The 144,179-nt window shown below is 39.1% G+C and overlaps 16 protein-coding genes across 22 annotated transcripts in view; 15 read left to right on the top strand and 1 right to left on the bottom strand.

Annotated features, from left to right (window-relative positions):
• LOC752492 overlaps nt 1-15,814 on the top strand; it is a 16,290-nt gene extending 476 nt beyond the window's left edge. For 3 of the 6 annotated variants that reach the window (XM_030981525.1, XM_030981527.1, XM_030981528.1), the window contains exons 2-8: nt 7,010-7,441; nt 9,264-9,465; nt 9,764-9,871; nt 10,890-11,130; nt 11,820-11,943; nt 14,236-14,484; nt 15,451-15,814. In XM_030981525.1, coding sequence (XP_030837385.1) covers nt 7,010-7,441; nt 9,264-9,465; nt 9,764-9,871; nt 10,890-11,130; nt 11,820-11,943; nt 14,236-14,484; nt 15,451-15,786 — 1,692 coding nt within the window. In that variant the 3' untranslated portion in view covers nt 15,787-15,814. Of the gene's footprint in view, nt 1-3,214; nt 3,217-7,009; nt 7,442-8,250; nt 8,673-9,263; nt 9,466-9,763; nt 9,872-10,889; nt 11,131-11,819; nt 11,944-14,235; nt 14,485-15,450 lie in introns of those variants that run through there. The other 3 variants (XM_030981524.1, XM_030981529.1, XM_030981526.1) reach the window with 3 other exon arrangements.
• Nucleotides 15,815-52,204: 36,390 nt separating this feature from the next.
• Nucleotides 52,205-58,421, top strand: LOC115922537. 2 transcript variants are annotated; one of them, XM_030981523.1, is made up of 3 exons: nt 52,205-52,464; nt 56,945-57,076; nt 58,198-58,421. In XM_030981523.1, the coding sequence occupies exons 1-3, from the start codon at nt 52,281-52,283 to the stop codon at nt 58,245-58,247; spliced, it is 366 nt and encodes a 121-aa protein (XP_030837383.1). In that variant the 5' UTR covers nt 52,205-52,280; the 3' UTR covers nt 58,248-58,421. The 2 variants fall into 2 exon arrangements, with proteins under 2 accessions (XP_030837383.1, XP_030837381.1); XM_030981521.1 differs by having other exon boundaries at nt 52,223-52,464; nt 56,927-57,076; nt 58,198-58,415.
• A 5,574-nt stretch (nt 58,422-63,995) lies between these two features.
• Nucleotides 63,996-81,945, top strand: LOC585892 (transmembrane protein 164). The gene is made up of 6 exons (XM_030981520.1): nt 63,996-64,127; nt 74,721-75,161; nt 76,253-76,369; nt 78,241-78,322; nt 79,901-80,001; nt 80,616-81,945. The coding sequence occupies exons 2-6, from the start codon at nt 74,793-74,795 to the stop codon at nt 80,823-80,825; spliced, it is 879 nt and encodes a 292-aa protein (XP_030837380.1). The 5' UTR covers nt 63,996-64,127; nt 74,721-74,792; the 3' UTR covers nt 80,826-81,945.
• A 9,060-nt stretch (nt 81,946-91,005) lies between these two features.
• On the bottom strand, nt 91,006-111,020 carry LOC100890951 (vacuolar segregation protein PEP7). Its single transcript, XM_003730660.3, has 14 exons — nt 110,766-111,020; nt 109,751-109,963; nt 109,033-109,135; nt 108,216-108,306; nt 105,800-105,918; nt 103,922-104,132; nt 103,251-103,442; nt 102,298-102,498; nt 100,761-100,856; nt 99,147-99,254; nt 96,759-96,875; nt 95,199-95,312; nt 93,936-94,034; nt 91,006-91,351 (listed from the first exon to the last, which is right to left on the bottom strand). The coding sequence occupies exons 2-14, from the start codon at nt 109,950-109,952 to the stop codon at nt 91,097-91,099; spliced, it is 1,908 nt and encodes a 635-aa protein (XP_003730708.2). The 5' UTR covers nt 109,953-109,963; nt 110,766-111,020; the 3' UTR covers nt 91,006-91,096.
• A 16,355-nt stretch (nt 111,021-127,375) lies between these two features.
• Nucleotides 127,376-128,071, top strand: LOC115922534 (histone H2B.2, embryonic). The gene has a single exon (XM_030981518.1). The coding sequence runs from the start codon at nt 127,416-127,418 to the stop codon at nt 127,785-127,787; it is 372 nt and encodes a 123-aa protein (XP_030837378.1). The 5' UTR covers nt 127,376-127,415; the 3' UTR covers nt 127,788-128,071.
• A 435-nt stretch (nt 128,072-128,506) lies between these two features.
• LOC115922531 (histone H3, embryonic) lies at nt 128,507-129,143 on the top strand. Its single transcript, XM_030981513.1, has one exon. The coding sequence runs from the start codon at nt 128,592-128,594 to the stop codon at nt 129,000-129,002; it is 411 nt and encodes a 136-aa protein (XP_030837373.1). The 5' UTR covers nt 128,507-128,591; the 3' UTR covers nt 129,003-129,143.
• Nucleotides 129,144-129,391: 248 nt separating this feature from the next.
• LOC115922533 (histone H2A, embryonic) lies at nt 129,392-130,252 on the top strand. The gene has a single exon (XM_030981516.1). The coding sequence runs from the start codon at nt 129,826-129,828 to the stop codon at nt 130,198-130,200; it is 375 nt and encodes a 124-aa protein (XP_030837376.1). The 5' UTR covers nt 129,392-129,825; the 3' UTR covers nt 130,201-130,252.
• A 2,029-nt stretch (nt 130,253-132,281) lies between these two features.
• On the top strand, nt 132,282-132,673 carry H4 (H4 histone protein). The gene is given in 1 exon segment (NM_214542.1): nt 132,282-132,673. A coding segment is annotated over 1 exon segment (312 nt). The 5' UTR covers nt 132,282-132,348; the 3' UTR covers nt 132,661-132,673.
• A 1,152-nt stretch (nt 132,674-133,825) lies between these two features.
• Nucleotides 133,826-134,521, top strand: LOC105440219 (histone H2B.2, embryonic). Its single transcript, XM_030981517.1, has one exon. It carries the CDS (start codon nt 133,866-133,868, stop codon nt 134,235-134,237), a length of 372 nt encoding a protein of 123 aa, XP_030837377.1. The 5' UTR covers nt 133,826-133,865; the 3' UTR covers nt 134,238-134,521.
• A 435-nt stretch (nt 134,522-134,956) lies between these two features.
• Nucleotides 134,957-135,593, top strand: LOC115922532 (histone H3, embryonic). Its single transcript, XM_030981515.1, has one exon. The coding sequence runs from the start codon at nt 135,042-135,044 to the stop codon at nt 135,450-135,452; it is 411 nt and encodes a 136-aa protein (XP_030837375.1). The 5' UTR covers nt 134,957-135,041; the 3' UTR covers nt 135,453-135,593.
• Nucleotides 135,594-136,275: 682 nt separating this feature from the next.
• Nucleotides 136,276-136,650, top strand: H2A (histone H2A). The gene is given in 1 exon segment (NM_001014426.1): nt 136,276-136,650. A coding segment is annotated over 1 exon segment (375 nt).
• Nucleotides 136,651-137,384: 734 nt separating this feature from the next.
• Nucleotides 137,385-138,099, top strand: LOC373342 (early histone H1). Its single transcript, NM_214549.1, is given in 3 exon segments — nt 137,385-137,782; nt 137,785-137,824; nt 137,826-138,099. Coding segments are annotated over 3 exon segments (615 nt in total). The 5' UTR covers nt 137,385-137,422; the 3' UTR covers nt 138,041-138,099.
• A 440-nt stretch (nt 138,100-138,539) lies between these two features.
• On the top strand, nt 138,540-139,883 carry LOC753158 (histone H4). The gene has a single exon (XM_011665506.2). It carries the CDS (start codon nt 138,798-138,800, stop codon nt 139,107-139,109), a length of 312 nt encoding a protein of 103 aa, XP_011663808.1. The 5' UTR covers nt 138,540-138,797; the 3' UTR covers nt 139,110-139,883.
• Nucleotides 139,884-140,274: 391 nt separating this feature from the next.
• LOC115922535 (histone H2B.2, embryonic) lies at nt 140,275-140,746 on the top strand. Its single transcript, XM_030981519.1, has one exon. It carries the CDS (start codon nt 140,315-140,317, stop codon nt 140,684-140,686), a length of 372 nt encoding a protein of 123 aa, XP_030837379.1. The 5' UTR covers nt 140,275-140,314; the 3' UTR covers nt 140,687-140,746.
• A 641-nt stretch (nt 140,747-141,387) lies between these two features.
• Nucleotides 141,388-142,042, top strand: LOC105440217 (histone H3, embryonic). Its single transcript, XM_011670119.2, is given in 3 exon segments — nt 141,388-141,602; nt 141,604-141,753; nt 141,755-142,042. Coding segments are annotated over 3 exon segments (411 nt in total). The 5' UTR covers nt 141,388-141,488; the 3' UTR covers nt 141,902-142,042.
• A 529-nt stretch (nt 142,043-142,571) lies between these two features.
• LOC754440 (histone H2A, embryonic) lies at nt 142,572-143,151 on the top strand. The gene is given in 4 exon segments (XM_030981512.1): nt 142,572-142,903; nt 142,905-142,998; nt 143,001-143,047; nt 143,049-143,151. Coding segments are annotated over 4 exon segments (372 nt in total). The 5' UTR covers nt 142,572-142,726; the 3' UTR covers nt 143,103-143,151.
• The last annotated feature ends 1,028 nt before the right edge of the window (nt 143,152-144,179 follow it).

The following is a 144,179-nucleotide window of genomic DNA, read 5'->3' as shown; positions in this document are numbered from 1 at the left end:
AATGCCAAGGCCCTGGCCTAGATCTAGATTCTAGATCTAATGTTATAGACCGAAAGCTTCAGTCTCTATAATCGTCGATTATAGAGACTGAAGCTTTCGGTCTAATGTTAGAGTCTATTATTACTTATTAGTAGGTCTAGGCCTAGTATTCTACTCTTTTAATCTAGAATAGATCTAACTCATGGAAGCTTCAGCGTCGGCGTCGCATCAGAGCTTCCTGGATCTGGCTTGGGATAGATCTAGCTCTAGATCTAGATCTAGGCCTAGACCTAGATCTACGACGATTTTTAATAATGCAATGGGTTATATTAAAGTACAAGTTGACTAGATCTAAGGCCGTGTGAGTCAAACAAAAGTTTACATCTAGAAAATTGGACAAAAAGAATTTCCATTTTCGGTTTAACTTAATAAAATTTGGAGTGGACTTTAAAAGATTATTAGACTATCATTAATTATTTTAAAAATCATCTAGATCTATGAACAGTAGATTATTATACATCTTAATGAAAGAGTGTTTTATCCCAAATCATTAGGTACCATTTTTGTGTGGTATGTGTTAATTAATGCTTGGATGAACAGTGCAAAAATCGACTTGTGCCAAGTGATGCCTACAGCATGTATTAGAGTAAAGTACCCGGTAATCGGTCAGCTCCGGTTTTCGGCCAATTGGTTGGATACATGGTACAATCACTTTAAAATACATCGCATAATAGCATAACACATATCCCACACATACCATACCATGCCAGTGTCACTGAAGAACCACATTTGCAATGAAAAATATATCCTAAAATATCACATTTTAGCGATGTAATCGGCGGTCCCGCTACCCAAATCTGAAAAATCGAGTTTCTTACGCGTGTATGTAAGAAATATGGGTACCATAAAATGAGCTTTATTTCAAGTATTTTTCAGATATAGAGCCCGATTTTGTGCTGGTCGCAAGCTCAAAAGTATCTCATCGCATGTATTAAATCAATGCAGCCGCACACCGCGACGCACACACGATATGTCTGTCTAATTCAGATTCCAACTTCCGATCACCGCTGTGCCTGTATTCGGCCAGGCGAGCACCCGGGAGCTCCGGGGTGGGATACTTGCTCCGCCCGCTTGTGCTATACATCAGCGCAGAAACGCACGGCGCGCGCGAGCGCTTCCTATTGACTTTGTACATGCGGCCGTAAACTGAAACGCTCGGCCGATAACCGGCTCCAAAACAGTGAAAATTGAAATGAATATTGTCATGGCAATTCGTGATTTTTTTTTGGGATTCTTTTTTTGTTTAAATAATAATAATATTTGCTTCATGATTTGAACAAGAAATGATAATAAATAGGAAGTAAAGAGTCCAATAAATAGGATTTTGTCTTAAGTGGCCGAAAACCGGGTACTTTACTCTATGTTGGATTAGCGGAGTGAGAGAATGAATTGAATGTATCAAATGAAATGCATTGCATATATGCTTTTTGTAGATCGCAAAGTCACACACGCACACACAAACGCGCATACATGTACATGTTCGTTGATATGTGTGGCATGATTAATGTTGTAAGCAGGGGCGTAGACAATGGGGGGGATGAGGGGGATGCATCCCCCCCACCTCACAAGGTGGGGGGGATGGCATGTACAATCATCCCCCCCAGGTTTTGGGGAATGATATTTGCTTACTTAATAAGTCATAATGATGATAATAATAGTAATAATAATAATGATAACAATTATAATATTAATAATAATAATAATTATGATGATGATAATAATAATCCTCATCATTATTGTAATTGTGTTTATTGTTATTAGCCGCATTCACACGGTGAAAGCCAATTCAGACGCTAAAAAAAAAGAAAATCTTACAAGTATTTTGTGGTTATCTTGTGGTTTGGAAACCACAAGATAACCACAAGATTAAACAGGCGCGGATCTACGGGGGGGGGGGGGGTTAGGGGGTTTAACCCGCCCCCCTTGGGCGGCCCAAAAAACAAACAAACAAAAAAGGAAAAAAATGAAGAAAAAAAAAGAAAAAAAGAAAGAAAAAAGAACGCACGCTGGAGAGAAACCCTTTCAAGTGCAAATATTGTGAGAAGATATTCAACTCATCTGGTAACTTAACCAAACACATGATAACTCTGGATATAACTGTGTATTTAACTGTTACTTGATTTAAAAAGACGTTATCATGCACTGCTTTTTATGGTCTCCATTGTGTTAATAGATGCCAGGAAAACATCACTTACGGGGTTCAAATAAACACCCAAAAAAAAATCGGCTCGCCGCTTTGCGGCTCGTGGACGATGCTCCGCATCGTCATTATTGGTCAACCCCCCCCCCCATTAGCAAAAAGCTAGATCCGCCCCTGAGTCATCCCCCCCAGGTGTACGAACCTGTCTACGCCACTGGTTGTAAGGGATGTTATTTGGATCTGCAAAAAACGATTTAATACCCAAATCCCAATTGTTTTATTACATCACATAGCTAGTCTAGAGATCTAGTCTAAGCAACTTTGCCGCAAGTCGATTTTTGTACTCTCGCAAACAATGCTTCCTGTTCATCCAAGTGTGAACACATACCACACAAAATGATATAATAGAGAGGTGTAAACTTTTTTTTGACTCACACTGTTGGGGCCATGAATTTGGTGCAAATGAACATATTGCAAGCATATATGCGATCCTACAATATTTAGTGATCCTTGTCGCGGTTGAGATTGAGTCTAAAGTTATGACGTTGTAAATATTAAACTCTTTGTGTTGTATAGCTCCCTCTCAAGGTCAAGATATTAATTAAGCCATGACACAATGTTTCTTAATTGACTAAAATCGACCGATTGGCTATTTCCGTTTGGAAATTATACATCGCAACTAGTCTACATGTTCTGAGATTTTCATGGTCGCAGCTACAATTGAATAGGCGTATTATATAAGCACTATTTGAAATTTTGATATTCAATTTTACTCCAAAGCAGCTAGTGTTTTGGGGGCTAAATTTTCTAGTGCTTATATTAATAGTTAAAGGGACTTGGTAAAATGTTAAAGTAGATATTCATTGATTTTAAAAACTAACTTTATTTTCATTATTGCAAAGTTGAAACTTTGATTCGACAAGGTAATCAAAATTCAATGCTTGGAAACATTCGAAGTAATGATTATTATAAATTACAAAACGCTTAAATATACCCCCGGCATAGCACCTGAATAGCTCTCCGAACGCTGCTGAGATGTGTGAGATCACAGTATGGACATGATTTGCACAAGCAGACGATGTCCCATGACATCTCACACATTTTCAGTGCCTGTGTTTTCATCTTCTCTTGAGTTCTTTCTCTTACTTCACTACCGCCAGGCTAATTGTATAATCTATTGCCTCACTCTAAACCCGCGCATAGTTTTATTTTGATGACAAATGCAGCGATGCAAAAAAAAAGGAATCTGTCGCTTGTAAACAAAATAAGACGCCATTGTATATTCAGCTGCACACACCGCTGTATGTTCGTCGTTTCAAGAGGGAACAAATGCCGTCCTTAATATCATTCCTGGGGGTTTTCAATTTGAAAGTCTGGTTTCTTTGATTGTTAATTAACCCCTATCCTGTGTATTTAAGCAAAAGATTTTAGTTATCAGAATCGGGTCATATCCCATTTTGAATGGTTTGACATGCCATTTTATTTATATACACTAAACTCATTACAATTTGACAAATAAAAGCTTTGCAATTATGTTCATTCTTTATGGGATGTCGTCTGCTTGGGCGGTATTGGTCCATATAGTGACGTCATTAAAACATCATTATTTTTCTGGTGAATCTCTCGTATATCCCAGCTGTTATGGAGGTGGTTGTATTTGTATTTTAATAAATCACCCGATATGTAGTTGACCTAAACCTTGTACGATGGGCATCTGTTAGCTTACCAGTTTCTAGTGATACATTAGTTGACATATTGTGATTTTCTTTGAATTTCACCTTTAACATTGTTATGAGAGAAAGTACCGGTAGTGCTAAGGTAGTGACTTCAATGCTAGATATACAATTAAAGATAATCTGAAAATTTGAATGAAAACGGTAAAACGGACCATTATTAATGATACAAATTGGGAAAAACTGATCTAATCGATTCCTTAATCCTCCCAACTATATTATTACAATTTATGTATTTTAGGAGAATGTAAATTGTCTTAAAGCAATAAATTGGCTCTACATACCATTCCAGACATAAAAGTGTTGAAAGATTTTGAATACTGTAACCTGTTTTATGTCTTTTTTTTCATGGAAAGACGGTTGGGAAAATTCAAAAATGGTTGGTAGAATTTACTGTTAATCACTGTTAGAGGGTGTTGCACCATGACACCTTCAAAGAAAACCATAGATATCTCTGTGGTTTGAGAATTTTTCCAGGATTTTTTGTATGTCAGAGGGTTAGTACAGTAGAAGGAAGAAAGGTGAATTCTAATCAGGGTACACACTTTGTCTCACTTGGGGTGAAGAAAAAAAGTTCTTTTGATTATTCTGAATTTTTGTTTGTGTGTTGTATACTTGATACTGGTAAAGTCTGTACAATTTCAGGGCTACAAGTGTCAAACTTTTTTTTTCCAACCATGAAACATGTCCTTAATGACAAAAATAGCGTCAAGTGTCACCTGATGACATTTTGCAGAATTTTTTTGTTATTGTTTCTTTGGGTGAATGTGAATGGCATAGTTTGATAACTTGATATGAAATCAGAATACAACTCAATATTTAGAGTGCAAAGCAGTTTTATTCATGAAAAAAAATAAATCAGTTTTGCATCTTTTCATACCACAAAATGATGGCCTGACAGCATGAAGTTACTGATTAAAAAGATCACAGAGCAGTTTGACCCTTTATACTGCACAGCTACACATGGCAAGGGTGCTTTTGCATACCAACTTCCAGAATAAAAGGATAAATGGTTTTTGAGATACCAGTATGTGGCGTCAAAAATTATTCGGAGAGGACAATTTCGGAGAGGACATTATTTTTGACATGCAGTTGGAACTGCCTGATACAAATATAATTAGTTATTTCATGGCATTAATGAAACTGGATCTATTTAAGGTTTATTAGAACATATTTTATCCTGTAAGCACCCATTTATGATCTGCATATAGATCTTCAATCACCCATCGTAGAGAAATTATGTTCTCCCTCACTTTAAGACTTGTACTGAAAACTGGAATCACATTGAACTTTACTATCAGAAGGTACATGTACCTGGACAATACTGTGATTCTATAGTTACAAGTTTTTAGGAATAGTTAACCATATATCAGTGTTTTGGAGATTAGACTAAAATTCGGAGAGGACTTTATTTTTTGACATACATGTATGATTGGTTTATGCTTGTAATCCATGATCTTTCCTTATAAACACAACAATACTATGTGTGCAATCTTATGTAGAATCTTAGTCCAAAGTTTTATGTCTCATGAACATTTATCTTTGCTTAAAGTTGATACTCTAAGACAATCCCAAATACTGAGATAATTACATAAATAGAAAGCTTTTAACCCCCATAATAACACCAAATTGTGTCCACCCGACAAAACAAGTTTAGAATAATGAATTTATTCGAGTAAACTCTACCAAAATATCTAAGTCTGAAACCCGGAAGTGCACGTAGAGTCGCGCCTCTATCCGTGACGTCACGAACGGGAGTCATGGGCTCAGCGAGAGTGAATGGCAGTGATATCCCTACGTAAATGCTATCCTGTCAGAGCTTAGATTTGTTGTTGTTAAGGAGTATATTTGATGGATTTTCTGTTTTCATTTGAATGAAGAATAACGAAGCAACATTTTCCAGTCGCTGATTTCATTTTATATCCTCATATTCACCTATTTGGTAGAGATTTAAGACGAGTTTACTGCTTAGGAATTAAAGTTAAATCGTGCACTTATGAATAGGCGGATGCATTATATTGTCATCAGATGTACATGAGCAGTTTTGTAAAACGAATAGGTCTAGAACTATGATAGTGCTTATCATAGATGTGTGTGACTGCCTCAAAAAAGGATACAGTACCAGTTAAACATTTTATGTTGTAAAATATCAAACTTGAACGAGATCATGCATGCAAGCGCGCTTCCTCTATGATATCTTTTGGCGAGTGATGCGGCTCTTGCAGGAACGTTCGTGGAGCGAGCAGAATCGGGAGGTAACACCAAGCCGCTGCTCTAGGCGCTGCTTGCTTGTGATGGAACGTACGTGCGCTAGTTATATGTTTATCGGCAATTGCAAGAGAATGAAAGCGACGTTGCCAGCTAAGAAAAACAACTAACAAAGACTTGCTCCTGACTACCGGTGTCAGAATTGGTAGATGAAGGATCTTCAGGGCCAAGGAAGGCGAAAGACATGGGAAAAAAGGAAGAAGAAACCATCGGGAGATCGCTGTTAGTGTATGGTAATGAACTGTGCATGGGTAGACAGCTACTGTTGGTAATGAACTGTGCATGGGTAGACAGCTACTGTTCACTCCGTGCCTGGGCCGATTTCAACACCAAAACAAAAATTACATGGTGAAAATATCGACTAATAGCACATCGTTGGCATGTATATGTCATAATTTTTAAAAAGGGAATTGATATTAATACTATGAAGTACTAGGGGAAGGTAAAGAATTGTACATAGAATTATGATTTATTAGACTTTTCAGCCTTTGAAACAAAAATATGCAGAAAATCGTATCACTCTGCACATGTTTGCTATGGAACATCCGGGTACGTGAATATACTCTCTCCCGGACGTGAGGTCATAAATAGTAGACCAGCGTCGTGACTGATTTTCTATGCAAAGAGAGGCGGATATTTTAGACATTTCAATTGAGGATTTCGAGTAGACAGAATTTTTTGTGATATACTAAGTAATTGAAAAACTTAAAAATAACATATACTTGCCGTAGGTAACAAATTAAGGGACATTTATTTGCTTAGAGTATCAACTTTAATTAAAGACCGGGCCTATAATAATCAATATAATTTCTTTCTTTCTTTCTGCCAGATTTACCAATATTTTGATGCAATTATGGATGGTCATTGTTGCAACTGTGGAGCTGAGTTAAGAACGGATTTAAAAAGACCAACATTAAATGCCATAATCAGGGGGAGAGGTGTATCTTCGGTCGATGGACTCAAATCAATGGGAATTGTTGTAAGCCCTGGTAAAGAGAGAAAGTATCGCATATGCAAAATCTGTTCCCAGTTGATCGGCAAAATATCACAATCAAAGACAGAAATAGAGGAATCACACTCTAGCCTTCAGAATATAAGTGATGGCAGCACCTACCTTGGGCAGAAGATTAAACGATGTCTTTCTCCGCCAGCCTCTCCACCTCAAAAGAGAAGAAATCTTACTCAAACGCCCCAACAAAATACCCAAGAGACCCAGACTGAGCCCATGGCAGAGACCCCCGGAGACCCACCCAAGAAACGGGTAAGTTAGAGTTTCTATTTGTTTATTTCACAGTAAAAGCATAACATTTATAGCTGCACCAGGATAAATTGGGTGGGGGGCAACTGGGCAGGGCCACAAAATAATGTAAGAGTGGGCATCTTTCCCCACATTTTTCCCCACAAGATCTACATGTACAGTGTTTCCAGAAAAAACAAAACCGAGAATTATCGTTGTTTTAATATTAACTTAATCACATTTATAATTATTAAGTGACACATATTTGGAAAGCTTAGAACCTCCTCTTTCATTTGATGCAACTCATATGATGCATATTTCACGCATGAGTGATTAAAATGAATTTGAAGAGAGGAAACAAAAAATTCATTTGGCGGACTGTATTTGAATTTTAAGGAGAAAATCACATTTCTAGAAAGTTGAGTTTCTGCTCTCTCATATGACACCTCAATCAGGAAAAATGAGCAAGGTATGACAAAGTTCTGTTTGTTTAAAGTAGTGCTTGCATTTTCATAATTTCACCAAACGAATTTGTTTTCACTGGGTGCCTGCCGTAGCAACAAACAGAGTTGACAAAAGAATAGTAAATAATTCTTCTGATGATTCTTAGTCAATATTCACTTCAAAATGTGATTATATTCAGAGGATTTCATTTTTGGGGGCCTGCTAATGGGCCACCCTGCCTATAAATAATGTTCCAACCTCAATTTTTTTATCATATCGAATTGCGTTTCCCTTGTTTGTCATTCCAATCCCATATTCATATGTTCCATATAATTAGCAACAGATATATAAAAACATATATGTATGTTATCTCTCTATTCTTCTCACAGAAATATACCAATACCTTCCTCCCCCAAGCTGCGGCCCACCTGGCAGCTGGGCGGTATAAGCAAATGATGAAAAAAATGAAGTCTTCAAGCTCCTTTAATAACATGATGATAAATTCAGTATGTCAACAAATCAATACTGAAATCAAATCTAATCAGTCAATCTTCGAAATCAATGACACCAATAAAGCAAAGAGTTATGAGAGCTTTTCATGGAGAAAAACAAATCAACGTCTGAAGAAAATTGCCCAACAATGATGAAAGTTCTATCAGCAATAACGGACAGCAGGGGGCCCAGTAAAGAAACCAATGTGAGAATCACCATGGCAGCATCCCAACTCCTCTACACCCGTGATCCAAGAAAACACAAATTCATTCAGGAGTTGATTGGATTGTTGATGTGGTTTGCAGGAACAAAGAGACAGGTGAATTAATCATTTTTGGGGGGCGAAAATCACAGAATTTAGTCGTTACGATAATTTTTGTGCACTTATTAGAAAGGAAAAGGGGACATACTGTGTCAAAGTAAAGGGGAACTCATCAGAGATGGAAAAGGACACTTAATTATTACAGGTGGAAGGGGTACGTACTTACTATAAATGAAAAGGGGCGCTCTGGGGGAATTTGAAATAGTATTCCAAAAGTACCCCCCCCCCCCCTGACCACCATTTGGGGTCATAAAGATGGCATGAAATATCATATGTATTAGTAATGCGATTGATCCTGAAATATCCTTATTCTGCAGACTCAAGAAAGTGCAGAAGAGAAAGAGTCGTGTCTTTCATTGTCTGGAGCTGCGGAAGTGGGGGGGGGGGGGGGGGGGATGCTTGCGATTGAGTACCGAATCCCTAGTATTTTCTGATATTGTAAGCATTATGGAATGTATAGCGTCTACTAAAAGAGGGGGCAGCCTAGCTAGGTTGATAGTGGCTCCCCTCTCATTGACCCTGCATGACCCTGCTTGACAGTGCTGCATTCATATATTTCAGGGATATTTTCTTAATTTCTTGATACAGATTTTCGAGAGGCTGTCTAGGCTGGGTTTATGCACCAACATTGGGACCACCACAAATTGCATAGACACTTTGAGGGGTGAATTTGACACTACCATTCATCACCAGAAACTGCAAATCGCAGATATTAAGAGGAGATCCACAAGGGCAAAGAAACGACTGGTTCCTGCTGAAGAATGGGAGGATGAAGGTGGATGGGAGGAAGGTACGTAGGAAAGGAAATTAATTAGTCAAAATAAGTTTTGTTCCGAAAGCCACTAAAATAGTATGAGACCCATCCGTGACTGTGAAAGTTAAAGAAATTGATTACATGATTCTGAATTACAAGAACAGACATATCATACAGAGCCTGGGATGGTTAAAAATATGAAACTTCAGAGAGAGAGAGAGAGAAAATACTAAATGTGTGTATTTTAGGGTAAATGCTATAAAGTGAAACTTTGCAGCATGTTATGATTATTAAATGACAATGAATCACTGCTGTTATTTTATGTTCTATATAGTTCAAGAAACCCCTGAAGAAGTGACCCCCCTTGTATCATCTCCAGTGGACGAAGGTCCTCATAACATCGATGCACTCCAACCTGACCCTGATAGCTCAACCTTCAATTGTAAGAACATTTCTATCATGGGAGTGTCGTGGTCGAGTGGTTTAAGGCGCTTGACTGTAGATGGGAAGGTTGAGGGTTCGAATCCCGACACGGCACTAATATCCTTTGGCAAGATATTTACCTGCACTTGCTACTCTCCACCCAGGTGTTAAATGGGTACCCGGTAGGATGTGAACGTTCATGTGGTTGAACGAGCAAGTGTGCGCCTGTAAAATGGCGACTGGCTGGAATGCTCCCCAGGGAGTGGAAAATGTGCACACATTGTGTGCGGGTAAGCTTGAATCCGATGACCGGGGTAATAATATATCTGTAAAGCGCTTGGGCACACCGTTGGATCGGTGTATTGCGCCTTATAAAAAAACGGATTACTATTATCATGACAGGATACCTATTTTTATTTGATGTAATTTCTTGAGTTGTATGATTAGCTGAAATTTGACTCGATTGCTAAACTGATGTGCGTGCATTTATCAAAGTCTAGCTTTTGACAACTATGATTTGACAAAGAATGTCTTTTTTAGTATTTCACATCTGGAATCGAGAACGAAAAATGTAAAATATCTTGGAAATCATTTTATTAGAAAATCTCCAGAAATAAACAATGGATGAAAACATCTTCATAGTTTTTGTGTTTGGCACATTTTCCCTTGGTGTATACTAACTAGTGTATACAGTATAGGACACATGTTTACAAATAGAAATACACTGCTTGTTTACAGGTTCAAGAAAATACTTCTTTAAAGGCCCATAGTACTACTTGCTCCCTCTATATATAGAAAATAATGCCTAATCGGTGACCATCAGTCCCCCATGATCCTCTTTTTCTTATGTTAATTGAGAGCTGAGTTGATGAGATAGCCACCTGTCAGTGACCTTCCTGGGTGGTCTAACTCCTCTCGGCCAAACTAATACAGCCGGCCTTTAATTTACATACAAGTTAAATCAGAAAAATGTTACATGTCAGAAGCACAGGTCTATATCATTTTAGATTAGTTTTGAACCTGTTCCTCCCTGACAGGTGCCAACATTGATGACACGACCACAACAACATTTGGATTTACATTGACATTTGACAATGTGAGTCTGTGGCCTTCAAGGACACCGTTTTATTCAGGTCAGCTAAACTTGGTGCGGTCTCATGCAGCTATAGACCGTGTGTCATGCTTCAACCTTAGTGATGAGGCTCCATCCTTGAAAGAGCTATCAAACATATCTCAAGATATCTTCATCCCCACTACTGAAGACAACGACATGCTAAGGTAAATATACTTAGTGGTCTCCCCCCCCCCTCCCTCCCCCCCCCCCCCCCCCCCTCTCTCTCTCTCTCTCTCTCTGTTTCTCTTTCTCTATCCCTCTCTGTATCTCTCTCTCTCTCCTCCCTGTGTTTTCTCTCTATCTTTCTCTCTCTTTCTCCCCCGATCATCTCCCTCTTTCTTTCCCGATCATCTCCCTCTCATGTGTATAAATACCGGTATGAGGAAAACTTCAGTTCATGCCTCTCATACAAAGCACGTTGAATTACCTATATAGCTTACAAGTGTTCAATAAATGGAAGTGCTTTTGAAGGGGAATTTCTATGCCATTGGATCCCAAATAATATTTTTTGTCAAAATTTGTTTTAGAAATGTTGACCTCTTGCCTTTACCCAGAAATATATATCTCCTTGGTTTGATTGTGGAAGGGTACCGTATCTCTGATGAAGACATATGATATATATACATACATGTATATAAAACACAATACTTATTTGAATTTCATGGGAAATATCTCTGAAGTTCTTTTTTATCATAACTGTTTTAATGGAATATCATTACTGCTATTGTATACTTAAACAATCTTTGTTATAAAAGAGATTTTAAAATAATTTGTAACAATTTACAATTTGCTTTGCTATCATACATGATTAAATACAACTTGTCATGTTAATGACCCTTCATTATACACACAGGTATGAGTATGAAGTGATGATTGAACGGATACTGTCCAAGCATATCCCATGCTTCAAGGATATAGACGTCACAGAACACATCCCGCATCCTTATCAGGCAGAGACAAAGAAAAAAAGTGTGATGGTAAATATATATTCCAATTGTTAAAGGATTAAGAATATATATATATATATATATATATATATATATATAAATATATAAACTACGGTTGGTGGCATCTTGATTTGGCATCCTACAAAGTTACTATCAAAAAATTTCAGAGTGTTATGAAAATCACCCACCCCTCCCCCCCCCCCCACCCCCTCTCCCCCCATCCCCGAAACACACACTAATGTCCTTTGAATGCTTGTTTATTAATAATGCATGTGCAATTAAGTATTTATCCCAAAAGTGTTATGGAAATCACCCACCCCCTCCCCGATAATAATAATAATAATAATGGTGGCTTCTTATATAGCGCACATGTCCGTCACGTTGTGACGCTCCTGGCGCTGCCCAAATTATTACCCTGGCTTTAGCAAGGCAGCCACTGCGATACACACACTAATATCTTTTGAATGCTTGTTTATTAATAATGCATGTCCAATTAAGTATTTATCCCCCAAAAGATGATTACTTCACATCTAAATTGTGTTGCATGCATACAGTACTGATTATTATTTTTTCTTAAATTTGGTGATATTAAGCAAATAACTACCGTTGGTGAAGGTGATGGGACAAACTATCACTTCCGAGGCGATCTGAATGTAGCTATCTTTCAGAAGCAAAGCTGAGGAAAGATTCACTGCGTATACATTCAGATCGCCGAGGAAGTGATAGTTTGCCATCGCCTGAAACCAAAAGGTGATTATTTGCTTTTTATAAGATGATGACGTGGATCCTAATCAAATGATTAGTTGAAAGCGTACACGTGACCAGGCATTTATTTTGCCTAACGCGTAATCACGCGTAATTTGGGTAATGACCTGTCATTATCAAAATCATGTTAGAAAACATCATTTTATAAAACAAATAAAACATAATCTTATAAAACAAATAATACACATTGTTTTGTTCGGGCATTAGTAAAATTACCCACACTTGCTATCGCCTCAGGCGTGTTAGACTGTTCCAAAGGTACCTCGTGTGGTTAATTCTTACTAATGCCCTCACTGATGTGTATTATTTGTATAATATTCCACATCGGAAACATTTCACTTCTTCCATCATTTTAGAGCAACAAGTCATCAATTAACAGCTAGCAAACGGTGTACGATACATACAGTGCATGCAGTATGGTGGTGTGACCATATAGTTCGCGCCTGACCAAAGTTCGCGTACTAACACTAAAAGCGCTTAAAGAGGAGAGTAAAATGCAGCGTATACAATTAAAGTGCGTTGCACTGTGTAGATAGGACTTCTATCTTCAGTGAAAGTAAGTTGCACTGTGTAGATAGTAGCTTATCTACACAGTGTAATGAACTTTTTGCTTCTCCCAGCAATGATGGGCGAACTATCTGTCATCACATGATTTAATTATGACCAATCGTAGAGCAAGGTTCTTAGTATGTGGAATATAATAGGTTTTATCTACAGTGATTTCCAAGCATATGATCTAAATCATATAGATAGTAATTATTGCACATTATATATCAATTATTTACACATATTTGTACTTCATCCATTGAATGAAATGGTCACACCTTGTATTCATGATCCTTTTCCACGTTCTTCCTCTCACCACCAAGTATGTTCTCTGTCCTATTCCACCTAAGCTGATGAGCTGCCCTTTCTTCCTCTCACCACCAAGTATGTTCTCTGTCCTATTCCACCTAAGCTGATGAGCTGCCCTTTCTTCCTCTCACCACCAAGTATGTTCTCTGTCCTATTCCACCTGAGCTGATGAGCTACCCTTTCTTCCTCTCACCACCAAGTATGTTCTCTGTCCTATTCCACCTAAGCTGATGAGCTGCCCTTTCTTCCTCTCACCACCAAGTATGTTCTCTGTCCTATTCCACCTGAGCTGATGAGCTACCCTTTCTTCCTCTCACCACCAAGTATGTTCTCTGTCCTATTCCACCTAAGCTGATGAGCTACCCTTTCTTCCTCTCACCACCAAGTATGTTCTCTGTCCTATTCCACCTGAGCTGATGAGCTACCCTTTCTGATACTCCACCACCATGTATGTTCTCTGTCCTATTCCACCTGAGCTGATGAGCTATCCTTTCTTCCTCTCACCACCATGTATGTTCTCTGTCCTATTCCACCTAAGCTGATGAGCTACCCTTTCTTCCTCTCACCACCATGTATGTTCTCTGTCCTATTCCACCTAAGCTGATGAGCTACCCTTTCTTCCCCTCACCACCATGTATGTTCTCTGTCCTATTCCACCTAAGCTGATGAGCTACCCTTTCTGATACTCCACCAAACGTACAGGTACCTTTAGGAGTCCTGCAAAAAGATGTAACAAATGTGTCAGATATGATAGACGTTCTGACACATCTGCACAAGCATGTTCCAGGACACGAGTCTCCGATACCAGTGATATTGTACGGGGATCAGCCGTCTTGTGAGAGGGTCCGAGATGCCATCGGTGTTCGTAGTAATGAAGATACACCGTGGAATCGCCTCGGCGGGTTACTACCATCCATACAGGAGTCGCATAAGTGCTTACTTTTCCTAGAGGTACCTATTTCCTATTTGTTCTTGTTCTTGAAGTGTGGAGGAAGCAAATTCTCTGAACTTTTCTAGGTCCTTAAGATCCTTGCTTAGTACCAAGCAGCATGCTCTCTAAGCATCTATGTCACCTAAATAGTCAAACTGGATCCTGGTTCATAATCCACAGTCATCCTGTACAATCAACTAGCCCTGATTGCAGACAGTACTTCTGTAAGGAGATAAAAAGTTCCATTGAATTTCGTAACTATCAAACTGAAGGGTACGAGAATTACACAATACGATCAATTATCCTTGGACATGGACATACATGTATGCTTCCCTGGGACAATTATTTCCCAGATAACTATCCCCAGCACCACTTAAGATCAATAAGCCCTGAATTGTCTGAAGGTAATGAATTCATAGCAGTATACAGCTGTCCAGAAGAAAAGTTGATTGGAGGAAGGGAGTTGAGAAGTGTCCTTACAGGATTAGTTGTCCTCAGGGGCGGATCCAGCCAGCGGCAAGGGAGGGTGTGTGGGGGGGGGGGGGGGGGGGGGGGGGGGGGGGGGGGGTAAGGAGCACTAGTTTTTTTTCCTCTACAAATTTGTGAATAAATATTTAGCGCTGAATCAACACCACCCACCTTGGACCAGGGGGAGGGGGTCCGTCTTCTTTTTTTATTTTTTTATTTTTAATTTGCCTGTTTTTGGGGCTCCTAGATCCGCCTCTTGTTGTCCTGACATATTGTCATTCAGATATTAAACCTTTATAATATTGAATAACTTTCAAATCTTATATGTATTGTGTACAAATATAGTCACAGGAAGCTCATGTAATGCATGTAGACAATAGATATCCTACTTTAGGGCTCTTCAAAACAAGTCCAGCCCTGTGTAAATTCATGTCTTGGATATAGCAACAACAACAATAACAGTATATTTTTTCACATCATATTCATGATTTTTTTTTTTTTTTTTTTTTCTTCTCCAGGACACATACAAACTTCTGTTTGATGCAAAAAGTGTAAAGTCATGTGGGAGTCTATCTTTCATCAAGAGCCGATATAAACACACTCATGTCACACCGAAAGTCTCCTACTGTTTCAACTACGCCACAAGTATGTTGAGATTTGCAACAGAAGCACACGTGGTTGCTGCAGCGTGTGAGTACATGGGCATATCAAAGCCCAGTGATCCCCCAAAGATCTACCCCAGGATCCCAAGGCCAAGTCAGTATATTTCAGTGAAATATGTAAATCTGTACTGGACAAATCTTTCCATCCCTACCAGCCTGGTCATCCTGCCGAGGAAGACGAGGAAGAGTTAGAGGCCGAGGAGGATGAGGATGAGGAGCTTGGACCTTTCTGCATCTGTAAACAAACAAGAGAAGACGTAGAAATGGTGTTCTGTCACAACAAAAGATGTGACAGGGGGAAATGGTTTCATCTTGAGTGTCTGCAGTTCAATTTTGAAGAGCTTCCGAAGGAAAGTGGTTTTGCAGTGATAAGTGTCGTCAGCAGCATCAAGAGGAAAGAGAGAACAAGAAGAAGGGAAAGGAGACTAATCCAGATACAAGATTTGAGTATTCTAAAGCTATACTGCACTTAGGGCTTGGGGAGATGGTGCGCCATGATGCAGTACGAGAGGGAGATGGAAATCGCATGATCCTACACTGGCGTCTAGATATGATCCACTTCTATGAAAAACATCACTGGAAATATCTAATCGAAGGTCACAATCTGATCATGGATGTTAATGGTGGAGTATCAGAAAGGGTAGCTCATCAGCTTAGGTGGAATAGGACAGAGAACATACATGGTGGTGAGGGGAAGAACGTAGGAAAGGATAAAGACAACAAGGTGTCCATTGACAGAGCTGGAGGGATTCTAAATGAGAGTAATGTATCACGTTACAGTCAAGTAGTGGGAATGAGGAAGACTATAAATAGAAAGTTCGACCCCAAGATGACGACGGGGAGGATGACGATGGGGAGGAGGAAAGTTGTACAGAAACCTGAAGTCCAGGCCGGGGAATCTGACACTGCAAATCTTGCTAAACTGCTGGTAAAACACAAGTGTTTGGTGGAAATCCCTGGAAGATCACATCAAGGATTTGAAGACTTTGAGTTTGAACAAAAATTGAATCTGAACAAGTACAAAGCCAAGATGTCAGCCATGAGTAAGAGGAGAGTGAACAAGCTAAAGCAGCAGAGAAATGAAACGGTATGATGATCCATGCATCAAAGTCTGACTGTAATTTGAGAGATTGAAGTTGAGATTAAGCTCATTACTGGATTTTGTCATCTTGATGGATAGGGAGTCAAATCGCTTAATCAGCATATATTTTTGGTAGATATGTTATGCATTGCTGAGTATTTACGGTATATCTACCCTTCAGGGCTCAAATTAATTTTTTGTCCACGGGGGCTCTTCCCCCAAAAAAAGAGCCCCCGTGAACCTTCTCACGGGGCTCTTTTAGTACTGACGGGGGCTATTTTTTATACAAATATCCATTGAATTGGTACCTATGATACTCCTCAATTATTTGCTATTTCATCATTATCATTCCAATCAGCATTTTCCCTCTTACAAATTTACAAGCTACATAGCTGTTACTGGCCTGTGTATATAATATATACGCATACAACACTGATCTTTATGATGTCTTTAACGTGACATATCTTCTTCTCCCTTGCAAACGAGAAAGAAAACAAGGTCTTTAAAAGGGATTAAGCGACAAATAATGGTTGTGATTCAAATTGATGCGAATATTTGTTTGAATAAGCACTGCTAGTCACCCGAATCTTCTTTGTAAAAACAACTTTTACAAATCTCAGCCATGCTTACTGAGTTGAGACGTTCCATTCAATGTAAAATACTCTTTAAAGAATACACTTCTCCTAATCTGAAAGTGATCTTACAACACAGTGGCAGATTTGCATGGCTGAGATTGTAAAAGTCGTTTTTACAAAGAAGATTCTGGTGAAAAGCATTGCTTATTCAAAAAAATCCTTGCATCAATTTGAATCACAATGATTATTTGTCGCATGATCCTTTTATTAAATAACCTTGTTTTCTTTTTTGTTTGCAGGGGGAAAAGAAGCTATGTCACGTTAAGAAATCATAAAGATCAGTTGTATTATGCGTATATACATTATGATACCAGAACAAATGTTGATTATCAGAATGTCATTTTGGAATACCTCTATACAAATACCACATTGTCTTTAGCCCGTATCAGTATTAGTATCATGCAATATAAAGCTATATTCTTATTTAATTCAGTATAATGCTTTTCCTCAAAAATAGTTTTGCCATTTTGTTAGGGTTGAGACGCTAAGAAATGGTTTCAAATGTACATTACACGAACCCTGAACCATTGCAAAATGATGGTGGCTCTCTCTCTCTCTCTCTCTCTCTTTACTTTAATCATGCATTATCAAATACATATAAAGCAGCAACCAAAAACTTAGGGTTATCTGAGATAGGTGAAAGAAAGAGTTAAAAAGAAAGTCATGCTAAAACGGCGCTTTCACTCCCCCCCCCCATGAAAAAAATAAAATAGATCAGTAGTCTCTCTCCAGCATCCCCCACCCCCCCCCCCCCCCCCCCCCCCCCCCCCCCCGCTTTAATATCACATTTTCACTTGGCAGCCCAAGGGGGCCGGGGGTGGGAGGAGGGGGTTAAACCCCTAACCCCCACCCGTAGATCTGCCCATGTTACCATATCATTCCACGACATCTTGGTCTTCCTCTTCTTCCCAATAGGGACTTTTAGATTGCGTGGACGTGGACGTGTTACGTCCTTTTAAGGCACTGGCAGTCACATGTGACGTCCTTTTAAGCACTGGCACTGCCTTAAAGGAGGTCACACGTTTCAGTCCACGTTCCCATCGTGCAAATCTAAAGGTCCCTAATATTGATTTACTGGTCGAGGTTCATTATTTGCTAGTCATTGAAATCACCAGATTTTAGCGGGTTAACGCTTTCACAACGAAAAACTTCTCCATGACCATGTTTCTGCCCTTGCGCGATCGCCTCCAGCTCCAGCAGACATAGCGCGGCAGCGTGCACACGTACCGCTACTAAGGGCGCAGTAGGCCTATAACCACTGCTGACGGCGGCACTGCACTGTGAGCTGAATCGGTAATAATACTCATAAAACAAGAAATCTTGCACGCTAATCTAAGTTCCATTTCATTTGAAAATTGAAAACTCAATATTGTGTTAAAGTTATAACAGAAAAGAAAATCTTTATTTTATAATTCCACGGGGGCGATTTTTAATTTTGCAATCGCCCCCGTGAGCAACCTGACGGGGGCGATTATGTAGCTCACGGGGGCGAATCGCCCACCGCCCCCGTGTATTTTGAGCGCTGCTACCCTTATGTGTGTAATGATGTGACAGCATAAAACTGTAGTTGCCATGTGATACTTTATTCCTGTGAACTAGGAGAAGAAAAAATTGATATAAAAAATTGGGCACTGGAAATCAAGCTAAATCCATGATTTTTCATATTTTAGAAGTGTAATGTTCATACGTGTATATGTTATATACAAGCATTTATGATACTAATTAGAAGGTACCTTTGTAATAGCCTACTTTGTAATAACATGGTATGTTACTTTTTATCAATATCAAAATGTATACCTACAGAAATCTGGCTTATTATCCTACTAGGATGAAACATAACATTTCCACATTTTTATGAAGCTTTTTATAAGTGTTTTTGATTGTTATATAATCAAGAGAGATATGCCCCTATTTCTTAAAAGTAAAAGCTGAAACAATGGATAATTAATATTATTGTATTTCATGTTAAAAATCTACATTAGCCTATATGCCTAATGACTTGTTTAGTATTCATGCTATTTACTTTCATTCCTTAATTACTTAGTGCTACATGGGGTTCCATATTACTTCACTGTACATTATAAGAGTTATGTACTGCCACTAGATATGTCCCTTCTATAGTTTAATCAATTAGGTGCATATATATATATATATATATACAGGCGCGTACGCAGGATTTTTTCAAGGGGGGGTTTTAACATTTATAAATCGGTCCGAAAATTTCGCAACGACTCAGCCAGCCGCTGAATAAGCGGGGGGGGGGGGGGGGGGGGGGGGGGGGGGGGGTGGGGGGGTAAGAGGACACATTTTTTTTTTTTTGGTCCAAAAAAATCGCAACGACTCAGCCGACCGCTGAATAAGCGGGGGGGGGGGGGGGGGGGGGGTAAGAGGACACTTTTTTTTTTTTTTTTTTGGTCTCGAAATTTGGAAATTTGACATTTGCTCCGTTGGGGGGGGGGGGGTAAGGTCACCTTTTTTAGGTCGGCCATGGGAATAATTTTTTTTTTTTTTTTTTTTTTTTTAATAATTAAAAAAAAAAAAAAAAAAAAAAAATCCAAAAGGGGGGGGTTTTAGGTTTTTTTTAGGGGGGTTTACACACAAAAAATTTCCAAAGGGGGGGGGTTTAACCCCCCAAACCCCCACCCCCCTGCGTACGCGCCTGTATATATATGGGCAACATATAAGATATATCCATGAACTTCCATTAATACATACGTCACAAAAGTCATGAACAGTTTCTGTGGCAGTAAGGACAAATGTAGGCACCTCATGAAAAATAGAAACTACACTACAGGCCTTTTTTCAAGCCCTGAAATGGTGATAACATGGTTGAAATTGGTTTACCTTCATCATGCACTTCTTTAACAAATATAATTAAGCCAGACAATGTTAAAATGAGTGAAACTCTGTGCTTTCAACAGCAGAATTAATGCACTACTAATAAACGTGAAAGATATATGTAATTTTGATTTTCTTCTGCCATGTAAACTTATGTAACGAGTTTCAATATCTCTATCGTGAGGATCATTCCAAATTTTGTTATCCAGAGCCCTGAAAAATATACAAGATGCTTGAGTTGAAAGGTCAAAAAATGAATGAACATGCATCCTTTTTGTTGCATGCAATTGATGCCTTGAATTGAAAGGAAAAAAAAGAGTAAAAGTGCTTTCACATCCTTGAATTAGCAACATATTGTGAGGTTCACAATCATTGTATTTCAATAAAAATGAGACCTTTGTTTCAAGTTTTCATTTTAACCCATGTAGCTGTTTTCTGTGAACCATTACAAGAAGCAATTCTTGGCTGGGATTTGAACCCCTAACACTTGGAATGAGGGTTGATCAAATTAATAAACTGCCATACCATATGATACTTCCATTAATGTAAGTAAGAGTCCAGAAGCTACAGACTGGAAGTGCAAAAAGAAGAGAGAGAGAGAGAAACAGAAAGAGAGAGAGAGAGAGAGAAAGAAAAAGAGTGAGAGGGAGAGAGAGAAAGAGAGAGAGAGAGAGAGAGTGAAAGAATGTTCATGATAATGAAAGGATGACTGAATACTATGGGTCAATCTGCCCCAAATGTAATTTTATGAGAGAAAATAAACTTTGAATAACTTTTAATATGTACATGCATGCAACATCTTCATACTTATGATTTACTGGCTCTGATAAACAATTTGAATAGGAATACAAAGGAATTGTAACTACATACATGCATTATGCCTCTATTGGTGTACAATGTTTATCTTCATTTTTTTTTTTTTTTTTTTTTTTACTGTTTGGGCTGATATTTTTCAGTTTAATGCTTTAATACATTTTTTTCTCTAAAAAACGGTAAAAAAAAACAACAACCTAGATTTCAAGATTTTGGGGGTCGGTCTCAAAGGGCCATACAACATTTTGTTTAGGCCTAAAGGAGGTGACACTTAGTCCCAGCTCCATCAAGGCTTTCAGTGCATTTGAATAATTCACCGCACACTGTGGTCAAATCAAGTATGTGAAAAGAATGTGACCAATAAAACATTATTTTGTTAGATAACAAAAATAATAGTACAACGTCTGATTAATCACTTGGGATGCTCATGACAAAACAAAAGAAGCTTCGAAACAATATTACATATGACAATGGAGTTGTGTGGAAAGATTTGGAAGGAGTAATTCATATGTAATGGTGAATCAGATTGTGCTGGTGACTTGAAGTTTGAGAGGGTAAATTTTTATAGGTGATTGTCACAAACATTTCATTTTCTCTCTCTCGATCTCTCTCTCTCTCTCTCTCTCACTCTCTTCTACTCTTGCATTATATTCTCTATTTTTTAATATTTAATAGTTGCAGGGGGGTATCGCGGCGCGCTGGAAAATGACCAAGAATTATTGGCGATATTAATTATAACAATTTTAACTATGAAAACTATATAGCACTCTTTCTCCCTTCCTCTCTCTCTCTCTCTCTCTTCATCTCTCTCCCTCTCTTTACGTACATGATCTCTCTCTCTCTCCCTCTCTCTCTCTCCCCCTCCCTCCCCCCCCTCTCTCTCTCCCCCTCTCCCCCCTCTCTCTCTCCCAATCCTGATGGTTTATCATTTATCATAATTCACAGAAGATAACACAAAAAATGCACTTATTATGTTTTCTACTTCAATTTATTGTAATTTACTCCTCGGACGAACGATCAGCAAACTACAATAATTATACCAGTTTATCATGGAATGTACGTAAACAATAAATACTCCTTTTTATTTTAAATATGACGTTTCAAATAATTTGTAAGGGGACTTCTTGGTCTTCACAATAATTATGTTCAAACTGCATTCCTAAACAGCTAGGGCGGAGCGGCGTTTTTAATATTTAAATACCTACCATGATCATTATAAAACGTCAAACATTCATATTTATCCCTTTTCGTTACGCAAATACGGTGAGCTATAACAGAATATTAGAATTACATAATGAATTTTCTTTTGAAGTGAACAAAAAAAGAATTAAGAACTGCAGATATTTTGCATATCGGTAATTAAATCAACTGCAATCAGGTATCATGAAAATATGGTAACCCGACACATGCTCCGCCGACGATTGCTCCGCCGACATTTACTCCGCAAAACGCGACAATTGCTCCGCGACATTTGCTCCGCGACATTTGCTCCGACGTCAAATGCTCCGCCGACAGTTGCTCCGCCGACAGTTGCTCCGCCGACAGTTGCTCCGCCGACAATTGCTCCGCCGACAGATGCTCCGCCGACAATTGCTCCGCCGACAATTGCTCCGCCGACAATTGCTCCGCCGTCAATTGCTCCCCAAAACGCGACAATTGCTCCGCCGACATTTGCTCCGCCGACATTTGCTCCGCCTGAAGCGACACTTGCTCCGCCGACATTTGCTCCGCCGACAATTGCTCCGCCGACAATTGCTCCGCCTGAAGCGACAATTGCTCCGCCGACATTTGCTCCGCCGACAATTGCTCCGCCGACAATTGCTCCGCCTGAAGCGACAATTGCTCCGCGACATTTGCTCCGCGACATTTGCTCCGACGTCAAATGCTCCGCCGACAGTTGCTCCGCCGACAGTTGCTCCGCCGACAGTTGCTCCGCCGACAATTGCTCCGCCGACAGATGCTCCGCCGACAATTGCTCCGCCGACAATTGCTCCGCCGACAATTGCTCCGCCGTCAATTGCTCCCCAAAACGCGACAATTGCTCCGCCGACATTTGCTCCGCCGACATTTGCTCCGCCTGAAGCGACACTTGCTCCGCCGACATTTGCTCCGCCGACAATTGCTCCGCCGACAATTGCTCCGCCTGAAGCGACAATTGCTCCGCCGACATTTGCTCCGCCGACAATTGCTCCGCCGACAATTGCTCCGCCTGAAGTGACAATTGCTCCGCCGACATTTGCTCCGCCGACAATTGCTCCGCCGACAATTGCTCCGCCTGAAGCGACAATTGCTCCGCCTGAAGTGACAATTGCTCCGCCGACATTTGCTCCGCCGACAATTGCTCCGCCGACATTTGCTCCGCCCAAAAAGTGTCCCAAACTACAAATGCTACTAGTACTACGACAAATGCTTCGCCGACAATATTTTTTTTACACGGGTTATTTTCGTTTCTTTTTTTTTCTTCTTCATTTTCTGAATGCATTTCATGAAATAATGTAGATGAAATGAAATGAATGAATGTTGATGAAGTGGGAAGAAAAAGGAGTTACCTAAAAGTCATTTCGAATATACTGAAATAACTTTCCATCTATCACTGTACGTCCCATATAATGTACACTAAACACTCATTACATGTCGTGGGAAGTTTTTAAAAAAAAGTAGAGCAGCAAGCCACATTCCCCAATACGCGCATACCTCCTAGTTAATTTCAAACAGCTCATCAATATGTAAGACCTAAAATAAAACTCAATGCAAGCAAGCACATGCATCTTACTCGTCTGCAAGTAAAGTCATGGAAGTTCTAGAAAATAACAGGGGAGGGGTAAAAATCAGCTTCGAAGGACACGCATACGTTAAGAAGAGGACCCATTTAGACGGGAAAGTTAGATGGCAGTGCGAGAGACAACGATCTGAAGCATGCAGTGGGGCAATAACAACGAATGGCCCCCCTCAATATGGGGGAGTTATGGCGGCGACGCCCCATAACCACGAACCTGATCAGGATAGAACAAGGGTCATAGCAGCGCGGGCAGGCCTAAAGAGAACCGCGAGGGATGTCAACAGTGGCCCGACAACCGAAATAGTTGCTAACGCCCTCATGGTAGCGCACCCGGAGATTCGAGGGCAGTTGGGACAGCTGTCAGCCTTAGGAGGGACGTCCAAAGACAGAGGTATGAATAAAATAATTGTATCTGCTGCATCTAAACTCCCCACCCCTACCATTTGGGGCGATGGATAACCACACACCGTCCTTTAAAAACTCTTTAAAATCTCCTTCAATGAAAAGTTGTTTTTAATATTATTAAAGCAATCACAAATGTTGACACTTTATGGAGAATTATCATTATTTACAATACAAAATCACATTATAAGCCGAATTAATATGTTAGTTTTATATATCAATTTAATTTGACGGAGTCATCTTGGGAGGGATACCCCACTCACCCCATTCAGGTCCCACCAGCAGGCCTATTTATCAGGGATCCTACGTATAATGTAGTTTCGTGCCTGTTCTGTTTTGGCAAACATCATGAGTGTCAGGGGCGGGGCTACAGAGGTGTTTAGATACTTAATATACTGTACTAGGTTATGATATTTGAATTGAACTTTTTTATTTTTTATTTAAGGTAATCAGCTTTTTAAAGCCGCGCTATGATGGATGTCTTTTCTCTCAAAACAATGTTAATCTCCCCTTCTCTCATTTTGATATACAGCTAGACTTAAAAACACCAAGCGAAATGACAGAAATTTTGATTGTTTATCTGTTGATCTTTTACTTTTTTTTCCAGACGAGCTGCATACCCGGCAGAACCCGAATCAAAAGAAACCTTGGAGATTCCTGACGAATGGACACTGACCGGTGATGTAGAAGGACAGCGTTTTCTCCTCTACGATTCCGGGCCGGGGCAAGACAGGCTGATATTGTTTGCCACTGATTCCCAACTACGACGTCTCGCCGTTGCTAGCACGTGGTACATGGATGGCACCTTTTCCAGAGCACCCGCTATTTTCACACAGGTATGCATGCATGTAGTAAAGAAGCAAAGACATGACTCTTTCTATACCCCCCCCCCCCCCCCTCAAAAAAAATTTCGGTGCCCTATCCTCTCTAACCAGGGGCGTCGCTAAAAGGGGAGGGGTATGAGGGGGTGTGACACCCCCCCCCCTGTCAGGACATTGTCGGTGAAATTGCGCTGCTGTCGGGGAAAATGAGAGAAGGGGAGGGGGAAATGAGAGGGAAAGGGAAAGAAAAGAAAGGAAAGAGAAGAGAAGAAAGAAAGGAAAGAGAAGAGAAGAAAGAAAGAGAAAAAAAAGAGGAACGAAAGGAAAGAAAGGAAAAGAAAGAAAAGAAAGAGAAAAAAAAAGAGAAAAGGGAAACAAAGGAAACAAAAGAAACGGGGGTGAAAGAGAGCAGAGAGAGGGGTAAGATCCTGAGAGAAGAGGGGTGGGAGTAAGAAAGAGAGGGGATGTTGGGTGAAGTCGCCGCGTCGGCCTAGGGAGCAAGAAAGATACGCATAGAAAATTATGTTGCTGTGTCTGTATTGTTGCTCGATCCTCGTGTACTATACAAATGCAGAAGATTGAAGTCGGTGATATGTAATATACCGGTCGGCCGGCTTTTCTTTCCCTATGAACTGTGACTTTTTGTCGGACAACGAAACATTTTTGAAAATTCAGACAATGATTAAGAGTCGGTACAACGAATCGTCTTCTTTCTTTTAACAATTTAATGAAACGTCAAAGCTTCCGCTCCGCGCGGGAGGGGGAAACTGAATTCAGACAAGGAATAAGATTCGAAACAGTACAACGAATTGTCTTCTTTCTCTAATGATTTAATGAAACGTCAAAACTTCCGCGCTACGCGTAGGAGGGGGGGGGGGGGGGGGGGGGACTGAATTCAGACAAGGATTAAAAGTCGAGAGCGGTACAATGAATCGTCTTCTTTCTCTAATAATTTTAATGAAATGTCAAAGTTTCGGCGCGAAAAATAGAGAAACTATTGTGACTAGACCGAAAGGGTCTACCTCGGCTGGGTGCAACTATTATTCTACAGTTTCTTCTTACTGATTCTAGTCGTATTTTGACTAGATCCCAGTCATTTCTGATTAGAATTACGACTATTCACATTACTTGTATCCAGCTGACTCTTGGATCATCTTATTTCATGTTGATGCCTCTCATTTGATACATACTTCACACGAGAGTGAATAAAGACCAAGTGAAGCAGGCTACCTAAAAGTCATTCGGCCAACGATATCTCAATTTCATAGAGATCATCACGTTTCTCATGTTTCTTAGAGAATTCATTTTCTGCCCTGTCATCAGTATTCGCATGACACCCTATTCGGAAAAAAATGAGCTAGGGATAATAAAAGTTCTGTTGGTGTAATGTGATGCTTGCATTTCCATGATTTATTAAACGAATCTGTCTATACTGGCATCCTGTCCGAGCAACAAACAAGACCAGGGGCGGCAGAGCGTCTGTGTAGGGGCACCAAAATAGGGGCACTTTTTAACATGGGCACTTCCAAAGGGTGAAAACAAGGCGGACAATACCACTTTGAGACATCATATCGCCGCATCTGATTAATCGGGGATCATTTTCGTCATCTCCACATGGTTCCAGATAAATATCTGCATGGTAATGATCTGATATTAATTTGCGAGCCAACCGAGCAAGCTTATTTTGTAAAGGTTTTCTAACACTGAAGGCTATGGTGTTGTACAAAGATTTGCCTTATATGATAAGATAATATAGTATCTAGTAAATGCGAGCGAGCTTTGTAAAAACCTACCTATTTTTTTCTCCACACTCCTTTGGTGATTTAGGGGCACTGTTAAATATGGTATAGCACGGGCGGCGATCCCGGGGGACGGGGGGAGGGGAGTTACGACCCCTTCAATTTTTTTAAAATTTGAAAAAGTGCACACAAACAAATGTATAGCAAATACTGACTAGACTGCAACACACTTTTAGGCTCTGGAGGGCCCAAGAGTGCAGCGTTTAGACAAATAAAAATGCACAAATCTTCTTACTCGGTAGCTACGCTCCCTTGCATACTATCCTTCAAAATGTACAAGTAAATACAGAGAAAATTGAACTGTGAAAAAAGTATATTGCTTGTTTTTATACTATAGTTTTGCTAAGGAATGTAATTTTTTAATACAACAAAACTTCAAAAACCTGTGAGGGGGTAGTCACTTCCGTCACCTTCACACCTCTCATTCACTATGCTCCCTCGCACTTGCTTACACGTGCGGGAGCATTGGGGGCAGTTGTCCCCGAAATTAAATTATAACGTAGTTTATTTTTAATTCGATACCAGTGATTTACAAATGTTGTTGAAATGGCATGATTTTTCCCTGAGCTTTCGGGAGCTCTGCCCCCTGGACCCCACTAAGGGCCCTAAGGCGGCCCCTGATCACAATTTAATGCCTAAAACCCCTAAGATTCCGGGGGCTCCGCCCCATGGACCACACTCCAATAAGTGACCTCCATGCCAGTATCACAAATAAGCTATTAAAATATGCTCATCTGACCTTAAAAAATGCCTAAATCCGCTGAGCTTCTTGAGGTTCTGCCCCTTGACACCCAATTTACGCTCCACTTTGCTTTGTTTTGCTCTACCTGATCGTAAATACTTTAGCACCCCCCCCCCCACCCCTCCCACTTGGAAAAACGTTCCCAGGGCCTGCGTAAAATGTAAGAGTGGTGGTGATGCGGTTTTTGTTCTTCTCCCCCAAACGTTTTTGCTCATTACGCCACTGTTCCTTCGTCCCTCGCATTTCGTTCTCCTGGTCATGAAAAGAAATTGCCGCCCCTGTGGTATAGTCTAGGGTATTGTGTCCTTTCTACTCAGGACTGCGCCCTGCTCCACTGCTGCACTTTGTGCTGATTCTAGTAGGGGAATCTGTTATCAAGCCTCTCTAGTCATCTGGAGGTGGTCGCCTCCTTTGTTTACTCTAGAGCATAATTTGACATCGGGATATATAGGGAAAAGGGGAAATTATCAAAAGGGAAAATAATATCAGAAAGGAAAAGGGTTCACAGATCATATTAGGGGGCACTTCAAAAGATGAACTATTCGGTGATGAAAAGTGGCACTGTAAGAACGGAAAGTAATCAGACGAAATAGGGCTTTTATCTCAGCTTAAAAGGGGCACTTATCAGAAGGTGAAGAGAGCATTTGTGAGAAAGAGGAAGATGCACTATACGAAGAATATATTAACACAAGATTAATACAGATTAATTACCACATGCCATTCAAAAGTTGATATTCCATGACGGACACACAAGTGGGGAGACGGACGGGGGGGGGGGGCTCAAAGACAGAAGGGGAGAATGGGGGAAATGAAAAAAGGAAGAAAAAACTCTTCAAATTTTTTTCTTTATTCCTTGCTATATTCATACCCCTCCTCCGTTTTAGTATTGTAATCTGTTATGTGGAGTGTTAATAGGTCTACTTTGCCTAGTGAAGCTACTTTCCTTTTTTGTATTTATTTAAAGAAAATTCTAGACCTTGCACTTATAACATATAAAGATGGGAAAAAATATGCTTGTTCGGAGGGGGCTAGGGCTGTATGCTGGTAGTAATTATTTGTTGAGGTCCCCAGGAATGTTTGCCCCCCCCCCCCCACCCTCCAGCTATGACCATATTAACACGCCTGTACACGTGTACATTATGAACACCAGACTAGTATAAATTCTTAAAATCTGTGTCATGCTCACTAGTTTTCTCATAATTATTCCTCTACTCCATTTTCATGTATTGTTTATAAAATGAAGTCCATTTTCATTAAAATTGCAGGTATACTGCATCAGAGCAGAAGTTGACGAAGGCGCAGTATCTTGTGTTTATGCACCGATGTCAGGAAAGACTCGGGCTCTTTATATCAGGCTCTTCAACGCTCTGATGGAAGCCCTCATTGATAGAGGGCATGATGCACACGCACCTAGGACAATCGTGACCGATTTTGAAGAGGCCGCTAGGAGTGCGGTCCAGTTTTGTTTGGGAAATGCAGTTCAGCTACACGGATGTTTTTTCCATCTCACCCAACGAACTTGGAAGAGGGTAGCTGACAATGGCCTCAGAGGGTATATTTGCAAGGTAAACATTCACGTTCACATCAGATACGTTCACAAAGTTGCGATATTGTAATAGGGCAGCTTTTGGGAGGTGAAGCTTGACGTTTCTTGTCATATGTTTCGTTTTTTTTTTGGGGGGGGGGGGGGGGAGGGGGGGGGGGGGTTACCGCGACCAGCTATGCGCATGCATATCAAAACTTAACACAAAGTTCCCTCTTCGAAATTATGGGGAAAAGTAGGTCCTAGGCCTGTCAGTTACAATGTGTTATCAATGATGTAGTTTTAGTTCTGACTCTTGGGAAAAGAATCTTAAGATAAAGAATATATGTTTAGTGTACATGTATAACAACTGGGATCTGGCCATACTTTACATATCACAATTAAGAAACTAAATTGAGAGATCATTGTATATTATCATAGTTTTTTTAAATGTCTGAACCTTTCAAGTATTACAACCTTTACCATTCCCTCCTCTTTTTTCAACTTGAAGACAAATCAACTAGATGAGTAACAAAATATTGGATTGTCTTCTAAGTTCAAGTCACAAAGCAGTACTGTAATTTGCTTATAAATGAGAAATGTTTGTTCATATCTTGTCAACAGATGAGGGAGTCCGCACCTACCTTGGGATGATGGACGGTTTGGCCTTCCTACCTCCTCAAGACGTGGTGCGAGGCATGGAATTCCTGAGGCGCATCATGCCCACCCCTGCCCTTCAGCCTGTGGTAGATTACTTCGACAGGACATATGTCACCGGGACGTTAAGAGCGGACGGACACTTAACACCGCCACGATTCCCCCCCCCCCCCCCCCCCCAAGCGTGGAACGTCCACCAAATCACTATCCATGATGCGGATAGGACAAACAATGTGTGCGAAGGGTGGAACAACGCCTTCCGTAATCTCATCGGTATGTAGCTTTTATTTCCCTAAATTAAAATTCTATGCAATGCACATTATCACGTGTCAAATAGATAAATATTCATGTGTAGCGCCCACACCCCGAAGGAGGGGGCATACCTATGAAAGGAAGACAAAATAAGAAAGGTGTTGACTAGGATGCATGGCAAAACAAAGTCTTTATTACTTAATCTTCTACAATAACAGTCTTTTCTTACAATCACATATATACGATCAAATGGCATAACAATACTCCTCAAGTATTAAACACAAATAAATCTACCTGTTCGCATACATTGATTCATTAGCTCTCCGTGTTCTCTTACTATATCACTAAGAACATCATCTGGTTAGTTTCATTACTTTAATATCTCTAAACGAAACTATCCTTACTTCCATGCTTTATTTAAAAGTGCAACTCTTCATCGATCTCATAATCATAACTTGGCTACTAATAAATAACTTAACCCTTATCAAATGTCTATAACATTGCGGTATCAGTCAATCTACTTTAGCTTCTAATCATATAACTCTTCACTTAGCGTCTCTTTCAAGAAATCACCTATATAGACATAATACAAGAATGTTGGCATAATCATCCCTATACTATTGCCTAATAAGCTTTCTACTCTTTACGCTCCAAGACTGAGGATCCCTTGTGCACATAGACCCTTAGAATGTAATTCTACTCTCAGCCTTCACTAATCCCTAAATTCACAAGTCACTTTCTTGTCTTAGGTATTCACATTAATACTGAATAAACTCATAACTCTTCCTTAACTAGCTCATGTATTTTCCAATAGGCATCTGTATCACTTTGATCTAATACTGCCTTTTTCAGCGAGATTACTGAACTTGAAAAGATACATCTTCAACAACTTATAACTCCTTACAATATTCACAGCACTGGCAAATAGTCTTAGTCTGCAGTCTGTACTAATAGCTCTAACAAATTTACAACCAATATTACGAATTCCTCTTACTGTATAATCTCATCTTCACATACAGTTCATATTCTAATTCTAAACAACAACCAATAGTTTTACTAAATACATGTATATTCATTTCATGGTTATATACAAAGCAAAGTGAGAGTGAAAGAGAAGGGGTGAACCATACAGAGAGGGAGAGAGAGAGAGAAAGAGAGGGAGAGAATATAAAGAGAGGGGGGGGGGGGAGAGAGAGAGAGGGAGATATATATATATAGAGAGAGAGAGAGAGGGAGAGAGAGAGAGAGTAATTCCCAATAACATTTAACCTGAATTATCATTCCTAACAATATAATACAATGAATTCCAGACAGTGATTATGCAAGTCTTCAACTACAATATTTCATCAACCTATCCATCACTAGCTAACTACTAGACAGTTTGACCATGTGTTTCTCAACAAGTGCATCTCCCAACAGAAATCCTTTGTCTTCTCACTTTTCAATCTTGCTGACTGTACCAAACTTTCATTCCCGCCTAAACTACCATTTCCAGCATGGGTCAAAAAGCAAACACATTTTATCTCTAACACTTCTCAACATAGCATTTGGGTATAGCATATACTCTATCTACACTGTGTGCGTGTAATGCATTGCAGTGGATGGTCAAGCTTGGGGGAGAGGGGATTAAGAACTCTGATAAGAAGTTGTGTTCACATTGAACGCACTGCCATAACCTAATAACACACTAATATTATACACATGGTGCGTCCACACTCGCTCATACCATAATACTGAAAGTTAAAGATAATCTGGACTTGAACCACTCATTTCGCTATTAAAACTGTATCTAACCAAACTAGAATATATAACAATGTGCTTTGGCATAATGCATAGTAAATGGCACATGTCCTTGGCTAAGAATATATATATGTACACATGAATATCGAGCAAAAGACAAATATACGGACAGTAATATTCTCTTCTCAAAACTTACTTAAATGTTGTCTAAATCAAACAACATAATCATCAATCTCACACACTCGATAATACTTTCTTATCATTTCTACAAGTAATTACTATGTACATCAATGACATTATCTCTTCCCACATGGCATCTCTTCCCACATGGCATTTCTTATATTTCCACCCATAGTCCACATGTCATATAATCCAACATCTCATAGCCAAAGACCATTAATATCTCCTTTTATACAGTAATACAAGATATATGAATAGTGAAGTTATAATAGTTTAGAAATACACATATTATGAAGAACAAGAATATAACACAATTGAATAATAAGAGATTCTTTCTTACCTATGAAAGGAAGACAAAATAAGAAAGGTGTTGACTAGGATGCATGGCAAAACAAAGTGAGAAGCCACTCCTGGTATCCCAGCTGGTGTGTTTAGGTTAGTTGTGGGTGAGGCCACTCTCACAGGAGGGGGGTACCTAATCAACTAAGAGGAGGGACTGTGGGGGCTAGAAATATACTTGTGTCATACATAATAAGTCAAAGATACACAAAAAATAGGGGGGGTATTCTGTGGGGCTCCACACCTTCCCCTCCAAAAATAAATGTCTCCTGGACATTTCAACTTTCAAACATTTATAACAATTCATTAATATAGCACAACAATCTAATGTTCATATAGTTCTCGTTCAATGTCGTTATGAACTTAGGACAGATCAGGGAGGTGAGACTTATCACCAAAGTTCATGATTATTTATAGTCCATATCCTTGCTACGTTCACAATCCCAGATCATCGAGCTCCAATTCCTCTGCGAAATACATGTAGTACATCGAGTTCATATACACTTGTTGCAACTTGTTATAGCGAAACCTAATAGGTACTTGAAACCTCAGAATTACATATCATAATATCATATCAGAATTACGTGGCTTTTTCTTCCATACAAATAAACTTTGCGAAACATTAACCCATTCTACGGGCGCGCCTGACATACGGTGAAGGTTTCTTGGGAAGCTCGCGACTCATCCCGAAGACTTTATCACATAGATCAATTGATCACTATCGAGTGTCATCGCTTGTTTCCTTATATTACACCACAATTCATGAAACGATTTACAACTTGTTTCATCTTAGTACTTCTCATTACTCGTATTTCTGGTTTATTAAACAGCTAGCACACATGATTCTATATAACGATGCATCTAATGTAAAAATTAAAAGAAAATCAGTTTGAGGCATTCCTCAATGATGGACTCGCTTGCTAGGAAAATTTCAGCTGGTCTTCTGTCATCTGCTGTTAGTAGTGGGTTGGTTGCTGGTGGGCTACTGCGTCTGCATCTGTAATGGCCTTTGATGGGGAGGTAGAATGGTGGGTCATACCGGTACTGGAACGGTGCAGGCCCTTGGAGAACCCCTGGACTTCCTTGACTCCACTCACTGCTCCGCCATCTATTTCCTCCCAGTAAGGGTGAAGCTTTCCTTGGCCACCTGGCGGGGCCAGACTTCGCACCAGGGCCCTATCCCCTTGCTGTAGCACCCTGCTGCATACTGCACGCTCGTAGTAGCCTTTTCTCCTCTCTGCAGCTTGTCCCATTCTCTCTGATGCTGAGCCAACCTCATTTCCAATCAGGGATGGTCTTCTCCGGCTCTCCGACTTCTGGTCCTTTTTATCCTAATCGTTACATCACTGCGCTTCTCTTTCGATTGATCCAACTGTTCGTGTCATATAGGACAGCACATCGTCCTCGTGTCTCTTCGACGATGGCCGTCCTGGCAAGGTCGCCAAATTTGTAGCGCCCACACCCCGAAGGAGGGGGCATACCTATGAAAGGAAGACAAAATAAGAAAGGTGTTGACTAGGATGCATGGCAAAACAAAGTCTTTATTACTTAATCTTCTACAATAACAGTCTTTTCTTACAATCACATATATACGATCAAATGGCATAACAATACTCCTCAAGTATTAAACACAAATAAATCTACCTGTTCGCATACATTGATTCATTAGCTCTCCGTGTTCTCTTACTATATCACTAAGAACATCATCTGGTTAGTTTCATTACTTTAATATCTCTAAACGAAACTATCCTTACTTCCATGCTTTATTTAAAAGTGCAACTCTTCATCGATCTCATAATCATAACTTGGCTACTAATAAATAACTTAACCCTTATCAAATGTCTATAACATTGCGGTATCAGTCAATCTACTTTAGCTTCTAATCATATAACTCTTCACTTAGCGTCTCTTTCAAGAAATCACCTATATAGACATAATACAAGAATGTTGGCATAATCATCCCTATACTATTGCCTAATAAGCTTTCTACTCTTTACGCTCCAAGACTGAGGATCCCTTGTGCACATAGACCCTTAGAATGTAATTCTACTCTCAGCCTTCACTAATCCCTAAATTCACAAGTCACTTTCTTGTCTTAGGTATTCACATTAATACTGAATAAACTCATAACTCTTCCTTAACTAGCTCATGTATTTTCCAATAGGCATCTGTATCACTTTGATCTAATACTGCCTTTTCAGCGAGATTACTGAACTTGAAAAGATACATCTTCAACAACTTATAACTCCTTACAATATTCACAGCACTGGCAAATAGTCTTAGTCTGCAGTCTGTACTAATAGCTCTAACAAATTTACAACCAATATTACGAATTCCTCTTACTGTATAATCTCATCTTCACATACAGTTCATATTCTAATTCTAAACAACAACCAATAGTTTTACTAAATACATGTATATTCATTTCATGGTTATATACAAAGCAAAGTGAGAGTGAAAGAGAAGGGGTGAACCATACAGAGAGGGAGAGAGAGAGAGAGAAAGAGAGGGAGAGAATATAAAGAGAGGGGGGGAGAGAGAGAGAGGGAGATATATATATATAGAGAGAGAGAGAGAGGGAGAGAGAGAGAGAGTAATTCCCAATAACATTTAACCTGAATTATCATTCCTAACAATATAATACAATGAATTCCAGACAGTGATTATGCAAGTCTTCAACTACAATATTTCATCAACCTATCCATCACTAGCTAACTACTAGACAGTTTGACCATGTGTTTCTCAACAAGTGCATCTCCCAACAGAAATCCTTTGTCTTCTCACTTTTCAATCTTGCTGACTGTACCAAACTTTCATTCCCGCCTAAACTACCATTTCCAGCATGGGTCAAAAAGCAAACACATTTTATCTCTAACACTTCTCAACATAGCATTTGGGTATAGCATATACTCTATCTACACTGTGTGCGTGTAATGCATTGCAGTGGATGGTCAAGCTTGGGGGAGAGGGGATTAAGAACTCTGATAAGAAGTTGTGTTCACATTGAACGCACTGCCATAACCTAATAACACACTAATATTATACACATGGTGCGTCCACACTCGCTCATACCATAATACTGAAAGTTAAAGATAATCTGGACTTGAACCACTCATTTCGCTATTAAAACTGTATCTAACCAAACTAGAATATATAACAATGTGCTTTGGCATAATGCATAGTAAATGGCACATGTCCTTGGCTAAGAATATATATATGTACACATGAATATCGAGCAAAAGACAAATATACTGACAGTAATATTCTCTTCTCAAAACTTACTTAAATGTTGTCTAAATCAAACAACATAATCATCAATCTCACACACTCGATAATACTTTCTTATCATTTCTACAAGTAATTACTATGTACATCAATGACATTATCTCTTCCCACATGGCATCTCTTCCCACATGGCATTTCTTATATTTCCACCCATAGTCCACATGTCATATAATCCAACATCTCATAGCCAAAGACCATTAATATCTCCTTTTATACAGTAATACAAGATATATGAATAGTGAAGTTATAATAGTTTAGAAATACACATATTATGAAGAACAAGAATATAACACAATTGAATAATAAGAGATTCTTTCTTACCTATGAAAGGAAGACAAAATAAGAAAGGTGTTGACTAGGATGCATGGCAAAACAAAGTGAGAAGCCACTCCTGGTATCCCAGCTGGTGTGTTTAGGTTAGTTGTGGGTGAGGCCACTCTCACAGGAGGGGGGTACCTAATCAACTAAGAGGAGGGACTGTGGGGGCTAGAAATATACTTGTGTCATACATAATAAGTCAAAGATACACAAAAAATAGGGGGGGTATTCTGTGGGGCTCCACACATGCACAAGGTATATCTCAAAACCTAGAAATTATTTCAAAACCAAATAGCACCAATGGATAGAGGAACGCAGAATTACCCCAGGACGCACGCAGAATTACCTCAGGACGCAATTTTATTTGAAAATGGGAAAGACATGAGCATGACCATGAGCATGAACATAAGCATGAAAGAAGATGTCAAGAAACTTGTAATCAAAATCAAAGTATCAAATAATAAGGGAGTTTACAGATAGCACATGGTACAAATGACCCCAAATATCCACAGATCTTTTACACATGGAGAAGTTCCACTTTGAGCATCTTAGAATAATAACTGCAAAATCCTAGATGTGCTTCATGAATACCTTTTGTTTGACCTCTTGAAAAGAATACTTCCACCTGCGTATCATAGAATGTACCGTTGTTACATAAATGAATAATATTACATAACTTTCTTGAGCGCATTTCCAGTATTCATCTCTGTGGGTTTTACCATTTTGGTACAAATGACCTTTATCTACTCATGCGTATATTGTATCTGTAAACTCCCTTATTCTATGGTATTTTGCCTTGATGTTCATGCAGTTGCCCTCAGGGGCGTCGCTAGACCTTTTTCAGTGGGGGGGGGGGGGGGGGGGGGGGGAGGTGTAGAGGCCAACGATTACCGACAAAACTAGCCACCAATTACCGACAAAATTAAATATCACAATATCTACAAATTTAGCGCTATAAACCCGGGGCCGAAGGCTAAATTGTTTTTTAATATACGAATGATTTAGTCAACTTAGACAGCATCATAGCTATATATTTTAATGCAGGCGCGGAGCTAGGATCTTATTTTAGGGAGGGGCGCTGGTGAGTAAGCGAATCATCTTTGCGCGCTCATTAGGGGGTGTGGGTGATATAGGCCTCCCGCGCAAAGCGCGGAAGCTTAGACGTTACCTTAAATTATTAGGAAAAGAAGACGATTCGGTGTACTGTTCTCGACTCTTAATCCTTATCTGAATTCAGTTCTCCCGCGAAGCGCGGAAGTTTTGACGTTTCATTAAATTATTAGAGAAAGAAGACGATTCGTTGCACCGTTTACGATTCGTCTAAATGAAGTCCCCCCCCCCCCCGATCGAAGCGCGGAATTTTTGGCGTTTCATCAAAATATAGAGAAAGGAAGACGATTATTCGTACCGTTGTTGACTCTTAATCCTTGTTTGAAATTAGTTTCCCCGAAAATTTTAAACCTCTGATTTCTTTAGCTGATATTATAGGAAAGTGAAACTTCGAGAAAATACAAATATTGTAGTTGCAGTCCCTCTCGAAGTCGACACAGCGGATAAACAGTCACAGTTCGAAGGGGAAAAAACTTGTCGGCCGACCGACAATATACATCTCACCGACTTCAAACTTCTGCATTGATATATATATATAGGCCTACACGAGGATTGAGCAAGAATACCGACACAGCTGACCCGACACAGCAACATATTTACCCGTGTCTTTCTTGTTCCCTCGACGAGACGACTCAACCAAACAACCCCCCTCTCTCTTTTACACCCACTCCTCCTCTATCAGGCTCTTACCTCTCCTCTCTCTCCTCTCTTTCACCCCCGTTTCTTTTGTTTCCCTTTTCTCTCTTTTTTCTTCTTTTTTTCGTTTTCTTTCTTTTCTTTCTTTTCCTTTCTTTCCTCTCCTCCCTCTTTTTCTTTTTCTTTTTCTTTCTTCTCTTTTCTTTCCTTTCTTTTCCTTTCTTTCCTTTCTTTCTTTTCTTTTCCTTTTCTTTTTTCTTGTCTTTCCCTTTCCCTCTCTTTTTTTCCCTCCCCCTTTTCTCTTTTTTCCCCGACGGCAGCGCAATTTTACCGACAATATCCTAACAGGTGGGGGGGGGGGGTGTCGCACCCCTCACCCCCTTTGGCGACACCCCTGGTTGCCCTACCTTTATTGGATCTCTATATTGAGATAAATTATTTGTAATTATAAGCTGATGTGCGCGAAGTTCGAACTCGTTCTAGAATACATTTGTTTTAGTTGTAGCGCGGTGCGTTACGACATCGAACTTTCCGATCGCAATATTGTCAATATGCTTTCTTTTTGCGCCCATTCATAGAAAAAGAAAAATTGTTTTCCTTTTGTTATCTATTAATCAGAATAATTTGTTGGTAGATATCATTTAGAAATAATGGATTAAACATTGCATTCGTTAGAAACTTAAATATGCGCAAAATATAATCACTACATCATGCAGGTATTGGTCGGGATCACTTCAATAAGCTTTCATAATATTATTTATTCACAAAGTGAGATTAGATGACACCAAGGGCATGACGAGTGCAGGCGCGTACGCAGGGGGGGGGGGGGTATTTTTATGTGTGTAAACCCCCCTAAAAACCCCCCTACCCCCAGAGGTTTTTTTTAAAAATTACTCCCATGGCTGACCTAAAAAAAGGTGACCTTACCCCCCCCCCCCCCACCCCAACGGAGCAAAATTTTCAAATTTTCAAATTTCGAGACCAACAAAAAAAGAAAAGTGTCCTTTGGTATTTTTATGTGTGTAAACCCCCTAAAACCCCCCCCCCCCCAGAGGTTTAAAAAAAAAATTACTCCCATGGATGACCTAAAAAAGTGTCCTCTTACCCCCCCCCCCCCCCCCCCCCCCCCTCCCGCTTATTCAGCGGTCGGCTGAGTCGTTGCGATTTTTTTGGGACAAAAAAAAAGAAGAAAAAAGTGTCCTCTTACCTCCCCCCCCCCCCCCCCCCCCCCGCTTATTCAGCGGCTGGCTGAGTCGTTGCGAAATTTTCGGCCCGATTTATTAATGTTAAACCCCACCCCCCTCCCCCCCCCCCCTTGAAAAAATCCTGCGTACCCGCCTGGACGAGTGTAGAAGGTCGAGAGTGATTTCAGTACCCATGATATTGCCTATGGAAATGATCTCCAGATCAAGTTATACCATTTTAGTTGACGTTTGCACATTTCAAAAGTTAGCTCAAAAATGCTGGTTTAAACCAAGTCTTCACGTTCTTTTAATCAACTTTTATTTTTGTTCTGGTGTCCGTGAACTTTACGTTTTGCTTTGTTTATTCAGACTGTATAATGCTTGGTATTTTTTCCTTTTTAAGGGCGTGTTCATCCTCCCTTTTGGTCCTTCCTCTCGGCCCTGCGAAAGGATTGGGTATTGACAGATACTCAACTACAACAATCTGCGCTGGGAATTCCAGTAAAAAGAAGGAAGAGGAGAAGCCATGTGGCACACCAGCACAGGCTGAAGGTTCTGTGCCAGCGATACGATGCGGATGGAGATATGGAAGTGTTCCTCAGAGCTATTGGGCCATCCATTAGGATAAATAAAGCTTGGCATCATGATGGGCAGGCACCATAGTTTGTACCCAACCAATGAATGTGACCTGCAAAAAAAAATCACTCTTCATCTATACTGGAATTTCTTGTGGATGAAAGTGGAGTATATGGTCATGTTACTTTTCTATTGTTGTTGTTGTTGTTTTGATATGCTCTAATGTGGCTCCAGAGCTACTTGATTTCAAAATGAATGCTTATTTTGCATCGTAAACATCCAGGTTGTTCATAATTTGGTAGTAAACAGTGGGGGAAGAGCTCGGTAAACAAGGATTCTGATGTTGAGTTTACATCCCGTGTATGTCCACTGGATATTTCTACTCTGAACATTCCTATACTCTCTTTGGATTAATTTTGTAAGAGAATATATGATATATTGTTTGCCGAAGTGTGCCGGATATTATTTAAGCTTTCTTAAGGTGCCTGAAAATGTCTGTTCTGGAGATGCCGTTCAGTAATGTTCTCCGGCTTACCAGTTGTTTAATACCTCCATAATATATAGCCATTTGCAATATCAGTATAATTGTACTTAGTAGTGTGGAGCTGTATAATCCCTTGATGTAGGTATGTTATACGCCAAGAATATGAAGAGTTTTCTTGCAAAAGGACCTAAATCCACTTTAGCTATTTGGGAGTAAATCGAGGTTTTTATTTTAGACATTTTCTTTGTTCTTTCACCATAGGTTTTTCTTATATCTTGAAGAGTTACCATAAGATGTAATCATATGACAGTTTGAATAATCTTGCGGTTATTTACCCCCCCCCCCCCCCCAAAAAAAAAAAAAAAAAAAAAAAAAAAAAAAATTATTTAAAGCGAAAACAAATTATAACCCTTTCAAAATGCAATCATTTTCTTCCTCAGGAATGTTATGAAACACCATACTTGTGAGGTCTTCATGTAAATCAGATGATTATCTAGAAGGTCAAGAGAAAGAAATTGTAGACAGAACATTAAAGCAATGTACATATTCCCTCCGAGAGGATATATTACTTGATTGATGATTCACAGCATGATAGTCATAGCCAGGAAGCTGGAAATATGTGGGTAATAATCAAGAAAACAAATTACCCAAAACATGTTTTCATTTGTTTTTCTCATCCACCCCGTTTAACGGTGCCTATTAATTTTAAAAGCTTATTTTGCAATCTTTCTATTTTAGAGCAGTTCGACGAATGTACGTTTCCTGTTTGAGCTGTAATTTGTTAGATTGTTATTAAGGATATTTACCATCCAACAATTGATATGTAGGATTGTTTTTATGTTATATGCTGCCTGTTGCATACCATTTGAGAGTGTTTTGGCAATTGTTCGGTTAACAGGAGTAAGAGAAATGTTTCTTATCCTTTTTGAACATATTTGCAATATCAGCATAGATTCTTTGATATGTTAATTGTATTAATTGTATGGTGCTCAATCCTCTTGTTTTCGAGTTTGGTTTTTAAAAGATTCTTTGATCAATATCTCGGATGTCTGTTCTTTTTGCGTGTTGCCTAGTTTTGGAGACGATTCGGAATGACGCATAAATAGGCCTACTTTGTACTTGCATAATAATGCATATCCAAAAACGGGTTGAAAACAACCTTAAGTTTTGGGAAAAGGATTTTTTTGTGTGTTTTCGCATTTTCCCCCCTTATGAGTTAGGAAGAATGTCATAACTTTTTTTAAAGGTTCCCTGAAAGGGAGTTGCTCGTCAAAGGCCTTTATCATGTATATTTAGTAATGTCAAGAAATGGCTGGATTCTGGCTGAACATTCATGCCAGAACAAATTGAGTTTGGTCCCTTGTAGTACTACTCGTTTATGCATGCAGCGCAAGTGCCTGAGGCGGACTTTCGTGTGCAAAATTATCGATTCGATAATCCCTAAATCTTGTTTATGTACACCTAATCTAATTTCATAATGCTTTGAAACGGTTTATTCCGAAATGTAATTGGATGACCAGAACTCCAATACAAAATTGATTGGGATTGAGATAAGAAGAAGATAAACCGAGTAGAAAATGATGTGACGGTCATGAAAATTAGGCCTATACAGTTTGTAGAAGAATTAGGTTGAAACAATATGAAGATAATTTTGAAAAAAGTTCTTTCAGGAAATGATAGTAACTTATGATATAACATATCTGCATCATGAAATTGTTTGGTTGAATATGTGATGTAAGTTTTTGTAATTATTATTTGAAACGATACGAATAAAGAAAATGAATAACACTGTTATTTTATTATCTTTATGGTTTAGTTCTTAGCCTTTCTGCTTATTCCCATTTATACAAATCATTATGTTGCAGTTTGATGTTAGTTCTTCATAATAAGCCAATTGTTCTTCTTCAGGTGGCTCCGTGAGTCCCTTAAAGTCAGTGAAAACAAAGTACTCGAATGAGACGGGGTGTTTTACACACAAATATATATATATATATATATATATATATATATATATATATATATATATATATATATATTTATAGTAAAGCTACATACACTTAACTGAAGGAAAGAAACCTATAGAAAACGGACTGGATATTATTGAAAATACTATTCTAAACAAGAATGTACTACATTATGTTACAATTTCACGAGAGAAATAGAACTCGAGAGGGGGAGAAGAGAAGAAGTGATGAAATTGAAAAAAGACTAATAGCATGAGAGGAAAGAAAAGAGCCAAGAAGACAAGAAAAGGGTGTAAAAAGGAAAAGGAGGAGCAAGAGATAAAGAGAGAGAGATAGCCTTGAGCTTTGGATCAGCTAATGAGTAATACATGTAACAGATTTTGAGTGGAGTAATTATCTTTCGCCGGAGAACTTGCATATAAAGGAGCTATAATTTGATTTTCTCTTTTTAATCAAACATGGGGAATAGCAAAAAAAACGGCTGAGCATTTATTGCACTAATTACCAGAAATTGACTAGGAGGTATGCGCGTATTGGGGAATGTGGCTTGCTGCTCTACTTGTTTTTAAAAACTTCCCACGACATGTAATGAGTGTTAAGTGTACATTATATGGGACGTACAGTGATAGATGGAAAGTTATTTCAGTATATTCGAAATGACTTTTAGGTAACTCCTTTTTCCTCCCACTTCATCAACATTCATTCATTTCATTTCATCTACATTATTTCATGAAATGCATTCAGAAAATGAAGAAGAAAAAAAAAGAAACGAAAATAACCCGTGTAAAAAAAATATTGTCGGCGAAGCATTTGTCGTAGTACTAGTAGCATTTGTAGTTTGGGACACTTTTTGGGCGGAGCAAATGTCGTCGGAGCAAATGTCGGCGGAGCAATTGTCACTTCAGGCGGAGCAATTGTCGGCGGAGTAATTGTCGGCGGAGCAAATGTCGGCGGAGCAATTGTCACTTCAGGCGGAGCAATTGTCGGCGGAGCAAATGTCGGCGGAGCAATTGTCACTTCAGGCGGAGCAATTGTCGGCGGAGCAATTGTCGGCGGAGCAAATGTCGGCGGAGCAATTGTCGCTTCAGGCGGAGCAATTGTCGGAGGAACAATTGTCGGCGGAGGAAATGTCGGCGGAGCAATTGTCGCTTCAGGCGGAGCAATTGTCGGCGGAGCAATTGTCGGCGGAGCAAATGTCGGCGGAGCAAGTGTCGCTTCAGGCGGAGCAAATGTCGGCGGAGCAAATGTCGGCGGAGCAATTGTCGCGTTTTGCGGAGCAATTGACGGCGGAGCAATTGTCGGCGGAGCAATTGTCGGCGGAGCAATTGTCGGCGGAGCATCTGTCGGCGGAGCAATTGTCGGCGGAGCAACTGTCGGCGGAGCAACTGTCGGCGGAGCACCTGTCGGCGGAGCATTTGACGTCGGAGCAAATGTCGCGGAGCAAATGTCGCGGAGCAATTGTCGCGTTTTGCGGAGTAAATGTCGGCGGAGCAATCGTCGGCGGAGCATGTGTCATGGAACCGAAAATATCTATGTATATTATGAGAAAATGATAACATAGATCGTTGATGAATTTAAATAAGGATCGAAAGCGATCATCATGTTTCCTTGTAATCGTCCTTGTCCTCTAGCTTTGTCGTAAATTCTGCAAAAAAGATAAAAATAATGATTATCGATATTAATTACTTCATAATTTGTTAAAAGCCACATGAAAGAAGAAAAAAATACGTCCAACGTGTCCAAATAAATTGTCCAATAATGAATATAGACTGCAAAGGCGCTATGATTATTGCAGTATTTAAAAAGTTGATGATTTTGGAAACAAACAAAAAGTACTGATGTAATTAATACAAAGTGTTGGTATATGGAGTCATGAATTTGATTCGAATGAACATATTGGAAGCATATGCGATCTTACAATGCAGTGACTGTTGTCGCGGTTGGAATCGAGTCCAGTAAAGTTATGAAAATGTAAATAATAAACTCTCAAGGTCAAGATATTAATTGAGCCATAAAACAATGTTTCTTTACTAAAATCGACCGATTGGCTATTCCCGTTTGGAAATTATTTATCACAACTACACTGTCGCTCATAAAGATGGAATATTTTTGTTTTACCCCAATTTATGGAATTATTTTTAAAATAATTTAAAAATAATATATCTAGATATTAGTAAACATTCTCATATGAACAAATTTCGGGCATCTGCTCACGCGGTCTCGCTCCGCGGTCTACAGCACGTGAAATCGTCTTTGAAAATGCGCTAAGTGTGCAAAGAAATGCTCCTACAAGGAAAACAAACTTTGATTTCACACCAGCTCGGGTGGAAATCACATATTCAAGTACTGTTCTTTCCACTGATACTAATTTCGAACTGATTTGTATACTGGAAAATAGGGCCTTTTCGTCTTCAAAAATGGACAACAATCATTCAATTTGTGATTTCTCTATGGAGGTCACAGGAAAATTCACCTTTTTCACTGGGGTTGTGTACTTATTGCTCGTAACTACTACTTGTTATTGGGCCAGCTCCGAGTCGGACGCCAAAACATAGGGTATATAATCCCCTGCCGTCTGATGTAACACATAATTTGATTGGTTGTCGAGAAATTAGGGCCAATTTCAATCCAATAAAAAGAAGCTTTCTGAAATTTACGTATCGACCTCCGTAATTTATGCATTGTGCGTAAGCGAAGTTTTTACACAGCGGACAATGAGGCTTACACACCGTGCTCGCAGCCGTGCGTATTTCGACCACCACATTTGACTCGGCTCCGCGGCGATGGAAAGACACATTTTATGTTGATTTCAGCAATTTACTGAAGGGAATTTAGATATTATGGACGATCTTTTACAAAAAAAGGTGTGTAGGGATTAGATTATATCTTTCACGAGACACTGAATTCTCTAGTTTTCCTGAAATTTAGCAAATTAATGGCACTCTGACTCGCTTTATGAGCAGATCTAAATATTCATGGTCGATCTGCTAGTGAAGGAATCGCGTATTCATATTGCAGGGTGATCCCGCCCATCTTAGACGGAGGGATTACAATGGACTTATGCATTGTGATGTGCATCTGCATCTACTAGACTAACATATATAATTTCCTGATTTGTTTTCTTTTTTCGGGAGAAGAAGAGGGAAGAGAGAGACAGAGCATGGACATGGACAGAGAGAGAGAGAGAGAGTTGACAAGTCACGCTCGCACAGCCGTGTTGACATTCACACTCTCACCAGTTTTCTACGATAAACCCCCATTTCATAAAAATCGACGAGTCCGACACCTTGGTGTTACGCTCTAGTGCACTCGATTGTTCGTCGTCTGTGTGGGAGGTACACAAAATGCCTCATGATCTTTTGGCCGAATGTGGGTCAAATTTGTTCATATGCTGATTTTATTGAATGATAATTTGACAATGTGTGTTTTGCGTGACTGCTAAAGCATGTGTTTGCTACTATGCTTATCAACTAGGGGACCTACGCCCTTAAGTCATAAATGACAGTAATGAGGATTAATGCCCCACAAAAGGGCACTAATATAGCAAATCGACACGGTTTTGATCCTGGGGCCTCACAGTTACGAGGCCATTACTTTGTCACTGAACCATGACTGCACGCAGCGGGGGCTAGGGTAGGGGAAGTTTCCATAAATTAAAAAAGAAAAGAAAATGCAATAAATTTTCAATAATTTATTGCATTTTACCCTGGTTCCCAACATAACAAAATCCTCCGCGTGTCCATGCCTTGAGCCATAATGCAGTGGCCGTCCAGAGGATTTTTTTACGTTGGGGACCGGGGTAAAATGCAATAATGCAATTGAAAATTTATTGCATTTTTTTTGTTTTTTTGTGGGGATCCTCACCGTGTGACGCACTAATAGTATTTTAATTTCTTTCTTGGCACTTGTGTTCTATGTTCACTCATAAATCAACACTTTTAAACTTTGACGTCAGTTGCAAAGTGAAGCGTTATTTTGACTCCGTTATCAAGCATGTACAGGCAAGTCAGCCCGATACAACTGCATGCTCAACTTTTTCAGGCCAGAATGAGGCTTTTAATTGTTGCGCGTTTAGTTCATAACACGGTTGCGTCTATAGCTTTCTCATTATCGTAGGATTAAAGATAATAATTTTTTTGCGTGCATCCCCTTTGTGTTCAATATTACACTCCAAAATGACGCGTCGATCAAGACTGCCGCATCATGCAATGACGCAGTCTTGCGTTAGCAAAATGAATAAGAAGTGGGATATACTTACTGGTATTTAACCCACAGTTTGGCAGACACTCTTATAGACCTTGTAGCCCGAGTACGCAGCGGCAAGCTGGTCTTCACTGATCCCACGTTCGCGGAGAGCCTCTTCCCTACGCATCACTGTCGTGAATTAATTAAACCAAGAGAAAAATTATTAATTAGAACAGCTAGCAGTGGCGGATTGAAGGGAGGTATGGGGTACGCGCCTCCCTCTCCACCTATACTACAAAGTTTACACCTGCTTTTGTGCCCCCCTCCCCCCGCGGGAAATTTGAATCTTAAAAGGGCATATATAATGACCTTTCACGTTTTGTTCAATGTTTTGTCTTTCCTCTTTCTTTGTTATAATATATTATCTCTCTCTCTCTCTCACTACTCGATGAATAAAATCAACCAACCAATCAATCGGATGGTGCATGATGACGTTAAAGGTCGGTCTCCAGACGTATATGATCATATCTGATAGATACACGTCTGTAAAAACCCAAATACACACACATACACACACGCACACTCAATAAATCAATCAATTAGTCATTCATTCAATTAATCACACACCCACACTCACTCACTCACTCACTCAATCTACTTACTCAGTTCCTTTCCAGGCAGTGAGTTGATCACACCGCACCCCTTCTTGACAGTATCCGCAACATCCGACTGGCGGCTTTCTTGGTCCAAGCCCCGGCATCGTTTACCGCCTTCTTAGTCCAGGAACCAGCATCGTGGATCGTTTTCGAGAACCAGCTCGCAGCCAGGACGTTGTCTTATACTCTTTTCACACTGGTTTTGCTTAACCCCGTACTTTGCTTAGCCCCGTACTTTCCTTAACCCCGGACTATTTTTTTTGGCTTTTCTCACTGCAATTCCTTAGCCCCGTACTAGCCATGGCCTTAATGGAATTCGCTTCACTGCGTAGCCCCGGACTATTTTTCGTTTCTGTTCTCATTCATTTGCTTGGCACCGCAATTGCGGAGTAAGCAGGAGTTAGCACCACAATTGCGAGGTTAGTCCTGCTATTTTGCAGGGTTAGTTAACCCCGTACTATAAGTGGGGTTAGCCCACTTTGGTAAAAACGAGTCTGAACAGAAAGTGGAATAGGCTTAACCCCGGACTATAGGTAGGGCTAAGACCCCCCTTTAACCCCACCTATAGTACGGGGTTAAGCAAATTTTTGCTAGTGTGAAAAGAAAGTGGAATAAGCTTAACCCCGTACTATAGGTGGGGCTAAAACCCCCCCCCCCCTTTAACCCCACCTATAGTACGGGGTTAAGCAACATTTTGCCAGTGTGAAAAGAAAGTGGAATAAGCTTAACCCCGGACTATAGGTGGGGTTAAAATACCCTTTAACCCCACCTATAGTACGGGGTTAAGCAAAATATTGCCAGTGTGAAAACAGTATAAGGCCTCCTCATCAAGAACTGGTGTTACGTAATAAGGGAAATAAATACAATGATTGTGTGTAATCTTGTTATAAAAGACACTAAAATATATATTATGCTAAAACAACATCAAAATACAACACTCTTAATAGTATGACATACTTTAAAAGCACACTTTATTATTAATGACAATAACAATAATAAACTTTTATTAGAATGGAGATTGCATGTTTTAAACTTAAATAGTGTCAACATTATTTGGAGTAAGTTCTATTCTACTGTAAAAATTAATGCGCTCTCCCTTATTTTTCTCTTTCGCTTTATTTCTCTATCCATTTCAATTTGGCACCCGCCGCCCCCTTTTCTCTCTCTCTCTCTCTCTCTCTCGTATTCAATCTCGTCTTTGGAACTTACACATTTTGAGGTCCCCTTCCTCATCGAAGAGATCTTCCAAGTTGGCCGCAGTCACGTGAGGGATCACCAAACCAAGGACCACCAGGGTTACGAGTATTGTGCCTCTCATTTTCAAAGATGATCTGTGGAAAAAGTGTTAAAATAAAAAATATTCAAAAATGATAATACAAAATAAAAAAAAACGCGTTTTCAGCACAATATTAAATATCGGACGTAGATTCATACTCTTCTACGGTAAGAAACTTAATTTGAATTTAATTTAATTTCAAACTTAATTTGAATTTTAAATGAATTTAAATTTAATGGAAAGCTTGATTTAAATACTTGGCATATTGGCGTATGAGGAGGGGAGGGGCTAAATCCGCTATCCAAGAATTTAAAAAATATTAATATCTGAACAATCACCGCCATACATAATGACAGCAAGGTACTAGTAGTCTATTTGTCATTTTATATTGTCCTTGATATCGTCATAACAAAATATTACGTATTTTACTCGCTCGCATGCATAATTGAGAATATGGCCGGAGCGTTGATCTTCGGGCAAGACAGTCAACCCTGCTAATTGGTGTTATTCCCTTGGAATTGCACCGGCGAAATGATTATAACAATGATTTCATTCTTATTTTTATGGCGGGCGGTATGAAAGTAATTCTTAGTGCTCCTGTTGAAAAAGACTATTGAAAACTATCCCTTATTATATGTTTATCATAAATTATTTTCTTAACACTCCCAAAAATGTTTTTATCACAATCTAAGCCAATACGATTAACAATTCAATAGTTCTCACGACTATATCAAAATGCTTCACAGATATTGTAATCATGGAAGCGCTGTACGATGTAATATATCAAACTTAAGCCGGGTCAATGAAACACACATCAGTTCGATCATCGACACATCAAAGAGGCGAAGTTAAAAGAACATCAATTTGATGCCTGAAGCCCCATGTTGCATGCAGAGGACACTCTTTTATAACCCAACTGATTGAATTCTTATTTCTACCCTTGCCACTTGATTCGAACCCTCAGCCCTTGGATTGAGTGTCAAGTGAATGAACCACAACACCTCTATAACTGTTATTACTTACCAATACAGCTATAGGAACGGTCAGATGAAGACGGTTGAAGAGTGTGGTTCAGATCTCTCTAGAGTATGGTGCAGGGAATATTATGTTGCTTTTGTCGAGGTCGATCCAGGCTGGGGAATGATTGGTCTTCTTTGCAGAGCCCCCTTTTATGCATTTTCTCTCGGTGCAAACTCTGGCGTAGCCATGGGCAGAATGCGGGACATGCATGCAGGACCGTATGGTCACAGGTAATAAGGTGACCCTGCCTTGACCAATACGGCCATGATGGTTACAGGTATTAGGTGACCCTGCCTTGGCCAATACGGCCATGATGGTCACATTAAGGTGATCCTGCCTTAATACGGCCATGATGGTTACAGGTAAGGTGATCCTGCCTTGACCAATACGGCCATGATGGTCGGTCAGTTCTTACCATAACAACAATTAGTTATTTATTTTCAGAAATCTTACCTTCATATAAAAAGAAAGAAGCATCTAAATGTACCTTTAATAAACTTGGGAATTTTTAATACAAAATAAATTAAAGCTAAAGACCAGTTATGGTCATATGCGATTGCATTGTGAAAGGAACGTTGTGAAATCGATCAGAAAAGGTTGATCAACTAGCATAGATGTACTGCAAGGTTCTGGAATCATCAAAATGATAAGAAATTTGGAAAAGTCTCATAAAGTTAGAAGCACTGTACACAGAAAGATGTATATTGGACTACACACACATGCGCGACACGTGCATTTCATATCTCTCAACAGGCAAGAGATACACTAATTTACCAAATATATCAATTAGTAGGCGGTTTCCCGTCAAATTTTGTATCATCATGTAATATTCAAAACATATTCTTTCAAATGATTGGTAATAAGAGCTTCCATTTCATTTTTTGAAATTGGGGCGTTTCCAATACTGGTCTTTACCTTTTAGAGAGATGCCTGCAGTTTTTTTCCTTTACCCCATGCCCATTTAACCCGCCAATGGCGACCATAGAATATAGAAATATATAACTTTATTTATACAAGGGTCTGCCACAGCTTTTTACTTATTTCAAGTGTTCAAGTTTATTTATTTCACTTTATCAAAGATAACATAAATTGAACATAATGAACATGGTAATTATTATAACTAAACATACAATATAGAACACATAATGTACATGGTAATAGTTATAACAGAGAATACAATCATATAAATCAATCGATAAAGTGGGGGATCTTCTAAAAAGCAAAGCTTGTATTATAGGTCCCGGTTCATAGGTTTATATATAAATTAGGGTATCTGAATTAACATATTTACAAAAGCATATGATTATACGAAGGTTACCTTTAAGTGACACATTTTACTAAACATATCGTAAATAATTTGGAAAAAGGGAAGAGTTCTGTGCTTTCCTCAACACAAACAAATTTATATACAGTGCGTCCCAGAAAAAAAACGGAAAAAACGAAACCGATAAGCCTGCCAGTGCTTCTTTTAGCACTAGCTGTGGAGAGAAAAAATAATTGCCAGAAAAACAATTCAGACAAGAGAACAGGTACGTAAGGAAAGATGATTAACGAGAATGGAAAGTAAGAACAAAACAAAAAACGGAAGAAGAAGACATAAAGCAATACGAAAAAATAAAATGGGAAGACAAGTGAGAACGTTGTGAACAAGCGGGAAAGAAAAGGAAAAGGGAGAGAGCTAGACGGAGGGGCAGAGATATCAGGGACGAATTAGCATGGCGATAAAGCCGCCTTTGACTTTATGTCTATTAGCATTCCATTTAAACAGTACAGGCTTACAGTAAAATGAAATATAATGTAGATCGATCCTGTTTTAATTTTGTTTAATTTTATCTTGTTGATTATTTCAGGTTTTCATCCGTAATGATAAGAAGATATATTTTTTGTTTTACGTATCAGATTACATTAGATTTCCATCTTCAGCAGATTCAGGTGCCCTCCCCCACCGCCAACATCCAAGTTTGAATACCATAAGAACATCTACTACAAATTCGCAGAAAGTGTGTCTAAATAGTGAGTCATCCCGGCCAAATAGTGACCAGAAACGAGAAATATGAAAACCCTAGACCCTTTTCTTTTTGTAATGCTTGCTTAATTGGCCGAGATAAGACAGTGTGCCCCCTCCCACTTCGTAGTTATAAAAATCCTGAAAGTGCCACTAAATTGAGTCTGACCCCTAATTTAAAAAAATCCCTCCTCCTTATAGTCCTGCGCCTTACCTGTTAACGGCCTGTTATCCGGTGAAAGCAATTTTCTTATCTAGCAAAATGGTGACGTAACTCGCGACACTATTTAATACTGGTATATCCTTTGTTATTGGCAGGCTGCTATTCGATAACAAACAATATGGTCGTACTTTATCACTGAAGAGTTTGATTCCAAAAGGAGCTAAATTCATTTTTGTAAATTCGGAGAAATAAGAAATTGTTTAGCAGATTTTGTACAGGCATCTATGAAAAAGTGATATTATAAGGTGCATTTTTTCATTATTGCTCACAAAATTTAGGTAAATAATTTTGTTGAAAGATGGGTACTTAAGTGATTGAGTGGTTGAATGTTGGTCCATTGTCTCATTTATTACTGATTCATGTTGGCTTTTGATTGGCTATTCGACGTTGGGCTAACGTTGGCTCATTGTCGCCATTTTCACTGATAAATGGTGGCTATTAGTTGGCTATTCGACGTTGGGCCAATGTTGGCTGAACGTTGGTCCATTGCCACTATTTTTACTGATAAATGGTGGCTATTAGTTGGCTATTCGACGTTGGGCTAAAGTTGGCTCAACGTTGGTACATTGTTGCCATTTTCACTGATAAATGGTGGCTATTGGTTGGCTATTCGACGTTGGGCCAATGTTGGCTGAACGTTGGTCCAATGTCTCAAATATTACTGATAACTGTTGGCGTTTGGTTGGCTATTCGACGTTAGGCCAATGTGGGCTGAAAGTTGGACCATCGTCTCAATTTTAACTTATAAATGTTGGCTATTGGTTGGCTATTCGGCGTTGGGCCAATGTTGGCTTCATGTTGGTCCATCGTCTCAATTTTTTTTTTAAATGGTGGCTTTGGGTTGGCTATTCGACGTTGGGCTAACGTCGGCTGAACGTTGGTCCATCGTCTCAATTTTAAATTTTAAATGTTGGCTTTTGGTTGGCCATTCGATGTTGGGCTAATGTTGGCTGAACGTTGGTCCATCGTCTCAATTATAACTGATAAATTGTGGCTGTTAATTGGCTATTCAACGTTTGGCTATTAACGTTGGCTCAATGTTGGTCCATCGTTTCAAATTTTACTGAGAAATAGTGGATATATGTTGGCTAATATACACGACGTTGGGCCAACCTTGGCTTAACGTTGGTCTATATCGTCTCCATCTTTACTGATAAATAGTGCATGTATATATTGGTTGGCTATATGACGTTGGGCCAACGTATCAAATACGACCTAGTACCGCTACATCCGGGTAAAAAAAATTGCATGCGTGCGCATGCCCATGTGCTCATGCAATTGCAACGTACGTCAGCCATATCCTGTCCATTTGTCTGGATCAGTTGCCGGGGAGTACCAACACTGCATGGTAAATGAATGATTTTCTTTCTCTTTCAACGTTATTTTTTGTGAGCATGTCGCGTGAAACTGATAAATTGTATAGTGTGAGAACTCCCCGTCACAAAGCGAGGGAAATAGCATGAGAAATTGTTAAAGTAATCATTGATAATTCCCTGTCCAAATGAAAGTGAAAGTGAGTACGAGCTAGTGCAGGCGCGGATCCAGGGGGGGGGCCGAGCGGGCCTTGGCCCCCCCCCCGCAAAAAAAAAAAAAAAAAAAGAGAGAAGAAAGGAAAAGAAGGGAAAGGGAAAAAGGAGAAAAACGGAAAGAAAGAAGAGGAAGAAGAAAAGAAAAGGGGTAAGAAGGAGATCGGGGGGCCGAAAGGGCCTTGCCTCCCAGGCTGTTAACCCCCCCCCCCCCCAATCAAAAAAAAAAGAGAGAAGGAAGGAAAGATAAAGAAAAAAGGAAAAGAGGAGATACTGGCGTACTGATAGAGGGGGGGGGGGGGCTTGGGGGAAATTAAATTCAAACGTGGTTTATTTCTAATTCGACAACGGTTGATAACAAATAATGCTGAAATGACATAATTTCCGAAATTTTTCCTCACTTTTTAGTAAATTATACGTTTGTATGTGTTTGCTGGAAAATGGCAAATTCCTAAATTTACACCCAAGCAAAAAATATGATTCTTGAGATTCCTACATGTCAGGGCCCGAGGCATCAAAATATGCTCATCTGACCGTGATTAAATGCCTAAACCCCTAAGCTTCCGGGGGCTTTGCCCCCTGGATTCCATCTAGGGCCCTACGGCGGGTCCTTAAATGATCATCTGACGGTAATTTCTTATTCTCTAATCTGATAGTAATGTATTGCCTTAAACCCCTGAGCTTGCGGGGTCGGACAAGGTATCAAGATGTGTTTATCTGACCGCAGGCTCGTAGCCGGGGGGGGGGGGGGCGCCCCCCAATCGGAAGAGGACGTACAGTGTAGGAAGAAAAAGGAGCAGACAAAGAACATCTTTGAAATTCAGACAAGGATTATAGAGAACTGTACAACGCATCGTTTTCTTTTTCTAATAATAAAACGTCAAAGCCTCGCGCATGAGGGGAGGGGATATAGTCCAGCCTCTGTACCGTTTTCGTTTAGCGCACCCAATCAGCTAATAAAATAACACACCCTCAACGTTGAAAGTAGACCTAGCCATTCCTCTAAATCTGGGTCCTGAATACGTTCGTGTGGACGGAAATTTGGGGATTGCGCGATCAGTGGAGAGACCGCGATGTGTGTGGGGGATAAAAAGAACGAACGGACTGAATCTGGACTAGGAGGGGGACTGAATTCAGACGAGGATTCAGAGTCGAGAACTCTACAACGAATCGTCTTCTTTCTCTAATAATTTAATAAATCGTAACATTTTCCGAACTTCGCTCAGGAGGGGGGGGGGGGGGAGGGGGAGGGGGGGGGGACTGAATTTAGACAAGGATTAAGAGTCGTAAACTGTACAACAAATTGTCTTCTTTATCTAATAATTTAATGAATCGTAAAAGCTTCCGCGCTTCGCGCGGGAGGGGGGGGGGAACATGAATTCAGACGAGGATTAAGAGTCGAGAACTGCACAACGAATCGTCTTCTTTCTCTAATGATTTAATGAAACGTAGAAGCTTCCGCGCTTCGCGCGGGAGAGGGAGAGGGGTGACTGATTTAAGACAAGGATTAAGAGTCGAGAACTTTACAACAAATCGTCTTCTTTCTCTAATAGTATAATAAAACGTCAAAGCTTCCGCGCTTCGCGCCTGAATGGGGGGGGGGGGGGGAATGAATTTAGACAAGGATTAAGAGTCGAGAACTGTACAACGAATTGTCTTCTTTATCTAATTATTGAATAAATCGTAAAAGCTTCCGCGCTTCGAGCGGGAGGGGGGAACATCAATTCAGACGAGGATTAAGAGTAGAGAACTTTACAACGAATCGTCTTCTTTCTCTAATAATTTAATAAATCGTAAAATTTTCCGCGCTTCGCGCAGGAGGGGGAGGGGAGGGGGGGGGGGGGGGGACTGATTTTAGACAAGGATTATTTTCGAGAACGGTGCAGCGAATCTTCTTCTCTAAACTAAGATTAAACTAAGATTAAACTAAGGTTAAAAGCTTCCGCGCTTCGCGCAGAAGGGGGGGGGGGAACTGAATTCAGACGAGGATTAAGAGTCGAGAACGGTACAACGAATCGTCTTCTTTCTTTCATAGTTTAATAAAACGTCAAAGCTTCCGCGCTTCGCGCAGGAGGGGAGGGGAGGAGACTGAATTTAGACAAGGATTAAGAGTCGAGAACTGTCAACGAATCGTTTCTTTCTCTAATGATTTAATGAAACGTAAAAGCGTCCGCGCTTCGCGCGGGAGGGGGAGGGGGGGGGGAACTGAATTCAGACGAAGATTAAGAGTCGAGAACGGTACAACGAATCGTCTTCTTTCTTTAATAGTTTAATAAAACGTTAAAGCTTCCGTGCTTCGCGCCGGAGGGGGAGGGGGGGGGGGGGGGGACTGAATTAAGACAAGGATTAAGAGTCGAGAACTGTACAACGAATTGTCTTCTTTATCTAATTATTTAATAAATCGTAAAATTTTCCGCGCTTCGCGCAGGAGGGGGAGGGAGGAGGGGGGGGGGGGGGGGGGACTGATTTTAGACAAGGATTATTTTCGAGAACGGTGCAGCGAATCTTCTTCTTCTCTAATGATTAAACTAAGATTAAAGCTTCCGCGCTTCGCGCAGGAGGGGGGGGGGGGAAACTGAATTCAGACGAGGATTAAGAGTCGAGAACGGTACAACGAATCGTCTTCTTTCTTTAATAGTTTAATAAAACGTCAAAGCTTCCGCGCTTCGCGCAGAGGGGGGGGGGGGGAGAACCACTGAATTTAGACAAGGATTAATTAGAGTCGAGAACTGTCAACGAATCGTTTCTTTCCCTAATGATATAATAAAACGTCAAAGCTTCCGCGCTTCGCGCAGGAGGGGGGGAACACTGAATTTAGACAAGGATTAAGAGTCGAGAACTGTCAACGAATCGTTTTCTTTCTCTAATGATATAATGAAACGTAAAAGCTCCGCGCTTCGCGCGGGAGGGGGAGGGGGAACCTGAATTCAGACGAGGATTAAGAGTAGAGCACTTTACAACGAATCGTCTTCTTTCTTCTATAATTTAATAAATCGTAAAAATTTCTGCGCTTCGCGCGGATGGGGAAAAACTAAATTCAGACGAGAATTATTTTCGAGAACGGTACAACGAATCGTCTTCTTTCTCTAATAATATAATGAAACGTCAAAGCTTGGGAGGGGGAAATCGCCCCCCCCCCCTGCACCGACCCCCCCCCCCGCATTACGTCACTGTTGGTCATCATTACGTACCAATATTTGGCTCGCATAATTTCAATTTGGGCCCCCCCCCCCCCCCCTAAGAAATCCTGGATCCGCGCCTGAGCTAGTGTACCGCTCGGCGTACGCTTAGCATGCACACCCGCTGCGTGCAATTGAAGTGTGAGTGATGGCTATGATGTCTATGATGGGGGCCTCAGATGCATTGAGTGTTTGCTGTGATAAATGTTAATATGTTCCTGACTTAGAGTTAGACCTAGGTGATGTATTGATGCATCATGTTGCAGCGTCCGTGACAGTGATAATGTTCATCCCAATATGCAATATCGACCATGAATCAAATGATTTGTGAATCTGTTGGTGTTACAAGTGTTGAAGGTGCTGATGCATTGTTGGAAAGACCAATTGAATCAAATAGAGCTGAATGGGAAGACGCATCATTTTTTTATGCATATCTAAATGATATTATAGTCTCTGATACTTTCAGATTTAGAAGTAGGTCTATACTATACTCTGTAGTAGCTCAATATATGCTGATGATGATTCAGTTCGAAAAGGAATAAATTACGAGATATTGGGCTGTGAATAAGATATCCCGCTCGTACATGTTTCTAGCCTCCTGAAATCTTACAAGGGTGCCAAGTCTGCCAAAATATGCAAGAACTTTGTATCAACACATTTAGTGGATTGTGAGTGTGATGTGAAAGAGGTAGCTGGTGGGAATTACCCTCATTTTGGCATTTGCAATCATTAAAGTCGCAATTGGCCAACAACCTCAATTTGATCAAATAGTAAATAGGAAAAAACTATTGGGGCGGAGGTAACACTGATCGATCCATAATTTTCATTCACAATTTTCATTCACAAATTGATTATTGCTGCATTTTATTCTCATTTTAAAATTAGTTTTTATTGTTTATGCACATGTATATTAAATTGCTATAATTTGAACTGAAGGTAAATATTCTAATTATTTATTTTAAAATTCTGACGTTCTTTATTAATACATTAAATTCTATATAGCTCTTCCAAATCCCAATACTTTTTTCTCCCATAATCCCTACAATTCTGAAATTTAAATATTAAATCCTGCATTTCATATCGTCAACTTCACAACAAATTCCAGATTCCTCTACCCGTTCAGATCCAGCTACCCCTACCTCGATCATCCAGAACAGCATCAACAGCACCAAGGACCCCTTCGACATCGACCCCATCAACCTCCAGAACACTGTCGACCCCAACGACCCCATTGACCTCAACATCAGAAATATGGGTATGTCATTTGGCATTTATTCATTTTGTATTTAGTTATACATGTAGACATGATAGCACTTCTTAGTATTCGTTGTAGTTGTGCCCTGCACACAAAGTACAAATGTACTGGATAATGTACGTTTGTGTAGGACATAGCTGCTAACGGATGCTAGTATCTTTTTCCTGATTATATTGAGAAACTGCACTGTGATCACTTACAAAAACTATTCAACTACAACAAATCATGAAATACTGCTTATAGCAGTATTTTTTGGAAACAATTCTGAATGCAGGGTGCCACAAAAAACAAAACACAGTCAATTGATTTGTTTCTTGTATAAGCAACTAACGATATAGCTTTGTGTTTTTGTTTCTACTTTGAAGCCCCTCGAAGCTCTCTCAAGTATTGGGAGCTTACATAAATACAAAAAAAAAGTATGGGAGCTTCACATTTCACTTCAATGTTATAATGATGTGAAAGAAAATGCCACTCTTCTTCAAACATTTGTCCTAAAATTAGAAAGAATACAAACTTACTAAGGGTTTTGTGTTGTATGCAGAAAACGCAAATTTTGTATTCTTTCATCCATATTCTACTTCAAACACATTTGTTAGGGCAATATTCTATTTGCAGAAGTGTCCGGGTGTTAATGACATCCTCTTTTACATCATACCATTTAAGTTGATTGTGCCATCTATTCTTTGGCTAATTTTGGGATCCAACACTTAAGAGGGCTTTAAACTGTTATCAATCAAGCATCTCAACACTGAGCAAACAGATACTATAAATTGGTTCTTTCTATTGAAGAATATTACTGCCATTTTACCTCAAATGTATATTTCCTTTGTTAAGAAGAGTGTTTGGTGCTATTCTAATTAAACAAGACAAAAATAAAAGAAATTCATTCCTTTCTAATTTCCATACGTCTGGGTCATTCGCTCTAAAGTTTGAACGAAGTTATTTTCATGACAAAGTACTTCTATCCATGAAATTTCATCAAAACTATGGAGGATGTGCCACTCAGGACTACTTCCCTTGAATGCCGTATTTGATTAATATCCGTACTATTTCAAGGTGATGTTTCCATGATCTGCTTTTAAATCTTGTTTGGTTTCTTTCTTCTTTTTTTGTTGCTGCAGATGTCGAAGTTGTACCACCACAAGCTAGACAAGATTTTGATTCCGACTAACCCATTCTTTAAAGGTCCATTGCCTTAGGAAATTAAAACTTTTATGTCTTGTATCAAAACCCTTTAAAGCAACATAATAACAATTGTTTCATAAATAAATGCCTCCTTATATTTTTTACAATTTTTTGAAAACCTCTCCAAGTTGCTCGTCTAATAGTGGACCCGCCCCTTACAATTCTCAGAGTTCCTCGGAATGATTGACCAAAGGATTAGTGATGTTATATCAAGAACGATCTCCGCTTAGGCAAGCTACGGTGCTTGCTAGCCAGCTCTGCAGGCATTATGTTTTTTACACAAACATAAACAATAACTTTTGTTATTAAATAGTGTGCTATGCATCTTTACTTGTTATTTATTGTGGTGAAATTTCACTAATGGCCCAATTTTAAAAAGAGAGCTACTGTATACCATGAGTCGAAGAGGTCGTAATTGATTTGAATGCCTGTATAACGTGTCAACTAAATGCATGCTATAAAGAATTTCAAAGGTAAGAAAAAAATGTTTCATATATCTAAGTGACTGAATGTTTTTCGTACTACCTTCTTCTCAATTTAAAGAAATATTGAAAGTGGTATATCAGAGTGAAGAAACTTGTGTTTGTCCCTTTACAAGCTCTGCTCTTTCTTACTTCACTTTCAAATTTCCTCTCTTGTTTATATAAACATTTAGCGATTACTTTACTTCACACATTCAAGCAATGTATACTATCCCTCCTAAAAAAAAACAGTTTGTAGATGTGTTAACAATAGTGTATCAGCATCTCTGAAATGCCTAAGCATAAAAAATGTTGGCAATTTCTCTGAATTTTATTTTTTGTTTTTTATGGAACATTGTTTACATTCATTGCCTAGTTCTTGGTATGCAAATGGTGGACACTTTATTAATTTCTTTATATTTTTGTGCTGTACATATGTAGAGGAATCTTGTCATAAGCAATCGTGTTCGTCTGCCAGAAAGTTTGTTTGTTTTACTCGGGAAGTTGTGAGGATTGTTTATTATATTCGTACAATGAATTTCAGTATGTTATGTTGTGTTACGTGTAAGCGACAATTCATTTTATAACAGCTCCTATGGTCCTAGCATTCATTGATAGTAGGCCTATATTGTGACACATTGAGATACCTTGAACTTGAAACTATGTTTACATCTTTTTCGAATTCAAACGAAAATACAAAAGAAAGATGTACAATAATTGTATTCACATTTACAACAGTTTGTTTATTACACATAAAATAAAGTATGTTTTATCACAAAATCAGTTTATTTTCCTTGGTTTTGTTTTGGAGGAGGGGGATGTATTCAGAGCAAATTCTAAGAAGCAAGATGGTGAACTTTTCATTAAAATGGGACAAATAAGTTGTTATAAAGTTTTGATAGTGATTGAAATGTACAATATAATAGACATGACGAAATTAAAATAACATGTCCCTCTTGCTTCAATATTGTTATTATACATATCTTCCAGAGGGATCTAAGTCGAGTTCTATAATGAACTTTTCTCAAATTCAGTCTAATTTTGATGAAATTGTTACTATCTTCATTTTGTGGATTTTGCCCTGTTTATTTATTTAATCCAATCTTGAACTACTTGGCTTTTCCTTGTCACGTTGTGATGCATGTGTTTGAATGATTGTACATGTCCGATGTAGTATGCTTGACGATGTTCTTATAAACGGACGACTGATGTTGGTGTGAATATGTTTTTGAGTTGGTGTTGGTAATGTCAGAAGGATGTTGGCATGAACTGGAAAGGGGAGGTACAACGTCGGCACATGGTGGGATACGGTTGGCATAACGTTGCTTCTACGTCGGCAAATGGTGGAGAAGAGGTTGGCATAACGTTGGTCTAGCATTGGCACGTGGTGGAGGAGGGGTCGGCACTTGGTGGGAAAAGGGTTGGCATTATGTTAGGACAACGTCGGGGAGACGTCGGCACATAGTGTAAAAGGGGTAGGCATTACGTTGGTCCTACGTCAGGGAGACGTCGGCACATGGTGGAAAAGGGGTTGGCATTACGTTTGTCCTATGTCGGCATATGGTGGGATAGGGGTTGACATGACGTTGGTCATACGTCGGGGGGACGTTGGCCCGATGTTGGCTTAATGTCATTTCGTCGCTGTCGAGCCAACGTTGGCCCGCCGGCAAGAAAGCTGTTGGCCCAACATCACATTGGCGACGATGGCGCAACGAAACAGCCCGCGACGTCGGCACATGGTGGGATAGGGGTTGGCATAACGTTGGTCCAATGTCGGAACTACGTCGGCACATGGTGGGATAGGGGTTGGAATAACGTTGGCCCTACGTCGTGGAGACGTCGGCACATGGTTGAAAAGGGGTTGGTATAACGTTGGGCCAATGTCGAGGAGACGTCGGCACATGGTGGGATAAGGGTTGGCATAACGTTTATCCAATGTCGGAACAACGTCGGCACATGGTGGGATAGGGGTTGGCGTAACGTTGTTCGTACGTCGGCACATGGTTAAAAAAGGGTTGGGACGACGTTGGTCCAATGTCGGAAAGACGTCGGCATATGGTGGAAAAGAGGTTGGCATAACGTTGGTTCAATGTCGGGAGGACATCGGCACATATGGTCGGATAGGGGTCGGCATAACGTTGGCCCGATGTTGGCTTAATGTCATTTTGTCACTGTCGGGCCAACGTTGGCCACCGGCAAGAAAGCCGTGGGCCCAACATCATGTTGGCGACGTTGGACCAACGTAACAGCTTACGTTGGCCCCACGTTGGCGTAACGTCGTATTGTTATCTGGGTATGATTAGATTTTGATTTAAAACCCATCAGGATCGATTGATTTTTCCTTTCTAAAAGATGTTATTTTTCGTACTGCACCCTCGTCAATCTTAACATTTTGCTTGCTCGCTCGCAAATAAATATTTAGACCATCACATCCAAATGCAAAGTAACATGGACCATGTAAAGTTAGATTTAAACATTTAAATCATCCCTGATAATATAATTTCACAAAAAAGTGTAGTGGTACACCAATGCCTAAACAAATTATATATTTTCGCTTCGCGGTTTCCCTTTGTAGGAGCTCTCTTTTCAGAGAGTGCCTCTTTTGTTAGCTAGCCCCCCCCCCCCCCACTTTTAAAAAGTTGACGACATTCATTTCACGGCCAAGGTTGGAGAAGGCAGGGGCGGGCGACAGGGAAGGAAGCCCAATTCATGAGAGAAAAAAAATAGCGGCGAAATAGCCGGCCGATAATTCGCTCAGTGGGAGGGGGGGGGGGGGGGGGGTAGTGAGCACTAATTTTTTAAAGTCAGGCCGCTCGATAATTCGCTCAGTGGGGGGGGGGGGGTGGCCATCTCCAAAACATAGTAATATTAACGTGTTTTTACACGTTTTTTTTTCGGGGGGGGGGGCCTGGCCCCCTGCCCCCCCCCCCCCCCCTGGATCCGCCACTGGGAGAAGGGCAACCGCGCGCGGCACCGTCCGCCCCCTCTCCACATACCTATCAGGAGGAACTCCCCCTGTAACTAAAAATACCTAGACTGTACAGAACAGAGGCAGCGGAACGACTTCCTCCAAAGTGTGTGTGTGTGTGGGGGGGGGGGGGGTCACCAACAAAAAAAAGGAACTTTTATGGACAAAAATCTCAAAGCGACAATATACAATTTTTTAGACATTGGTATATACCCCTATATTGTGATTACATTATCAGAGATGATTTCAATATTTGTTTCTCTTCATACATCATATAAGATATTGCTTAAGTATCATACTTTGCAGTTGGGTGTGATGGTCTGAAAATTCATTTGAGAGTTAGGAAAATTTTAAAAATTTGTCAGGTCGCAGTGCGAAAAATTACAACTTTAAAGAGGAAAAACCCAATCCTGATGGGGTTATAAGCACATTCTCATAACGGAAGACTGAAAAGACCTTTGATAAGTTCTATAATCTTTAACTAAGAGCGAACGTAGCGAGCGAGCATTAGGGGAAACTGCTCTTAGTCGCTTGAAATTAGGGGCACGTTTAATGATGAGAGGAAAAATGGACACTTATCGAAATGGTAATAAGACACTTGATAGAAAAGAAAAGGAGCACGTGTCAAAGTACAAAGGCTAATAATGAGAGGTGAAAATGGGGCACTTCTTACACCTACAAATTAAAAGAGGCACGCGCACCAGGGATGAAAAGACGTTTTATGAGAATGGGAAATGGGCATTTGTCGACGGAAAACAGGCACCCATCATATTTTGATGGGGGCATTTATAGGAAGTGAAAAGGGGCATTTATGAAAAATGGATAGGTTCCTTATTAGAAAGGGTAAAGGAGCACATCATTGTTAACACTTAAAAGAGTAATTATCAGAGGGGAAAACGGGCATTTATCGCATCTGAAAGGGGCACTGACCATATATGAAAAGATGCACTTATGAAAATGAAAAAAAAAGGACACTAAAGATAAAGGGAACTATGCATTAGCGTTGAAAAAAAGAGGCACCGATCAGATTTAAAAAGATGCATTTATCGGAGGTGAAAGGGGGAAGTGGCTATTATAAAAAGAAAAAGAGGCACATGTTAAAATAATCGGGGCACTTAACACAGATGAAAAGGGTAATTATGAGAAGGGGAAGGGGCACTTATAAAAGGAAAAAGACCATTTATTAAGAAGGAAAAGAGGGACGTGTCAAAATAAAAGGGGCATTTATAAGAGATGAAAAGACCACTTATCAGGAGGGGAAGAGGCACTTGTCAAACGAGTATCTCTCAGAATTGAATAGGGTCATGTACAAAAGATGAAAAGGTGGACATATAAGAATAAAAATATATATGAACTTTTGTCATAGATGAAAAGGGGCATTTATGAGAAGGAAAAGGGGCCCCTTTTAAATGAGGGCACTTATCATAAAGAAAAGGGGCACTCATTAAAAAGGAATGGGGCACATGTGAAAATATAAGGTGCGCTTAGAGTCTAGGTTGAAAAGGGGTCGTTATTAAAATGGAAAGGGGCACCATTTACAAAGGAAAAGGGGAACTTGTCAAAGCAAAAAGGGACTTTTCAGATTTGAATAGGGCAATTATCAGAGGGGAAGGGGGCGCTTATCGTACCCGAAAAGGGGAATTTAACTTACTAGAGATTAAAAAAGGCACTTATGAGAGTGGAAAATGGACACTTATTGCAAAGGAAATAAAAAAGGGGTACGTGTCAAAATAAAAGGGGCACTTATCAGAGGTGGAAGGGGGAAGGGGCACTTTTACAAATTAATAGGGGCACTTGTCAATGTAAAAGGGGACTTTTCAGATTTAAATAGGGCAATTATCAGAAGGGGGCGCTTATCAAAAGTGAAAAGGGTCGCTTCTCGTATCTGAAAAGGGGAACTTACTAGAGATTGAAAAAAAGGCACTTATATGAGAATGGAAAATGGACACTTACTGCAAGGAAAATGGGAACTTGTCAAAGGAAAAGGGGTACGTGTCAAAATAAAAGGGGCACTTATCAGAGGTGGAAGGGGGAAGGGGCATTTGTCAAAGTAAAAGGGGCATTTTTTCTATGTAAAAATGGGCACTCCTTACAAAGTAAAAGGGGGCACTTTTCTATGTAAAAAGGGGTACCCCCCCCCCAGAAGCGCGCTATAGGGGCATAATTAGCATAACTGGTGAATATGAGTAGGCCTTTGTCAAGATTGCCTTTTTATACAATTGCGGAAGAAACGCAACGTGATCATGATCCTTCGATCGATTTTTGGTTTTACCGCAGGATCCTCCCTGGTTTTACTACATGATAATGTGTGCTTTGTTCAGTGAGTAGGATTTCTGTTAAAGTAAAGCTCTTTACCCACAAAGAGAATGGAGATTCTGCCGGTATTCCTGTTCTAGTGTATCTCTCCGGATATTGATTTTGGTACAATAACAGTTAGGTATGTAATCATTATGAATGTACTTTGCATTTCGATTTATCTCATTTCAAATATTTGGGTGTGATAATTCAGATTTTTCTCCTAAATAGGCTTAGATTTACGCTGAAAATGAAACTAGATTGTTGCCGTTGAGATTGTGAATGTGATTGTCATTGCGAACAAGCCACTCGGAGAGTACCGCAGGCCGTGGCCGTGCTGCGCCGTGCCGACTGGCTTCTCTTTTTGTACCGACCGCCGAGTGCCGAGAGCGAGACTGAGTGAATAAGTCTATTCCCATGCTAATTGATCGAATGTTTTCATAAAAATCTATAGGCAAAAGACGCAAAGCTAAGAGAGGGCTTGATTTTGGTGAAGTGTCCAAACGGACTCCCCTCCCCCATTATTATTATAGTTATGCAAGTGGTTATGAACCGACGCAATGTTTTTTTTTTCTTTGTGTGTGATCGCCTTTTAAATATTAGGGGTCTAGGTCGACTAGATCTAGGCCAGGTCGAGTTGTCGACCCACTTTTTTCCCTTCATGATTTCATGATCCAAAATTGTCATTTTATGTATTAAGAATGCTTTTATTATACACAGTCATGACATGAAACATGGAAATTGTGAGTATTTAGAGAGTTGTTCTAAATAATAAAGCTGATTTCCGTGGAAACAAGAATATATTTTTGACTAACCCAAGGCATACGTAACGTACGCGACAACCTGATGCTGGTGATAATACGTCATGGTATACGATCGCCGGATAACTTCTTGGTATTAAGTTCATTTTTCTGTCTCAGAAAACATTTTAAATAATGGTAGGAATATGCCTGTTATGTACATTGTATGTATCTTTGCATTTCAATATTATTACCTTTCCTCTACCACAGCGAAATTATCACTTGCCTCAAGATTATTAGTGAATATAAAACTTTTAAGATTGTGCATTTGCTGTGTCGTGTGAGAGTTTATACCGTACCGTGTGCCCCCACTTTTTCAGGTTTCCCCAAAGTGCCCCTTTGTACATAGGATAAGTGCCCTTTTCTTTTCTAATAATTGTCCTTTTCCTCTCTTTTCATTTTTTTTCATTTCTGGCGAGTAGGCTATACCTCTTTCTAGGTGCGAGAAATTCCCCTTTTCACCTCTTAAATTTTTGCCCTTTTTTATTGTGAATTGTGAACCCTTTTCCTTATTAATAAGTGCACTTTATTTCTTTGTATTAAGAACTCCCTTCCCTTTCTCTTAAATGCCACTTTTCATGTTTGATAAGTGGCCCTTTTCCTTTCTAATAAGTGGTTAAAGTACCGTATCCATTGGTTAAGTGCCCCTTTTCCTTTTTTTAATCATATGAGCCCCTCCCCCTTTTCCAAATGCTCCTTTTAACATCTGATAAATTTCCCTTTTAAAATCTGATACATGTCGGTGCCCCTTTTCTCCAACAGATTCCCCATTACCATTCTCAGAAGGTCGGGCAAAACCTGGGATTGCTTGACCTAGCAGCAGTGGCAGATGGGATACAATGATGTATAAGAGCTGAGACATGCATGGAGGAGAGAGAGAGAGAGAGAGAGAGAGAGAGAGTGATAGAGAAAGGAGAGAATTCATGATGCAAAGAATAAGTTATCAGAAGAGGAAGTATAGAAATCAGGGGAGAGAGAGAGAGAGAGAATAAACAGAGGGAAGTTAGAGAGAATAAACAAAGGGAAGTTAGAGAGAATAAACAGAGGGAAGTTAGAGAATATAAAAGAGATATTATCTCTTTTTATAATTTTAAATTATACCAAATTAAGAGAATAACAATATTGAGCAAGAAATGCATACGTAGTCATATATCAATTATAAAAGCATGCACCTTTTTTCCTGGACATTTATTAGAAAAGAAAAGGTGCTCAGGTCACAGTAAAAAGGGCAATTAATTTATAATCATACGGAAGGTGAAATGGCACTTCTTGCATCTGAAAACAAACCCTCGACAGAGATGAAAAAAGGTACTTGTGAGAATGGGGGCTGCGGTACTTAAAAAGCTCTATCCAACATGGCCTTCCTGAATGTGCTGGTTGATGTGGAGTTTATGATGTTGTCACTCAAACGGTTCCACTCAATAGATGGAAAGATGAGTGTCATTGTACAGTATGTCACTCTATCTTTAAAATTGTGCTAGCTCTAATGGTGTTGTATTACTTGTCTGTCTATGATATTTTTGGTATTACAGTTTTCAAATTGTTTTGCACGGATAATCAGGCGCGGATCCAGGGGGGGGCCGAGCGGGCCTTGGCCCCCCCCCCCCCCCCCCCCCCCCGCAAAAAAAAAAAAAAAAAAAAAGGAGAGAGAGAGAAGGAAAGAAGGGAAAGGGAAAGAGGAGAGAAAGGGAAAAAAAAGAAGAGGAAGAAGAAAGAAAAGAGGGAAGAAGTAGATCGGGGGGAGGGGGGGGGGGGGGGCAAAAGGACTTGCCTCCCAGGCTGTTGCCCCCCTCATAAAAAATAAAATAGAAGGAAGGAAAGGGAAAGAAAAAAGGAAAAGAGAGATACAAGAAAGGAAAAAAGAGGTAGAAGAAAAAAAAAGGGGATAACGACACAACACATCGTCTTCTTTCTCTAATGATTTAATGAAACGTAAGCTTCCACTTAGCGCGGGAGGGGGAAAACTCAATTCAGACGAGGATTATTTTTTGGGAACGGTACAACAAATCGTCTTCTTTCTCTAATAATTTATTGAAATGTCAAAGCTTCCGCGTTTCGCGGAGGAGGGAGGGGGAAACTCGCCCCTCCCTGCACCCACCCACCCCCAATTACGTCTCTGCTGGTCACCATTATGAACCAATATTTGGCTCGCATAATTTCAAATTTTGCCCCCCCCCCCTAAGAAATCCTGGATCCGCGCCTGATGAATATACAACGGCAACAGTTTTAATATAAAATGTAAGTTTTTCTTACTTAAATCATTGGTATGGAAACAATTATTTGCCCATCGTTGTGTATTGTATTACATTTTCACTGACAATGAATTCACATTGTAAAGCAATTTTCAAGTTTCCCAGGCTTATTTAGGAGAACAGAAGATTGATATTGTTTAGTTGTACGATAACATCACTCAGTTTGATTTGATTTGATTGGAGATATATCTCTTAAAAAACAGAGTAAAGGCTATACAGTTTCAAACAAACCTACACCATTAAACTTCAAACTCACTCACACATGATTTATTGCGACACTTTCAAGGCTACTTATTATTTCAAGTTCATGTATATACAAAGGGCAACAGCTTCAATATTAAACGTAATTGAAATAATGGTCTGGAAAATGTTAATGCCCATTGTTGTATATTATACAACATTTTCCATAACGATGAATATACATTGTATAATGCAATTTTCAGGAAAACCATACTTGTCATTACTGTTATATTTGTTACATGATACTAAAGCAAATCGTTTCGCTTATCGATAAGATAAATAAATGTGAAGTACGTGTCAAATAATGAAATCATTACGTGCTATTTTTAACCGGACTAGACATTTGAAATGTATAAAAAATGTATACACTATTGACAGCAAGCAAGTTTTTTAAACAAAGAATTCAGAAATTGAACAACATTGCACATTTTAGTCTACACGGCATGCTCTACACTCTGAGTTGGACTGTAAACAGTTGTCTTCTTAAGTCTTCCATATGAATATAAATTTAAAGGAGGTCAATAATCATTATGAAAACACCACTTTCGTAAGGTTGACACATCAATATATATTGTGCACACATGTAACAATGTGATAATATTTTTTCTTGGGGTGGGGGGGGGGGGGGGGGGGGGGTGGGGGTACGGGAGGAGGACAATCCAAAAAGGGACTGATATATGTGAACATTAATATTGATAGTTTTTTGAGCAAAACACAAAATAGGTGGAAGGACGGGGTACACGTCTTCCTTCAATTTTCTGAGGGGGATCGTCCCCCATGGATAATTTGAAAAAGTGCACACCAACAAAATGTATAGCAAATACTGACTAAAGACTGCAACACGCTTTAAGGCTCTGGTGGGCCCAAGAGTACAGCGTTTAGACTAATAGAAATGCTAAAATCTTCTCGCTCGGTCGCTACGCTCCTTCGCATAATATCCTAAAAATATACAAGTAAATATTGAAGAAAATATGTATTCTGTTGGTATCACGTATGTACAAATTACACTGTATGTTAACAAGATTAAAAGTGAAAAAATGAATATTCAGCTTGCTCTTTTAAGAAGTCCCTTCCTGCTCAGTACTTACTAAAATTTACCTAGTAAATATTTACAACCCTTCGGACTGTACACTAAATATCGGCAAAGTAAAAGTGAAGCGTGAAAAAAGTATATTACTTTACTTGCTTGTTTTTATGCTGTATTTTTGCTAAAGAATGTAATTTTGTAACACAACAAAACTTCAACAAATAAGACTTATCATACAGCTTTATGGGGGTAGTCCCTTCCGTCACCTCCGCCTCTTTCACTGGCGTACTGATGGGGGGGGGGGGGGCAGTAAACCCCCCCCCCCCCAATAAAATTTAAACATGGTTTATTTTTAATTTGATACCAGTGATTTACAAGTATTGCTAAAATGGCAGTATTTTTCCATGAGCTCTCGGGGCTCTACCCCCTGGAACCCACCAAGGGCCCTAAGGCGGGCACCTGTTTGCTCATCTGGCCGTAATTAAATGCCTAAAGTCCTTGAGCTTTCGGGGCTCTGCCCTCTGGACTCAACCAAGGGGCCTAAGGCGGGTCCCTAGATGCGTAATTTGGTGCCTAAAAGCCCTTCCGTTATGTATTTCTTATGTATTTCTTTGTCTTTCTTTCTCCATATCCTCTGCACTCTCCTTATGTATTTTTTGTTTTCCCTTTTCTATTACCTTCCCTTCCCTGGGTATACGTGCTTGCACATGTACTATATATGGCTAAACAGTTTTGTAAAAAAAATATGCGAACGGTCAAGGATTAAGAAGAAGGCAAAAAGAGAACAAAGACGGCATCCATGGAAGCCATGTGAGAGTGTCCACTTTTTTTCGCTTTTACTTTCACCCTTGCATTCTTTCCTGAATCTGAGTTTTCTCACACCTTGTAGACTCGTGCAGGTTATGATCTTGTGTGTGTGTGTGTGTGTGTGTGTGTGTGCGTGTGTTTGTGTGTGTTCGTGTAACGAAATAACGTATATAATAGCTTGGCAATTCTCATGGTTATGAGATACAATGTGAAAGGAAATGAGAGAATAATGGTCGCGTAGCTTAAATCAAAGTTCCCCATTGCAGTCCTCTCTTTTTGGATATTTTTGCATTTTGTTTTTGTAAGAGGTGTGGCGCCAGAAGAAAGGAGAGGAAGAAGAAAAGAAACGGGTGAAGAAGGAGATCGGGGGGGCGAAAGGGCCTTGCCTCCCAGGCTGTTGCACCCCCCCCTCCAATAAAAAATAAGAGAGAAGGAAGGAAAGGGAAAGGGTAAGAGGAGATAAAGGGAAGGAAAAAGAAGAAAAGGAAAGAAAGGGGATATCATTTGCAATTTTCCCGCCGGTGGATCGAGGAGGGGCAAAAGGCCCTTACCTACCCCCGCCCCCGCTATAACAAAGAGAGAAAGAAGGAAAAGGGAAAGAGGAGAGCTAAAAGGGAACAAAAAAGAGGAAGAAGAAAAGAAAAGGGTGAAAAGAACGGGAGATCAGTTCCGGTTAATCCCGCCAACAACGTGTGGATCGGGGTGGGGGCCGAAAGGCCCTTGCCCCCCAACCCCCTCGGCAAACCTTAAGGAGGAGAGAAAGGGAAAGAAGAAAAAAGAGAAAGAAGAAAAGGGGGGCACTGGCGTACTGATAGGGGGGGGGGTTTGGGGAATTCAAATTCAAATGTGTGCTTTATTTCTAATTCCATAACGGTGGTTTACAAATAATGCTGAATTCTTTCCGAGATTTTTCCTCAGTTTTTAGTAAATTATACTTTTCTATGCGTTTGTTGGAAAATGACAAATTCCTAAATTTACAGCCAGGCAAGAAATATGATTCTTGAGAAAAGTTAGGGCCCGGGGATCGGCAAGCCTCTCCCCCCCCCCCCCCCCCCCCCCCCCCCCCCCCCCTCCTCCACTTTTTTTTGTGAAAAGGTATAGTAAAGAGAAATAGAAATAAAGAGAGCAAGAAAGAAAGAATAGTTAACTAGCTGCTCATCTGACCGAAATTAAACGCCTAAACCCCCTGAGCTTCCGGGGTTCCGTCCCTTGCACCCCGCCTAGGGCCCTAGACTCCCCTGGATGCTAATCTGACGGAAATGTAATGCCTAAAACCCCTGTTTTCTGGGGGCTTCGCCCGCTGGACCTCACGCCAATTAGTGTCCTGCCAGTGTCACAAATAAGGTATCAAAATTTGTTTATCTGACCGCAGGCGCGTAGCCAGGGGGGGGGGGGGGGTAGAAAAAAAATTGAGAGGAGAGGAAAGGAAGAGGAAGTAGGGAGAAAAAGGAGCAGACAAAAAACATCTTTGAAATTCAGACAAGAATTAAGAGTATAGAGAACGGTGCAACGAATCGTCTTCTATCTCTAATAATTTAATGAAATGTCAAAGCTTCCGCGCTTCGCGGAGGGGGGGGGGGGGACTGAATTAAGACAAGGATTAAGAGTATAGAGAACGGTACAACGAATCGTTTTCTTTCTTCAATGATTTAATGAAACGTAAAAGCTTCCGCGCCTCGCGCGAGAGGGGGGGGGCTGAATTAAGACAAGGATTAAGAGTCGAGAACGGTACAACAAATCGTTTTCTTTCGTCAATGATTTAATGAAACGTAAAAGTTTCCGCGCTTCGCGCGGGAGGGGAAAATTGCATTCAAACGAGGATAATTTTCGAGAACGCTATAACGAATCGTCTTCTTTCGATAATAGTTTAATGAAACGTCAAAGCTTCCGCGCTGCGCGGAGGGGGGGGGGGGCTGAATTTAGAGAAGGATTAAGAGTCGAGAACGGTACAACGAATTGTCTTCTTTCTCTAATACTATAATGAAACCTCATATATAGCTTTCGCGCTTTGCAGAGGGGGGAGGGGGAAACTCGCCCTCCCTACATCCCCCTGCATTACGTCACTGCTGGTCACCATTACGTACCAATATTTGGCTCGCATAATTTCAAATTTGGGCCCCCCCCCTAAGAAATCCTGGATCCGCGCCTGCGGATAATTCATTGATATTTTATTGGTTGAGCAAAGTTTTAAATTGGGGGAGCTTTCACAAGCCTCCCCCTCCCCCTTCCCCCCACCAATTTAAAGAAGAGGTTAAGTCGAGATTTTTCTTCCTTTCTATCTTTAGGCTTGGGAGATGGAACTTGATGAGCTTGCTTGTAATGAAGACCTCATCTCTTGTCATATTATTTCTTATTATTAATACAGATAATGATATGCCTTACATATATAGTGCATATCAAAAACATGTCTCTACAGTGTACAGGGTGTATGCACTGCAATGGAGAGAAGGAAACAAATTATAGATGAGTGAGATACACTCAGCATACTTCCTTAAGTCATTAGTTACCATTGGAAGTTCTAATAAGAAATTTTTTAAAGCCCCACTGTTCTACTTGTAGCTACTTGCTCCCTCTATATACATTGTAGAAAACTTCCCTAATCGGTGCCTGTTGGTCCCCCATGATCCTCTATTTCTTGTACCAGAATTTCTTCAATATAAGAAAGAGAGAGAGAGATTCGTTTGAAAGGGAACTTGTGACAAGCCGTACATCAGGATTTTGGATTCTTTCAATTTGGTTCAATTGAGTATCACTATCAGGCCGATTGTAAAGAAGGGCATTACAGGTATCTATCAATGTGGCACATAACAAGGCTTTGTATGAACTAGTCTTTCTGTCCATTTCTCATCTAAAATAACATCTGATTTGCCCTATAAAGAGGCTACATTGAAAATCTTACTTTCACATGTACGTGATCAATCATTAACAATTTCTGATTTCAAATAACACCAAGACTTTGGACACAGTCTGCTGGTCTTAAAGACCGTCAATACTACTGGCCAGAAGGGATTAGACCACCCAGCCAGGTCACTGACAGGTGGCTATCTCATCAATTCCGCTCTCAACTAACATAAGAAAAAGAGGATCATGGGGGACCAACAGGCACTGATTGGGGAAGTTTTCTATATAGAGGGAGCAAGTAGCTACAGGTAGGACAGTGGGGCTTTAACACATGGCTCTCAAATGATATTGAAGGGCATTCAGTCTGGCGAGACCGCGAGGATAATTAAGAAACAGGAAGTTATTGTATGACGAGGCTCTGACATCATGCGGACATTTTCTCACAGCTTCAAGACACAAACGTTTGAACAGGCACAGTGAAAAAAAATACACTGGGGCGAAGTAGCCCCCAAATTGCCCAAAAGAGCCCCGAAAAATTTGCATAGAGTTCAATGCAAAACAAATTAAAGAGTGTTATTTTCATTCAAGCAAGCTTGAAAAGTAGCCCCCGAAATTTTTAAAGTACCGGTATTTTTTTCCCTGATTTACAGGCAATAACTTGCATCTGCTTATCGTCTGTATACCATTGTTGATAGCCTTGAGCATTAATTACTTTTTCCAAGTAAAGTGTACAGGTATTTATAAGGCCTGCATGAACACAGAGCCTTTATGGGACGACCTCACTTAAAGATGTAGCTGCAGACTCTTCAGTATCTACCATAACAGATTGTGATCTGGGACCGTTTCACAAAACTTGTCATCAGTGACAAAATGACAGTCTTCGTTATAAGCTACTGAAATCCTTGCTTCTGATTGGTTATCAGCAGATTTGTCACTGATTTTTGTCATTTGTCAATGAAAAAAGGCTTTGTGAAACGGGTCCCTGCTTAATTGTAAAACATGAATGTACCCAGTTAAGTGCACTATACCGTTCTTGAATTATCATTGAACCAAGATAGCATTGTTTATGGTATCTAAAGCTGGTGTATAGGTAGTCTAATATTGATAAGAATAATGTCAAAGATAAAGCAAGCTGCTTATCCTTGGCCTTTTTTTCAAGTCTGTTGTTCTTTGCATGTCCTTATCATTATGCAAATATGGATCCCATGCAGGATGACGTAGCACCAGATACTCTTTTCGCACTTGTTTTGCTTATAAAGGTAAAGATCAGTTCTGGTCATGCGATTGCATCGTGATAGAAATGTTGTGGAATCGATCAGAAAAGGTAAGTTGATCATTGCTGCAAGGTTCTGGAATTGTAAAAATCAGAAATTTGGCCCAGTCTTGGTAAAGTTACAAGCACTGTACACAGAAAGATGTAAATGGGACTACGCAACAAGTGCGTGACACGTGCGCGATATCTGTCAGGTCCAAATAGATATAATAATTTACCAAATATATCAATTAGTAGGTGGTTTCTCGGCAAAATTTGTATCATGTATTAGTCAAAACATATCGGAAATATAGTTACAAAGTCACATGACCTTTTTTCTTTGCATGTCAGCATGAAAATCGCTATTCTTTCACATGATTGGTAATAAGAGCTTCAATTTTATTTTTTGTGAGGGGTACGTTTTCAAAACTGGTCTTTACCTTTAACCCCGGAATTTGCTTAGCCCCGTACTATCCTTAACCCCGTACTAACTTTTTTGGTTATAATCTGGAGTTTAGCAAATTTTTGCCAGTGTGAAAAGAAAGTGGAATAAGCTTAACCCCGGACTATAGGTGGGGCTGAGACCCCCCTTTAAAACAGTATTACAAGTGCAGTGTAGGCTGTTTGCTTGATGGTTCCAGGATAGAAATGGAGGTTTCTGCAAATGAGGGATAGCCAGGACGCAGTTTGCCTTTTGGGTGGTTTTGGTATCGTGTTTCTCGCACTTAAGGTGCTCAGTGATTGTGACTCTCAAGTATCGAGTGTCTTAGACATATTGCACAATATGGCCACTGAGTCAATAGGAAATGATCACAGGATCTGTGATCATGAATTTCGCTGGTGCCACGGTTTGGAGGGCTAAGCTAGGGGCGGGAGCAGCCGAGGGAAGTCATTAAATACCAGTCCCAATTTAAAGCCACAACCTGGGATAAAACTAATTCCAATCAAGCAGTTACATGTATGCTTGGCCCAGGGACATACATGTACAGTACATACATGTATGCAAACGTCTTATTTCTACAACTTACCGGTATACACACATTGATATGATTGCCTAAGTCAACGCATTTCACATAGCCGGCCTGTCAAGGTTGACTTACATGTACCTCGTGAGGTTGACTGCATATACATGTACTCGTAGTCTCCCATGTTGGATGTGTCTCTCATTCGACTAGTCGTACAATGTAGTTGTACAATGTCGAAGCATCATCATCATCATTTTTAAGAGAGCACTGAAAACTCACCTTTTTTGATGAATGCTTCGAGTACCGTAATTATTATGTAAACGTACATTGTAAAGCCCTTTGAGAGGGCCTTCGGTCCTGAAATGCGCTATAGAACAAACTATTATTATTATTGTTATTATTAATATTATAATTTCATGATGATGATGATGATGATGATGATGATGATGATGTTAATAATGATAGTGATTATTACATGTATTGCTATAATCAATAGTAACTTAGCATCATATAATAATCACAATTTCTCTTTCCCTTTTCTCTCTTTCTAGTTCTTACTGCTGAAGTGGTAGAGGAAGAGAACTGTTTGTGAGAGGACCATTACCCATTGACTCTATCGCCCAATGAACACAACACTAGCTCCAAGTATGTGGACTATGGACTCCTTAGGCTGGCTCTATGAAGGAGTCGATCCCAAGTTTGCAGGGAATGGAGGACCAGAATGCAACAACTTCTTGAGCGTAAAGCAAAGAGTGATTGAGACGATCATCTTTGTAGCTCTAGGTTCACTGGAATGTTGGTTTGCATGGCAGCGGCTTGGAGTATCAGATCCACACTTTCAGGTGGAACCAAGAGATAAGGGTGAACGATTTGGAAAGCGTTTTCTCTTGGTAATTCTCTGTTTGACATTTGGAGTTGAGATAGGATTCAAATTTGCGTCAAAGACTGTTATATACCTGCTCAATCCATGCCATATGCTGACAGTAGTACAGGTAAGATACCAAGCCGGACTCCTAGATACTTCAACGATAGACGCTAGACCTAACATTTCACCCATCCTAAAATCCAGTTGTACTCGGATAACCCTATATGTCACAAGATCAGCATATATCAAATATCACTGGCACAAGTCTTATCACTGGTCAGAAAATCATACCTGTCTTGTAGGTGGTACATGTATATTCCATGACAGCCATGGAACCTCCAGTAATGTACATTTACTTTTTGTTTTCCTTTTCAAATTATCCCCATAGTAACCAACAATGTCAAAAGACACTCGTGTTTGTGAATTATACATGATTTTTTCTTAAAGTTGTCCAACTTTAATTTATTTTGCAATGCAAGTTCATTACATGTACAGTGTACATGTACATGAAAATTGAAAAGTATAGATTAAAGGTAATACAAAGTTTTGGGAAATTTTGAAAATTGAGTGGATAGTGATTCTTTACAATTTTGATATATTTGGATGCCCCTGTGGATGTACTATAAGCACTAGAAACTTTAGCTCCTGAAACACTTCTGCTTTTGAGTAAAATTAAATATAAAAATTTACCGGTGCTCCTGGTAAATTTTGATAAATTTCAAATAGCGCCTACGGCCATACAATGGTAGCTGCGACCATGAAAATCTCAAAATATGTAGTTGTGCTATATACATGTAGTTTCCAAACGGGAATAGCCAATTGGTCGATTTTAGTCAAGAAACCTTGTTTTATAGCTTAATTGATATCTTGACCTTGAGAGGGAGCTATACAACATAAAGAGTGTATTATTTACAATTTTATAACCTTAGACTCGATTTCAACCGCGACAACGATCACTGAATATTGTAGGATCGCATATGCTTCCAATATGTTCATTTGAACCAAATTCATGACCCCATACCAAAACTTTGTATTACCTTTAAACATTTTATCGAGTCCATCTCATTGTTTTCCTTCTTGTGGAGTTACATTTTATTGTAATTATGCGTTTATTATCTCTTTCTCTCATATTGAATTGTTCCCTGAATATTGGCACACATGTCTGTTTACCATTATTTTTGTTTAACATGAATTAATATATATCCATCTTCCCCTCAGATTTACTTACTTGCCGCCCCACCCAGCAAGCTAGTACGGGTAGTCTTCAGGATGCAGATGGCTTCATTGAGTTGCCCTTTACTAGCCCTACTCTTGCCAGTAGTCAATACAAGATTGGTAAGCTTTGAGTTGTCCTTTACTAGCCTGTAGGATGGTGTAATATTGAAGCCCTAACTGAAACTGTTAGGAAAAGACAACATTTGATTTTGATGTCTAATCATAAATATCTTGATAATCATACAGGCGATTGGCTTGTGAATGTCCTGGGATTCCTGTATGCCCTAAAGGTTTATAATTATGATTGCAGCTTGAGCTAAATCAAGGATTTTTTTGAAAGATCTGAGACAAAGTTATCCCTTTAAAGTAATCTTGTAGATGCAGATAAGCACAATGCATTTCCTCATTTATTGAATGACATGTTAACACTGTGTGAAGTCTTTTATTGAGTTCTTTGAGGAAGTGTTCATGTACATGGAAGTAGTAGCATTTTAAAGGTAAAGACCAGTATTGGAAACGCCCCAATTTCAAAAAAATGAAATGGAAGCTCTCATTACCTATCATGTGAAAGAATATGTTTGGACTAATACATGATGATAAAAAATTTGCCGGGAAACCGCCTACTAATTCATATATTTGGTAAATTTGTTTCTCTCATGGTCTGTGAGAGATATAGGGTAGTCCCATATACATCTTTCTGTGTATAGTGCTTGTAACTTTACGAAGAATGGGCCAAATTTCTTATCATTTTGACGATTCCACAACGTTTCTTTCACAATGCAATCGCATGACCATAACTGGTCTTTATCTTTAATATCATCTGGGGGTGTTTCACAAAGACTAAGATCAATTTTAAGTTGGACTTTAATATGACAGGCCATTCATGCCACTGGTTGCTCTCACTATTGGTCTCTCAATTATGATCTTAGGATAATATTTTTTCCTTCAATAATGAACCATCAGAAAATCTAAATTCTGTATATTTGTGACCATGATTTCTCATCCCTTGAGAGACCAATGCCAATAAATGATGAGAGCAAACAGTGGCATGAACGACCTGCCATAGTTAAGTCCAACTTATAGTCGATCTTAGTCTTTGTGAAACACTCCCCTGCTGTTTTAAACATTATTATTGATCGATTCCTCATACAATAGACAACAAGGAAATCATTCTCAGATTTAAGGAAGATGGTTACCTGTAGTCATAATCAAGTGTTGATTAACAGGTTTACAATCACTGTTCAACCTGCTTGGCAAACATTTGTCCTGTGCTGTGCTGCCATCAAGAGAATGAAACCCTTTATTGTGTGTGTAGAAAATCTCATTCACATGTGTCATTACTATACTTTACACTACTCTCACTTCATTGAAACAAATACAAACTTTCCACTGATTGCAACAGAAAATATATTCTTTTTGTTGGTACTGGTATTTTTAAAAATGCCTGTAATAACATGTTATAACATGTAAATGTTTCTTTTAACATCTTAAGTGGTAGAAAGTATTGAAATATACTAAAATAAATTGCCATTTATACCCCCCCCCCCCCATTTCCAAGAACAATTATATTTTTGCAAACTCTTTCAAGTTTTTTCAATGAAAGAGCGAATAAAAGATGGGTAAAGTTTGAGCTTGTACCAAACATTCAACACAGTAATTGACACATGTGAAATACATGTAGTTTAACAGCTTGTTTTGTACATGTAGTACAGGTTTGCAATCATGTAATCAAGAAACAGCATGTTACATTGAACAGATATTGGTACAAAAACTTTAAAATATTTAAGATTCCAATGAACTTTACACTGAATGTTGAATAACACAGAGACCAATTATACAATGTATATATATTTTTTTACTGAATCTCATTCCGTTTATGTTATGCAATGTAACAATCTATTGATATTAAATCTCATTCCATTCATCTATAAAAAGAAATTGCTTATAACTTTTAAATCTTACATTATGCATGTTTATGTTTGTTTTTTCAGCTACCATTTGAAGCAGAAATCTATTGGATACAGCATTTAATGATATACCTCATTATTCCGCCCTACCTACTAAGTTTAGGAGGTAAGTTTACAGAGTAGAGAAAGGGAGGGAGAATCAGGGAAAAGAGAGAGAGAGATCAGAGAGACAGAGGAATCAAATACACATATTGTCACCTTCTTAAAATAATGGCCTCAGTCACATTTTGAAGAAAAAAATATTTTTGCCCAATTAATCTCTTCATGAGGCTATCCACCTTTGTTAAATGGCATACTGTAAATCTCTGTGTATTAAAGACGCACCTGTGTAAAAGACTCACTCTATTTTTAGGACCAAGACCCCTTCCCCCAAAACCCAACAAATCTGTATGTAGGTGAAATGTGGAAGGTCATAAAGATCAATTTTTCCATGAAATCTCAGGGTTCTAGCCCTGTTTAGTCAATGTACCGTATGTGATTTGAGCCATAAAGTTCAAACTTGATATTATTAGTGTACATCACCATAGTGAGACAAATCAATTAGATTTGGGTTGAAAGGGGGTCAAATGTCAAAGAATAGCAAGTCTATTAACATTCAATTAAAGTTTTATAAACCTTGTTATGTCCTAATCAATGACTACATTCAGCTACGTGTATTCAAGCTGTGAACTTAAAACCTGCCACTAGTATGCATCATTGTAGGGGGGAAAGTGATCAGATTTCAGGATTGCGGGGTCAAAAGTCAAAGTTCAAAGGTCGTAAAACTGAATTGACATGTAACTATAGGTTTCTTGTTCTCATTGTGATATTCCAAGTCATTTAATTTAAGCCCGGATCTTAAGTGAAATTTACAGGCGGAGACACATATTGCAGACACAGTCGCATTTGTCTGGTTTAAAATACTCAAATTGAAACAAAGATAGTCTTATCTGTTGTACTTTATTGACAGTAAATTGATAAATAGTGAAGGTGCTTTGGATGGCAATCATGACATTCAATTAATTAATTAATTTTGCCAAGCAATAAAAAACATACAGGGTAAAAAAGCAGTATACAGAGTATCACACAATTACAATTACCAACATAGATAAACACAGAAAGACACAGAATCAATTTACAAACATGAACACAAAAACACAAGGGAAATTGCTTACCGGTAGGCTGGTAGCAGCCAGAAAGGAGGTGGTCCTATAGGCGGCTGACCAAATAATCATATATAAAAAGCCTTATGAATTAATTTAAAGGGATCGTTTAACAATGTTAAATCTGAGATACACGGCCCTACGTGTTATCAGTGTCTGGGATATGGTGTAATATTGAAGCCCTAAAAAAATTGCACTTCAAAATGATCAAGAAGTGCCTCAAAAAAGTAAAAATCTTTAAGTGACCGGTTTTACCATACTCGTTTTCCCCAATAGACTGTAGTGTTATGAAAACCGTCAGGCGAACGGTTTTCAAAATTTGTAATTCCAATCATAAATATCTTGATAATCAGACAGGCGATCGGCTTGTAAAAGTAATGGGGCTCCTGACTGACCTAAAGGTTTATAATTATCATTGCATCATGAGCTAAATCCAGAATTTTATTTCAGAATCTGAGACAAAGTTACCGGATCCCTTTAAGCTATAATAACAAGTAAAACAAATAACATTGATTGATGTAATATTTGTCCTGATCTCTTAGGCGTCTATAAGACAGAGGGTATATGGGACTTTTCATGGTGTTGGTTTACAGCTGGCTTTCTTCATAATTATCATTTCATCTGCCTCCAAGGTTTAGGTCTGGTAAGTAGACTATTACATTGTAAATCTGTGAAGCTCTTTTACCAACAAGAATCTCATTATTATCATGTTAGAATTAAATCAGAGTTAAAGGCATTTTTTAAGAATCAGGCCTGATAGTTACCTGTTTTCCTGATTTTTAAAAATATTTTTCCCCCCTGATTTTAAAAATATTTTTTCCCTGATTTTTTTTTCTTCCTGATTTTACCCCGATTTTACCCCAATTTCCTTACTCCAAAGGGGTGGGGGGTAGAGTAAAGATCTTTGAGCGATTAGTTTTACCATACTCATTATCCCCGATAGACTAGTGTTATAAAAAACTGTTGTGAAAACAGATTTTGACATTCTAATTCCAATAATAAATATCTTGATAATCAGATAGGCGATCGGCTTGTAAAAGTCATGGGATTCCTGACTGACCTAAAGGTTTCTAATTACCATTGCAGCATGAGCTAAATCCAGGATTTTGTTTAGAATCTGAGGCAAAGATACCCAATCCCTTTAAGATTTATGAATTTGCTTTCCCTCTAATAGCAGTACAATTGTATTATCACGTACCTATCTTCAACAAAATAATATTGACCCGTTTTTTACTGTTATTTTTCTTGTCCTTTCAGTTGACAGAAGTGAATCTGAATGCGATGGTTTGCCCTGCCCCTAGCGATCCATTCTTTGGTCCTTTCTACCGGGTTTGTGGCTTCACACATCAACACCTTCTCTTTCCTCTGCACATTAAAGCATACACCTATGTGGCTAAGAGTCTTGTATTAAGAGACCAAGAAGAAGAATGTAATGGCCATGTTGGCGGCATGATGAAGGAGGATTGAAGTATGGCCAATAAGTTATCATTAGACAAACAGGAAGCTTGCAGATTACAATCGTATAGGTTGAAGGTCAACTGCTTCTCGGCCAATAACCCTGCATCCTACTAACACGAACTTATTTGTTTCACACCATTTTAAAACAGAAGTGATGCTGCTGATGCTGATACAGTCAAACCTGTCTATAGCGACCACCCAAGGGAAGCACAAAAAGTGGCCTTTGTAGACAGGTTCCTTTAGTACATAATTCAATGAGAAACCATTTTCAAGGGAAACAACAAATGTGGCCTTTGTAGACAGGTGGTCTTTGTAGACCAGGTGTTCACTAAAGCAGGTTTGACTGTATTTATAATCATGTGCCTAAAAATATTCAGGAGAAGGTTAAATGATCGATTAAGAAAACACTTAATTCAGCCCACTTTCAAATTGAAAAGCCCACTGAACAATAGGATAGACGTTGTTCGTTCCAAAATGAAATACTGCATAGTATGCGTCTTTCTTACATGTTATAGTAAAGCTACAACTTTTTTTTCATATTGCTGCATTTTTTAAATTGAATCATGTCTGAAATGTAGAGGGAGGCAACAGATCAAACAGTTACAATGACGCTTGTGAAGGAAGAGATATAACTGACGAGGAGACGACAAAACAGGCACTGAAAATGTGTGCATTGTTATAGACAAATATGCTAATTCGGTCCCTTAGCTTGATATCACCAATCTTGGCAGTGTTCTAAAAGTTCTTCAAGTACAAAAGTGGGGCAGTATTTTTTAGGATTTTAAAATAGATGATTGTCTTAATATTTAATGTTTCCAGTCAGGGAATTGTGATAAACTTGTTTGATCTCTCCTTCCCTTATGCAATGATGTGAATTAAATCAATACATGTATTTAAAATCAATTAACCTCTACTTAACCCAATGTAAGTGAAGAAGGATGTGTTGTTCAACAATAGGGACTTTTAGATTTGCACGTCAACATAGTGGACTGCTACGTGTGATGTCCTTAATAAAAGGATTTCACAAGAAGGCGCGATAGCTCAGTCGGTAGAGCAGTGGTCCTGTAATCCGGTGACCCGGTTTTCGAAACCAAGTCGATGCGCTAGTGCCCTTTGGTAAGGCATTTATCCTCACTACCAGGTCCCTCAGAGAGGACCTAAAGCCGTCGGGCGTCTGGTTGCTTACTTACAAGCATTTATGCTTTTTTAGCAGTCGGGTAAAAAATAACCACCACCAACATAAGCACCACCAGTGCCTTATAAGGACGTCACACGTAGCAGTCCACTATGTCGACGTGCAAAAGGACGTCACACGTAGCAGTCCACTATGTCGACGTGCAAAACGACGTCACACGTAGCAGTCCACTATGTCGACGTGCAAAAGGATGTCACACGTAGCAGTCCACTATGTCGACATGCAAAAGGACGTCACACGTAGCAGTCCACTATGTCGACGTGCAAAAGGACGTCACACGTAGCAGTCCACTATGTCGACGTGCAAAAGGACGTCACACGTAGCAGTCCACTATGTCGACGTGCAAAAGGACGTCACACGTAGCAGTCCACTATGTCGACGTGCAAAAGGACGTCACACGTAGCAGTCCACTATGTCGACGTGCAAAAGGACGTCACACGTAGCAGTCCACTATGTCGACGTGCAAAACGACGTCACACGTAGCAGTCCATAATGATATGAAAAAGGAAGATTTAATGTATTTTCCAAGAGAGTTTACATGCCCATCTTATTACGTATGTATCATCTCCATGCTCAAGCCAAATAAAGTAGGCATTTGTGTATTTCATATAACTTTTATGACAATTACTTGTTTGATTTTGACATGCAGTTGTCCATGTGATGCTCTTTGATTATCACTTTTGCTGTAAATGTGCTCATAAATATTAGGGAATGTTATCCCTTTCACTTCATTTATAGTTTGTTGTAACTTGTGAAACAAAATTCATGCCTTTGCAATATGTTAATGTAATATTTTTTCTAGTTTAATAGGTACTATATTTTTAGGCTGAAAATGTATTGTGTTTTTACAGGGTGCATTTTGCCCTATGCCATGTAGCTTCAAATTGAGACTTAATGTTTTATAGCGTAAATATGATTTATAAATTAATTGCAAGTGTTGTTTAATAGTTGATATCCACTTGTCACTTTCAATCAAAAGGTTTGAATCCCAATCCAGAACTAATAATAATAATAATAATAACGTTTTATTTACCCAGGGTCAAGGGTTGTGAAACTGCTCTTCCACCGGGCCCTGCATAACATAATATGTTATTACTACCCTTCTCCAATCTATTATGCCGAGCGCCTAGCTAGAAGGAAGAAGGTCCCATTGTTATAAGTCTTTGGAATGACTCGGCCAGGGTTCGAACCCACGACCTCCCGTTCATGAGGTGGGCGCTCTAACCACTGAGCCACCGTGCTTTGACAAGACTGTATAAATCAATGCTTGCCACTCTCTACCCAGGTGATACCCATTGTGCCAGAGCACTACATAATTGACCACTATGGAATGCTCCCCAGGGAGTGGAGAATGTGCACACATTGTGTGCGGGTAGGCCTGAATCAGATGACCGGGGTAATGATATACCGGGTATCTGTAAAGCGCTTAGATACGTCATTGTATGGGGGTATTGGGCACTATATAATAGCGGAATATCATTATTATTATTATTATTATTATGGCACGGGTAATGATTCTAGGAGTGTCATGGTGTAACACTAGGGCTAACCCGTTGTTTGCATTGCCTAAGCCATGCACAATTGACACAAAAGCTGGATGGCTCATTAAAAAAAAGGCATGAGATCGGAATTACCCTTTGATTTTGTATAACAAAGTGTAATCGCGGCTACAGTGTATGTGATATAACAGATACTGGGGGCGTAATGTATATTATACACCCTACAAGTCAGTACCTGAATATATCTTCATATCGGGGTTATGATTAAAAAAAATAAAAACATAATTTGTTATGAATTGGAAGACCATGTCTTTAACTATTGTAGCTTTTTTGCCCCTCAACAAGTTTCTCATTCCTTGTTGTAATAGAACAAAGAGACCACTTGCATATGAATACCACCATCTGTCCTATCTTGAATGATGGCTGTGTACATTCATGTGAAGATCATGTATCAGGTGTACTTGTCTTGCATTCCGAGTCATTTTTCAGACAATTCTTTTTCCTCTTAATACTTTTATGTTGAGCAAGGCTTTTACTTTGTTGCAGAGAAAGTTTTTGATATAAAATTGGATCTATAAATGTGTATCAATATTTAATTATAATAACTTGTATTTATGAATAGATGGCTAATTATATATTGTTTTGTCCTGCAGATTGTTAATATATTACATGACAAATATTAAGATCCTGTAAAGTTTACAACTATTCACAGGTAGATATATAGGAGATAGACATAGTTGTAAAATAAATGTTTATGATTTGAAGTGACTACTAGGTAGGTAGAAATTTTGTTTTCCTATTGACAAACATCTTGATGCAGGCCTAGCAAGTTTATGAAGCCAAACCTGGAAATCATTCTTCCATTCATGTACTTAATGTGAATTTTCTTTAGAATGTGCTGTTTCAGCACTTTTTCTGTTATTTCATGTATGGTTATTATTTTATTTGTTCAATGTCATGTTATGATTTGTTGTTATATTGCATATTATTGTAAGCGCTGTGATATAGTGTACTATGAATAGCGTAGCTAAATGCCTAATAATGATAATATGGTATGTTTTCTTTTTTCTCATTTAAAAAGAATAATCAATTTTTGTTTACCCTGCAACAAAATATAAGGCTTTAAAATGTTTTTTGTGTGTAATTGTTCTTACCATTTCTTCATTTGTCATTGTATAGATAAAGTTATAAACCATTAGCTAAGATAAAAAATATTTTTGCATTTGAATATATATGTTCAATATCCATGTAGCTTGGATAGAATACCATAGATTCATTCAATATTTCACCTTTAACCTCGTAGGTAAGGTATGATTATCTTTAATTCCTCAGATAGGACTAGATAATTTAATTTTGAGTGTTTGTTACAAATATAGAATTTCTTTTAATTATACAGTAGGCTTGCGGGTGCAACATGTGAGAGAGAGGGAGGATTGAGGAGTCCTGAAAAAGAACTCTCTGTAATTTTTCTTGAGGGTGTGTATCTTTTTATTAATCATGAATATAGATGGTGACAGAAATTGGACAGTATGAAATATTGTGAAGATGTCCAGGATTTCTTTGTATTGTAGTTAAGTAATCTTGGAAAGCTGTTTGGAAAGTGCATAGAGCAGTTTTAATTGATTATGTAACAGTTTATTATTATTATAACTGTATATGAATACAATGATTTTTATACTGACAGTTGTGTTATTTGAAGCAAATTGTTCGGAAAGAGCGAATACATTGGTTATGTGTCATGAGCTATTACATTCTTTTTTGTTTTATGTATATGCCAAATCTAGAAAAATTAGCTGCATACATCGTAAAATATGAAAAACGATGTTAATACAAATTTTATTTTTGGGATTATTTGATGGTATGTACTATTGTACATATCATCAGGTTTTTAAATTTCTTTCTTTCTATTCATTTCAAGAATGGCAATTGCATTTTCGTTCAAAGATTTAAGGCGCAATGGTAGACCTCATAATATCATCATGCAATTTAATGTAATATTTTCTATCTTTAATTGATGAAGTCATATGCTCTTTTCACAGTCAGTGTATGTCTTGCTTGTTTCTACTTGATTTTCTTCCAAATGTTAGTATGTTGGAGTTGATAGTTTGTGCTCAGACAAGAATTGTACCCTTTACTTTTCATTTAGACAATGGGATCATAGTTATATTTTTTAAGTTAAAGGTACAATCCAAAATTTGCAGTGGTGCTTAGTGAGAGCTGCGGACTTAATTACTCTATTGAACAAACGTTGATGTCCTACAGTATATTAAGAATAAAGGTTGATATTACATCATGACAGTAAACACAATGGCACGTATGACAGTACTTCATTATAATCTTGAAACAAGTACATAGTAGTATCCCCTATACTTGTATAGTTACAAATATACTCCTAGTATTATTATTGTCTTTACTACTTTCATTATAATTGTTATAATTATTATTGTTGTTTTTGTTACCATCATCATCATCATGGTAATCAAATCATAACCAGCTACTTTTATGTAGAAAAAAAAACAGAAAAAACAACAACATACAAATAACATAACGAAAGATAAACACAAAATACAATTATATTTATGAATGAGGAACCGGCAAGAAAGAACATTAAAGTCTTACACTGTGCTGGTCCCTTGCGACATAAAGAATTTTACCTTTTAACACTTAACACCTTACACCTAACATTTAACACCTGATTGCATATATGTACAAATCTAGATCTGATGGCTCCATGTTGCATTAAAGATTGGACAAATATTAATGGGTAGAGAGTTGCTTTGCGACATCCAATAATAAGATCTATTAAGCAATGGTTGCTATTATGATTGTGTTCTACCTCTAATATGGACCGTAGACAAATTAACATTACCTTAGAATATTAAAATGCTTTATATCTATGTTTGTATAAGTTCATGCAATATACCGGTATCCAGATATGTTTAGATGTGGTTGATTATTATTTACCTTGAAACATTATTACAATCATAAAATCTGGCAAAAGAAATGTATGTGTTAATGCGCTTTTTTTCCATTTATAGCTCGTTGTTTGCCACCATTTTGATGATCTCGAGTACATTTTGTATCGTGCACCTTACGTTGACCATCTTTGGGTCACTCCAGCATCCCAATATAAATTGGAAGAAAGTGCAATTGTATTTTAAATTATATGAATAATAAATAATATATTAATGTTATTTGCATCATTTTCATTTTATAGGTTATACCATTGACATGTATTCTTCGAGGTTGAAACATTATTTTGTTCAAGTATAGATTTAAATTGAGCAAGTATATGTACGCTCACTGTATTTAAAGTTTGTTTTGTCATTTCGTGCCCATTCGCTGTAGCTTTTGTGTTATTTTTGTCATGCATTGTCATGAACATGTAAACATTTATCAGGTATATCTTATGCTTTACCATTGATTTCTTATGACATAATGTGACCAATATTGGTACATGTGTTAATAAACATCACGAGAAAGTGATTTCACTATATTTCTGATTTCTTTCTTCCCCGTGTGTTTATTGACCTCTGACCTGCTGATCACCTGCACCCCTACAGTTTCCAAGTGTCATGTCCGTTCACAGAAGGTTAAACCATTACCACGCACAAACAACAAGGCAGCCGACCAAATGCTCATTCTCATACGCAGGATCAGCCATCTGGGGGCGTTTCACAACATCCCAGTCCGTCTATGTAACACAGAAGAAACTTTCAAAAAGAAGCTCAAAACCCAACCCTTCTTTACACGTAATTCGGTCAAGTTTGTATTGCCGCTGTGAGATTCGTTGTATCAGCGCTCTGATCATGCAGGATCAGCGCTCTGAACATGCAGGATCAGTATTCTGTAAAAGCGCTTACTAATGAGAATAAATTATTACAAATTTAAAAAAAATTATTAATAAATGCATCCATGGTCTGGCTCCTCCCTACCTATATGAGCTTGTAACTATCCGGCAACCGTCCCGCTACTCCCTTCGCTCCTCTCACGCTGAACTATCCATCTCCCAAGATGCTACCGGCACACTGCTGCTCCAAAACTGGAATAATTCACTCCCCGATTTCTTAGCAACCAGCAATCTCTCAATACCTTTAAAAAATATCTCAAAACCCACCTCTTCCATAATATATTTGTGAAGCACATTTGAACATGTATGGAAAACACGCTATACAAATACATCATTACCATTATCATTATCTATCTGGTGTTGATTTCTTAGAATGAGCGTAATCTATACCGATACAATTCTGTGGTCTGATCCAATGCTTGTGAATCTTTCGTTTGCTTCTACCGATATATTAGGCCTATAAAACAAAAAGATGTTGTATTGCCCTTAGGTCAGAAATCTTTTTTTTCTTCTTCTTCCTCTTTGGGCTGCCTTAGTTTTGAATGCCTTGATACATGTTTTTTCAATTTTTTTTCTCTAAAAATGGTAAAAAATAAAAAACTTTTTTAAAGCCCCACTGTCCTACTTGCTCCCTCTATATAGAAAACTTCCCCAATCGGTGCCTGTTGGTCCCCTAAGATCCTCTTTTTCTTATGTTAGTTGAGAGCTGCGTTAATGAGATAGCCACCTGTCAGTGACCTCGCTGTGTGGTCTAATCCCTTCTGGCCCAGTAGTATTGATGGTCTTTAAAAGCCGACCGTTGATTTCAAGATTTGGGGTCGGTCACAAAGGGGAATACAACATCTTTTTTGTCATGACGCCTTAATGATGCTCTTCATTCATCTTTGCCCCATAACATAAACAAATATTCAATGCACACAAAGTGAGTACAATATTGGTGATCACATTCTTTAATTGGAGTTGTGTACATGTTGAAAATATGAAAGACTGATACAGAATTACTCATCTCCTTGCATCTCAATTAACTCACATGATGGTGCATACAAAATCACATAATATTGAGTACAAAATTATAACATGGGTTGCATCAGTATAATAAAAAAAGGAATCTAATCCAAAAATTAAGTTAGGTATTTCAGTGATAATCTTCATAAAAGTACTGATTCATACAGCATTGAAACGCTATACGTACATGTTATAATAGTCATTTTACTCTATTCACAGAAAATGAAATTGCTTTCTTGTTTCAGTATCAAGTATGGGTAATAAATACATGTCCATACATGCACAGACATTTGGTTTAATACAATTAAACTTCAATTTTGCAATGCTATAATATAAACTGTGGTGTAACATAACAATGTTAAACTCTTTCAAACAACTTCATGAGAAATTGTACCTGATTGCCAACAATACATTAACAGGTAGTTTAACTTCTACTAATCTTAATATTTAGTAGGCAAGCTCTCAATTTTCTCAAGCAAAGTGATTATTCACTGCACAGTTTCTTGCTGTCTGCTGCCTGGAGATCCTAGGAGCAAAGATGGGTGACAAGGAATAGTCCTATTCAGGGAAGGATCAATCCTTTTAAATCCAGACATATCCTTTAACATTTCTTGACCAGAAGTGCGTTTCAAACTCAATAATACGGGTATAGTAGATGACTAGGGCATCAGTGCCTTTAGACACACTTCTAGTCAAGAACGGTGAAAGATTCCATCAGGATAATAGGATTAATTTTTCACCGAATAGGGTCTCACTGTCACCCATCTTCGCTCCAATGATCTCAAGGCAGCAGACAGCAAGAAACTGGGAATTAATCACTTGATTGGAGTGGACAAAAGCTTGCCTACTAAATTTAAAGATTTTAAGTCCCCAACCAATGGAAGTTGTCTGTATTAATATATTATCTCTTGATCATTTCCTCTTCAAAATTCCAGAATTTTGCATTTTGCTGGAATATATATGCCATTCTAAACACTGATTTTAGAAGAAAAACAACAGGTTCAATACATGTAGAGGTACATAGTGTTTGTGATCTCTTGTATTTCATACAATGAGACAATACTTCCCTGTAACCTGAGTACATCTCATACTTTGATTGTCATATCATAATTTTCTCACATACATATTGACATAAAAACATCAACTTCCTTGATACAGCAATGTATTACACTTATAGAAGAAGGACCTTATATTCTTCATGATCTTTCAACTGTGTAATCCACAAGCTTGCATGTATTATTTTTAGACCTCTTATCAAGAAAGCACTGCATTCTTTTTTTATTTTTCTGTCTCTTCAAATTCTTCTTAACCCAAAATCACATATTACACAGATTGTGTATTATTTCACTACAGCTATAACACGTTCAGGCTGCAGCCCTGCAACTTTCTGGTCTACTGCCATTATTGTAAATCTGGAATGGTACATGATTAGACGATGGCAAGTTTAAATAACATTAAGTACATTGAGTATAAGTTTGATGTGCATGTGCATAAAGAGATATTGTGAGTCAATCGAATAAATATACTGTACATGTGTATTTCATGCATGAAATGAAATGCAACCCAATAGCATTTTTGTGTATGTGTAGTGCCTAGTGATAGTAAGTACATGGAGCTTAACTAAACAGCATACCGTACATATTCAGAAATGAATTGTAACCAAAAAGAGATCAATGATGATTCAAACTTAGTACTTGTGTGACAGGTCAGAATATTTAATATACATTTGTACATGTACAGTGAAACCTGTCTTTGAAGGCCGCTCAAGGGAGACAAGAATGGTGGTCTCTCTATATATATATATACACACTATGAATATGACTGACAAAGAAAGCGGACAAAATATACAGTTCCTGCTATTATGTAAAAAAATGTGTAGAACACGTGTCACATGCACATTCCCCTTTTTACATAATAGCAGTGAAGGGATGTTCCTTTATCTACCCGAGAAACTGTATATTTTGTCCGCTTTCTTTGTCCGTCATTTTCATAGTGACAGGTGGTAGCTAAAGCATGTTTGACTGTACATGTAGAACATGTTTCTTAAATTTTTTTTGTTGAGGAGGTCCCTGAATGAAGGGATCTATGTCTCTAAATAAGGAGACCCTTTAGTGTATACATCTGAGGAGATCTCTAAAATGGGAAGTCAACTTTGACCTTGGGTCAGAGAGGTTAGAGAGAAAGGACTTTCTTGCCACATCACAAGGTGAGAGGGATAAACACAGACCATCAACTCACTACTTAGGCACATGGAGGTGATTTTATATATAAAGTAACTTTGAACAGAACTTCAGAGGTCTAACTTCATCATTTGGTTGGAGATTATGGTGCACTAGCTAGTTGGTCTAATTCTAGTCTCAGTGTCTCCCTAGGAGTGTCTCCTCAAGAGCTCAAGAGGGGGTTGATCCACCCTCAATTAAATACCACAAAACTTGGAATGACTTCATTTTGAGTATCATTTGTGCCTGCTGTCACACTTGTTTTATGCTCATTCTCCTACTATTCCAGCAAACAATCCCTTTCAGATTAATCAGTTTCCAATGTGGAATATAAAGCAAATAATCACCTTTTGGTTTCTGGCGATGGCAAACTACCACTACCACTTTCTCTGTGATCTGAATGTATACGCTATCTTTCCTCAGCTTCACTTCAGAAAGATAGCTATACATCCAGATCGCCTCGGAAGTGATAGTTTGTCCCATCACCTTCACCAATTGTAATTATTTGCTTACTACAGTAGTGTCCAACCATTCTTGTCATCCTCCTTATCTTCCATAAAACTACCCCTGAGCTCTTCCAGGAAAGACTTTGTAGATTTAAAGCTCCGATCGGCCGTCCTGCTCACCAACTGGGCTAGAATCTTCTCCAGGACTTCCGATGTCCTCCGGTTAATGAACCCCTCCACATAAAGCACACCATCTCTCTTTGTTCTACGACGAGAGGGACGGATATAAAGGCGGGGCTTGATATTATTTTCCTCATCACCCTGCAGGTAGATATAACAATATACAACTTTGGAACAATCTTCCCCATGAAATACGTGAGTCCCCAACGTTAGAAACATTCAAGAGCAAACTTAAAGATAAAGACTAGTTATGGTCATGCGATTGCATTGTGAAAGAAACGTTGTGGAATCGATCAGAAAAGGTTGATCATCTAGCATTTAAGTATTGTTGTGTACTGCAAGGTTCTGGAATCATCAAAATGATAAGAAATTTGGTCCAGTCTTGGTAAAGTTACAAGCACTGTACACAGAAAGATGTATATGGGACTACGCACACGTGCATGACACGTGCGTTTATCTCTCACACACCAATAGATATTTACCAAATATATCAATTAATTAATTAATATCAATTTCCGGCAAATTTGTTATCATCATGTATTAGTCAAAACATATTCTTTCACATGATTGGTAATACGAGCTTCCATTTCATTTTTTGAAATAGGGGCGTTTCCAATACTGGTCTTTACCTTTAAGACTTATCTGTTCAATATGTAATGTAATGTAATCATATTTTGTTTGTTAAACTATAAAGCGTCTATTATTGTTGTATGATTATTATTACGAATTTGTTATTATAATTATGTATCATGTATTATATTGTTATAATTTGTAGGTTAACATTACTTTAATTTTTTGTTTGTTACGCGCTTTAAACTTTGTATTAAGCGCTATATAAATTAATTATATTATGATATTATTATACATGAATGAGGTAAGGAGAGAGAAATGTCAGAAAATTAAAGCCAGTTCTAATCCATTCTTAAAGATACTATGTCCCTTTTGCAGCCAACATCAAATTCTGTATAACTTTGCAGGAATTTTTAATATGTCCTATATGTCCTATCTGTGAAATTTAAATGTTAGCAGTGTCCTAATATTTAAATTATGCAAAGAAACACGTTTACTTGCTAGACTTCGCTGTCAGACACTATTGAGTTACTGACTGGCTTTTCTTCTTCTTTGGTAATAACATACATAAAATGAGCTGTAAAGGGTACAAGCATTTGTCTACATCAATAACCCACTTCTTGTAATGGCCAATATTAAATTGATTGAATCTTTGCGCAGCATAAAACGTATGGCCATTCAGTACAATGGTCTGAAAATCAGACGTTAACTTACTGGATCTATACATGTAGCTCTTAAGTCGATTCGACAAATACCGGTAATAGTCGTTATTTTTCCACTTAAAAGAATGATATTTTCAAGCCCCCTTTTTTTAAGGGAAGTTCTAAGATAGTATTATCTTTCAAATGCTGTTGGAATTTAACCTTTTCATTTTTTGGCCTGCAAATGGGACATAGTACCTTTAATGAGGCATTGTATAGTAAGTACATGTAGCAGGTACATACATTGACTGGTTGGAAAAGGAACATGATTAAAGGATTATATAAAATAAAGATATGTTTTGGAGGCAGATATATCCACATACAGTGTGGTGAAAAGCGGATAAAGATGATTATCAATCTTGAACCTTCACATGGCTGAGATAAAATGACTCTATAAGGCCTTTAAAGGAATCGTTTAACAATGTTAAATCTGAGATGCACGGCCCTACGTGTTATCAGTGTCTGTGATATGGTGTAATATTAAGCCCTAAAAAAAATTGCGCTTCAAAATGATCAAGAAGTGCCTCAAAAAAGTAAAAATCTTTGAGTGACCGGTTTTGCTATACTCGTTTTCCCCAAAATAGACTGTAGTGTTATGAAAACCGTTTGGCAAATGGTTTTCAAAATTTGTAATTACAATTATAAATATCTTGATAATCAGACAGGCGATTGACCCGTAAAAGTCATGGAGTTCCTGACTGACCTAAAGGTTTATAATTATCATTGCAGCATGAGCTAAATCCAGGAATTTGTTTCAGAATCTGAGACAAAGTTACCGGATCCCTTTAAAAAAAAAGATGTTGTAATGCCCTTAAGGTGCAAGAACCTGGGTCGGTAGGTCGGATTTCCTACTTTTTTCTTCTTCTTTTTTTCTCCCTCAAAACAGCGACCGTCGCTCCAAACCGGGAACGTCGCCCAAAACTTGCTGGTTTCTAGCTGGTGCATTGCATGGTATATACATGTAAACAAGGCCGGGGTCTACTTGTTTACGCTAGCAAGATTTCTTAACTAGGGCAGAAGACTAGTAAGAATTTGGGAATAATTTGATGATTTTATGCCTTTATATCTCATTTAAACAAACAAATACATTAACAACAAAAAAATTATTAAAAAGCCGACCATAGATTTAATTTTTTTTTGTACGCCTAATAATAAGGACTGCGTCAAGTACTAGGAAAGAAAACAAAGAGAGAGGGAGAGAGTTGTCAAACAAATGTGATGACATGTAACTTTGTAGTCTGATTACATTGTCAATTACATGTAGTATAATCATTTTTTTGAATTATGAAACAATAAGTCTTTTATGTATATTTTGTTATCTGTATTATATCTGCATGTGAAATGTGAAACCAATAAACTCAAACTCCAACTGAAATTGATGAGTTATAGTGAGTAAGAATCCTTGCATACACATGACGTGTTCAGTCACCTTGATCTGTATCTTTTTTTTTTACCTTGATCTGTATCTTGATGAAGGCACTGATCTGATCTCTATGCTCCTCCCAATCCTCTTCGGATGATTCCATCTTCTTCTTCAGGTCTGACTCACATATCTATCAAACAACAACAAGTACCATTATAAGACAGGTTCTAGAATGTAAGCCATATCCATCCGATTGCGGGTCAATTCATATCATGTGGGCGTGTAGTAGTTCTTCCAATCGTGCAAAACATCTCCCATCAAAAATTGATAACACAGTCACGCTTCTTCACGTCTGATTCACATATCTATCAAATAACAACAAATAGTACTAGTAGTAGCGTATTCAATGAAGCTGATTTACACTCTATCCTCATTCAACGTTCTACTCTGTATCCATCTGTATCTTATTGATGTTTATAATCTGTAATCTTGTACTGACATGCAAATGAAACAAATTTCCAATCATTGGACAATAAATTTGAATATGAATATGAATGAACTATCAGGATTTTTCCATTTCCACATTATTCTTCTTGAAAAATAATCATTTACTTTCACAAACTAATGTCAAAAGCTGTTTACTCCTGGCTGTAACTTAGAATGTAAGATATTCATAATTTAATAATAATAATAATAACAGTATTTATAAAGCGCAACATATCCATCTCTAGAGATGCTCAAGGCGCATACAAATAATTTAAGCATGTGAACTACTAATAAAAATCCTAAAACTGATATTTAACGCATGATTTCTCAAAAGCGCAATGTTCCAAGATGATTTTTTTTTCAAGGGCTTGTTTCTTTCGTCATAGTTGTACACACAAATAAACTATAAACCTGAGTTTGATTTATTACATCCCTTTGATTCCTATCACCACTGTGCATTAGCATGAAGTTAGAAGCACTCTCGAGGGAGGTATGTCTTCATCAGCTTGAGGTTGCCAAATAGCCTGCTATTTCTGATTTGGAAAATAAGCCCGAAGTTACAAATCGCGTCTTCATCAGCTCGAGACTCGACCTTGAAACTCAAAACTCGAACTCGGGATATTTTGCTGTGTTCGCGCATAGTGCGAGGCTTCGGGCTGGTAAAGACGCACTGGACAAATAGCAGGATATTTTGCAAACTAGCCAAAGATATCTTGGGATGATTATCTCGACCAAATATCCCCCTAATTGCAACTGCGGCCTGATAAAGACGAAAATTAGCTGGATAATTTGTGATCGGGATAGTTAAAAAAGTGGGTTATTTGGCAATCTGGAGCTGATGAAGACAGGCCTATAGAGGTGTACGTACCTCGGCTGATTGTTTGATGCTGAGTGGTAAGGATTGATCTAGATGATGTTTGAGACAGAGATGAAGACATTCAAAGGCCAGCTGATTGAGGGATAAACAAGCTGAATTGATGGCCTGAGAGTAAACAAAGTGAAAGGCATGTGAAAGATGATGTTCATAAATCCACATCAGCAGAGTTACATGTAAATTGCACAATTACTTGTTAACAACATTCAGATGATAATTCAGTATATCATAATAAGTTGCAATTGAAATAATTGAATCAAATTGTCTCAGCTAATTTTCATACAACATAAGATACAAGATATTTTATTTGGTCTTTGCAAACAAGTTACATAGAAATTTGGTTTCCTCTGGCGTTACAGTAATATTCAAGAAAATATATAATTACAAGAAATCATTACATCACGTTTATAGAAATAAATGAAATAAGGAACAAATACATGCAAAAGATAATGAAGAGACAAAAATAGTCATTGGTACATGTACTTCAAATCATGAGTTTCAAAATTAAGCCTTGGTCATAAATCAGAATAAATCAATTTAAACTAAATTGATCAAACAGCAAAATAATTAAATAGACTTTAAAGTGACCCAGTAATATTTTTGAAGGTTGATGAAAAAAAAAAAAAAAAAATTTGCATGAAATTTTACTTAAAGATAAACTTTAGTACTGGTAATGCGATTGCATTGTGAAAGAAACGGTGTGGAACCGACCAGAAAAGGTTGATCATCTAGCATATAAGAATTTGTGTGTATTGCAAGGTTCTGGAATCATCAAAATGATAAGAAATGTGGCCAAGTCTTGGTAAAGTTACAAACACTTGCACAGAAAGATGTATATGGGACTACACGAACACGTGGCGTAAAAAGCCGGCCCCCGATTTTTACGATGTTACATGCATATTTAGAATGTGAAGGCATTTGAAGAGCCATGCTTTTCAGGGAACATGTCTTAACTGATGTTCTTCCACACTTGCATAATAAGAATGAGTAATACTCACAAATTATTTTTCACCTCTTCCCAGAACTCAACCTTCTCTTTAATATTATAGTATTCCTACTGAACTAACCCTCTAATATGCAACAAATCCTGAACATTTCTCAAAACACAAAGATATTTATGGTTTTCTTTGAAGGCGTCACTGTGCCTCTTTTTAAACAGTAAATTCTCCCAACTATTTTTTGAATTTTCCCAACCATTTTTCCATGAAAAAAAGACAAAAAATAGGCTTTAAATTTTTTTTCAACCCTTACATGTCTAAAAATGGTATATATACATGTATATAGCCAATTCATTGCTTTTGTGATGATTTGCATTCACCTACAAATGCAGTTAAATTGTAATAATATAGTTGGGAAAATTAAGGAATCGATCAGATCAGTTTTTCCCAATCTTTATCATTAATAAGGTCTATTTCCACTAAAACTTTTAGATTATCTTTAGTTGCACATCTAGCATTTAAGTCACTATCTTAGCACCACTATCTCTCATCTGAACAATGTTAAAAAAGTCCCTTAAACGTACTTTAGTTGAGATGATGATTTGATTTGGCTTACCTTTGCATCTACTATGGTCTGTATTTCCTGTAGAATCTCTGGAGGAGTTATCTCACCAAGCTGTCTCCTGAGCTGTTTATAAAGATTGCTAGTCTCTTGACAGAAGCTGAATTTACACTGATAGAACCAAAGCAATAAAGCAATGCAAAATATGAATAAATCATAAAACAGGCATTTTTACATGAAAAACACAACAAAATGATATGTGTCACTGGTATAAAGAGGTGTGTGTAGGGGTGTGTCATGTGTATTCATGAGCGTGTGTGTGTTGATGCGTGAAGTAGTCTTAGCTGGAGAGGTGTTCTGGCGTGGACGTGTCTGGATGGACGAGCTCAAAACAAGCTTTTTAAATGCACTGCCTCCTTCAGTATAATCTTATTCTTTTAATGCAACCTACTTAAAATTATGATGATTGATGATTGTTAAATGTTATAATAAAATGTAATTATTTTGTATGTATTTATATATTTATTTACATGTATGCACCTTCAAATGTCCAAAAACAAATTATATGTATTTTTTCATGAATGTGTCAAAGAAATTACATGAGAGAATTAAATAACTGAAAAGGATAAATTATAAATTTCTTGCTAAAATGAGAAGTAAAAAACTGGTAAAATAAAAAGATTATAATTAGTGTATATCAAAATTAGCAGCGGGTGAATGATTAAGTGGCTTTCTGGTTGTTATTTCTGTGCAATGCCTCTTTAGCTGCCAAAGCAGACTGCTTGTCTCATTATAATAGCTAAATTTACACTTGGTGTGGATATTAGGGGGTAGAAAAAGAGAAATTGAGTGATGATATTAGAGAAATATTGTTAGGTTAATAGTAAATACAATTCATGAAGGTTCATGACTTACAGCTAATTATTACGCAACAGAATATCAGTAAGAAGATGTCACAAACATGAGATACCTCTCTTGATTCAGACATCACATTGATTTATATCAAGTGATTAAAGGGATAGTTGAGTTTTGGTATAGAGGGTGCTACACAAATTTTTCTTTTGTGAGATAATGAAAACAAACTGAGTGGCAGATTTGAAGAAGCATACATACAATTTAAATGTCAAAATCATTTTTGTTTGATCAAAATTGGTTCAGAGACAGCTGAAATCTGAAGTTTGAAGCAGCCGTTGAAAAAACGAGTTAGTGCCTTATACGTTTTATTCCAGCCAATGCTGCCAATGTTGGCTTTTTCGTGTTGATTATAATACGCACAACCAGCCGCCCTGTGTATTGTTATTATTATTAAATTAACAGTCACTGCATTTAAAAAAAAAGTGGAACTGAATTGGAATGATCGTGTTTAATCTAAATTTCACACATTTTGGGGTTTAAAATTACCTTCATAGCAATTTTAGGTCCTAAAAGGGCACTATAGAAATGTCATGAATAAGGATAAGAGCAATAACCATGCACTTTGAAAAAGCATCTATGGTCTTAAACAAGAACTCAACTGTCCCTTTACCGTAATCTTTTCTAGTAAATATCAAGAAACTAAGTCAAGTCAGATGCAAAGAACATTATTACTACAATCCCATGTAAATTATGTGATGTACTGTACATGTCACATGGTTTATTTAGCTACAGGGATTTTAGTACACAGCCCACAATGAGCCTTATAGCTCAAGTCACTCTGATATTTATTTCTTATCTACCTGGTAGAAATGTATTCCTTGAATGCTTTGAGTGCTTTAGGGCAGCTGGGCTAAAGTCAGCCAGGGTAATAATACTATAGATATATTGACTGCTATGAGAGGCATTGCTGTTTCTATAGGCTCAAGGGGCAACAGGCATCTTTAAAAAACTATTGACCAGTAGGCGGGCATGGCTAAAATCATGACTCCAATTTCGACCGATCAGATGATACTAAACAGAGGTATATATACAAATATACCAAGCTGTGAGAAAGTATTGTGGAAATTATTTATCTGAGGAGGGACCGTCAAGGTACTATTGCCAGTCTCTCCGAAGATATACAATTTCCACTATTCTTACAAACTAAATGCTTAGTATTATATGGTTTTTAATGCGCTATTAATCACTTGGACTAATGCGCATTTAATGAGACGCGCTAATTGCGCATTACTTTTGATTGAACGTGTGATGTCACAATGCTTATCTACCTGAAAATCTCAAAGAGAGCATGCGCAGTTCTGCCCAGGAAAAAATAGTAAAAGCTATTCGGAGCTATGGCAGAAATTGTTCTTAATAGTGAAATTATATTTTATCACGTGACCACAAATTGACCAATCATGTATTTAGAAAAGTCATGAATATTCATAGAAGGGATATAATACTTTCAAGTTCCTTGAGCATCCTGTGTGATGGATATATTTGCAATATAAATGTTGGTATTATTGGACTGAGTAATGGTATACTCACAGACATTAGATTCTTCACAAGTTTGACTTGCAGCCTGCTCTGTGGTTCAAGTTTCTTCAAACGACCAATGGTAATAACAAACAGAGATAGGTGATCAGACAAGTCTCCCTAAAAAGGAAAACAAAAAGATTAAGACTTTCATCAAAGGACAATCTACAACCATTGTTATAGTAATCGTTATAGTAATACCTGTACTTGGCACTACGACACTCATCCAAACTCTCTCATTCTTTCTATTTTTCTTGTTCGCCTTGGAATAGAATTGTCTAGATAGTAAGCTAATAATTACCGTTGGTGAAGGTGATGGGACAAACTATCATTTCCGAGGCGATCTGGATGTAGCTACATGTATCTTTCCGAAGCGAAGCTGAGGAAAGATAGCGTATATATTCTGATCGACGAGGAAGTGATAGTTTGCCATCGCCTGAAAACCAAAAGGTGATTATTTGCTTTATATTCCACATCTAAAAAAATTTAATTACAAAAAGAAAAGGACGTGTATGCATCTACATAAAAGATACCTAGGCCCAAATTCACACCAAAAAAGTTGAAGTTTAACCCAACCCCTCGAGGGTAAGGTGCGCGCATGTGTTTTCTTTAATTGCGCTCATTGGTAATGCGCGCCCAATTACGCCTGTTTAAGTGCGCGTTTGGATAATCTTCAGTGAAAGTGCGTTGCCCTTTGTAGATAGTACCTCTATCTTCAATGAAAGTGCGTTGCACTGTGTAGATAGTAGTACTATCTACACAGTGTAACGAACTTTTTGCTTCTCCCATCAATAATGGCCGAACTATCTTTCCTCACGTGATTTACTTTTCACCAATCGTAGAGCAAGATTCTTAGTATGTGGGATATAAATGGCGCTATAGATATGCCTATTATTATTATTATCATTAATACTGAATAGTGCCATATTCAGCATATTAAATGAAATCTGCTGAGTTTAACATATAAGTAGACAATTTATTTCAACCTATATATCCTGGCCTTCTGCCCTACAGTAATAAGCCAACAGGGGCATTCAGGGGTTTTAGAGGTTTTTGATGATATGTTCTTTTCAATGTTCTGCTTCTATTAAAACCAACTTAATATCAGGTTGGACTTCCCATTTAAGTGTTTTTGCAAGAACTGATGGATATTGGTCGTTCTTTAAACAGAGTTTATAGCAAAAAGGTACACAGGAATTCCTTCATTGCTTCCTACCCATTATAGTAGGACAGTCAAGCTGCCTTCTGATAAAGTAACAAAAACAATCATATTTGTGTAAATGGGTAATTCCATAAATCAGGGGCCCACTTTGTGACATTTTGTATTTGTGGCTCTGATTAAAGACTTAAATAGTGGAGTGAGATTATTAAGTGATTCTAGGTATGAGGGTGCAATATTATGCTTGGAAATCACTTTACAATCTCACTCCACTATTTACTGTCAAAGTCGTCCTTGTTTTCACGAAGTGACAGTAGTGAGGAAAATCGTCACGCAAAGTGAATGCAATTTTTTTCACTACCGTCACTTCGTGAAAACAGCAACGAAGTGGGTCCCTAATTTATGGAACTACCCATATACCTGGTGGAACAACAATATACATTTAGATTATACATATAGGTATTTACCTGATGTTTAGCAAGTAGCTGCATGTTGTTTCTATTGGGAGGAAGACTGGATGGCGCACCTGCCTGGATCTCAAGACCGTCAATCAGCTTCTGAAACTAAAAAAGATTTAGTATAATAATAATAATAATATAGAGTATAGTCCTCATGATTAATGTGTTCGAGGCGCAATGGAGAAGAAAAACTACAAGTACACAAAAATACCCCCAAAATGAACAACTATGTTGGAAAGTAAATCTACTGGAAAGCCGCTTTGAACAAATGAGTTTTGAGGGCAATTTAAAGCAATCTATACTTGAAATATAACAAATATCTTGTGGCAACTGATTCCATAGGTAAGGTCCAAGGTGTGTAATTGACCAATTTAGTATAAATTACAAAGAGCTCTTACATTACTTGTATCAGCACTATTAAATATACACGTGTATGGACCAAGAAGGTTGATCAAAATAGACTTGAGGTTGTATCATTACTGCCAGATAGGTATGTATTAACGGAAGTTCACCGATATATCTGATATGTTGCCCATATATATATGCACCTAATTGATTATACTATAGAAGGGACATATCTAGTGGCAGTACATGTTTCATCAAACTCTTATACAGTAAAGTAATATGGAACCCCATGTACCCTCTGTAGCACTAAGTAATTAAGGAATGAAAGTAAATACAGTTGTAGCATGAATACTGAACAAGTCATTAGGCGCTTTAAACACAATTCTATGTAGCCTAATGCAGATTTTTATCATGAAATACAATTATATCAATTATCCATTGTTTCAGCTTTCACTTTTAAGAAATAGTGGCATATCTCTTGATTGTGTAACAAAGGTACAACTGTACAAAGTCCTGGTGTTGTCTATTCTGTTATATGGTGCAGAAACATGGACATTAAAGAAGGTCGATGAAAATAGACTCCACACTTTTGAGATGGCATGCCTCGGGAGAATCATGGGTGTGACCAGACTTGACAGAATAAGAAACACACACATACGAACACAACACAAACTTAACATGTAAGAAACCATCATCGACAGGGTTGCCACAAAAAGACCGAGATACTTCAGACATATCAACAGAATGAATCGAAAGAGATTCCCCACATCCTTCTCAACGGAAATGTACATGGCAAACGTCCAATGGGAAGACCAGCTAATAGATGGACAGACTGCATCAAGGCGGACTGCAACAACAGACAAGTTGACTCCCTGACTAAAGCCACTAGGCTAACAGAAGACAGGAAGGTGTGGCAAGCCATAGTGAAACAGAAGCCATCATACATCCCAGTGATGGTGTGGACGGCTTAAGTGAAGTAAGTCAAGTGTATGGACCACTTACAAATAATTAATGATATTACCAGGGTACACAGAATTTTACACAATGATTAACGATTAAAATTATCAACTATTGAAAAGAAATGTCCAAAGGTTCTGTAGAAAAGAACCATAACAGGGCGATGCCTTTGCTAGAACACAGTCCTAGATAGGGCTTATGACTGTGTGACTTTACTAGTTCAGTGATTAAAACACTCTCTTACCTCAGGAATACTTGAATCAATCTTTGCTTGTATCTTGATGATTTCTGTATAGATGTCTACTAGCTGCTGTAGGTAGATGTTCATCATGGCCCCTTCATCTGTCACTCTTTGGTAGTCTTCTACTTGAATGGCTTCAAGCTGTTCCTTACATGGATGGCATAACCGTACATAAAGACTGTCATCAGGTTCAACTTCTGGGCTCTATGTTAAAGATAAAGTTGAGTTCTTGTTATGCGATTACATTGTGAAAGAAACGTTGTGGAATCAATCAGAAAAGGTTGATCATCTAGCATAACTATTGGTGTACTGCAAGGTTCTGGAATTATCAAAATGATAAGAAATTTGGTCCAATCTTGGTAAGTTACAAGCACTGTACAAAGAAAGATGTATATGGGACTACGCGACACATGCGCGATATCTATCAGGTCCAAATAGATATAATAATTTACCAAATATATCAGTTAGTAGGCGGTTTCTCGCCAAAATTTGTATGATCACGTATTAGTCAAAAAAGTGATAAGAGCTTCCATTTCATTTTTAAGAGGGGGGGGGGGGGGGGGAGGGCGTTTTCAAAACTGGTCTTTACCTTTAACTCTTCATCAAATACAAATCAATCCAATGTAGATACTGTAAAACCTGGCTCTTGTATCATCTTCAATCTATCAAACAAATGTTATCCTCTGATATATTAAAAATTGGTTTTATGCCGATGACAGGAAAAGTTTAATGATTTAATCCTGGATGTATCTCGACCAAAACAATCTCTTTCAAACATAATCTTATACAATCTAATATACATATTTTTAGAATCTGTTTATTAGATAAGGACTAATCTTGAAAAACTCAAATTTCTCCCAAAAGTGGACAAAGAGGTCTTTTAAAGCCATAGTCCAATCCCATGTAATCCAGTCTTACTTTTCTCATAAATAGAGAAGTAGAACTAAGCTTCTTACCCCTATGACTCTGATTATAGCCCAGCGTGGTTCTGAGCCTAGTTCAGCCCGGTCTGATTTATCTGGTCTATAAAGGAGTAGATCTTTGGAGGATTGAGTCTTGCAGACAAGTTTTCCACAGATCCGACAATTCAACTTGCTTTCCAGCTTCCCATAAGGGCGGTTACAGCACTGGCAGCTGCTCCCTTCACTCTGTACGGATAATAAGAATAGTCAACAAAACATGTTTTATTGATTGGCAGAGTTGATACACTTTATTCAAAAAATGGATGACCACTCTTTCCTCATTCTTAGATCCATATATCCCATCAAATTGGCTCTTGAATTTACACATATTCCATAAATAGGTCAATGTTAATTATTTCTTCATGAGTGACACCAATACCGAGGAGGCGCTGCGATAGCTCAGTTGGTCGAGCAGTGGTCTTGTAATCCAGTGAACCGGGTTAGAAACCAAGTCGATGCGCTAGTGCCCTTTGGTACGGCATTAATCCTTGTCTCTTGGAGAGGACCTAAAGCCGTTGGTCTACTGGTTGCTTATTAACAAGCATTTATGCTTTCTTAGCAGTCAGGTAAAATAACCACCACTACACATCTTCTCATAAATGTTATTACAGCTTTACTTGATGAAGAATATGTTACATCATAACTCTTAGAAAGAGTCTACTTACCACCCATGTTGGGGGCTTCTGCCAGTCAGGTACACCATGACTCACGACCTTTGACACGCTGCGTTTGAACAGACTGAATGGATTCTTAGTTTGTGATCCTACTCCATTAGCATCTGATGATGCATCAGCTGACTGGGGTGTGGCAGTGCTAGATGAGTGATTCCTCTGGAAACCTTCAACAAGATTCTTACAAACTCGTCTCATGACTGACCTGTAGATTGTAAAATCCATAACAAAATTGACCATGAGTTCATCACACTTTTTTGCCTGAAGAACAAGGTTTTCAATACTAAATAATGTAATCCTGGGGGATGTTTCACAAGGATCCCAAGTTGAACTTATCTCTAAGTTGGACTTAAAAATTATGGAGAGCCGTTAGCATCTATGAAAATATTTTGAAAAAAATATTTTAAAAGGCATAAAATGTTGATTCAAATCATTCATATTTTCGATTATCAAGAAAATTTCATGTTCTTGAAGTGGAATTCATAGAAAGTCAGAAAATACTTGAATTTTTGCTCTTGAATATATTTCATTTTTAGACAACAAATGGCTTTCCATAATTCCATAACTCTGTAAGAGTGAACATTTTTATTTACATTTACTCTTTTTTGTGATAAAAAGGAAACTATTCCTTTCTTAAAGGTAAAGACCAGTTATGGTCATGCGATTGCGTTGTGAAAGAAACGTGGAATCGATCAGAAAAGGTTGATCATCTAGCATCTAGCATCTGCAAGGTTCTGGAATCATCAAAATGATAAGAAATTTGGCCCATTCTTCATAAAGTTACAAGCACTATACACAGAAAGATGTATATGGGACTACCCTATATCTCTCACAGACCATGAGAGAAACAAATTTACCAAATATATGAATTGATAGGCGGTTTCCCGGCAAATTTTTTATCATCATGTATTAGTCAAAACATATTCTTTCACATGATTGGTAATGAGAGCTTCCATTTCCTTTTTTGACATTGGGGCGTTTCCAATACTGGTCTTTACCTTTAACCTGTTGACTACTTAATTTTCTCATCCCCATAGGATAAATACAGAAGCCTCCAGGTTCAAGTAGTCAATGAGTTATAGAGCATTTCATTCTCATAAAATTCTAAAAAAAGTTTCTCTACATTAAAATATTAGACTATTATCATTTTTTAAAGGATATTTGTGTCTTTGTAATTATTTGAAGAAAAAAAAGGGAAATTGTGTGAGACTAGACAATGAAGTACGTGACTAACTAGCATTTATGCAGACTAAAATGATTCCACATGTTTTACTGATTATCCCTGTCACCCCACGCTAGCCCACAAATACACTGTACTCACAAGCAATAATAATTGTTCACATACTAATTTTTACCCATGACTGTTTTTGATTCATGGAATCTCCCATTCATTTACACATTTAAAGATGAAGTTGAGTTCTGGTCAAGCGATTGCATTGTGAAAGAAAAAGTGTGGAATGGATCAGAAAAAGTTGAAGCGGTGTGGAATCGACCAGAAAAGGTTGATCATCTAGCATATAAGAATTTGTGTGTATTGAAAGGTTCTGGAATCATCAAAATGACAAGAAATTTGGCCAAGTCTTGGTAAAGTTACAAACACTGTACACAGAAAGATGTATATGGGACTACACAAACACGTGGCATAAAAATCCTACCCTGGAGTTTTACGATGTTACATGACATATTTAGAATATGAAGGCATTTGAAAAGCCATGCTTTACAGGGAACATGTCTTATCTGATGTTCTTCAACACTTACTAATAAGAATGATAACGCTCACAAAATATTTTTCACCTCTTCCCAGAACTCAACCTTCTCATTAAGAATATGTACATAATTAAAAACAGTTACGATTGGTTAAACAAGGCAAACCTGGTAAGTTTGGAATCGTCTCGTTTCTGACGAGCAGCACGGAATAACTGAAGGTCATACGTCCATCTCCTTGAGTGACCAATCTCTTGTTCTTTGGCATCAAAACATTTCTCACAAACCTGTAAAGAAAGTTCAGTGAAACTGTGTTTTAGTACTGAAAACTGATGTACAAACAAGACAGATAACCCTGCCCTTTTTCTCTACCTTTTGGTGGATGTGGGTCTCTATCTGGATCCCATTTGTCTCATATTCTTCTTGGCTTAATACGGGGGCTGCCTGGATCCGATAGGAAACTAGTTAAACAAAGATTCTTTGTCAGATTGAATGTTACCTGCCAGCCAATAAAACAAGGTATCAACATTAATAATCATATTCCACTTTTATATAGCGCCCAATACATCGATACAACGATGTGTCTACCAGTAAACGCTTTACCGATATATTACCCCGGTCATCGGATTCAGGCTTCCCCCGCACACAATGTATGCACATTCTCCACTTCCTGGGGAGCATTCCGGCCAGTCGCCATTTTACAAGTGCACAATTGATCATCCAACCACATTAACTTTTGCATCCTTCCATTTAAAGCTAAAGACCAGTAATGGAAACGCCCCAATTTCAAAAAATGAAATGGAAGCTCTTTATTACCAATCATGTGAAAGAATATGTTTTGACTAATACATGATGATAACATTTTTGCCGGGAAACCGCCTACTAATTGATATATTTGGTAAATAAGTTTATCTATTGGACTGTGAGAGATAAACGCACGTGTCACGCACGTTGCGTAGTCCCATATACATCTCTCTGTGTACAGTGCTTGTAACTTTAAAGGTAAAGACCAGTAATGGTCATGTGATTGCATTGTGAAAGAAACGTTGTGGAATCGATCAGAAAGGTTGATCATCTAGCATCTAGCATCTGCAAGGTTCTGGAATCATCAAAATGATAAGAAATTTGGCCCATTCTTCGTAAAGTTACAAGCACTATACACAGAAAGATGTATATGGGACTACCCTATCTCTCTCACCAGACCATGAGAGAGATAAATTTACCAAATATATGAATTAGTAGGCAGTTTCCCGGCAAATTTTTTATCATCATGTATTAGTCAAAACATATTCTTTCACATGATTGGTAATGAGAGCTTCCATTTCATTTTTTGAAATTGGGGCGTTGCCAATACTGGTCTTTACCTTTAAGAAGACTGGGCCAAATTTCTTATCATTTTGATGATTGCAGAACCTTGCAGTACACACCAATACTAATATGCTAGATGATCAACCTTTTCTGATCAATTCCACAACGTTTCTTTCACAATGCAATCGCATGACCATAACTGGTCTTTATCTTTAACACCTGGATGGAGAGTGGTAAATGTAGATTAACGTCTTACACTCTTACCAAAAAAATTAGTGCTGTGGCAGGACTCAAAGTCAGTGAATTATCTACTAAACCACAACACCTCTACATTTAGTCATATGATTTACATTTTCACATGCACTCAAATCTTCCATCAAACTATTTTTGTACTAGCTTTTGAAATTTGGAGACCATAACATACATATACAAATTTTCTTGGCCATAGCAATTCAAGTAAATTCCTGCTAAAGGAGTATGAAAATGTGATTTATATTGAATGAATTAAAATTGCACTGTGGGTACCTAGCATACAATGTGCAATTCCACAAGGGGTAAGACCCTCGGACTTGAGGCTTAAATTCACTTAATAATAATTGTTGGATATTTCAAAATACCAGTACTCTTAATTTCTGTCAGGTATCTGTAAGAACACCATATTACTTGGGTCAAGCTCGCTATCCATAAGGACCATCATTCATAAGGACCGCTATCCATAACACGTCACTAAATGAATAGCTGTCTTTTCTAAATAGCGGTCATTATAGTGAGCAGACCCCTATAACTTGGCCTTAGCAGGGTAACAAAAAAACACTGAAAAATACTGATAACATAATAATAGGAAAAGTAAAACTTAGCATCATTTGATGGAGCCCATTCATATCTGCCACTCCTGGGGAATGTTTCAAAAAGACTAATATCAATTGAAGTTGGACTTGAACTATGGAAAGCGATTTATGCCCTACAAAAGTCTTGAACCAGATGTAAAATTAGAGGAAAAAACCCTAGAAATTATGATCATTTGATAATGGTTTTTCATTGAGTAATAATCTATCAAAAATGTGAATTCTGTAGATTTGTGATGTCCCTTGAGAGACCAATGGTGAGAGCAACCAGTGGCATGAATGGTCTGTCATAGTTCATGTCCAACTTAAGTCGATCTTAGTCTTTGTGAAAGACATATCCATAAAAAATAGCTGCAACATTTGTGGCTATTTTATGGAAAGGAGGTATAGAGTATTCAAAAATGATGAACGTGATTATGATAGTATCTTACCTTGCACATCCATCCGTTAGGATCATACTCGGCATTGGGTGAAAGCCGCCTCTTGAATTGCAGACATTTGGCACAGAATATAAGACCACATCTGAAATAAAAGAAGTATGAAAAGAATGTACACCAGGGACCCGTTTTTACAATGAAAAATGAAAAAAAAATCAGTGACAAATCAGAAGCAAAGGATTTCACTAGCAAAAACAGTCACTTGTCACTGATGACAAGATTTGTGAAAATGGGCCTAGCGGGTAGGAGGATGGAAACGAGCTATATAAAGAACTTGATATACCATATAAAATTAATGATTTCACACCAGTATCAATAATTACATGAGGGTTAAATGTAACGTTATTGATTACATTCAGAAGCAAATTAAATGCTTTAAGAATTAGATGGTTCCAAATATTGTGCCAGAGAAGAAAATTTTAATGAAGCATGTAATCAAAATTGTATCTGTTTGGAGCAAGAAAGGTGTTAACTCTGTGTAAAATGTTTCTTTTGAAAAAAATAGCTACACGAAGAAGTTCATGTAAGAGTAATAATAATAATGTACAATATAAAATTAATGATTACACGCCAGTATCAATAATTACATGAGGGTTAAATGCAATCCTGTTTATTACATTCGGAAGCAAATTAAATGCTTTAAGAATTAGGTGTTTCCAAATATTGTGCCAGAGAACAAAATTTTAATGAAGCATGTAATCAAAATTGTATCTGTTAGGAGCAAGAAAGGTGTTAACTCAGCTCCGTGTAAAATATACCTTAGCCAGCCAGCTTTCATCTTATAAATACATATTTCATCAAAGCAACTTACTTCCTGCAGTGATGTTTAGACATTGCCCATAGAGGGCGCTTGCACGTCTTGTTGCTGCAATTATTACAATCGGAATTCTGCACCCAATGACTCCTTGATACAGCTAGAGGAAGATAAAACATACAAGTCTTAAAATGGGTTTAATTCACAGGAAAACCTTTGAAACAAGTAACCGTCTATATCGTGTTTCTTAACCAAACATCCTTTGTATCAAAAGACAATATGGACACTATAAATGAACATCATTCAATACCAGATAACATTGTGACAAAGTTCTGTAATCAAAGTGAATACAGGTATGCTAAGCTTTGAATAAATGCAGGACAAAGAAACAACACTGTACATTTGTAATCTTGTAATATCTTTGGGAATTCCTCAGACTGATTAAATACTGACAACATTTTGTTAGTTAAAGTGATTTAATCACACCAAATGTAAAGTGTTAAAAGCGGGACTGCACTACTTGTAGCTACAGGGTACTTGCGCCCTTTGTTATAGCAACTGTTCCCCTTTTTCTTATAAATCTTATGTTAATTGAGAGCTGATTTGATGAGATAGCCAACTGTCAGTGACCATGCAGGGAGGTATAATCCCTCCTGGCTAAACTAGTGCAGTCTGGCTTTAAATTAAATGCAATATTTACCCTCTTGCAGTGATTACATGAAAATGGCTAGTATTCATAGAAAAGTGCATATGAAGTGCCATGAAGTTCACTGACCTGTAGTAGGATCTGACTGTTCTTCCAGGTTCTGCGTCCCTGCATCAAAACTTTGTTGAAACTGCTTCAATTCATTCTGGACGAGATGCCACTCTTGCTTGACCTCTGCTCTTTGGTTTGATGACCCCTGCTGACCCCTTATATACGGCCCACCAAGGCGCCATCTCTTCTTACCGTCACCTGATGCACCCTTGTTGAACATGTCTTTAATATCTGTCGACAAGATTTCACATTATTAAATTAGAAACAAAATCCCAAAAGATATAATGAATGTTTATGTATAAAACGTCATTGTTTCAACTCATGAAAATATTCGCGCTATCGAACAAATGAAAAACATTCATTACATGTATTTGTTTTATACAACATCAATCAGTTTAACAGCACAAAAAAATGGTGTTGATACCGGCCGCCAGGTCGTCTGCTTGTGAATGTGTATGCATCAAATCATGCTTCTTCTTCTTCTTCTTCTTCAAGATAATCTGCCTCCTTCAATACTGAAGATTCTTGCAGATGCCGTATACTCGGCCTGATTGGGGTGTGCAGGTGGACCATTACACCGGGGTTTCCCCCTTCTCTTATACGAATAGTGCAATGGGTTCTTAACGTGCAAGGGTGGTGACTCTCCTGTACACGGGGCCTCCATTTAACGTCCTATCCGAGGGACGGAGTGTTTTCCACTTGACATAACCTGCGTCTATGAACAAGGGAAGGGGCACGTTCACACACAACGCAGACTTCAGTCATCCGCCTGGATGGGAGTCGAACCCGGGATCTTTGGTTCGACAGGCAGACGCTTTGCCGACTGAGCCAACTCGCCTCCTTATGAGGAGTGCAACGTCACAACAAATGCAAACAATACAGATATAACCAAAAATGAATGCTGAATATAATTTAAAAAAAACAAGAAAGGTCTTGAAGAAGATGTCTTATCATCTTTATCTTCAAAGAGCTCAGGGCCGATTGCATAATTAGGAGTCAATCTGAGTCCCACTCAAAAGTGTTGTAGACTTACCAGCGCGCGCGGGCTGTCCGATGACGGCGAGCAGCAGGGCAGGGTGCAGGCTAGCCAGGCGGTAGCTACAGGCAGTGAGATGGCCCGTGTAGAGATGCCTGTTGAATTGAAGTTGCCGAATACTTGTTTGAACTGTTTTATAGGTTAACCGAGTCAATCTCCAGAGGTGAACGATGCCATTGTCGTCGCCATTAATGTAGTATACCGAATCAATTAATTCACATTTGTAGTACTGTACAGCAACTAGGCCTATGGTTTATGTCAATAGATATCAATCTAAACCCACTTAGCATGCTTATGCCTATCATGTTTATTAATAAACGTGAAGCAATGGCAAGCATCTGTATGGAACGCCAAATGTGTTTGTGTTACAACACTAACACAGAGAGAAGATGAAGCAGGCCATTGAACAGCTAGAAGACAAATACTCCATTTCATTTTCGACACCCTCCCCCATACCCCCCCCCCCACAGCTGCCAGGATATTGGTGGTAAAATTACGCTGCTGTCGGGGAAAATGAGAGGTAAAGGGAAAGAAAAGAAAAGGAAAAGAAAAGAAAAGAAAAGGAAAAGAAAAGAAAGAGGAGAGCAGAAAGAAAAGAAAGAGAAAAAGAAAAGAAAAAAGAAACAAACAAAAGAAACGGGGGATGAGTGAGAGGAGAGATAAGGGAGTAAGATAGAGCCCGAGAGAAGAGACAGTGGCGGATCCAGGGGGGGGGGCTACCCCCTTGAGAAAAAAATCATGTAAAATCACGTGATTTTTACCTTTTTTGGGGTTGGGCAAATTGAAATTTTTTTGAGGATCAAAAAAAAAAAATGTGCTCACTACCCCCCCCCCCCCTCCCCCCTTCATCCTCCCCCCCCCCCCCCCCCCCCCACTGAGCGAATTTTTGGCCGGCGCGTTTTTCAAATTTTCGGGAGCAAAAAAAAATTCAAAAAATTCAAAAAAATTCAAAAAAAAAAAAAAATCCGCCAGTGATTTTACCTAATTTTACTCGACTGAGCGACTTTTCGGCCGGCGCGATTTTCAAATTTTCGGGAGCAAAAAAAAAAAAAAGTTGGGCCCCCTCCCCTAAGAAATCCTGGATCCGCGCCTGAGAAGAGGGGTGGCCGGGGAGGGGTACGTGCGCAACCCCCACCTGTCAGGATATTGTCGATACAATTGCGCTGCTGTCGGTAAAAATGAGAAAAGAGGGAGGGGAAAATGAGAGGGAAAGGGAAAGAAACGAAAAAAAGAAAAAAGAAAAGGAGAAGAAAGGAAAGACTGAGAAAAAGGGGGAGGGGAAACATGAGAGAGACTAACTAGGGGCACTTACTAGATATTAAAAATGGCACTTATGAGAATGGAAAATGGACACTTATTGCAAAGGAAATGGGAACTTGTCGAAGGAAAAGGGACACTTTCACAAATTGATAGGGGAACTCGTCAAAGTAAAAGGGGCACTATTCCTATGTAAAAGGGGGCACTTCTTAAAAAGTTAAAGGGGCACTTTTCCTATGTAAAAAGGGGCACTTTTCGGGTGCTTGAAAAAGTGGGGGCACTGTACCCCCCCCCCCCCCCACGGAGGGCCGCCTCTGATCTGTATGTATGTATGTATGTCAATCAGAAATTTAAAGTCGGTGGGCCGGCAAAAATTTTCCCCATACGAACTATAACTTTTTATCGGACAAAGAAACATTTTTGAAAATTCAGACAATGATTAAGTCTTCTTTCTCTAATAATTCAATGAAACGTTAAAACTTCCACGCTTTGCGCGGGTGGGGGAAACTGACTTCAGAAAGGCTTAAGAGTCAAGAACGGCATACAACGAATCGTATTCTTTCTCTAATTGTAATTCATTACCAGGTCCCTCAGAGAGGACCTAATTAAGCCGTCGGCCGTCTGGTTGCTTACTTACAAGCATTTATGCTTTCTTAGCAGTCAGATAAAAAAAAAATAACAACCAACCAACCAATTGTAAATCGGAAGACGCTTACAGGCACAAATCTACGCTAAGTCTATATGCTGATTGGGCTACCCTTCGCGCGGGAGGGGGGGGGGGGGGGGAAGCTGAATTCACACGAGGATTAAAGGTAATGCAAAGTGTTGGTTTGGGGTCATGAATTTGGTTCAAATAAACATATTGGAAGCATATGCGATTTTACAATATTCAATAATCGTGGTCGCGGTTGAAATCGAGTTTAAAGTGATGATATTGTAAATATTAAACTCTTTATAATATAAAGCTCCCTTTCAAGACTGATATTACTTTAGCCGCCGCTTAAAGAGAAGGTTGAGTTCTGGGTAGAGGTGAAAAATAATTTGTGAACTTTATCATTCGTATTATGCAAGTGTGGAAGAACATCAGATAAGACATGTTCCCTGAAAAGCATGGCTCTTCAAATGCCTTCGTATTCTAAATATGTCATGTAACATCGTAAAAATCCAGGGTAGGATTTTTACGCCACGTGTTCGTGTATACATCTTTCTGTGTACAGTGATTGTAACTTTGCCAAGACTTGGCCAAATTTCTTATCATTTTGATGATTCCAGGGCCCGTATTCAATAAACTTCTAAGACATTTTTCTTAAGTCTAAGAAAATGTCTAAGAATTTGTCTAGGTTAAGAAAGTTGCCTTAGCCGTATTCTAAACACGTAAAGCAGTTTGTCTTAGCCAAGACGAAAGATAAGACAAATTCTTAGACCCGATGACGTCATATGGGAAAGTTGATGTGGTCGACTCGAGCGAATTAATTGCAACTCGATTTGCCTATGTAATTTGCGTGTTAAAATAAAAATCGCACCGCACGAAAATTATACACTAACATGTATGGGAGAGCGTAAGGGAGGAACGATGCTCACATAATTATTTCGGGATTGACCAACTGACACTAAAACAGTCTAGTCAAGACCACCTGAGGCTAGATCTAACATCCACTGTAGGCTTTTTTTTAATACTTTTCTGTCAAACAACTCCGAGGAGCCCAACCGGGCTTACTTATTATGTCGCAGCCGCAGGTCTGTGAGTATGAAGGGAGCGCCGTCGCTAGCCGGCCGACCAGCGCTAGCTAGCATTGGATTTGGAGCTACCCTTTCATTGTTTTACATCGTCTACTGTTATGATGGCCTAAAATTAATCAAATGGCTAAATGTAACCTTTATCAGACTCATACTATAACAAATTTTGTCTCACCTAATATTATGCCGATTGCACATTATTCCCTGTTTCCATACTTTAGCGCCAAAGACTAATAAAGTAAGAGACGGTTTCTTTATATACGACAGCCATGTCATGATTTAGTGTTATGCATGCTACTACTCGTTTAGTTGTGTACAAACAAACATACTACTAGTACAAGTACAAAGAGCCTATGGCGCTCCTGCGCGCTGCGCCGTCGACGCTGTATATTACGCGAAGCTTACGTTGTATAGGTCAACTGCATGATAACCTGCGCTCGCGCTGCGCGCGCTGCATGCATTGTTTTTATTCCATTTGATCGAAACCCGAAGCGGTTGCTTGCAGCATCACTGAGCTGCCGGTGCCAAAGCCCCATTTAAGCATCCTCGTAGTATGCTTAAATATAGGGTAGATTTCTTACTTATCTTAGATATCTCGATTGTATTAGAATACGACATGCTACTTAAGTCCTTTTTCTTAGATAAAATCTAAGAATCCTTCTTAATCTTAAGGCAAATTTCTTAAGTCCCCATTGCTGTTATAGAATACGATTTTTGGCTAAGATTTTTTCTTAGCCAAAATTTAAGAAAAAGTACTTAGATTTCAAGCTTAAGAAGTTTATTGAATACGGGCCCAGAACCTTGCAATACACACAAATTTTTATATGCTAGCTAGATGATCAACCTTTTCTGGTCGATTCCACACCGGCCGTTTCTTCAATTCAATTCAATTTCGGTTTATTAATATCAACATATACAATGTACAATGCAGTACAATTGGTCCAGGGACCAATAATGCAATGTTTACATAAAATGTGCATAATTAAAAACAGGAATGATCATATAAATGTATAATAAAAATGATAAAAGATAAAGTTAGAATTATTGTTCATACCTAAAGTTATATACATATGCAATCGCATGACCAGAACTCAACTTCATCTTTAATCAATGTTTCTTGACTACAATCGATCGATTTGCTTTTCCCGTTTGGAAATTACATATCAGAACAGTATATTCTGAGATTTTCATGGTCGCTACCATGTAATGGCCTCAGGCGATATTTGAAATATTTTAATTTACCGGGAGCACCGGTCAACTTTTATTATTCAAATTTTTCGAAAGCAGAAGTGTTTTAGGGGCTAAATTTTCTAGTGCTTATAATACATCCACAGGGGCATCCAAATATATCAACCTTTTGAAGAATTACTATCCATCCAATTTTCAAAATTACCTTTATAAGAGTCGAGAACGGTACAAGGAATCGTCTTTTTACTTTCTCTCTTTCTCTATTAGTTTCATGAAACATCAAAGCTTCCGAGGGGGAAAACTGAATTCAGACAATGATTTAGAGTCGAGAACGGTACAACGAATCGTCTTCTTAATTTCTGTATTAGTTAATGAAACTTCAAAGCTTCTGCGCTTCGCGCGGGAGGGGAAAACTCCCCCTCCCTGCACCCACCATTTGCGCGCTCTGTAAATCATTCGCACGCTTTGTATGCTCACTTACCGCCCCTCTAAAATCAAATCTTAGCTATACGCGCTTGCTATAATACTTGTATTTTCTCAAAGTTTCACCTTAATATAATATCAGCAAAAGAAAAAAGAAAAAAGGGGCACTGGCGCCGCACTCTTTCCAATCACGCATCGTCGAATGATTGCTCCAAAAGGTTGCACAATTAAATATATATAGCTTGCTGATTTATCTTGACGTAATAAACCGTATATCTATGTGGTCTAGGTAAATTACCATGTGCGCATACGCTGATACGCAAGTAGACCTACCAGATAGTTTGGAGGAAAAATAATTTAGCCCCCGGCCCCGGGTTTATAGGGTTAAATTTGTAGACATTGGGACATTGGCATTAATATAAATTATTTGTCTGTAATTGGTGGCTAGATTTTTTGGTAATCGGTGGCCTCTACAATCCCCCCCCCCCCCCCCCCTCGTACTGAAAAGGTCGAGCCGACGCCCCTGTGCCGTATCACTATTCTCCTTAAACGGATTTTTCTTAATAGTCCTTACGGGTCGCCAACTCGTAGTCAATCGCAAGCATCCGTAAATACCTCGCAGGCACTCTTAAGGATCCGTGAAATTAGCTAGAGAGGCAAATTTGTTGACATGTGAAAAATCTTCTTACGATTGTTTACGGATTGATTTTCCGTAAATGACTCGTAACAATCCGTACGTATCGTAAACTGCTCGCAAGAATCCGTAAATGACTCGTAACAATTTGTTAACGATTTGTTACGTTTGATATAGTTTACAACTTGTTTACGGATTATTAAGATTACTTTTACGTGCCTTGTTTACGATTTTATTCGGGTCGTGTTACGATAGCTTGTGACGGATTGTCATGAGTTAATACGACCACTTTACGTGTAGTTACGGGTACTTTACGAATGCATACGTATACTTACGTATCGTTTGCGATTTTGGGGAAAGGAATTAAAGCTGCAAAAATCATAAGGACTCGTAAATACTCGTAACTAACTCGGACTCTATTGGTAACAACACATTAACAGGTTGTAAAACGCCCGTAAGCTGCTTGTTTATATCCGTGACAACTTGTAACAAATCATGGAATTTTAGGATTAATGGTAGGATTATTCCTTGGAATGCACTGTGCGCTGATAACTACTGTCAGAGCTAAAGGTATATAGGGTAATAATTAGGGTAATAATTTCCAAAGCTCTTTGGAAGCATACAGATACCTTATAATGTGATAATTATGCGCTATTATAAACAAGAACTGAATATTGTTATTTTATTATTATTGTTCGTACGTACATGTCCCTGTTATAGCGGCGATATTATAATCTCGTTATACGTACCATTATGATATTCATATTCTTTTAACAATGTTAGAAATCAATATCGATAATTATGGAAGAGACGACACTTGATGATTCTTTTTCTTTAAGTAAGTAATCGGTTTTAAATAGGATCAGTATATTAAAAGGAACACAGATGAAAAGATACTCAGTTCTCGATGCACGCGGGTTCCGGCCGGGAAACACTCCTTTCCTCGGACTAGAACGTTAACTGCACGGACTCGTTAAGTATGGCCGTTTCTTCCCAGAGGCAATGGTAACGAATCTAGCTTTGCACTGCCCCTGTGATGCACCGTATCAGGTGCGTAAACAGGGGGGGAGGGGGGGGTGTTTGGGGGTTAAACCCCCCCCTTTGTTAATTTTGTGTGTGTAAACCCCCCCCCCCCCTAAATTTCTCTAAAACCCCCCCCCCCCCCCCCCCTTTTTGATTTTTTTTTTTTTTTTTTTTTTTTTTTGAATTAAAAAAAAAAAAAAAAAAAAAAAAATTCCCATGGCTGACCTAAAAAAGCTGACCTTACCCCCCCAACGGAGCAAAATGTCAAATTTTCAAATTTTGAGACCCCCCCCCCCCCAAAAAAGTGTCCTTTTACCCCCCAAATGGATATTGTCAGTCCGATTGCGGATGACGAATCTTGTCAGACAAGACGAATTGAGGGACAAATTTAGACATACAATATATACCTCAATCACACCTAACCCGACTCCACCACACCCACAAATAGTTGGCCCTTCTGGGTAATATACACTGTTAGCTATAAATTTGAAATCAATTTGTTAAATTTTTTTTTCATGTAATAATTAACAAATAAGGATTATTCTATAGTAAAATTATATCTTTCAGAACTTTATCGATCCATAACTATGTATGGCTATTGATCAATGAGGCTCTGAGAAGCATATTACCACATTTAAATCTGACCACAATAGATTCATTACAAGAAATGTAAGAAAACAAGTCAACGCAAAGCGTAGCATCCCCTCGCAGGGTACAAATGGCCTATACGTCAGAACAAGTTACCTCTATTGTATTGGACTATACTATTATATTACTAGGCAAGGAAGTTAACCACATTTTCACATATATAATTAGGTGTTTTTTGCATATTTAATGAGCTATGACCTTTCATCTTTGACCTACGTACTCAGAAATCAAACTTAGGCTGTATCATCATTTTGATACCATGTACCTTCATATCAAATTTCATTAAAATCCGTCAACATTACTAAAGTTATCGATCGGAAGCCAGATGTGTATTTCTCGCATATCTAATGAGCTACGACCTTTGACCTTTGACCTACGTACTCCCAAATCGAACTTAGCATGTATTTAGATATCCTTCATATCAAATTTCATTAAAATCCGTCAACATTACTAAAGTTATCGATCGGAAGCCAGATGTGTATTTCTCGCATATCTAATGAGCTACGACCTTTGACCTTTGACCTACGTACTCCCAAATCGAACTTAGCATGTATTTAGATATCATGTACCTTCATATCAAATTTCATTAAAATCCGTCAACATTACTAAAGTTATCGATCGGAAGCCAGATGTGTATTTCTCGCATATCTAATGAGCTACGACCTTTGACCTTTGGCCTACGTACTCCCAAATCGAACTTAGCATGTATTTAGATATCATGTACCTTCATATCAAATTTCATTAAAATCCGTCAACATTACTAAAGTTATCGATCGGAAGCCAGATGTGTATTTCTCGCATATCTAATGAGCTACGACCTTTGACCTTTGGCCTACGTACTCCAAAATCGAACTTAGCCTGTATTTTGATATCATGTACCTTCATATCATTTTTCATTAAAATCCATTAAACATTACTGTGGTTATCGATCGGAAGCCAAATTTGTTACGGACGGACGCACGGAAGGACGGACGGCAGTGTTTCTATATCCCCTCCGACTTCGTCGGTGAGGGGATAATCAAGCAATCTGACTTGATGGGCGACAGTGTACTACTTTGCTTGGTCGGTCGATCCTTATTTCGTTTTGATTTGATTTGATATATTGGTTTCTGCATCTTTTTTTTTTCTTTTTCATCAAACCTTTTCATGAACATAATAAGGTTTGATACAATATTTAAAGTGTATATAATTTTATACAGATAATAAACGAAATTAAACAAATATATTGAATGCATAATTAACGTACATTAGATGCAGGATGGCTACAGAAATAAGCAAAGTAGCTTGACGTGCCCGCAGCCCTCAACTTAGATACAACAATGAAAAATACGTTTATTTCCATGTCCATCTTGTGTCGGTCTGGTGCTGGTCTCGTTAGCGTGACTGAGATATTAAATGTGGTTACATTACGGACATAGCCTATTGCTCCGATCCCTTTCTAACAATACTAGATAGCTTTTCCTGTCCATTTCAACATATTTTTTCATTCAATTTCAGCATATTTTTTCATTCAATTTGAACACATTTTTTCATTCAATTTGAACACATTTTCATTTAATTCCGTCCCGAAACTTCGCAATATTTGTATCGTTTTATATGCAATTTTTTGTCATCGCAATCCCCATCTGCATGAATCAGTTTCGTCAAAGAGTCGTTTAGATTCGTCACTCGTTCGTTTAAGCGGATATGTGTTAGCTGTGTCTATTCATTATTGAATTGTGTACGTGTATTCTTTTAAACAATGAAGGTATATTTGAATATTCATCCATCACCAAGAGAATCATTATTATCATTATTATTTATTAGGCCAATCATAAAAGCACAATACAATGACAGATCATGTATTACATAAACATCCAAGAGGAGAGGGAGGGAGCAACGTGTGGGCCAGGGCTCACAGAAATGAAATTCAACGCCCATGTTGCTCCCAAATCAACCTAGATAATTTAAACATAACATTGACAAACACACACACTATTGCTCACACAAAAAAGTACATCTTAACTCCCACCCCCCTCCCTCCCTCCCTCCCTCCCTCCCTCCCTCCAAAAACTAAAACTAAAATGACACATTTTATTACATATCACATATTCGTATAAGGATGTCATTAAGATGTACCAAGGAAGTTATAATCATTATGAAACAAAGCAGCATTATGAGGAATTAAAGAGTAAGGGAGGCTGTTATCTTTTACAGGGTTGAGACAAATCGTTGAAATCAGACATAAAGTATTTAGTTACATAGACAGAGTTATTGATATATAATAATCCACATGATTGGCTATTCATTATCTGTTATATTCTTAACCATGTTGATTATATATTAATGAGCAACAGTATATAAATAGTTCATTTACTCAATATTCTATTGTGGGCACCACGCGGTACCCACCGTGAAGGGGATCAGTGATGTTTTTATAATATAAAAGATATTTCGATTTCATGCTACGAAAGAAAAAAATGTTCATGGAGAAAATACCATACTTTCATATCTATTCTTCAACTAAATAAGTTTGTGTCTCCTTGGAAGCTTAATTCGATTTCTCGTCTTGAAATTTGACGTATGATTCACAACATCTTCTGTAAATTATATAGGTATATATGTATTTACAGTTTTAATTTGTCTTGTTCAAGTTTTAATGAGGCATACTTAAATTACGAGAAAAGGGTTCTGTCTTGCCTTTGGGATAACTTTAGTCTATTTCAATATATATTCTATGAAATTGAATGAGTTATCTTGAATTCATTGCACAAAGATGATTTCGAACATTAGATTCTGCATCGGAGCCGTCAGTTAAGACAGGCTCTAATGACATCTGATGAAAATGGGTTGAAAATGATTCATTTACCAACTAAATTGGAACTGATTTTTAGAGGAAAATTTAAGTGCAGAATGATTGATCTGAATAAAGAGGTGTTACATTGGTCAGGAGATCCCATAATGGAAAATAAGATTTGTTTAAAAGCGCTTTATACCTTTGTGCAGAACAAAAGTTTTCAAGCCGCTCTTTGTAACGGAGCCGGGTGGCGTCATTTTTTTCTGCGGCACAGATTGGGGCTTTAAAAAAAAGAGGTCTTGATTTAACCCTAACCCTAACCCTAACCCTAAACTTTCCTATAGGCCCAACACGCCTAACCCCAATCTGTGCCGCAGAAAAAAATAACGCAGCCGGGTGTCAATTATAGAGATATACTATTTTAATGCTTTGGGCTTAATTTCGCACGACCGATTTGTCTTTGTTTAAATGCAGGCTCAATATTGGAGTACATTGCATTCTTTGCGACTCATTACTATTCATCAGGAGTGACCCGGTGACACGCAGTCCTGATTGTTAATTTCAAATTCCATTTCTTTGTTAATGCACCTGTCTTTGTATTTGGAATGTGAAATGTGTCACAGTGCATGTGAACATTATGTATGTTAAAATGTGAACGGCAAAAGGGGCATGTCTGTAGAATACAACTATAGGTAGTCCGGGGTCCATGGTATATTTTATACAGTGCTATGAACGTTTATTATTAAAGGAGAACTAACCCAAAGAATAAGTGTGGGTATTCTGAAAAAACGAGATGAATTCCTGCCTTTTGATGAACAACAAATTTTACAAACGTGTACAAGAGATATATAAATGAAGATTTCTTGGCATGATGAAATGCCTTTTAGCATGACATGGGTGAAGCCATTTTCTTGAAAACGTGATATAGGCCTACCAGGCGGATTTGACCAGTTGTACATGACATGCATCAAGCTTTAATTGGAAAGACTTTTAAATTCAATTACAAATCCTTTACATTTAAATGAGGGACAATCCTAAAAGAGGAGGAAAAGTTACAACTGGTGAAAGATATATCACAGGGATATAATAGGGTAACAAGTGTAATTCATTAATAGCGGTTCAAAAGTCTATTTCATAAATGCGATGTCTTTATACTCGCATAAATGAAATAGACTTTTGAACCGCTATTAGTGTTTTAAATAAATGACTTATAATTGTTACCCTATTATATCCCTGTGATATATCTTTCACCAAATTTAATTTTCCTTCTCTTTTATGATTGTCCCTTATTGAAATGTAAAGGATTTGTAATTGAATTAAAAAGTCTTTTACCCCAGAACAGCACCAGCTTATGTATGCATTTTTCGTTCTGGCAATAATTGGAGTACAAAGAATAATAGCAAGTGAATGAAATGCTTCAACACCACAAACACATGGGAAGGAGGCATCCCTAAATTCGAATACATTATTTAGTTGATAAACGACTCCGCATAGTACGTCATGCAATCAAGAAAATGGCGATGCCCATGTCTTGTTGGGTTCTCACTTTATGCCTTTCTCATACACTTTGGTGGGAATCTTGTAGATTGATGGGCAAGAACGCAATAAATTTCTCAGAACAACTAAAGCTATTATTTGGGGTTAGTTCTCCTTAATGACTTTCTCCTCAGTATATAATAACTTCTGTCAGAAATTGTGTATCGATTTTTTAGCCATTAATTTAATCACAAATTGAAATGTGAAAGTGGAATAATCAGTAAATCTAGTTATTTACGACAACATAATGAAATTAGCTGCAGTGTCATTTATATTGCATGACAAGGTATATGGGCATAAAGATGATTTCAATCCTGTTTATAAGTGAATGTAAGAACTTACCAGCAGTAGAGCAGGAGCTGTGATTCTAAACAAGATTGTAGCGAGCGACAGGTTAAATATTTTCGAATATTGTCTCCAAATTACTCCAAAGCTGTCAAGCTACTTAATGAAGATTAAAGGACCGTAAAGGATCTCTGGACAATGAGAAATGAAAATGGCAAATGCATGATTTTACATTAGCTCTGGCATTTTTGTTTTGTTTTAATAGAAGTAGGGAGTAGCGGGTGGCTATTATGTGCTGATAATGTGAAAAGGAGTGATGGGCTCATATTTTTGATTGGATCAAAGTGTTATTTTGGATATTGACAGAAAATTTGATATATCAAAAAAGTCTATATAGACTAAATTACACTCTTTATTTTGGAGTAATTGCCCCCCCCCCCCCCCCCGTGCTAATGAGACAAACATGACAAATCTGTCAAGAATTGGCCGTTTATGAAATGTTTACTTACATGTTGCTCGCTCAGGGATGCGGTTAATACTACAGGGGTTTTGAGTGATGGTGACTGAGCAGAAACAAATAACTAACGCTCAAAGAAGCACACATCCGTTAAAAAAAAAAAAAATCTGCCAGCACCGATAATTGACGAAAATTGAAATGGGAAAGTAAAATTTGGAATTGTTTGTGATATTCCTTTAACGGATGGAAGTAGAAAAATCTCGCAATGTAGGTGTGCCCTTAAATACAAAATTGCCATGGTATCAAACAATGATAAACATAGGGTCATCAAACAATGTATTTCATTGTTTTGGTACCATGAGGACCATGGTTACCATGGTGGATGGTAATTTGGACAAAAAAAAATGGTTTGCAAGCTCAAATTAGCCAGTTGATCTTACCTTTCAAAGATGTCTACCGCTTGAAATAAGAAAGGTCAGAACAAGATAGAATGATGCATTTGGGTTTGTGTTTTAATTCGGAGCTGCATTGGCCCATTCCATGGCAAATTTGTCGGGACTTGTTATCTTCATGGCTTTCGAGCACCAGATGTGATGTTTTAATGCATTGTGGCCTACCACATAGATGTGATGCTTGAAGCTCAGATGAAAGTTCCCATGATCCATGGATACTGGTCAAATAAGCTAGTCTATGAGCCGATCTAACTGTCTTACCCTTCCAGGGAATCACCACATCGACCATGCCATGACCCGATTTGGACTTTCTACCAGTATAAAGCCAGCATCCATCGTCACCGCTACTTTTATCTGTTTTGTTTTCTAATAAATTACGATAGTGTAAGCACCATTCCTGTACTGTAAAATTAAATCGTGACATGGCTGCTCTAGACCAGTATGCACTTCAGACCAAGACCGAAACTGTGGCTTCTTGCAGTACGTGTGTTGGTATTGAAATGTGATAAATAATTACACCCCAGGAAGTACACGTAATAAAGAACATTTCTCATAACGGATAACGAAGGCTTTCAACACATATAGGTCTACCAATTAAGTGGTTATGAATGTACTGTACACATTAAATAATACAAAATAACAACTGGGCTATGCTGTAGTTGTCGTCTTGCTTGACATGTATTATTAAAGTAAATAAATCAACAAATTAAAAACAAACTATAAACAGAAGAAATGTCTGCATGTACGTGCGATAGTTTCTTTTTGTTACCCGCATTCAAACAAATGCAATCATGGTATTAGAGAGTAAACAATTTTCATTTCACACGGCATACGTTGATCTTACCTCAATGTTAACTCCACTTTATATTTGATATTCAATGAAAGCCTTCTAGATTGGGTGTATTCCTCAAACGAAAGCAAATATTTATGAAAGCACCTTCAACCAGCAAAGGAGGTGATGCTGATCACTACATCGCTCCGGAAAGGGCTCATATTGCGGATGTACGGGCAGCCCCATTCGTTCTGATCAGCTCAATAGTCAGAATATCTCAATTCAAAGCTGATTTTGAGAATTGTAACAATTTAACTATGTGAAACAATGATAAGAAGACGTCAGATGTAGAGGAAGCAACCATTCTCAATTAAAATTTTCTGGAATTTGTTGCCTAAAAGTAGTTCAAAAGCGTCAAGAATTAAGCCGCTAACTTTTTGCAGCAGGACAGGTGTATATAGGAAATGTCCAAAGAGCAAGTCCTTAATCATAACATTGACACGAGATGGCGCTGTAGATCCCTAAAAGACTTAACACTGGTACCATTGAACTTAATTAAATAAGCTGGATGGCACTCATCGATTTCACCATAGACCTACGCACATTGTAGGTATAGGGAATTGTGGCTTACACATGTCGGTTGCCCAATCGTAATGCATGCCGGACAGGCGTATGAAAGATGACATCATTATTTATATTTGGCATACACATTGAAATACATGTATTACGGCCCTGTAGTGGCGGTTGGTAATAGGACGCATGTTGCCCGTCATCTTGCTTTACACTTTTTCCTGAAATCGACTATATATATCCTTATTTCATCTATCGATCCGGTCTTGTGCATATCATCAAGACTATATACGTTATGCGCTGTATAAGGCTATTATTGGTTATGGTTTACTGATATACAATTGATTTAATTTAATTGATTTGATTTGATTTGATTTGATTAATTTATTTCTGTTTAATTTTCTTTTTCTTTTGCAGTTTTACAAATATATAACAAACAATTCATTGCCAATTTTACACATGACAAAAGAGTATATGTAGAATAAAGGCTGGGTGTAACTAATCGAAAACATCAAACAGCAGGGTTGACAAAGTAAGCAAAGCTTGATAGCATGACTACGCTCAATGGATACATAATACTACAAATATGGAGGAACAAATATTGGTAAAAGTGGAAAAAGAGATGGAGAAAAAAGAAAAGAAAGAGGGGTGTACATCAAGATTCACAGATGTATGTGGTAGTTGGATTTCAATTTTATATAATTGTTTATGAAGATAAAAAGAAGAAGAAGAAGAAGAAGATAAAAAAGAAGAAGCACATTTGAGTATAAGGTGGCCAACTTAGGATATAATATAGAATGAGAAGACTCGCAAGGTATTTGGAAAATATGAATAAGAATTGAGATCAGCGAGCTGGTTTATAAAATACTGTAAACCTGGGTTAGCTGCGAGTCGGAGACTTGAAATGTTTGTATATATATAACACAGTAAGTATCCCAAGCAGGCCACTCGTTATGCACTCATTTATTCATACCAGATCATGGAAGGTTATAATCAATGTGTCAATGCATTGAAGCAGAAAGAGTAAGAAAACTGAAAACTATCGAGTTTGGTAACGAGTCGACGGGCTAACGAGGAGAAATTATTAAGATTGACGGTAAGCAAATTTTGATGACAAGATAATAATAAATAAGACTTTCTCCCCGCTCTTTAAAGGAAAGCATAATCATTATCAAATGTATCGTATTACTCATTTATTTAACTAATCCATTCAAAACTACGCTATATATTAATATGAATATTAAACGAATGTCATATTCCTTTTGTTGTTGTAATACTTATTGATGGTTCTGAGAAACGGCTCTTTTCAGAGCCACCAAATAATCAAGAAAGAATACTGTTGTATGTTATGTTCAGGGGCGTACGCAGGGGGGGTGTTTTGGGGGTTCAAACCCCCCCTTTGGTATTTTAATGTATGTAAACCCCCCTAAAAAACCCTAAACCCCCCCCCCCCCCCTTTGGCTTTTTTTTTTTTTTTTTATTTAAAAAAAAAAAAAAAAAAAAAAAAAAAAAAATTTATACCCACGGCTAACCTAAATAAGGTGACCTTACCCCCCCCCCCCCCATACGTAAAAAAATGTCAAATTTTAAAATTTTGAGACCAAAAAAAAAAAAAAAGTGTCCGCTTACCCCCCCCCCCCCCCCCCCCCCCCCCCCCCCCCCCCCCCCCCCCCCCCCACTGAGCGACTTTTCGGCCGGCGCGATTTTCAAATTTTCGGGAGCAAAATATTTTAAAACCCCCCCCCTTGAAAAAATCCTGCGTACGCCCCTGGTTATGTTAATACCGTAAAGAAAGTAAAGAAAGAAGAAGAAGAAGAAATAAGCCGTTAATATAAGGCAACAACGAATAATGACTGTAAATACCTCCCAGAAGAGGCGATATAGTGAGTGGTACAGACAGATGAAAGGCAAATCATGAAACAGAAAGCAGTGAATGAAATTTAGGTTGGGCAAGAAGGGTGTGTCTATTCCAAAAGAAAGGCAGATTATGAAACAGAAAGCAGTAAGAAATTTAGTTAGAAATAGTGTATAGACATTGGCATTTGTAGTATGAGGGTCCTTATGTATGTTTTCAACTGAAATTGAACATTGAAATTGAACAAAAGAGAATTATGATTTATTTAAACAAAAGTAAATGCTAGTTATTAAACAGCCTACTCTGTGATAAAAGATGCGAAATGGATAAATACAAAATAAAAGATGCATGTTGTTTTCATAATGATAATAGCTACTATGTAATTGTATAGCGCTTAATACAGCGCTTTAGATATATTATATAGGTTCCCTTTTTCATTTGCTGTAACCAAATAATTTTGAAATACAATGTCAAAGATATTTCATTGCTCATTTCTGTTATATCATTACGTTTATTATTATTGTCTATCATTGTTTATATTGTGTGAGAAGAAATGAAAAATGAATTCGCTCTTTACATATAGAGAGAGCTACTACTACTATATAATTATATATCTCCGAGATAATGTCAAAAGTAGGAGTGAATCATAACCTGTGCAAGTATGTCTTGGATAAAAAGTCTCGACATGTTCCATATTCCCATCAAAATCATCGTCTTCTTCAACTTTTTCACATTTCTCATTCTTTGGGGATTGAATTGAACAATGCAGATAGATTCCTATATTAGAACATATGCCCGTATGATCACTATGTCGCCATCTCTAGGCAGGGGATGGAACAGGCACTAATTCTGCGACGCCTAAGACCAATGAAAGGATCGAGACCGAGGCTCATTTGCATACGGACCGCAGCATACGGATCCGGCCCCGTGTATAAAAAGGAAAGGTTCTCGCTGGCCATTCACAGTATCCAAAGAATATTTGCTTGACATACTCTTTCGCTGCATCTTTACAGACCAGAAAACCTCAATTCATCATGGCTCCAACAGCTCAAGTTGCTAAGAAAGGCTCCAAGAAGGCAGTCAAGGCACCTCGGCCCAGCGGTGGCAAGAAGAGGAACAGGAAAAGGAAGGAGAGTTATGGAATCTACATCTACAAAGTCCTCAAGCAGGTTCATCCAGATACCGGCATCTCCAGTCGGGCCATGGTCATCATGAACAGCTTCGTCAACGACATCTTCGAGCGAATTGCCGGCGAATCTTCCCGCCTCGCTCAGTACAACAAAAAGTCAACCATCAGCAGTCGCGAGATTCAGACCGCCGTCCGCCTCATTCTCCCCGGAGAGCTGGCAAAGCACGCTGTGAGCGAGGGTACCAAGGCAGTGACGAAATACACTACCTCCAAGTAGACAGGTCATATCCTGCTCTAATTGGACATAATACAACGGCCCTTTTCAGGGCCACACAAATAATCAAGAAAGAATGATATCCGTAGTAATGTAGCGTAGTTGTTTATTAAATAAATAATGTGTATAACGAATATAAGATATAATCAAGATTACACAATAGTATGTAATAATATTAGCCCTATATAAATCTCACTCTATAAATCTAGACTAGAGCATAAAGTGTAGTCATGATGGTCGGAAGGAAGACGAAAATAGTTGATTAATTAAATAAAAAAGAAATACAATTCGAGATGGCAACATGTCCTAAATGATATATGTCCATGCATCCTTTCCTTCCTTGAAAGGTTGACGAGATGCAGGTTAAGTCTTTTCTCATGATTCATCACCACCCAGCTCCCTGCCTGCCTCCCTCTCATCCGCCCTCTCAAGATCAGCCGAGCAGACTCTCGGTCAAACACCTTAATCATCATTTGTTAGAATGCATATTTTCGTAATTATTTGGCACCACTGAGTGCGTGAGCCGAATTCCCGGCTTGCCATGTAACCCATGTTGCAAACGGTGGTAGCGCCACCTTTCGACACATTTTATTGACTTTGCACATACGGCATCGCCAAGCCCCCTTCCCGTCACGCGCTAAACAAAAGAGCAACCCGGTTGACCAATCAAGAGAGCTTTACAAACGCAGGGCGACGGCACCAGGATCCTTCGCAGCACATATAAATAGCTGAAAATTGCCAGTGGTTCTCATTCATCCCGTCACTCGTATTTGAAGTACTGAATTACCTACTGTCTCTCAAGCAACTATGGCACGCACCAAGCAGACCGCTCGCAAATCTACAGGAGGGAAGGCTCCCCGCAAGCAGCTGGCAACCAAAGCTGCCAGAAAGAGTGCCCCCGCCACTGGAGGAGTCAAGAAGCCTCATCGATACAGGCCTGGCACAGTCGCCCTGAGAGAGATTCGCCGCTACCAGAAGAGCACTGAGCTTCTCATCCGAAAACTGCCATTCCAGCGTCTAGTGCGTGAGATTGCACAGGACTTCAAGACAGAGCTACGTTTCCAGAGTTCCGCTGTGATGGCCCTTCAAGAAGCCAGCGAGGCATACCTAGTTGGCCTCTTTGAGGACACCAACCTGTGTGCCATCCACGCCAAGAGGGTTACCATCATGCCCAAAGACATCCAGCTCGCCCGTCGAATCCGCGGAGAACGCGCCTAGAACCATCGGTACAGCATGTAGCCCATGCACCGCATACACAAACGGCTCTTTTCAGAGCCACCACAACCCCAAGAAAGAATCATTGATTTCTAAAATGAACACGATGCATGACAATCGACGCTATTATAAGAAGAAAAAAAACAAAAACATTTGTAGATCATAATTGAGATGAACGATATGATGAAAATGTAGAACATAGTTTAGATACACGATATGATAAAAATGGAGAACACAATAAGTGTTAGGTATTAAAATGTGCAAGGAATATTCAAATATAAATCCATGAAATCTATGAACGTTTAATACTACGAACGTATGCCACATAATAAATCAAAGCTAGGGTGAATTATGATGAAACATATATTCTCAGAAAGAGAGTTTTTAGGCGATTGATTGATTGATTGATTGATTGATTGATTGATCTCTGAAATACAACATAGAACCTGACACTATTGGAAATAGGGGCAGTGTACTTGGAATGGGCTACAGTTTTATCACATGTTTTTAGGCGTTGTCGTCCCATCCATTTGAATTGATCTGTGTTTCTTTTTAATTCAAGAAACCCTATACAATCTGATTGTGGAGAAAACGGATAAGTCGCCGCGAGATGGCACCATTCACTAATGATGCGAAACAAGTTTAAGGAGATCCGGTCAGCTACCCGCTGATTGGACAATAGTCACAATGCCCCCCGACGGTCACTGCGATCCTAACACCAGGTATAAATAGCCACCAAAACGCTGCTGGGCATCCATTCAAGTCATCGAACATTGTTACGTTCTGAACTTCGCTTCCGATTTATTCTAAACTCATCAACAACATCATGTCTGGCAGAGGAAAGAGTGGAAAGGCCCGCACCAAGGCAAAGACGCGCTCATCCCGTGCAGGGCTCCAGTTTCCAGTGGGACGTGTTCATCGGTTTCTCCGAAAGGGCAACTATGCAAAGAGGGTCGGCGGTGGAGCTCCTGTCTACATGGCTGCCGTCCTAGAGTACCTCACTGCCGAAATCTTGGAACTCGCAGGCAACGCTGCCCGCGACAACAAGAAATCTAGGATCATCCCACGCCACCTTCAACTCGCTGTGCGTAATGATGAAGAACTCAACAAGCTTTTGGGTGGGGTGACGATCGCTCAAGGTGGTGTTCTGCCCAACATCCAAGCCGTGCTGCTCCCCAAGAAAACCGCTAAATCAAGCTAGAGTTTGCTCCCGGCAATCTTGAAACCTCAACGGCCCTTATCAGGGCCACCAATTACTCACGAAAGAATTGTTTCATTTATGAGTTCCCTTCCCCACTCTCTCTCTCTCTCTCTCTCTCTCTCTCTCTCTCTCTCTCTCTCCCTCTCTCTTAGTTTAAAACGCTACACTTGGGATGAACTAAGCCTTAACAGTTGTTGTATATAATGATTGATATATATTAAATAAAGATACGCATCCTTAGATGTTATGAACAAAAAAAGTGTATGAGCAGTAAAAGAAAAGAAAGGTGGTTAATCAAAAATATATTTACAGTTACTAGTACGGATATTAGGGTGACCATGCAGGGCAAAATATTATCTTTTTAGTCGGCATTTTAATGGGAAACTATGAATATGCAATTTCCCATGAATGTGACTGTGTTTCAAGAGGGGTGACGATCAGGGGTTGATGGTGTTATCGCCATTTGATTTCATTTTTTCTTCAAATTCATATAATGATTGAGTACATTATACGTGGTAGGAGAGGAGAGGATGAAGAAGAAGAAGAAGACGGAGAAAGAGAAGAAGGAGAAGGGGGTGGTGGAATAAGAGCATGTATGGATGGAAAAGAAGGGAGAAAAGTTTCTTTAAACAAACACAAACTGGCATGCAGTCATGGGGGCGGACGACCCGGGACTGTCTCCTCCCACGTACGCAACAATGCCTTATATTGACGGCGTTGCCGAGCCGATGGTTATTCGTTTTGTTAACCTCCCGACGCACCGTATATCAAGATGGCTGAGAAGAATAGCTCTAAGAAGGTGACTACTAAGAAGCCGGCCGCCCACCCACCGGCTGCCGAGATGGTTGCTACAGCAATCACCGAGTTGAAGGACCGCAATGGCTCCTCGCTGCAAGCAATAAAGAAGTATATCGCTACCAATTTCGATGTGCAGATGGACCGACAGCTGCTATTCATCAAGCGGGCCCTAAAGTCTGGCGTGGAGAAAGGCAAACTAGTGCAGACGAAGGGGAAAGGAGCTTCGGGTTCTTTCAAGGTGAATGTGCAGGCGGCCAAGGCACAGGCGTCGGAGAAGGCCAAGAAGGAGAAGGAGAAGGCAAAACTGCTAGCACAGCGTGAGAAGGCCAAGGAAAAGGCTGCAGCGAAGAAGGAGAAACTGCAGAAGGCAGCCGCCGCAAAGAAAGTCAAGGCAGCCCCCAAGAAAGCGAAGAAGCCAGTAAAGAAAACGACTGAGAAGAAAGAGAAGAAGAAGACTCCAAAGAAGGCACCCAAGAAGCCAGCAGCCAAGAAATCAACACCAAAGAAGACGCCCAAGAAGGCAGCCGCAAAGAAACCCAAGACTGCCAAGCCCAAGAAGCCTGCGGCAAAGAAGGCTGCAAAGTCCAAGTGATTTGCACGCCAACTTTCCCATCCTACCAAAACGGCTCTTTTCAGAGCCACCACATACCCAAGAAAGAAACACTTGTCCAAATGCACTCATGAGATACTATGATTATGTGTAATGAAAAAGAAAATGAAGAAGAAAAAAAGGGGGATGGGGGATGAAACAAAGAAAATGGATAAAAAGAAATTAAAAAGGGAAATAAGAATGACATGAATTATGGACGGTGATATTTGCCCAATTAGCACTGGTTCTCGTTTCAGCCCTTTTAAAATACAAACAAACTATATATAATACAGTACTTGTGAATATAAAAAAAGATGAACATATGAATCATATACGGAAAAAAAAATGAAGGATGAGAGAGAAAGAGGCACGCGGGCGGGCTTGGGTGAGGAATGCATATTGAGTAATGTATATTGAGTAATGTTGGTGATGACCGATTTTTCAGTTAATTAAGTTTCGTCATCCATGTATACTGCTGGATAAGATTCGTCACCCCCTCTTTTTTCAACTCGAGCATTCAACACAGGCCTCTCTACATAAATGCATGTACTAATGCTAGCGAATACTCGCCACAAGGGGGCGCACTCGAATGGGGAGTCTCCGCACTCCAGTCCCGCATACCGAACGATGCCGAATCTCGTCACCCAAGTCCGCAATGGTGTAACAATACTCGGTGCAATCCGGTTGAGGCATCATTCGCTTAGCGTAATATCCAGTCTACAGGATCACACAGAACTCGCTCTCAACTATCAATCATCATCATGTCAGGTCGAGGAAAAGGAGGAAAGGGACTCGGAAAGGGTGGTGCCAAACGTCATCGCAAGGTTCTACGAGATAACATCCAAGGCATCACCAAGCCTGCAATCCGTCGACTTGCTAGAAGGGGAGGTGTCAAGAGGATCTCTGGTCTCATCTACGAAGAGACACGCGGTGTACTGAAGGTCTTCCTGGAGAATGTCATCCGTGATGCAGTCACCTACTGCGAGCACGCCAAGCGAAAGACTGTCACAGCCATGGACGTGGTGTATGCACTAAAGAGGCAGGGTCGTACATTGTACGGCTTCGGCGGCTAAGTGTAGCAGACCTCTCTCTCTCCTGGCTAGAATAACAAACGGCTCTTTTCAGAGCCACCAAATAATCAAGAAAGAATACTGTTGTATGTTATGTTAATACCGTAAAGAAAGTAAAGAAAGAAGAAGAAGAAGAAATAAGCCGTTAATATAAGGCAACAACGAATAATGACTGTAAATACCTCCCAGAAGAGGCGATATAGTGAGTGGTACAGACAGATGAAAGGCAAATCATGAAACAGAAAGCAGTGAATGAAATTTAGGTTGGGCAAGAAGGGTGTGTCTATTCCAAAAGAAAGGCAGATTATGAAACAGAAAGCAGTAAGAAATTTAGTTAGAAATAGTGTATAGACATTGGCATTTGTAGTATGAGGGTCCTTATGTATGTTTTCAACTGAAATTGAACATTGAAATTGAACAAAAGAGAATTATGATTTATTTAAACAAAAGTAAATGCTAGTTATTAAACAGCCTACTCTGTGATAAAAGATGCGAAATGGATAAATACAAAATAAAAGATGCATGTTGTTTTCATAATGATAATAGCTACTATGTAATTGTATAGCGCTTAATACAGCGCTTTAGATATATTATATAGGTTCCCTTTTTCATTTGCTGTAACCAAATAATTTTGAAATACAATGTCAAAGATATTTCATTGCTCATTTCTGTTATATCATTACGTTTATTATTATTGTCTATCATTGTTTATATTGTGTGAGAAGAAATGAAAAATGAATTCGCTCTTTACATATAGAGAGAGCTACTACTACTATATAATTATATATCTCCGAGATAATGTCAAAAGTAGGAGTGAATCATAACCTGTGCAAGTATGTCTTGGATAAAAAGTCTCGACATGTTCCATATTCCCATCAAAATCATCGTCTTCTTCAACTTTTTCACATTTCTCATTCTTTGGGGATTGAATTGAACAATGCAGATAGATTCCTATATTAGAACATATGCCCGTATGATCACTATGTCGCCATCTCTAGGCAGGGGATGGAACAGGCACTAATTCTGCGACGCCTAAGACCAATGAAAGGATCGAGACCGAGGCTCATTTGCATACGGACCGCAGCATACGGATCCGGCCCCGTGTATAAAAAGGAAAGGTTCTCGCTGGCCATTCACAGTATCCAAAGAATATTTGCTTGACATACTCTTTCGCTGCATCTTTACAGACCAGAAAACCTCAATTCATCATGGCTCCAACAGCTCAAGTTGCTAAGAAAGGCTCCAAGAAGGCAGTCAAGGCACCTCGGCCCAGCGGTGGCAAGAAGAGGAACAGGAAAAGGAAGGAGAGTTATGGAATCTACATCTACAAAGTCCTCAAGCAGGTTCATCCAGATACCGGCATCTCCAGTCGGGCCATGGTCATCATGAACAGCTTCGTCAACGACATCTTCGAGCGAATTGCCGGCGAATCTTCCCGCCTCGCTCAGTACAACAAAAAGTCAACCATCAGCAGTCGCGAGATTCAGACCGCCGTCCGCCTCATTCTCCCCGGAGAGCTGGCAAAGCACGCTGTGAGCGAGGGTACCAAGGCAGTGACGAAATACACTACCTCCAAGTAGACAGGTCATATCCTGCTCTAATTGGACATAATACAACGGCCCTTTTCAGGGCCACACAAATAATCAAGAAAGAATGATATCCGTAGTAATGTAGCGTAGTTGTTTATTAAATAAATAATGTGTATAACGAATATAAGATATAATCAAGATTACACAATAGTATGTAATAATATTAGCCCTATATAAATCTCACTCTATAAATCTAGACTAGAGCATAAAGTGTAGTCATGATGGTCGGAAGGAAGACGAAAATAGTTGATTAATTAAATAAAAAAGAAATACAATTCGAGATGGCAACATGTCCTAAATGATATATGTCCATGCATCCTTTCCTTCCTTGAAAGGTTGACGAGATGCAGGTTAAGTCTTTTCTCATGATTCATCACCACCCAGCTCCCTGCCTGCCTCCCTCTCATCCGCCCTCTCAAGATCAGCCGAGCAGACTCTCGGTCAAACACCTTAATCATCATTTGTTAGAATGCATATTTTCGTAATTATTTGGCACCACTGAGTGCGTGAGCCGAATTCCCGGCTTGCCATGTAACCCATGTTGCAAACGGTGGTAGCGCCACCTTTCGACACATTTTATTGACTTTGCACATACGGCATCGCCAAGCCCCCTTCCCGTCACGCGCTAAACAAAAGAGCAACCCGGTTGACCAATCAAGAGAGCTTTACAAACGCAGGGCGACGGCACCAGGATCCTTCGCAGCACATATAAATAGCTGAAAATTGCCAGTGGTTCTCATTCATCCCGTCACTCGTATTTGAAGTACTGAATTACCTACTGTCTCTCAAGCAACTATGGCACGCACCAAGCAGACCGCTCGCAAATCTACAGGAGGGAAGGCTCCCCGCAAGCAGCTGGCAACCAAAGCTGCCAGAAAGAGTGCCCCCGCCACTGGAGGAGTCAAGAAGCCTCATCGATACAGGCCTGGCACAGTCGCCCTGAGAGAGATTCGCCGCTACCAGAAGAGCACTGAGCTTCTCATCCGAAAACTGCCATTCCAGCGTCTAGTGCGTGAGATTGCACAGGACTTCAAGACAGAGCTACGTTTCCAGAGTTCCGCTGTGATGGCCCTTCAAGAAGCCAGCGAGGCATACCTAGTTGGCCTCTTTGAGGACACCAACCTGTGTGCCATCCACGCCAAGAGGGTTACCATCATGCCCAAAGACATCCAGCTCGCCCGTCGAATCCGCGGAGAACGCGCCTAGAACCATCGGTACAGCATGTAGCCCATGCACCGCATACACAAACGGCTCTTTTCAGAGCCACCACAACCCCAAGAAAGAATCATTGATTTCTAAAATGAACACGATGCATGACAATCGACGCTATTATAAGAAGAAAAAAAACAAAAACATTTGTAGATCATAATTGAGATGAACGATATGATGAAAATGTAGAACATAGTTTAGATACACGATATGATAAAAATGGAGAACACAATAAGTGTTAGGTATTAAAATGTGCAAGGAATATTCAAATATAAATCCATGAAATCTATGAACGTTTAATACTACGAACGTATGCCACATAATAAATCAAAGCTAGGGTGAATTATGATGAAACATATATTCTCAGAAAGAGAGTTTTTAGGCGATTGATTGATTGATTGATTGATTGATTGATTGATCTCTGAAATACAACATAGAACCTGACACTATTGGAAATAGGGGCAGTGTACTTGGAATGGGCTACAGTTTTATCACATGTTTTTAGGCGTTGTCGTCCCATCCATTTGAATTGATCTGTGTTTCTTTTTAATTCAAGAAACCCTATACAATCTGATTGTGGAGAAAACGGATAAGTCGCCGCGAGATGGCACCATTCACTAATGATGCGAAACAAGTTTAAGGAGATCCGGTCAGCTACCCGCTGATTGGACAATAGTCACAATGCCCCCCGACGGTCACTGCGATCCTAACACCAGGTATAAATAGCCACCAAAACGCTGCTGGGCATCCATTCAAGTCATCGAACATTGTTACGTTCTGAACTTCGCTTCCGATTTATTCTAAACTCATCAACAACATCATGTCTGGCAGAGGAAAGAGTGGAAAGGCCCGCACCAAGGCAAAGACGCGCTCATCCCGTGCAGGGCTCCAGTTTCCAGTGGGACGTGTTCATCGGTTTCTCCGAAAGGGCAACTATGCAAAGAGGGTCGGCGGTGGAGCTCCTGTCTACATGGCTGCCGTCCTAGAGTACCTCACTGCCGAAATCTTGGAACTCGCAGGCAACGCTGCCCGCGACAACAAGAAATCTAGGATCATCCCACGCCACCTTCAACTCGCTGTGCGTAATGATGAAGAACTCAACAAGCTTTTGGGTGGGGTGACGATCGCTCAAGGTGGTGTTCTGCCCAACATCCAAGCCGTGCTGCTCCCCAAGAAAACCGCTAAATCAAGCTAGAGTTTGCTCCCGGCAATCTTGAAACCTCAACGGCCCTTATCAGGGCCACCAATTACTCACGAAAGAATTGTTTCATTTATGAGTTCCCTTCCCCACTCTCTCTCTCTCTCTCTCTCTCTCTCTCTCTCTCTCTCTCTCTCCCTCTCTCTTAGTTTAAAACGCTACACTTGGGATGAACTAAGCCTTAACAGTTGTTGTATATAATGATTGATATATATTAAATAAAGATACGCATCCTTAGATGTTATGAACAAAAAAGTGTATGAGCAGTAAAAGAAAAAGAAAGGTGGTTAATCAAAAATATATTTACAGTTACTAGTACGGATATTAGGGTGACCATGCAGGGCAAAATATTATCTTTTTAGTCGGCATTTTAATGGGAAACTATGAATATGCAATTTCCCATGAATGTGACTGTGTTTCAAGAGGGGTGACGATCAGGGGTTGATGGTGTTATCGCCATTTGATTTCATTTTTTCTTCAAATTCATATAATGATTGAGTACATTATACGTGGTAGGAGAGGAGAGGATGAAGAAGAAGAAGAAGACGGAGAAAGAGAAGAAGGAGAAGGGGGTGGTGGAATAAGAGCATGTATGGATGGAAAAGAAGGGAGAAAAGTTTCTTTAAACAAACACAAACTGGCATGCAGTCATGGGGGCGGACGACCCGGGACTGTCTCCTCCCACGTACGCAACAATGCCTTATATTGACGGCGTTGCCGAGCCGATGGTTATTCGTTTTGTTAACCTCCCGACGCACCGTATATCAAGATGGCTGAGAAGAATAGCTCTAAGAAGGTGACTACTAAGAAGCCGGCCGCCCACCCACCGGCTGCCGAGATGGTTGCTACAGCAATCACCGAGTTGAAGGACCGCAATGGCTCCTCGCTGCAAGCAATAAAGAAGTATATCGCTACCAATTTCGATGTGCAGATGGACCGACAGCTGCTATTCATCAAGCGGGCCCTAAAGTCTGGCGTGGAGAAAGGCAAACTAGTGCAGACGAAGGGGAAAGGAGCTTCGGGTTCTTTCAAGGTGAATGTGCAGGCGGCCAAGGCACAGGCGTCGGAGAAGGCCAAGAAGGAGAAGGAGAAGGCAAAACTGCTAGCACAGCGTGAGAAGGCCAAGGAAAAGGCTGCAGCGAAGAAGGAGAAACTGCAGAAGGCAGCCGCCGCAAAGAAAGTCAAGGCAGCCCCCAAGAAAGCGAAGAAGCCAGTAAAGAAAACGACTGAGAAGAAAGAGAAGAAGAAGACTCCAAAGAAGGCACCCAAGAAGCCAGCAGCCAAGAAATCAACACCAAAGAAGACGCCCAAGAAGGCAGCCGCAAAGAAACCCAAGACTGCCAAGCCCAAGAAGCCTGCGGCAAAGAAGGCTGCAAAGTCCAAGTGATTTGCACGCCAACTTTCCCATCCTACCAAAACGGCTCTTTTCAGAGCCACCACATACCCAAGAAAGAAACACTTGTCCAAATGCACTCATGAGATACTATGATTATGTGTAATGAAAAAGAAAATGAAGAAGAAAAAAAGGGGGATGGGGGATGAAACAAAGAAAATGGATAAAAAGAAATTAAAAAGGGAAATAAGAATGACATGAATTATGGACGGTGATATTTGCCCAATTAGCACTGGTTCTCGTTTCAGCCCTTTTAAAATACAAACAAACTATATATAATACAGTACTTGTGAATATAAAAAAAGATGAACATATGAATCATATACGGAAAAAAAATGAAGGATGAGAGAGAAAGAGGCACGCGGGCGGGCTTGGGTGAGGAATGCATATTGAGTAATGTATATTGAGTAATGTTGGTGATGACCGATTTTTCAGTTAATTAAGTTTCGTCATCCATGTATACTGCTGGATAAGATTCGTCACCCCCTCTTTTTTCAACTCGAGCATTCAACACAGGCCTCTCTACATAAATGCATGTACTAATGCTAGCGAATACTCGCCACAAGGGGGCGCACTCGAATGGGGAGTCTCCGCACTCCAGTCCCGCATACCGAACGATGCCGAATCTCGTCACCCAAGTCCGCAATGGTGTAACAATACTCGGTGCAATCCGGTTGAGGCATCATTCGCTTAGCGTAATATCCAGTCTACAGGATCACACAGAACTCGCTCTCAACTATCAATCATCATCATGTCAGGTCGAGGAAAAGGAGGAAAGGGACTCGGAAAGGGTGGTGCCAAACGTCATCGCAAGGTTCTACGAGATAACATCCAAGGCATCACCAAGCCTGCAATCCGTCGACTTGCTAGAAGGGGAGGTGTCAAGAGGATCTCTGGTCTCATCTACGAAGAGACACGCGGTGTACTGAAGGTCTTCCTGGAGAATGTCATCCGTGATGCAGTCACCTACTGCGAGCACGCCAAGCGAAAGACTGTCACAGCCATGGACGTGGTGTATGCACTAAAGAGGCAGGGTCGTACATTGTACGGCTTCGGCGGCTAAGTGTAGCAGACCTCTCTCTCTCCTGGCTAGAATAACAAACGGCTCTTTTCAGAGCCACCAAATAATCAAGAAAGAATACTGTTGTATGTTATGTTAATACCGTAAAGAAAGTAAAGAAAGAAGAAGAAGAAGAAATAAGCCGTTAATATAAGGCAACAACGAATAATGACTGTAAATACCTCCCAGAAGAGGCGATATAGTGAGTGGTACAGACAGATGAAAGGCAAATCATGAAACAGAAAGCAGTGAATGAAATTTAGGTTGGGCAAGAAGGGTGTGTCTATTCCAAAAGAAAGGCAGATTATGAAACAGAAAGCAGTAAGAAATTTAGTTAGAAATAGTGTATAGACATTGGCATTTGTAGTATGAGGGTCCTTATGTATGTTTTCAACTGAAATTGAACATTGAAATTGAACAAAAGAGAATTATGATTTATTTAAACAAAAGTAAATGCTAGTTATTAAACAGCCTACTCTGTGATAAAAGATGCGAAATGGATAAATACAAAATAAAAGATGCATGTTGTTTTCATAATGATAATAGCTACTATGTAATTGTATAGCGCTTAATACAGCGCTTTAGATATATTATATAGGTTCCCTTTTTCATTTGCTGTAACCAAATAATTTTGAAATACAATGTCAAAGATATTTCATTGCTCATTTCTGTTATATCATTACGTTTATTATTATTGTCTATCATTGTTTATATTGTGTGAGAAGAAATGAAAAATGAATTCGCTCTTTACATATAGAGAGAGCTACTACTACTATATAATTATATATCTCCGAGATAATGTCAAAAGTAGGAGTGAATCATAACCTGTGCAAGTATGTCTTGGATAAAAAGTCTCGACATGTTCCATATTCCCATCAAAATCATCGTCTTCTTCAACTTTTTCACATTTCTCATTCTTTGGGGATTGAATTGAACAATGCAGATAGATTCCTATATTAGAACATATGCCCGTATGATCACTATGTCGCCATCTCTAGGCAGGGGATGGAACAGGCACTAATTCTGCGACGCCTAAGACCAATGAAAGGATCGAGACCGAGGCTCATTTGCATACGGACCGCAGCATACGGATCCGGCCCCGTGTATAAAAAGGAAAGGTTCTCGCTGGCCATTCACAGTATCCAAAGAATATTTGCTTGACATACTCTTTCGCTGCATCTTTACAGACCAGAAAACCTCAATTCATCATGGCTCCAACAGCTCAAGTTGCTAAGAAAGGCTCCAAGAAGGCAGTCAAGGCACCTCGGCCCAGCGGTGGCAAGAAGAGGAACAGGAAAAGGAAGGAGAGTTATGGAATCTACATCTACAAAGTCCTCAAGCAGGTTCATCCAGATACCGGCATCTCCAGTCGGGCCATGGTCATCATGAACAGCTTCGTCAACGACATCTTCGAGCGAATTGCCGGCGAATCTTCCCGCCTCGCTCAGTACAACAAAAAGTCAACCATCAGCAGTCGCGAGATTCAGACCGCCGTCCGCCTCATTCTCCCCGGAGAGCTGGCAAAGCACGCTGTGAGCGAGGGTACCAAGGCAGTGACGAAATACACTACCTCCAAGTAGACAGGTCATATCCTGCTCTAATTGGACATAATACAACGGCCCTTTTCAGGGCCACACAAATAATCAAGAAAGAATGATATCCGTAGTAATGTAGCGTAGTTGTTTATTAAATAAATAATGTGTATACGAATATAAGATATAATCAAGATTACACAATAGTATGTAATATATTAGCCCTATATAAATCTCACTCTATAAATCTAGACTAGAGCATAAAGTGTAGTCATGATGGTCGGAAGGAAGACGAAAATAGTTGATTAATTAAATAAAAAAGAAATACAATTCGAGATGGCAACATGTCCTAAATGATATATGTCCATGCATCCTTTCCTTCCTTGAAAGGTTGACGAGATGCAGGTTAAGTCTTTTCTCATGATTCATCACCACCCAGCTCCCTGCCTGCCTCCCTCTCATCCGCCCTCTCAAGATCAGCCGAGCAGACTCTCGGTCAAACACCTTAATCATCATTTGTTAGAATGCATATTTTCGTAATTATTTGGCACCACTGAGTGCGTGAGCCGAATTCCCGGCTTGCCATGTAACCCATGTTGCAAACGGTGGTAGCGCCACCTTTCGACACATTTTATTGACTTTGCACATACGGCATCGCCAAGCCCCCTTCCCGTCACGCGCTAAACAAAAGAGCAACCCGGTTGACCAATCAAGAGAGCTTTACAAACGCAGGGCGACGGCACCAGGATCCTTCGCAGCACATATAAATAGCTGAAAATTGCCAGTGGTTCTCATTCATCCCGTCACTCGTATTTGAAGTACTGAATTACCTACTGTCTCTCAAGCAACTATGGCACGCACCAAGCAGACCGCTCGCAAATCTACAGGAGGGAAGGCTCCCCGCAAGCAGCTGGCAACCAAAGCTGCCAGAAAGAGTGCCCCCGCCACTGGAGGAGTCAAGAAGCCCTCATCGATACAGGCCTGGCACAGTCGCCCTGAGAGAGATTCGCCGCTACCAGAAGAGCACTGAGCTTCTCATCCGAAAACTGCCATTCCAGCGTCTAGTGCGTGAGATTGCACAGGACTTCAAGACAGAGCTACGTTTCCAGAGTTCCCGCTGTGATGGCCCTTCAAGAAGCCAGCGAGGCATACCTAGTTGGCCTCTTTGAGGACACCAACCTGTGTGCCATCCACGCCAAGAGGGTTACCATCATGCCCAAAGACATCCAGCTCGCCCGTCGAATCCGCGGAGAACGCGCCTAGAACCATCGGTACAGCATGTAGCCCATGCACCGCATACACAAACGGCTCTTTTCAGAGCCACCACAACCCCAAGAAAGAATCATTGATTTCTAAAATGAACACGATGCATGACAATCGACGCTATTATAAGAAGAAAAAAAAACAAAAACATTTGTAGATCATAATTGAGATGAACGATATGATGAAAATGTAGAACATAGTTTAGATACACGATATGATAAAAATGGAGAACACAATAAGTGTTAGGTATTAAAATGTGCAAGGAATATTCAAATATAAATCCATGAAATCTATGAACGTTTAATACTACGAACGTATGCCACATAATAAATCAAAGCTAGGGTGAATTATGATGAAACATATATTCTCAGAAAGAGAGTTTTTAGGCGATTGATTGATTGATTGATTGATTGATTGATTGATCTCTGAAATACAACATAGAACCTGACACTATTGGAAATAGGGGCAGTGTACTTGGAATGGGCTACAGTTTTATCACATGTTTTTAGGCGTTGTCGTCCCATCCATTTGAATTGATCTGTGTTTCTTTTTAATTCAAGAAACCCTATACAATCTGATTGTGGAGAAAACGGATAAGTCGCCGCGAGATGGCACCATTCACTAATGATGCGAAACAAGTTTAAGGAGATCCGGTCAGCTACTACCGCTGATTGGACAATAGTCACAATGCCCCCCGACGGTCACTGCGATCCTAACACCAGGTATAAATAGCCACCAAAACGCTGCTGGGCATCCATTCAAGTCATCGAACATTGTTACGTTCTGAACTTCGCTTCCGATTTATTCTAAACTCATCACAACATCATGTCTGGCAGAGGAAAGAGTGGAAAGGCCCGCACCAAGGCAAAGACGCGCTCATCCCGTGCAGGGCTCCAGTTTCCAGTGGGACGTGTTCATCGGTTTCTCCGAAAGGGCAACTATGCAAAGAGGGTCGGCGGTGGAGCTCCTGTCTACATGGCTGCCGTCCTAGAGTACCTCACTGGCCGAAATCTTGGAACTCGCAGGCAACGCTGCCCGCGACAACAAGAAATCTAGGATCATCCCACGCCACCTTCAACTCGCTGTGCGTAATGATGAAGACTCAACAAGCTTTTGGGTGGGGTGACGATCGCTCAAGGTGGTGTTTCTGCCCAACATCCAAGCCGTGCTGCTCCCCAAGAAAACCGCTAAATCAAGCTAGAGTTTGCTCCCGGCAATCTTGAAACCTCAACGGCCCTTATCAGGGCCACCATTACTCACGAAGAATTGTTTCATTTATGAGTTCCCTTCCCCCACTCTCTCTCTCTCTCTCTCTCTCTCTCTCTCTCTCTCTCTCTCCCTCTCTCTTAGTTTAAAACGCTACACTTGGGATGAACTAAGCCTTAACAGTTGTTGTATATAATGATTGATATATATTAAAACAGATACGCATCCTTAGATGTTATGACAAAAAAAGTGTATGAGCAGTAAAAGAAAAGAAAGTGGTTAATCAAAAATATATTTACAGTTACTAGTACGGAATATGGGGTGACCATGCAGGGCAAAATATTATCTTTTTTAGTCGGCATTTTAATGGGAACTATGATATGCAATTCCCATGAATGTGACTGTGTTTCAAGAGGGTGACGATCAGGGGTTGATGGTGTTATCGCCATTTGATTTCATTTTTTCTTCAAATTCATATATGATTGAGTACATTATACGTGGTAGGAGAGGAGAGGATGAAGAAGAGAGAAGACGGAGAAAGAGAAGAAAAAGGAGAAGGGGGTGGTGGAATAAGAGCATGTATGGATGGAAAAGAAGGGAGAAAAAGTTTCTTTAAACAAAACACAAACTGGCATGCAGTCATGGGGCGGACGACCCGGGACTGTCTCCTCCCACGTACGCAACAATGCCTTATATTGACGGCGTTGCCGAGCCGATGGTTATTCGTTTTGTTAACCTCCCGACGCACCGTATATCAAGATGGCTGAGAAGATAGCTCTAAGAGGTGACTACTAGAAGCCGGCCGCCCACCCACCGGCTGCCGAGATGGTTGCTACAGCAATCACCGAGTTGAAGGACCTCAATGGCTCCTCGCTGCAAGCAATAAAGAAGTATTCGCTAACCAATTTCGATGTGCAGATGGGACCGACAGCTGCTATTCATCAAGCGGGCCCTAAAAAGTCTGGCGTGGAGAAAGGCAAACGAGTGCAGACGAAGGGGAAAGGAGCTTCGGGTTTCTTCAAGGTGAATGTGCAGGCGGCCAAGGCACAGGCGTCGGAGAAGGCCAAGAAGG

This window comes from Strongylocentrotus purpuratus, unplaced genomic scaffold (assembly GCF_000002235.5).
Source record: "Strongylocentrotus purpuratus isolate Spur 01 unplaced genomic scaffold, Spur_5.0 spur5_scaffold_12, whole genome shotgun sequence".
Taxonomy (NCBI): Eukaryota; Metazoa; Echinodermata; class Echinoidea; order Camarodonta; family Strongylocentrotidae; genus Strongylocentrotus; species Strongylocentrotus purpuratus.
The sequence above is the reverse complement of the archived record's forward strand: the minus strand, read 5'-3'. Positions and strand labels throughout refer to the sequence as shown.

Coding starts and splice junctions, on each gene's coding strand:
- LOC115922537 (XM_030981521.1), top strand. CDS start 52,281: ATGTATATATTGGTTGGCTATATGACGTTGGGCCAACGTATCAAATAC. Junction 52,465..56,926: donor GGGAGTACCAACACTGCATG/GTAAATGAATGA, acceptor AACAAATTCCAG/ATTCCTCTACCCGTTCAGAT. Junction 57,077..58,197: donor CCTCAACATCAGAAATATGG/GTATGTCATTTG, acceptor TTGTTGCTGCAG/ATGTCGAAGTTGTACCACCA.
- LOC585892 (XM_030981520.1), top strand. CDS start 74,793: ATGAACACAACACTAGCTCCAAGTATGTGGACTATGGACTCCTTAGGC. Junction 75,162..76,252: donor ATATGCTGACAGTAGTACAG/GTAAGATACCAA, acceptor TCTTCCCCTCAG/ATTTACTTACTTGCCGCCCC. Junction 78,323..79,900: donor CTACCTACTAAGTTTAGGAG/GTAAGTTTACAG, acceptor CTGATCTCTTAG/GCGTCTATAAGACAGAGGGT.
- LOC100890951 (XM_003730660.3), bottom strand. CDS start 109,952: ATGTTCAACAAGGGTGCATCAGGTGACGGTAAGAAGAGATGGCGCCTT. Junction 103,443..103,921: donor AGAAGCCCCCAACATGGGTG/GTAAGTAGACTC, acceptor TTATCCGTACAG/AGTGAAGGGAGCAGCTGCCA. Junction 99,255..100,760: donor AGCTACTTGCTAAACATCAG/GTAAATACCTAT, acceptor TTTCCTTTTTAG/GGAGACTTGTCTGATCACCT.
- LOC115922534 (XM_030981518.1), top strand. CDS start 127,416: ATGGCTCCAACAGCTCAAGTTGCTAAGAAAGGCTCCAAGAAGGCAGTC.
- LOC115922531 (XM_030981513.1), top strand. CDS start 128,592: ATGGCACGCACCAAGCAGACCGCTCGCAAATCTACAGGAGGGAAGGCT.
- LOC115922533 (XM_030981516.1), top strand. CDS start 129,826: ATGTCTGGCAGAGGAAAGAGTGGAAAGGCCCGCACCAAGGCAAAGACG.
- LOC105440219 (XM_030981517.1), top strand. CDS start 133,866: ATGGCTCCAACAGCTCAAGTTGCTAAGAAAGGCTCCAAGAAGGCAGTC.
- LOC115922532 (XM_030981515.1), top strand. CDS start 135,042: ATGGCACGCACCAAGCAGACCGCTCGCAAATCTACAGGAGGGAAGGCT.
- LOC753158 (XM_011665506.2), top strand. CDS start 138,798: ATGTCAGGTCGAGGAAAAGGAGGAAAGGGACTCGGAAAGGGTGGTGCC.
- LOC115922535 (XM_030981519.1), top strand. CDS start 140,315: ATGGCTCCAACAGCTCAAGTTGCTAAGAAAGGCTCCAAGAAGGCAGTC.